The 144,179-nt window shown below is 39.4% G+C and overlaps 1 protein-coding gene across 3 annotated transcripts; it reads left to right on the top strand.

The window, feature by feature from the left end:
• Positions 1-75,243: 75,243 nt before the first annotated feature.
• GPRIN3 (GPRIN family member 3) lies at positions 75,244-139,381 on the top strand. Of its 3 annotated transcripts, none has more exons than XM_053606723.1 (2): positions 75,244-75,821; positions 128,453-139,381. In XM_053606723.1, exon 2 carries the CDS (start codon positions 128,555-128,557, stop codon positions 130,865-130,867), a length of 2,313 nt encoding a protein of 770 aa, XP_053462698.1. In that variant the 5' UTR covers positions 75,244-75,821; positions 128,453-128,554; the 3' UTR covers positions 130,868-139,381. The 3 variants fall into 3 exon arrangements, with proteins under 3 accessions (XP_053462698.1, XP_053462771.1, XP_053462623.1); XM_053606796.1 differs by lacking the exon at positions 75,244-75,821 and adding an exon at positions 76,431-76,449; XM_053606648.1 differs by lacking the exon at positions 75,244-75,821 and adding an exon at positions 106,641-106,676.
• The last annotated feature ends 4,798 nt before the right edge of the window (positions 139,382-144,179 follow it).

Genomic DNA, 144,179 nt, shown 5'->3' with positions numbered 1-144,179 from the left:
TTCTCTTGCTACTTCCACTCCAGCTCCCGTGACTTTCTTCACTGAAGTCTTGAACCCTTCAAAGTCATTCATGATCAACTTCTTCTACACTCCTGTTAATACTGAGGTTTTGACTTCCTCCCAGGAATCATGAATTACGAATATTTTAATGGTGTCTACAATGGTAACTCCCTTTCAGAAGGTTTTCAATTTATGTTGCTCAGATCCATCAGAATCACTATCTTAGCCTTATGAAATGTATTTCTTAAATATCAAGACTTGATCCACAGGCTACAGAATAGATGCTGTGATAACAAGTCATGAAACAATATTTGTCTCCTGGTACATCTCTGTCAGAGGGCTGGATGATGAGGTCCATTGTCAATGAGCAGTAATATTTTGAAAGCAATCTTTCTTTCTAAGCAGTCAGTCTCAACAGTGGGCTTAAAATATTGAATAATGTAAACAGATGTGCTGTCAATCAGGCTTTGTTCTTCCATTTTCAGATCACAGGCAAAGTAGATTTGGCATAATTCTTCAGAATTATGCTAGGTAATTAGCCCTAGGTTTTTGAACAGTAAGCATTGGCTTCGATTTAAAGTCATCAGCTCGATTAGCCCCTAACAAGAGTCATCTGGGTCCTTTGAAACTTTGAAGCCAGGCTTTGACTTCTCCTCCCTACCTACGAATTCCTAGATGGCGTCTGCCTCCATCAAGAGACTGTTTCGTCCACATAGAAAATCTGTCGTTTGGTGTGGCTGCCTTCACCAATAATCTTTTTTTTTTTTTTTTTAAGATAAGTCAAACATAGTAGTAGTGATAAGGGGAGGAGGAAGAGTAGAACAAGAAATAACTGAATATTTTAATATTGATTAATTGAGGCAACTCACTGCGCTTGAACCAGCTTTAACTCCATCTGAATAATTTTCTACAGCTTCTCCATCAGCACTTGCTGCTTCCCCTTGCACTGTTATGCTGTGCAGATGGCTTCCTTCCTCAAACCTCTGCTAGCATCCAAATTTTCTTCTGCAGCTTTGTCAGATCTCTGGGCATTCAGAGAATTGAAGAGAGTTAGGGGGTTATTTTATTCTAGATGAGGCTTTGGCTTAAGGAAATGTTGTATCTAATTGGATCTATCCAGACCACTGCAACTTCCTCCACGACAACAAGAAGGCTGTTTTGTTCTTTTATCGTTTGTTTATCATTTTCAATTTCCTTCAAGAATATTCCCTTTGCAATCACTATGTGGCTATCTATTTGGTGCAAAAGGCCTGTCTTGGCTTTTGACGTGCCTTTCTCACTAAGTTAAGTCATTTCTAGCTTTTGATTTAATATGAGAAATACTCAACCCTCCCTCCCTTTCACTTGAACCCGTAGAGGCCATTGTAGTTTATTTATTGGCCTAACTTCAATTTTTTTCTCAGGAAATTGGGAGGCCTGAGGAGAGGGGGAAAAATGTGGTAATGACCATCAATGAAGCAGTCAGAACACACATTTATCAATTACATTCTCTGTAATTTATTGATTACGTTTGGGGGCACTGTTTGTGGTGCTACAAAACTATTACAGTAGTAACATCAAAGATATGAAAATAATTTAAAAGTTTGAAATATTGCAAAAATTATCAAAACATGACACAGATATTGGAAAAATGGATCTGATAGACTCGCTCCACACAAGGCTGCCACAGATCTTTATTCTGTAAAACACACAGTTATGTATGAAATGCAATAAAGCAAATCACAATAAAATGAGGTGAGTCTGCATATGGAAGCACATCGGTGTGCATGCATCTAGGTGTTCATTTTATTAGTGATCTTTGACCCTATTCGTAGAAAAACTACACCACACTGTTACCTGGTATAGGACCATAAACAGACTTTCTTGTTTCCAATTTTTTTATGCTTTTCTGTATTTCTAAATTCTTTTAAAGTAAGGATGTGTTCATTCCATAATTAAAAATTGTAAATTTCTCCTTGAATATTTCAAAAAGGATAACACTAAAAAAGAACTTTAAAAATTATAGAGACTGCAAACTGATGGCCTGTGGTTTAGATTTGAATTACAGATTATGTTTTCATTCGGTTCATTTTGTAAGTTGATTTTGTCACCAATACTAAATGCAGGGAAATTTTATATTGAAATCTAGATTATATGGCCTATCTAGAGAAATCTGAAGATCTATCTCCTCATGTAGGATCCAAACTCCTCACCCAGCCAGCTTTGCTCATTCACATTACTTGCCCTGATTCTTGCCAGCATTTGACTTTGCCAGGGAAACTTTAGAAATGTACAGTTTTATTAACACCACCGTCCTCCATATAGAGAACGTGGCCTCCCAGCCCCAGACTACCCTATGGGCTGTTGGTAGCCAGGCATGAGCAAGTACATCACTGCGAGTTCTTTGGAGTGCGGCAGGTGTGTCCCCCATCTCAGGAATTCCAAGCTGCTCTCCTGTATGTCCCCCTCCTCCCTCATCACCCACATAGCCATTTCTGATCTGTGCCTAAGTCACCACCAGCAGAGCTGGATTCTATCATTCTTCACCACTTCAAATTCTTTACATTGTCCTTATGCTTCCAATTTCTTCTCAAATACTTTGTTGAATTTAATAGATCTCCCCAGCCCATTAAAGTACTTTTTCCTTCTTCACATTAAACTGCCAAATTACAGTTTCTATATTCATTCAGTTTAACAAATTGTGGTAAATCGGCTGGGTGTGGCAGCTCACACCTATAATCCTAGCACTCTGGGAGGCCAAGGCAGGTGAATCACTTGAGGTCATGTTGTTTGAGACCAGCCTGAGCAAGAGTCAGACCCCTGTTTCTACTAAAAATAGAAAAACTGAGGCCAGAGGATTGCTTGAGCTCAAGAGTTTGAGTTTGCTGTGAACTGTAATAACACAGGACTCTATTCAGGGTGACAAAGTGAGACTTTATCTCAAAAAAAAAAAAAAAAAAAGAAAGAAAGAAAGAAAAAGAAAAAAGAAAACAAAATAGTGACAAGCCCTACTTCCCTGTCTCTGGTGTGGTTACATTTTTATGAGAGAAAGACAGACAACTTTTTTTTTTTTTTAATTGAGTCTTCTGAAAAAAAAAAGACATTTTAGGGACATTTGGGACATTTGAATATGGATTGGCATATGATGATGTGGAGTAATGTCACGTGTGCAACTTTCAAATTGGTGGGGACAAGAGAATTTATACTTGTCTGTATCTATAGATATGTATCACTCAGAAAGAGAGAATATGTGACAAAATATTAACCAACATTGTTGAATCTAGGCACAGAAAAATAAAAAAAGACAGACAACTGAAGAAGTGAACTTGTAAGATAATTTCAGAGAGTGATGTATGCTACAAAAATAAAATAAAGCAACATGGTATAACAACTAAAGGACTGACCTATCCTAACTGGGTAAGGAAGGTCTCTCTGAGGCAGGAATCTCTGAGCTGAATGACAAGAACTAAGTAGTAAATCACTGGAGGAGCTGGAAGGAGAGCGCTGCAGCAGGAGAGATGTGCCAGCGTGAAGGTGGTTAGCCGGAAAGGCACTTGGCAAAAAACCAAGGACCAGAAAGAGGTCACTGAGGCTGAATCGCCAGGGAAGAGGAACGGAAGAGGAGATGAGGTCAGTGTGTGGGCAAGGCCAGTTCAAGAGGGTTGGTGCTTTGCAAGCACCATTAAGAAATTTAGATTTTCTTCCTAATGCAATGGGAAGCTATTAGAGAGCTTGGAGAGAAGTCATTTAAAAGCTACTTCAACAGCTCCAACCAGAAATGGTAGTGATTTGGACCAGGGTGTTGTTAATGTGACACTTAGGGTTGTCTTTACATTTTTCTCAGTGTAGTCATTTTTTTCTAGGTGCTCTGATACTGTTGATTTGCTATCAGACAGATATTTATTCCTAGCTGTATAGACACATGTGTGTAATTAGTCTAGATGTCAGGAAGCTATGGAAGGCTGCATTTTGAAGAGCTCATGTTTCACTGTGCTTGAGGGAATAAATCACTGCATTTCCTTGACATTAATATACCATTTATTGAGGGTGCATTTTATTTTATGTACTTCTAAGAAAAAATGTTCCCAATTAAACTATAATACAATCATATGAAAAATTTCTTTCACACATTGAAGGGTCCTTTTAACATTATAGACATATTTTTTTACAGTTCTGTTTTCACATATTCCTACACGCAGCAAATTTTACCTGTAAAGCTAAAGCACAGTGTAACCTTTTGAAACATTTTAAATGGCAATTAAAGCATTACCTGTGATAACAAAAATGCAATACCACAACTGAAATGGTTATGAAAATACATAACACTATCTCCGCATTCATGCATTTAAAGACACCGAGAACCATCCTGATGATTCCCTGACCAACAATGATTGGAAGATACCATCATTTGCAAGACACATTCTGATTTTAAAGATAAAAATATGTAACTAAAATGTGGATATAATGTATGATGCAATATTAGTAGGATGATTTCTTAGTAAAGAAATATACGTGACATGGAGGTGGAACATGATGGCAGAAGGGATGGACATGTAGCCCACCTCTCCCAAGTCATCAGGTGAGAGGAAAGTGGGTTGGGACCTTTTCCCCGTGTGGATTATTGGTGTGGACAGACAGCTGGAGATGCCCAGCAAATTGGTGGATTGCTGTATAAGAGGTGTAATTTAAACCACGGACTCTGTTGTAGAGATTTTTCCCTGCTCAGCCATGCTGGCCAGCAGGCTCCTCCCTCATGGAGGACAGCAGCTTGCAATTCCTGGCAAAACCCAATTGACGAAAATTTATTCCTGAGCCGAGTTTAGCGACCAGAAAGAGGTCCCGCTGAGAGCCACAAGAAGCTAAGCAACCCAGTGGAAAATTGAAGAGAAGGTATCCCACCCAGGAAACAGACATTTTGAATTGTCCTAAATGGTGGACACCTTACCCCAGAACAACAGGAGTGATTAAATAGACTGGACCATTCCTGGTAGGGACTATTGGTGTGGGCTGGCAGTTCAGGCTGTGCAGTGAACTGGTGGGTGGCTGGACTCAAAAGTCCAGATTCAAAAGTGAGATTCTGAGCCACAAAAACTGAGGATAAGGTCTTCGTGTGCTGCAGCTGTGAAAGCCGGCAGCAGCTAAAACCGGTGGCAGCCAGCACCCTCCCCCACAGCTAATTGCAGTTGCCAGTTTACAGGAGAACATGGGAGCAGAGAGGAAAGATTTGTGAAGTGTGGACTCCTGCACCAAGTTGGGAGGTCGGATGGGAGTGCTGTCTGGAACAGAGCATCTGAGGTTGGACAATAATTAGATAATAAATTTTACAGAAACTCCACAAGGGCGATCGGCTAGGTAGGGTGGTTACTGTGGTAACAGTGTAAACTGTGAACCAAGGCTGGGAACCACTCACAGCGCCACTTGGTGTCCAGAAAGTGTATTGCATTATAAATATATTATCACAAAAGTTCATCCCTACGTCATACATATAGATGTATATTTCTACATCTATACAAAAATAATATTTTTGTGGTTGATGCCTTTTTTTTTCTTTTCCTCATCATTTTTTGGAGGAGCTATTGTAAATTTTTTATTATTATTGTTTATATATATATTTTTATTTTTTTCTTTCTTTTTTTCTTAACTTTCTTATGCATGCAACTTTTTATTATCCTTTTTCCCTTCTCTTTTCCTCTTCTTCCCTTCTTATGGTTTCTGAGAGTGCTTACATCAGATTTATAGAGTTTTTTGTTGGTTTGTTATTTAACTTTTTTCAATTATTTTACGATTATCATTATTTTTATTGTAGTTTTGTTGTTGTTGTTGTCTGTATGTCTATGTGTTTCTGATTGTTTGTGAATCTGTGGGCTTGTGTGTCTGGTAGCATTTTTATCTGTTTATTTGCTCATTTGGTCTCAATGAGTTTGGTGTTTTGCTAAATCCTCAGGTTGGCTATTTTCCCTAACTCCAATTTTCACATTCAATAAGAACAAGGGGGAACAGCGGCCAACGGCTGATTGGAGCCAGCTCTTAATAGAAGCCCCAGTCCAGAGGGAGAGATAACGACCAGAAAGAACCCACCAAAGCTGTAGGAAGGGAGCCAAGCTGAGAAATGAGATAGATAATTGCTCGTCTTCCCTGCTGAGGCAAGCTTCAACTCCAAAGAAACTATTTTCAGAGGCGGAAACAAGATGGCTGACTGAAGCCAGCTTTCCACAGAGGTTCCCGTACAGAAGGAGAGTTAAAGGACAGAAATTTAGCAAGTAACCTGGTGGATTAGAGCTGCACCAAGAGAGAAGGTTGAAGAATGCACATCAACCCCTCTGAGATGAGCTAGGACCCCAAGGATACAAACAAAGGGTACAAAATCCATCACTAAGTGGATGGGAGTTCCCTCCCCCATGAGAATGGCTCGGAGTGCCCCACAAACAAACGAGCAGAGTTCAAAATATTTGAGTTGTCATCAGACCCCTGCAATACAGTTGCCAGAGACCTTTTAAGCTCTCCCACCTGAGACAGGTGCTGACTGAGACAATTGATATGGACTTTTTGAACTGAGCCAATCGCCTGAGGACTATTCAATTGGAGCCCTAGGTGTGTGGTTGTAGGAAGGTTTGATTTTCCTTTTCCAATTGTTGACTGTGGGGTGCAGGGTGAATAATTGCTGTTATTTCTCCACAGCTGAGACTTCAAACCAGAGTAACGGTTTCACTAGGGTCAGACAGAGACCACCTGAAAACAAGACAGAACCACTTAGCCCCAAACACCAAACAGGTCCCCAGTTTCTCAGGCCATAGCACTGTACGGGTCTTCGACAAAGCTCCAGGGGAAAAGTCAAATGGTGTAAAATAATCATGGGGCAAAATCAGTGGAAAAACTCTGGTAACATGAATAACCAGAATAGATCAACCCCTCCCCCACCAAGGAAAGATGTGGCAGATGTAACTGAAGATTCCATTCATAAACAGCTGGCCGAGATATCAGAAATCAAATTCAGAATTTGGATTGCAAACAAGATTAATAGAATGGAGGACAATTTGGAATTAGAAATTCGAAGAGCAATTCAACAGTCAGAATTAAAAATTCGAGGTGAAATTCAAAAGTTGTCTCAAGAATTTAACGAATCTAAAGACAAAAACCACCAAAGATTTTGGTATACTGAAGCAAGAATTTGCAACCCTCAAAGATCTGAAAAATGCAGTAGAATCCCTCAGTAACAGAGTGGACCAGGCAGAAGAAAGGATTTCTGACATTGAAGATGAAGCTTTTGAACGCTCCAAACTCTCAAAGAGGAAGAGAAATGGAGAATAAAAACAGATGGTTCTCTCAGAGAGCTCTGAGATAATTCGAAGAAGGCTAATATCCGCCTCATTAGAATCCCTGAAAGTGATGAAGTGACCTCACAAGGCACAGAGGCCCTTCTCCATGAAATTATGAAATAGAATTTTCCAGACATGCCAAGAGATTCTGAAATTCAGATAGCAGACACTTTCAGAACCCCAGCATGACTCAATCCGAATAAGACATCCCCCAGGCATATCATAATTAACTTCACTAAAGTTAATATGAAGGAGAAAATTCTGAAAGCAGCCAAACGTAAGAAATTCATTACCTACAAAGGGAAGAATATTAGAATGACTGTAGATCTCTCTGCTGAAACTTTTCAAGCCAAAAGAGAGTAGTCATCAACTTTTAATCTCCTAAAACAAAATAACTTTCAACCCCAGATCCTGTATTAGCTAAACTGAGTTTCATTTATGATGGAGAAATTAAATACTTTAATGACATTCATATGTTGAAGAAATTTACCATAACCAAACCAACTCTTCAGGATATTCTCAGACCTATCTGCCATAATGACCCACCCAATCCTCTACCACAAAAGTAAACTCACTCAGAAACTTTTGATCAAACTCCAACTCCCACAGTGGTGAAAGGATTAAAAATGTCCACTGGACTTTTGAAAAACTTGATACCCAAAATTTTACCAGACTTATCAATATTCTTCATTAATATGAACAGCTTTAACTGTCCTCTAAAGAAGCACAGGTTAGCTGGATATAAAAACTCAGGCCAGATATTTGCTGCATAAAAGAGTCACATCTTACCTCAAAAGATAAATATAGACTCGGGGTGAAAGGATGGTCACCATATTTCAGGCAAATGGTAATCAGAAAAAAGCAGGTGTTTCAATTCTATTTGCAGACACAATACGCTTTAAACCAACAAAAGTAAGGAAGGATAAGAATGGTCACTTCATATTTGTTAAGGGTAATACTCAATATGATGAGATTTGAATTATGAATATTTATGCACCCAACCAGAATGCGCCTCAATTTATAAGAGAAACTCTAACAGACATGAGCAACTTGATTTCCTCCAGCTCCATAATAGTCTGAGATTTCAACACTAGTTTGGCAGTGTTGGATAGATCTTCTAGTAAGAAGCTGAGCAAAGAAATTTTAGATTTAAACCTAACCATCCAACATTTGGATTTAGCAGACATCTACAGAATGTTTCATCCCAACAAAACTGAATACACATACTTCTCACCAGCTCACAGAACATCCTCCAAAACCAATCACATCTTAGGTCACAAGTCTAACCTCAGTAAATTTAAAGGAATAGAAATTATTCCTTGCATCTTCTCAGACCACCATGGAATAAAAGTTGAGCTCAGTAACAACAGGAATCTGCATACTCATACAAAAACATGGAAGTTAAATAACCTTATGCTGAATGATAGCTGGGTCAGAGATGAGATTAAGAAGGAAATTGCCAAATTTCTGGAACAAAACAACAATTAAGACAAGAATTATCAGAACCTCTGGGATACCACAAAAGCAGTCCTAAGAGGGAAATTTATAGTATTGCAAGCCTTCCTCAAGAGAACGGTAAGAGAGGAAGTTAACATCTCAAGCAACTGTAAAAGGAAGAACATTCCAACCCAAAACCCAGTAGAAGAAAAGAAATAACCAAAATTAGAGCAGAATGAAATGAAATTGAAAACAAAAGAATTATACAATGGACACTAAATCAAAAAGTTGGTTTTTTGAAAAGGTCAATAAAATGGATAAATCTCTGGCTAACCTAACCAGGAAAAAAAGAGTAAAATCTCTAATTTCATCAATTAGAAACGACAAAGACAAAATAACCACAGACTCCTCAGAAATTCAAAAAATCCTTAATGAATATTACAAGAAACTTTATTCTCAGAAATTGGAAAATCTGAAAGAAATTGATCTATACTTGGAAGCACATCACCTTCCAAGACTTAGCCAGAATCAAGTGAAAATGTTGAACAGGCCAATATCAATTGCTGAAATAGCATCAACCATACGAGCTCCCTAAAAAGAAAAGCCCGGGACCAGATAGCTTCATGTCAGAATTCTATCAAACCTTTAAAGAGGAACTAGTACCTATGTTACTCAACCTGTTCCAAAATGTAGAACAAGAAAAAAGACTACCCAACATGTTCTATGAAGCAAACATCACCCTGATCCCCAAACCAGGAAAAGACCCAACAAGAAAAGAAAATTATAGACCAATATCACTAATGAATATAGATGCAAAAATATTCAACAAGATCCTAACAAACAGAGTCCAGCAACACATCAAACAAATTATACATCATGACCAAGTCGGTTTTATCCCGGGGTCTCAAGGCTGGTTCAATATACATAAATCTATAAGTATAATTCAGCACATAAACAAATTAAGAAACAAAGACCATATGATTCTCTCAATTGATGCAGAAAAAGCTTTTGATAATATCCAGCATCCCTTCATGATCAGAACACTTAAGAAAATTGGTATAAAAGGGACATTTCTTAAACTGATAGAGGCCATCTACAGCAAACCCACAGCCAATGTCTCATTGAATGGAATTAAATTGAAATCATTTTCACTCAGATCAGGAACCAGACAAGGCTGCCCATTGTCTCCACTGCTCTTTAACATTGTAATGGAAGTTTTAGCCATTGTAGTTAGGGAAGAAAAGGCGATCAAGGGTATCCATATAGGGTCAGAAAAGATCAAACTTTTGCTCTTCACAGATGATATGATTGTATATCTTGAAAACACCAGGGATTCTACTACAAAACTCTTAGAAGTGATCAAAGAATACAGCAGCATCTCAGGTTACAAAATCAACATTCATAAATCAGTTGCCTTTATATACATCAATAATAGTCAAGCTGAAAAAAACAGTTAAGGGCTCTATTTCGTTCACAGAAGTGCCAAAGAAGATGAAATATTTGGGAGTCTATCTAAGGACGTGAAAGATCTCTATAAAGAGAACTATGAAACTCTAAGAAAAGAAATAGCTGAAAATGTTAACAGATGGAAAAACATACCATGCTCATGGCTGGGAAGAATCAACATTGTTAAAATGTCCATACTACCCAAAGCAATTTACAATTTTAATGCAATCCCTATTAAAGCTCCACTGTCATACTTTAAAGATCTTGAAAAAATAATACTTCATTTTATATGGAATCAGAAAAAACCTTGAATAGCCAAGACATTACTCAGAAACAAAAACAAAGCAGGAGGAATCACGCTACCAGACCTCAGATTATACTATAAATCGATAGTGATCAAAACAGCATGGTACTGGCACAAAAACAGAGAAGTAGATGTCTGGAACAGAATAGAGAACCAAGAGATGAATCCAGCTACTTAACGTTATTTGATCTTTGACAAACCAATTAAAAGCATTTAGTGGGGAAAAGATTCCCTATTTAACATATGGTGCTGGGTGAACTGGCTGGCAACCTGTAGAAGACTGAAACTGGACTCACACCTTTCACCATTAACTAAGATAGACTCTCACTGGATTAAAGATTTAAACTTAAGACATCAAACTATATAAATATTAGAAGAGAGTGCAGGGAAAACCCTTGACGAAATCGGCCTGGGGGAGTATTTTATGAGGAGGACCCCCCAGGCAATTGAAGCAGCTTCAAAAATACACTGCTGGGACTTGATCAAACTAAAAAGCTTCTGCACAGCCAAGAACACAGTAAGTAAAGCAAGCAAACAGCCCTCAGAATGGGAGAAGATATTTGCAGGTTATATCTCCGACAAAGGTTTAATAACCAGAATCCCCAGAGAACTCAAACGTATAAGCAAGAAAAGAATAAGTGATCCCATCGCAGGCTGGGCAAGGGACTTGAAGAGAAACTTCTCTGAAGAAGACAGGCACACAGCCTGTCTGTGAAAAAATGCTCATCATCTTTAATCATCAGAGAAATGCAAATCAAAACTACTTTGAGATATCATGTAACTCCAGTAAGATTAGCCCATATCACAAAATCCCAAGACCAGAGATGTTGGCATGGATGTGGAGAAAAGGGAACGCTTCTACACTGCTGGTGGGAATGCAAATTAAGACATTCCTTTTGGAAAGATGTTTGGAGAACACTTAGAGATCTTAAAATAGACCTGCCATTCAATCCTAGAATTCCTCTACTAGGTATATACCCAGAAGACCAAAAATCACATTATAAGAAAGATATTTGTACCAGAATGTTTATTGCAGCCCAATTCATAATTTCTAGATCATGGAAAAAGCCCAAGTGCCCATCGATCCATGAATGGATTAATAAATTGTGGTATATGTACACCGTGGAATATTATGCAGCCTTAAAGAAAGATGGAGACTTTACCTCTTTCATGTTTACATGGATGGAGCTGGAACATACTCTTCTTAGTAAAGTATCTCAAGAATGGAAGAAAAAGTATCCAATGTACTCAGCCCTACTATGAAACTAATTTATGGCTTTCACATGAAAGCTATAACCCAGTTATAACCTAAGAATAGGGGGAAGGGGGAAAGAGAGGGGAGGAAGGTGGGAAGTGGGAGGTGGGTGGAGGGACGGCAATTGGTGGGATTACACCTGCGGTGCATCTTACAAGGGTATATGTAAAACTTAGTAAATGTAGAATGTAAATGTCTTAACGCAATAACTAAGAAAATGCCAGGAAGCTATGTCAACCAGTGTGATGAAAATGTGTCAAACTGTTTATAAAACCAGTGTATGGTGGCCCATGATCACATTAATGTGCACAGCTATGATTTAATAATAAAAAAATAAAATAAAAATGTATAGGAAACATTGTCCAAAAAAAATAAATATATCAACACAAGAGAGAATATATTTAAAAAAAAAAAAAGAAAAGAAATATATGTAGGCCTGGGGTTGAGTCTCTTTATTGCTGCTCCCTCTGCAATTCATCTTTCTAATAATCAGAAACTTGCTTCAAGCACAAGTCCACACACACATTATATGCACATGTTTGTACACATGAATTCATGTAATAATTTAAAACATTCGAAACATGTAAGGATAGATTGAAAAATCAATTTTTCTTCTTCTAGCTGAACCCCCAGTTCTATGTTCCACTCCAATTATTTCTCTACGCTATGTCCCAAGATAGTTTGTTGTCTGGGAATAAGAGATTAAGGTTAAAAAATTTTTTCTTAAGAAACAATTCTACCACTAGTAGTCCAAGCAAGCTGTTTATTAGTTTTAAGAATGTTTCCTCCAAAAAAGCTAGACATGTAATAATAAAGGGAAAGTTTTGTTGGGGAAAGAGAAGTTAGCTGAAAATAGAAAACCCAAATGTTGTCATCACAAAGCTCTTCCAGAGCAGACTCAGGATGCCTGGGAGCACTGATGTGAATTACAGATTATACTGTATTGCCCAAAAAACATTTTTTTTTTTTTTGAGACAGAGTCCATGGCACTCTGTTGCCCAGGCTAAAGTGCCATGGTGTTAGCCCAGTTAACAATAACCTCACACTCCTGAGTTCGAGCAATTCTCCTGCCTCAGCCCCCTGAGTAGCACAACACGGGGCTAATTTTTCTATTTTTGGTAAAGATGGGGTCTCACTCTTGCTCAGGCTGGTCTCAAACTCCTGAGCTCAAGTGACCCTCCTGTCTTGGCCTCCTGGAGTGCTAGGATTATAGGTGTGGCCCGTAGTTCCTATCCCCAAAAGACATGTTTAAATCTGAACCTTCTATACCTGTGCTTGTGATCTTTGCTGGAAAGCATGTCTATGCCCATGTAATCAAGTTAAGATGAGGTCATATTCCATTAGGGTCAGTCTTGATCCAATGACTGGTGTCCAAAGAGGAAAATTTGGACACAGACTCAGGAAGAATGCCGTGTGACTTCAGAAGCAGTGATAGGAGTGATGCTTCTATAAATCAAGGAACACCAAGGACTGGGGGCAACCTTCAGAAGCTGGAAGAGTCAAGGAGGGATTTTCCCCTTTTTTCATCAGAAAAATGGCCCTGCTATACCTTGATTTTGTATTTCTGGCCTTAATAACTATGAGACAACAACCTTCTGTTGTAAGCCATGGAAGTTTGTGGTACTTAGTTATGGCAGTCCTAGCAAATTAATACAGACCACAAAGAAGGCTTTTCATGCCTGGGTGGGAAGCTTGGGCTTGGTAGCATGGGCAGGTGGGCACTGAAGACCACCTGACCACAGGCAGCAGCCCCATGGGGGGGCCCCAGAGGAGTTAGCAGCCAGTAAGGACAGGCACCCACAAAAAGCAGATGACAACACTGGAGCAGAGGAGTTTCAGAGCGATAGTTTTGATTACAGAGGCAATAGCCTGGTTCTTCTTTTCTTTCAAGACTGCCTGAGCTTAAATGGAACCTCCCTAAAGAGGACTCTGCAGAGCGCCACTGCTTACTATCTCTGTTAGCACCTGATTTTTAAACTTAGCAAGTCTCAGGGTATAACTATTTTTCCTTTACCCTCTTCTAGACTGTAAACTCCATGAGAGCGGGTGTCAATTCCATCTCGTCCACTATTGATCTCTAACACAGAAAAATGTTTGAAAATTAGCATGTGCTCAAAAGATAGTTCTTGAATAAATGAATGAAGTGATCCTTCTAGGGAATCACTCTTCAGTCCTGTGTCTTGGCAGGTGGAAACTGGAGAGCACTGGCTAATTCTGCTCAAGTCTAGACTGCTCGGACCATTCCTGAAAGTCCTGGACTCCACATTAATCTGACATTGGACTTCTTCAAAGCACACACAAAGTGGATTATGTTTAGCAGTGAGTGCTCAGGGAGGACAGAGTAACACTATGGGATGCCACAAGAAAAGGAAATCACTTATGAAATAAGACATTTTTTTCTGTAATAATTATCTTCAAATGTTAGAAAGCCCATCACATAGAAGATACTGTTTGGGGGTTTGTTTTATTTATTTTTCCCTGTTTTCTCAAAGGTCAAAACAGATACTGGTGAGTTGAATTCATAAAGAAGGAGATTTGGGGAGAATTTTCAAGCAACTACATGAAGTTTCTGATGTTCGGATCATTAGTATTTCTGTTGCTACTAAATAATCTTTCATCCAGGGTCATATAAAAAAGATTCAAGTAACCCTGAGAGTGAGAGGGAGACAGTAGTGAGCAGTCCCTTTCAATCTGACAAATTGATGCTTCTATGAAAGTGGACACATAGATAAAGTTTCTTAGGTTTACTTGGATTGTTTGGTTTAAAAGTACAAATGGAACCTGAGGATTTTCTTTTTACCTTCTGTCACATTAGAGTTCAGTATTAGTCAAGACCATTTTCTGAGTATGTTTTCACTCCTACTCTTATAAAATTTGATTATTTGCCTCTACGAACACAATTTTAACAGACTTCTTTTGCACTGTGCTGCTTTTCTGCCAAACATATTGTAAGATACTTAGAAAGTGCAAAGTCCTTCAGGTTTATTTTAGAGAGGACACATTGAGGTCAGGAAGTAATCCGTTTAATAAATAAAGCTACGCTGTAGTTTAATGACTTACAAACATGGCTTAGCAGGTATTAGCTGGAACTGGGAAGCAAGGAAAGAACCCACAGATTTTCTCAATGCTGGGTGCACACAAATGATGTCCTACCCAGCACGGGCATTCTTCTTTGCTTGGAGAGGAGGGAATATGGTTTACTAACTTGCCAATTTCAATGGTTTGCCAAAATGACAAGTCTCAGGAAAGCATGGCAAGAAATTTTAATTCACCAATTTTAAGAGATCACATCTGGAGAATCCTGAAATTAAATGTGTCGCTTGGCAAAATAATAAAATTGGGATGTTCTAAGAAATGATGACATTCTGTCTAATACAAACTAGAATAATAATAAAAATGATGAATATCTTAATTACCCTGAAATAGAGAAAATAGTGAATTGTAGGAATATAATAGATTTAGGGCACATTCTTGTCTACATCCACATTTTATTACTTGGATGCAGTACCACTTATATAACCATACAATGCTTGCTGGAGAGAAAATTAAAAAAAAAAATTGGCATCATGTTGTTACTTGAGATTTTGACATTTAAGTCCAGCTACAAACACAAATCATCAGGCCTTCTTCATATTTCAGTTCCTCTTTAATTGGAAAAGAGCTCATATCCTCTTCACCAAGCCGTGCCTGCAATAAAAAATATAAATAATTGTGTGGTGTGTGAGGTGCATAGTGCCTTATTAGTGCGGAGAGGAAGAGAGATGGCAGGCAAAGGACAGTCACAGAAATAAAATAATATGTCACAAGGCATCCACAAAGTTATACTTATCAAAATTTGATCCATGAATCATATCCTGGAGATATGTCTAGTTCAAACAAAAGTCCCTCTATTTACTGATTCTGTAAGTGCTGTCAATAAAGAATGACATCTCTGCTAGAGACACCTCCTGAATGCTGCCTTAACAGCATTATGATGTCACTCCACCCACATCAGCTAAGCCACAGGATCCATTATCTGATTAGTACATTTCAAACAAAATCAAGTCTTTGTAATTCCATCAACATGATTTGTCACATAGAAACATCGTGAACCTACGTGAAGCACTCATTGTCCAGCGGCAGTGTGGGCCTGCAGGAGCTGCTCTAGCTTTTTAGCAACAGCCATGGCAAAGCCCATGTCACTGAGACACATGAGGCTCTATTGTTGTCGTCATTTCCTAAGTGAGTTCCTTAGCTACTTATGACTCTCATAGGGCCACGCAGTAAATCTCTGGGGTTGGAACGATAACTGATAAGACTGCTGAGTCATATTTGTGTTTATTTCAAAAGCAATTATGGTGATTTATGCTTAGGAAGAAAAATATAATGAAAGAAGACTCTCTGAGTTTTCCATCTCCTCACAACCATAAATTTTAATTGCTTGTTATTTTTTTATTCAAAATGCAATGAAAAGTCCTATACACTTTCTCAAAGCTGAGTGTACTTTTAAGAAGCTAAAGTAATGTGTTAAAACATGCTCTGAGGCTGGTCTTTGTAACAACAAACAATTCAAAAACGTGATTAGGTCAAGTTAATTAGCTAACCACCAACTCAGAAGCAAAACCTTTAGTTGTCAATCATAGGAACGCACTTTATGTGAATTCTAAGTTATTAGAGCTATTTATATATTTGTTTAGAGATTCCAAATGATTTTTTTTAAAAACGATTTCCTCTTTGCTTAAGCTATTTATATTTAGTATAGCAGAAGAAAAAAACATTTTTTAAAAATACGATAGGTTCATTCAGAGTTATAGATGGACATTCTTCATAGAAATTATTCTCCTTATAATATTAAGGATGAAAATATAATACCCTTGAAGTACTCATAATCTAAATACAATAGGTATGAGAAAATTTAGAATAGAGCTATGTCCATTGTCTCATAGGAGCATAAAACTATAAATGAAATAAAAGAGAAAGAGCTGAATATTAGTGAAAATGGAACTAATCACTCCCATGTTACATTTGCAGTGTCTCACATTTGAGCTGCCTCTATGTACATTCTATTCTAAGGACTCATTGTGCTTATTGGTCTAACGCTTGGATGTTAGAAGTTAGAAAGAAGAGAAAAAATACCTTAAAATTGAAAAGCTAAGAATACTGCTCAGCATAGTTTGGGGAATAGATGATACTTTGAGAATTTCAGGCAAAATAAATCGCAATATGTAAGTAGATTGTAAAAGAATAAATGGGAACTTGGGGAACACTTACCTCGATACTTTAGAGAAATTAATCTGTTTTTGAGAAAAAGTAGTTTTAATTATTCAGCAGTAAAAATGCTTACTGTTCTAAGTCCTGTGGAAAAATTAAATCAAATATATGACATGGTTTTTCAATGCAGAGACCTTATTATCTCATCGAATTCTAATCGAAACACAGAACACAATAGAAGTGATGTATCGCTCGGTTCTAAACCGTTGACCAAACACTTCTGATTCAAGATGTCTGACTTTATCTCTTTTTCCTCAAAAAATAATATTAAAATGACATAAAAACAAAACCTCAGCAATGTCCTCAGAACACCAAACCATAAAATCATTTCTGATGAGAATTAATTGATGGAGAAATGCAATAGAACTGAATCATTAATACTAACTTCAAAGACAACAGGGCCTGGAGAGAGTGTGCCATGGTTTTCTTGTTTGCTAGACAAATCTCCTATTTCCAGAAGCTGACTCTCAGTAACTCTCTTTCAGATACAGCAACAATAATAATTAGGGCCCTTTATAATGGGAGCCTGGGAATAGAGAAGCAAGACCATGCCCAAGGTGACATACCACAGCCATAGGACATAAAGCCCCTACATTTGGAAAATACATAACAAGCATTCCCTAAAAGAAAGCTAACCTAGCCTTGTTTTTGCTACATGAACACACACAAGTCAGATGTCATGTTGCTCAATCTATATTCACCTCCAGAACAACATAAACTTTCATTTGAACACTGAAATAGCCTCTTGCTCCCAACAGGAGTCAAAAATATCAACCAGATATATAATAAGCAAATAAATATTAAGCAGCTATTTGAAGAAAATCAACAACATGGAAGAGATCTAATAAAAGCGGCTGTATGTGAATCTATGAGGGGCAGCCCTCAAGCCAGCACAGGCTGTTACTCACCACTACCATAAGGCATCGTGGAACTACACACAAGCCATATGGGGCAAGAAATCTCTCCATCCATGGATCCAAGCAGAGCAGTTCAAGCCAACTCAAGTTGACAATTAATACTACTTATGGAACTAGTTGGTGCCTTCACTCACTCTGCAATGTGGGGACCATCAGTGACAACCACAGGAGAATGAAGAGGCAGGAGATGCAGGAGAGGAGCAGTGTTAAGCATTTACAGTGCATCTGCCAGTCTTTTTCCAGCTCAGTCCTCCAGAGGAGAACACACATGAGTCATCCAGGGACCTCTCCTTCTTTGCACTAAGCAGGAGAGTTTGAAGTAGAGAATAGGTGCACTGCAAGCTTATCTGTCTTGACTTGAGATAAGAAATTTCAGAAAAGAAGGAACCAGAATAAGAATTTGGGCAACACGAAGAAACACCCCAAAAGGATCACTATAAATCTCCAGCAATGGACTCCAACCCAAAGAAAATTGTCCAAATGTCAGATATAGAAGTAAGAATATAGATGGCAAATAAGATGAATGGATTGAAAGGAAAGTTGAAAAACAACGTAAATAAGCCAAAAAGTATTTCAGAACTTAGATGAAAAAAGCTTCTAAAGAGATAGACAACATACAAAAAGATAGAACAACTGAAAGAAATGAAAGGATGATTTATAGAATTTCAAAATAGATCAGAAAGCTGCAACAACGGGCTATATCAAGGAGAAGAAAAAAATTTCAGAGCTTAAATACAAGGCTTTTGAATTAACACAGTAAGTCAGAGATGCACAAAGAGAATAAAGAAAAATAATCACTTTGAGAAGTGTGGAAATAGGCAGAGTAGGCCAATATGCAAATTATAGCTATCCCTGAGGTAGAAGAAAAAAATTAAAAAAGCATGGAAAATCTATTCCAGGCAAAAATAGAGGAAAACTTCCCAAGTGGCATAAAAGATTCAAGTATCAAGATACAAGAACATCATCAAACACTGAGATGATTCACAGCAAAGAGGACATCTCCAAGACACATAATCAAACACAACCAGATATGACCTGGCCAAAGTCAAAGCCACAATAAAGGAGAAAAGTCTAAAACCTGCAAGATGAAACCAACAACTAACCTACAAAGGGAATTAAAACAAGCCAACATCAGATTTCTTAGCAGAGATCCTATAATCCAAAAAGGATTAGAACTCCATTTTTAGTCTTCATAAACAGAACTACCATCCAAGAATCTTGTATCTTGCAAAACTAAGTTTCATAAATAATGGAGAAATAAAGACTCTTCCAAATAAGCAAACACGAAGGAAATTGTCACTATCACCTGGCCTACAAGAAATGTTCAGAACTGCATTATACATGGAACAACATAATAGATATCCACCAGTGCAAAAACACCCAAACATCAAAGTTCACATGTTCAATAAAACAGGCCTCAAAGCAAAAATAAAACAAAAATGTATCATCCAACATGATAAACCAACAGTAACCAAAATATCAATATTAACACTGAATGTTAACGGTTTGAATGGCTCACTAAAAAGACATAAACTATCTGAATGGATCAAAAACACACCTCAACTATATGCTGTCTCAAAGAAACACATCTATTCCACACAGACTCCACATAAAGGGATGGAAAAAATATTCCATGCAAATCAAAAGCAGCCAGGTGTAGCCATTCTTACATTAGGTAATACAGAATTTAAATCAACAATGGTTAAAAAAAAAAAAAAAAGACAAAGATGGTTGTTATATAATGGCACAGGGAGCAATTCCACAAGAAGACATAACAATCCTAAATATATGTATATGCGGCGCCTGTGGCTCACTTGGTAAGGCGCCGGTCCCATATACCAAGGGTGATGGGTTCAAACCCGGGTAGCCAAACTGCAACCAAAAAATAGCCAGGCATTGTGGCGGGCACCTGTAGGCCCAGCTACTCCAGAGGCTGAGGCAAGAGAATCACTTAAGCCTAGGAGTTGGAGGTTGCTGTGAGCTGTGTGAGGCCACGGCACTCTACCGAGGGCCATAAAGTGAGACTCTGTCTCTACCAAAAAAAAAAAAAATATATATATATATATATATATATGTATAAGCACCTAACACAGGAGTTCCTGGTTTAATAAAGCAAATTCTACTAGATCTAAGCAAAGTAATGAATAGTAGCATAATAATTGCCAGGGACTTAACCACTTCACTGACAGAACTGGACAGAATATTGAAGCAGAAAATCAATAAAGATACACTGAACTTAAAGGGACTCTAGAACAAATGTACCTAAAGGATTATCATAGAATATTCCAAATTTCTATTTCTATTTCCAATTTTATAACAAAACTACTTAATATACATTGTTCTTATCAGCACATGGGAAATTCTCTAAGACTGATCATAATTAGGCCATAAAATAACTCTCAGCAATTTTTTTAAAAAATTAAAATATACCATGTACCCTTTCAGACCAGAGTGAAGAAACACTCATAACGACACAAAGTCGTGGATTAAACAACCTAATGTGGAATGATCCTTCAGTCAATGATGAAATTAAGAAGGAAACCAAATGATTCCTCAATCTGAATAAGCAAGAGGACATACATTTTAAAAAATCTATTTCACAAAGCAAAAGCAGTCTGAATAGGGAAGTTCATAGCCTTAAATGATGACATAAAAAGACAGAGAAATCACAAATTAACAACCTAATGTCATATCATAAGGAACTCAACATCAGCAGAATAAAAGAAAAAGGTCACAGGAGAACTAAATGAAATGAAAACCAATAAAACATTACAAAGAATCAACACAACAAAAAGTTGGTTCTTTGAACATAGAAGCAAAATCAATAGACCACTCACCAAATTAACCAGAAACAGAAGAGTAAGGACTCAAAATCAGTCAGAAATAAAAAAGGAGACATTTCAAGTGATACCACATAAATATAAAATATCATCTGTGAATACTATGAAACCTCTACCAGGGGTCCTCAAACTACGGCCTGCGGGCCACATGAGGTGGTGTGATTGTATTTGTTCCCATTTTGTTTTTTTATTTCAAAATAAGATATGTGCAGTGTGCATAAGAATTTGTTCATAGTTTTGTTTTGTTTTTTTTTAACTATAGTCCGGCCCTCCAACGGTCTGAGGAATAGTGAACTGGCCTCCTGTTGAAAAGGTTTGAGGGCCCCTGTTACACACATACTAAAGAATATTGAAGTAATGGATGATTTCCTGGAAACACTAATCTCCAAAGTCTGATTCAGGAAGAAATAGAAATCCTGACCAGAACAAAAATAAGCAGCAAGTTTGAGACTATAATAAAAAAATCTCCCAAAAATAAGTCCCTGACCAGATGGATTCACAGTAAGATTCTACCAGATGTATAAAGAAGAACTGGTAGCCTTCATTCAGGAATTATTTCATAACATTGAGGAGGAGCAAATCCTCTCTAAATAATTCTAAGAAGACAGTATCACCTTGACACTGAAGCCAGGAAAGTTAAAAAAAAAATAGAAAAGAAAGCTACAGACCAATATCCCTTATGAACCTAGAAGTAAAAATCCTCAACAAAATTCTAGCAAACCAAAATCAATGATACATCGAAGGGATAATTTGCCATGATCAAGTGAGCTTCATCCCAGGGATATAAGGATGGTTTAACACAGCATTTCCCAACCTGTGGGTCATGACCCCTTTGTTCCACTTGTAACAACATGGCAATTAGGAAGGTTGAGAACCACTCGTCTAGCATATGAAAATTAATGTGGTTCACCAAACAAACAGAAGCAAAAACAAAGACCATATAATCATCTCAACATATGCAGAAAAAGCAGTTGAGAAAATCCAGCATGCTTTCACAATAAAAGCCCTCAACAAACTAGACATAAGGAAAACATATCTCAACATATAGATAAACCTATAGCCAACATCATTCTGAATGGGAAAAAGTTGAAAGCATTCCCACTAAAAACTAGAACAACTTCTAAGAGTGTCATCATATCAGTATTTTTCAAGAAATTGAGACTGGAGAGGGCTGGGCATATAGTGTGGAATTTGATTGTTGAGTGAAGTGCCTCCCAGCATGGAATGTATAGAGGAAACATCACCCCACCTGGTCTTCAGTGAGTCAATGCTGATAAAGCCCAAACAGTGAGATGTCGACTTTGCCCTCAAAGCATTGTGCAGATGGCCTTCCCGGGTAAAATAGGACCCTTCCCTTACATTATGTCCAGGTAACATGTATCCTGTCAAAACAGATCCTGTTAAACATCAATAAAAAATAAAAGCTAGAACAAGACAAGGGTGCCTACTGTGACAACTTCTATTCAACGTAATGCTGAAAGTTCAAGCCAGGGAAACAAGGCAAGAGAAATAAATTATGAATATTCAAATTGAGAAAGAGGAGGCTAGACTATTGCTTCTTGCTAATAATATGATCTCATATGACCTTGTATCTAGAAAATCCCAAAGACTCCACTAAGAGACTCCAAGAAATGATAAATAAATTCAACAAAGTCTTAACTTACAAAATCAATGTACAAAAATCAGTAGCATTCATATATACAAATAACAGTCAAGCTGAGAATCAAATCAAAGTCTCAATACTATTCACGATAGCTACAAAGAAAATAAAGTAGCTAGGATTATACTTAACCAAGGAAGTGAAAAATTTCTACAAAGTGAACTATTAAACACTAGGGAAAGAAATTGCAGATGACATAAACAAATGAAAAAAAACATATGCTCAAGGATTGGTACAATCAACATAGTTAAAAAGTCCATACTACCCAAAGTGATTTACAGATTCAGCGCAATCCCCATCAAATTGCCAATGTCATATTTCACAGATGTAGAAAAATTATCCTATGTTTCATTTGGAACCAGGTAAGAGACCAAATACCCAAAGAAACCTTAAGCAAAAAGAACAAATCTGGAGGCATCCTATTAACAGAATTCAAACTATAGAGACACAGAGCAGTGAAACAGAACAGAAAAACTAGGTATAAGACCATCCACGTAAAGCCAAATGATCTCTGACAGATCGGGCAACTATAAACACTGGGGAAAAGAATCCATATTCAATAAATGGTGCTGGGAAAATTGGATAGCCATATGCAGAAGAAGAGACAGGAACCACATATCTGGGGGGGGAGGGGGCAGGATGGGTGGAGGGAGGGTAATTAGTGGGACCACACCTATGGTGCATCTTACAAGGGTACATGTGAAACTTACTAAACATAGAATATAAATGTTTTAACACAATAACTAAGAAAAAGCCAGAAAGTCTATGTTAACCAATGTGATGAAAGTATTTCCAATTATATATAAAACCAGCACATGGTACCCCATGATTGCATTAACGTACACAGCTATGATTTAATAAAAAAAAAAAAAATTCAAAATGAATGAAAGACTTAAATGTAAAGGCATGAAACAATACGAACTCTAGAAGAAAACATTGGAAAAACTCTTCTAGATATTGGCCTAGGCAAAGAATTTATGAAAAAGAACTCAATGGCAATCACAGCAACAACAAAAATAAATAAATGGGGTTTGGTTAATTACAGAGTATCCACACAACTAAGGAAATAATCAACAAAGCAAATAGACAATCTACAGAATGAGAGAAAATATTCACAAGCTATAAATCCAATAAAGGGCTAATGCCCAGAATCTATAAAGAAGTCAAACAAGTTGGTAAGAGAAAACAAAATAACCCCATTAAAATGTGGGCAAAGGAAATGAAAAGAAGCTTTTGAAAGAAGATAGACAAATGGCCAACAAACCCATGAAAAATGCCCAACGTCATGAGTCTTCAGGGAAATACAATTTAAAACCACAATGAGATACTACCTTGCCCTTATCAGGAAGGTTATTTTTAAAAAACTGTAGATGATGGTATGGATGCAGGGAGACAGAAATGCTTTTTCACTGTTGTTGGACCAGCAAATTAATACAACCTCTATGGAAACACTATAGAGATTCCTCAAAGAATTAACCTTTTCTATCTCATGGCACATTTGAACCAATAGTTAAACTTGCATGGCACACTTAAATTATGTTAATCAAAAAAAAAAAAAGAGTAAAGAAAAGAATATTCTTACTGTGCTTTGAAATTCTTTTGAAAATAATTTCATGCTACAAAAGCTATGTTAACTAATGTGATGATAATGTGTCAAACGATCTATGAACCAAGTGTATGGTGCCCCACAATCATACTAATGTACACAGCTATGGTTTAATAAAAATAAATAAATTTAAAAAAAAATAATCTTTAAAATTTTTTTGCAGCACACCCTAAATCCTCTCACAACACACCAGTGTGCTGCGGCACACCACTTGAAAAACCACTGTTCAAGGAAATAAATACAGACTTATGATTCAGGCAGGGAATCCCACTATTTTGTCTGTGCCTAAAGGAAGAAAAAGACATTTTATCAAAAAGACACATGCACTTTAATGTTTCTTGCAGCACAATTCATGATTGCAAAGATGGGGGATCAAACTAAGCACCCATCAATTCATGGGGGATAGAGAATATATTATACACACACACATACCATTCCTTTTCAACTATGAAAAAGAATGAAATGTCTTTAGCAGCAAGGGATTGCACCTATCAGGTACAATGAACATGGTGGTGGACATGCTAAAAGCCCTGACCTAAGCATTACATAAGACATCCATGTAACAAAAACACATGTACCCCTTTACTACAGATAAATAGAGACATAAAGTAGCGCTATCATTCTATCCAGTAATCCCACTATTGGGCATTTACTCAGATTAAAGAAGTAACTTTATCAAAAAAGACACCTGCACTCTAATGTTTATTGCACCATAATTCACAATTACAAAGATGTGGAATCTGCCCATCTACCCAAATGTGAATCAAATGAGTGGATTAACACAATATGATATATGTATACTATAGAATACTACTCAGCCATGAAGAAGAAGGAATTAAGGCCTCTTTCAACAATTTGGAAGGAACTGGAGGCCATCAACCTGAGTGAAGTATCTAAAGAACAGAAAAAAAAAAAAAACACCACGTGTCCTCCCTATTAAACTGGAACTGACTGATGAGCACACAGGTGCACAGAAGGAAGTAAAACTCAGTAAAAATCATGCTGGACAGAATGCGTGGAGAGGTTGGGCGAAGACCACCTGATATGATGAACACTATCTGGGTGATGGGCACACTCATAATTCTAACTCAATAACTCCAAATCAATGGATGTCACCAAAAGCATTTGTACCCCTGTAATATTTTGAAATTTGGAAAAGTTCAAAAATTTTAAAGTTATAAAAAGTAAAACTGTTACAATAAACTATGGTTAATTTATTATCAAAGAAAGACAAATATTTTTTCATAAATTCAGGGTAGCCTAAGTGTACACTGTTTATAAAGTCTACAGTAGTGTTCATTAATATCCTAAGCTAATGGTTCTCAACCTTCCTAATGCTGCGACCCTTTAATACAGTTCCACATGTGGTGACCCTCAACCATAAAATTATTTTCATAGCTACTTCATAACTATAATTTTGCTACTGTGAGGAATTGTAATGTAAATTATCTGATATGCAGGATGGTCTTAGGCCACCCCTGTGAAAGGGTTGCTCGACCCCCAAAGGGGTCACGACCCATAGTTGAGAACCACTGTTCTAGGCTTTCAAATTCACTTACCACTTACTGGACTCACCCAGAACAACTTTCAGACCTGTGAGTATTATTTACAGGAGTACCATTTTTTACCTTTTACACTGTATCTTTATACAACCTCTTCTATGTTTAGCTATGTTTAAATACACAAATATGTACCATAGTATTACCATTGCTTACACTCAGGACAGTTAACATGCTGTACATATTTGTAACCAAGGAGCAATAGACTACATCAAACATCTTAGATGTGCAGTAGGCCCTGACATCTAGGTTTGTGTAAGTACACTTTATGATGTTTGAACACCAATGAAATTGCTTCATTAAGAGACATTATACTAAATGTTTAAGTTATATAATTTATAGAAAAATAATGAGCTGTGTATTAACATGGAAAGTCACCAAGAAAAAAGAAAGCATGTCAAAAAAAACTATTTAAGATAAATCTATTAACTTTATAAAACATAAAATCATATTATATGTAATATCATTATAACGTATAATTACGACACAATAACATATACTATTTTACAACATATTCTAAAACCACACACCTCTAAAAGTTCTCTACGGATGTAGCACCAGCTCCAGAGTGATTAAGAGGGTGAAAGTACAAGCAGTGAGAGAGATTTTGACATTGACTGCATGAGCTTCTGGATTACATGAATTTTTTATAGTGTGTGACTTTGAATTGCTTTGTAAACAGAAATTATGATGTGTTCAAAAAAGAAAATTCATACTTTGATTATTTATAATAGACAAAAGTATGCCTAGTATTTCATTTGGTTTTGCCTCTACAGACATTATCTTAGACGTATGTGAGATAATTTTAATAAAGCAGTGAGTTTTAGTTGGGTGTGACCTGGCAACCTATCATAGAATTCTGTTTTTATTTTTCTTGCCTTGAATTTATCTGGGCAAACAAATGCTTTCTGTGGCAATACGGATGATATCTAAACATCACCAAACACTTGTACTATACCCTTTAAATACATTCCACAAATTCCTTATTTGTTCCTCACAACATTATCTCTTGTAATAGGTGCTAACCTTATACCCATTTTATAGATAAAAACACTAAGCTTGATGAGATTAGGTGAAGTTGGGATTTGAATCCAGGTAGCCTGGTTCTAGGACTTGTTTTTGTGACTTACTCAAAATCATACCTATGAATTTGTGTGTTCTGTACCCTATGTACCAGCTCTTGGAATATACTCAAGATTAAATCAGTGTGTTAAACAAATCTCTTAATCCCTGAAATTGAATAGATTGTAACAAAATTCAAAATCAGCCATGCGTGATATTCCTAATTTATTTGCTGTACCAATAATAATAATCCTTGGAGTAGACTACACCTTGCTGAGGTAAGGCGAGCTGTCAATTGTTATTTTGGCATTCTTTTATTGACTGCTCTGGCAGCCATACTTCATTCAGAGTGACAGTAATTACTGCCTGACTTTCCTCTTTTGTTACAGAGCATCAATATTGATCCTTTTACTAGCTCAACATTCTTAATGTGACTGAATATTTACTGCTAGTCTTGACGGAAAGCATGATAAATGATAACATATATCAAATTCCAAAAAGTCTTAAGTTCTGAAAAAGATGAAAATGTAATCAGTTGAAAAGGCAATATTCTGCGGGTTCTTTCTTTCCCTCCACTGGGCTGTGATCTGTGGATCAGTCTCCTCTTCTTTCACGGTCCCCTTCTTGTAGTTTAAATAAGGAAGAAGAGGTTTGTCAGCTATTGATCCTGAAACACGTTCCTGCCTATCACTGCATGTCCACGGCTCAGGCTTCTGACCACGAGTTTTAGCTCATCAGGACCACAGTGGCACCTACTTTGAACTGCTCGGCTATCACAGGATCTTCTGTGAGGATAACAGTGAAGAGGCAAATCCGAGGTGTGATTCGTTTTTAGTCCTGATGGTCCCTGTACCTCATCACTACCAAAACCGAATTTTCTGAAGGGTTAAGATAAATATATTAAATTTGAATGCTGAAAAGGAAAATATTTTATACTGTCACAGGATTAGGAAACAAAAGAAAATACTTTCAAGTATACATGGTGTTTGAATTTGTTTAGTAGTCGAAGAGAAAAACATACAAAATAAATTTGTCCTTTCACATTTTGTCTTTGGGGTTGTTTTCCTTGATGACCTGTTCTCAAGTCATCGGTTTGGGGAAGAATCACAGATAATATGCCAGTCTCCACACCGTTAGGAGGAAATTAACCCTTTACCCCAAAGTTGGTTTTGATGTATGTTTTTAAATTTTATTTTATTTATTTTTATTTATTTATTTATTTATTTTTTGAGACAGAATCTTGCTCTGTCACCCAGGCTGGAGTGCACTTTGCTATACCTTACACCAATTCAGATCTGAATGCTACTCTCTGTAACAGAATGAAGAGTGAATGTTTCCAAGTGTCCTGTATAATACTCAGGATGGCAAGAAGGAGAGTGGGCCTTTCTTCTACATAGAGAAATAAAGATGGCTTAATCATGCCTTCCTAGTGCAAAAAGAATGTTTTCTTTTATTACTTTTAAATGATTGGCTTTTATCTATTCTTTCATATATTGAATAAATTCTTTGAGGAATTTTAATCTTGAATGATCTGAAATGTTGTATTCATTCTTCAAATTTATAAATCATGTAGAACTAAGATAAATTTTTCAAAAATCATTTTGCATACCTAAATACCTCCCTATGGAGTTCAAGTTACATTTTGAGTTTTGTTTAAGCAATTCTTACCTGGATGTTGAACTGATAAATATTGTCAAAGACTATAAAATAATGAACTGTGACTATCTCTATCTCCTGAGTAATCTGTGTAATCTACTCATCTTCTGAGCTAATCTGCTTTCTTAACTTCCACAGCTATTGCTGTGAAGAGAATTTTCTGTTGGAAATGGCATAGATATATGTATTCAATTTATAATGTGTCATATTTTGTCAATAATTAGAAATGTTTTCAGAAAAACTTATTTGCATATTTAAGAAGAGTTGCGGTTGTTAAGCAAACATCTCTATTATTACAAATAAATATTTGAGGAACATAATTCAGGATGGAAGACAAGTCTCTGTAGCTTAAAGATTTTCATGATCAAACCAAATGGTCTAGTTAACAGGTGTGAATATGAGTAAGCTGTGTGAAAGCAGGAATCATTGGCACATTTACTCATGTATTCCAGTACCTAGAATAAGCCCAACATGGAGTTGGTTAGTAATAAATATTTATTGAATGATTTAATTCATTAAAGCCCCGTATTTTATTTGATATACAAGAAATTAAACAGAAATGACTTGCCATCTGACTTCCTTATTAGAGAGTAAGGTCTCATTTACAGAATTCCAAAGTGTATCATCCAGGGCTTTGTCCTTCCCCTGCCCTCATACACAATTAGGGACAGATATTACAAGGCTGGAGTTACGATCCTTGGGTAGAAGAGGGAGCAATTATAAAATTGGGAAGATTGGGGATGTTGTGGGTTTGAGCGGTCATTTGAGGGCTAAAAAGCCCTTTATCTCTTGAACTTTTGATGTTTTTAATTCAACATTCACTAAATAATTATTGAATAGTCACTATGTGCTAAGCACAGTTTTTAAGACACTGAAAGTATAGCAATAGTTAACACACATGGAAATTCTTTTACTATTCAATTAGGGTTTGGGGTAAGGAGACAGATCAGTTTTAAACAGGAATGATTAGAAAGAACAATTGATTGATTGGTTGGTTGATTGGCTGATTTCAGACAGTGACAAGGGCCAGAAAGTAAAATTTAAGAATAGCTTGTTGTGCTAGAGACTGACAAGTATAGAACTTACACATACACACACTCCAGACGGGACGTCCAGGGTCCTTGAGAAGGGAAAGCAGTAGTGAGATCTGAATGATGAGATGATATCAGCAGTGAGAAGACGGAGGCAATGTTTTCCATGTGGAGAGTGAAAAACCACAGAGACTCCCAGACAGAAGCAATTTTGGAAAGGGCAAGGATCTGAGCTTATGCCAGCATAATCAGAGGACAGCAAGCCAGGAGGGATGAAAAAGTAGTAGAGGGTGAGATCAGAAAGGAAGGGGGTATAGCCATGGAAGCACTGCATTCCAAGTTCAATGGGAAGCCATTGGATGTTTAAAGCAGGAAAGTAACACAGCTTGATGTTTTTAAGAAGATCGTATTAGATGTTTTGTTTTTCCTTTTGGCTGTGTATCTTTTGCCTAAAAAATATCTTTCACTCTAGAGATATAAAGAGAAGAAGTGAAGGCCCAAGAAAAGAAAAGAGCTGAGAAGAGACACTTAGGAGGGAGAGTTACTTGCTAGTTGAGAATTCTTAAGAATCACCAAGGGGGGCTTGTTTAAAATATGGATTCTAGAACCTACTCCTAAGAGATTCTGATTCAAAGATGCTTAAGCAGAAACAAGAACTTGCATTTTAACAATTACCCCAGCTGATTCAGATGTAAGTGGCTGACAGATCACTTTGGTTCAGGAATTATTTCCAACTGAAAAAAAAAAAAAAGATTTGAGAGAGTCTTTTAGGTTAACCAATTCAGTTCACTATTAGGGGAAAATAGGAGGGATTTTGGAAGGTATTTTGTCCAGGAAACAACTATGTCCTTAAATAGAATTGGATCTCTGATGGAAGCAAGTCTTCAGATGAGAGAGAGAGAAGTGGGCACAAAGATAGAAATTGGGTCCAGCGTCTTTTAGCAGGGCATCAATCCTACTTTAATTCCTGCCCCAGCTCTTTGCCATTGTTCAGTTCATTCTCAGTTCTTGAATCGCAGCAAATCTCATCTCTCCGGGTAACAAATCTTCGATACTGGCTTCTGCATCTCTTTTAGCAACATACACAGAAAACTACCATGGCTAACAAGCCTCTGAACTCTCCCCAGGTCTCCTTCACAGGAAATACTCAAGCTGACTCTTCCAATTTCCTTCTTAATTGAGGGGAAATAAAATAATCATAACCTATGTTTCACACGCAGTCCCTCCTCCCAACAGAGCCCTGGTAATCACCATTCTACTCCCTGATTGTATGAGGCAAACTTTTGTAGATTCCACAAATAAGTGGGACCATGCAATAGTTGTCTCTTTTAAATTTTTTATTTAGTTCATATATTTATTTATTTTTATTGATATATATTAGATATATGGATGTATACATATGTTCAGAGTACAGGTATTAATTTGATGCATTCATATAATCAAATCAGTGAAGTTAGGTTATCTATTACCTGCACCCATTTCATTCTGCATCTGCAGTGGCAGAAATTCAAACTTGACTTTCAGCCCTCCAAGAAAATAGAGGAGGCTAGGCATAGGGCTCACAGTAGACTTCCATATATCCTCACAAGGTGTGGTTGGTCTTAAAGGATGCTGCCCTGAGCATATGGCCTTAAGACTTAAGAAATATTATTCTATCTAAGGTAATAAAGATGTCATTGCTTTAATTTGTACATTTAAATCTATAATTCATCCAAAATTGATTTGGGGGTATGGTGTAAGATAGAAATCAATTAGATAGCCAATTAGCCCATCACCATTTATTGAATTAAGAAAAGTACCTTCCTAAAGTACTTCAATCCTTATCACATCATCGGCACAATTATTTTCGTCATCATCACTTCTTTATAAACCCATCTTCTCCACTAAACCATGAGCACCTTTGAATAAGACTTTTTTAAACCAATTTTCCTCTGTCCCTACCACAGATGCCAGTTAAAAGTCCATTTCCAATAAATGTTTATTTAATATCTATGTCACGTCCATCTAAAATATGGGTAGAGTTTGTGTAAGAAAGCATGGTTAGTTTCAGAGTCTGAGCATCTTGGCTTAGTGCATTACTTGAAAAGGTATTTTTGTTTGTTTGTTTGTTTTTTTGTAGAGACAGAGTCTCACTGTACCGCCCTCGGGTAGAGTGCTGTGGCGTCACATGGCTCACAGCAACCTCTAACTCTTGGGCTTACGCGATTCTCTTGCCTCAGCCTCCCAAGCAGCTGGGACTACAGGCACCCACCACAACACCCGGCTATTTTTTTGTTGCAGTTTGGCCGGGGCTGGGTTTGAACCCACCACCCTCGGCACATGGGGCCGGCGCCCTACTCACTGAGCCATAGGAAAAGGTATTTTTAATAACAGAATGTGGAGGGCAGTGAAAGTGCTGCAGATATTTAAACAAGAGAATGGCTTAAAGACTGGTGATAGAATTACATTTTGATTTTTTACTACATTCTGGTAAGTTTGATGTGGATTCCCAGAAAACTATCAAATGGACTTTAAGAACATAAAAAATTAAATAAAGAATTCTAGGAGCTAACATCAGTTAACTGAGAACAAGCCAGGATAGACTAAATGTAAAAGCTTTTTCATCGTAAATTTGGTTTGGTAAAGCAGGAAAATGTAGGGCGGCACCTGTGGCTCAGTGAGTAGGGCGCCGGCCCCATATGCCGAGGGTGGCGGGTTCAAACCCAGCCCTGGCCAAACTGCAACAAAAAAATAGCCGGGTGCTGTGGCGGGCACCTGTAGTCCCAGCTACTCGGGAGGCTGAGGCAAGAGAATCGCTTAAGCCCAGGAGCTGGAGGTTGCTGTGAGCTGTGTGATGCCACGGCACTCTACCAAGGGGCATGGAGTGAGACTCTGTCTCTACAAAAAAAAAAAAAAAAAACAGGAAAATGTAGTTTGTGTGTTTTAGAAATGCACTCGGTATGCCTTTTCACGATGTCCTAGTGAGTAAGAGCTGGGACTTCCAGACAATGAGTTTCTGCCTAATAGAGAAACCATAACTTTTTAACTCTGTACTAAGCTTGACCTCTACTGTGCTGCCATAAGTCACTGTCAATGAATGGGTGGTTCTTATACAGCAGAGTGTCTCTGCTGAGCATAAAACCAGACTCAGAACCTGGCTGTTTGATGAACTGGTGAGGGTCTAGCCCACTTCAGTGAGCACAGGGTTTTTATCTGGAGCTAAAATAGAGTGGCAAAGTTGGAGGACAGATGGAGAAAAAAGATGCAGGGGACAGGGCTGGGTAAGACAGGATAGCTTGAATCTATCTCTGCTGTCCTGAGGACAATAGAGATTAGGGTCAGGGGGGTTAAAGGATGTTTTCATAAAGGACTCTTGAGGACACTTGAAGAGGTGGTACAAGAACGTTACTGCTCTGGGTCTCAGTGAATATTCCTCCCAACTTTGTCATTCGCCACCGAGGGCTTTGTGGCAGCCTGTGAGCTCAGAGGAGCCACCTCAGGGAATTCCTATGAAGAACACTGGCAGGAGAGCTCATGAGGATGTGACTCAGTGAAGAACATGGAGCCACCAAGTGATACAATCTGACATCCCAGAAATAACTAGTGGTGACTTTGCCAGGGAACTGAAGAAGTCCTTCAATATCAAAGACAGAGGCTAAGTCACTGTAATTGGAAATTGATGTTAATGTGACTTCGTTTTTCAGGCTGGGAAGACCTGGGGAAATTCTACAGCACATAGTGTTAAATAACCATTCATAAAAGCAGTGATTTATTAAAATCCTAGTTAATCTCAAATTCTTCTATACAATATTTTATTTAAACTTTTTTTATAATCCTACTGTTTTATTTAGCAATAAATTTAGTTCTTTTTGCATCTATTTTTCTAGATAAACATTAGTAGCATTTGTAAACTTGTTGATTTTTAATACCATCTAAATTTGTATTAAACTTATATTGCATATGTATTTATTTGGAAGAAAAAATCATTGCTCTATTCAGACTGCTAATACACATGGTATGTTGTATGTTTCTAATTCTCTTCAAGTTATATTGTCAATCTATAAAAAGCCCTGGAATTCTTGATAAGGCTCTTTCTAACTTATTTCTTGTATTTTGCTAATGCTATGAATAAGCTCTCCTTTCATTACATTTTCTAAGTGAGAATTGCTGAAATAACTAACACGTATTTGTTGTTAAATGCGTTTCATACATGCCATTGTACAGAACATTTTTATCACAATTTTTTTTACTTTAGCCACATACATTTTCTAGGTGTGTCTTCCTATCTGCAAATAATAATAATAATGATAGCTTCACTTTTCCAAAGCTTATTTACAACTTGCCTCTACTTAATATTACTACAGTAACAAGAACTTTCAGAACATTGATAAATGATAATGTGATTATGACCAGAATTATCTATTTTTAAACTCTTCCATGTGGCAAAATGGCAAGAATTTAGGTTTAACTCCTTTCTAATTAAATTGAAGAAGAAAGAAGAAATAATTCCAAGGGAAGGATGGAAGATGGCAGGGAGACAGGAATATTTATGAATCTACACATGGGAAACTGAGAAGAAAGACCCAGGGAGGGGAAAAGCTGGGGTCTGATGAGATTAGCATGAATGAGAATACCAGACCCTTCCCTGAAGCCAGTTCCTGGAAGAGAGATGTAAATAATGAATGAGACTATTAGATACAGTGCCATGGGCGGGATATAAAATATTCCTACTTTGAAGGAAAAGGAAAATTTCATTGCCATCATTTTAATCATGATCAATATGATTCATTATGGGAATGGTAGACAGTTTTTCTGTGGAATTTGTAATAAGAATAAAGATAAGACCTTAGAGTCATAGTAACAAATAATTGGAGAGAAATGGAGTGAGGTTTTTCTATAAAGACAGCTTGAATTAAAAGAAGAAAAAGTGGAATCGATGCATCGGCAGAATTTACTGAAAAGGAGAGTTAATTAGAACTGACCGTCAACACAATCACACAGGACGTCACACTTACAGACGGCTCCAGACTCAGGTTGAGGCTGCTCTTCTGACAGAGGGAAGGCTCCTGATATTCAGAGCAGTGCTCTCCACAATAGGTAAGCCCCCAGCTGATGATGGAAACTCTCTACAGAAAAATGGTCTTTTCCAGTCAGATGCTCTTCTTTGAGAAGATTAAAGTTTAGAGAGCAGGGCAGGTGGAGCGCCAGGAGCAATGGATGGGAACAGCACATCTTTCGTAAGCAAAATGTCAGCTGGGATCATGGCCTAATCCTTTTCTCACTTTATTGTTTGGGCAACAACTTGAAACTCTACAAATCATAGTTTACTCACTAGTAAAATAAAAGTATCCATAAAATAGGATCTTACAAAGATTAAACCAAGCAACATACATATAAATCTGAATCTGTACCTGGCACCTTTAATGGAAATTTTAAAAGTTGGTTCTTCTTTATTGCTATTTATGTAGCATTTGAAATGACATTATGACTTCCATTATTGTATTTTGTTAATCTTGTTCACAATCTTCCACTTTTTAGCCTGAAGTGTCCGTTGCCTTAGAGAAGTTTAGGATCTTTATAGCTGGAAGGCAAGCACAAGATGAAAGTTTATGCTTCTTTCTAGGCTTCCAAAATAGACATTTGAAGTTGATCTGGGGAACAATAGTCTTGAAATCCAGGTTTTAATTATATGGCTGGGGCCTTTAAGATAGAAAAGCATGTTATAAACTCCAAAAGGTTCTTCTTAAATATCAGAGAGCAAAGCTTGGAGGCCAGAACACTGTGTTTTCATTGTATGCCACAAAGACAGACGCAGGATATGTGGGGGACTAGTGCATATCCTACAAATTATCATAGTTAAAGCATGTACCTGTTGTACTGCAAGCACTTTACACATGAGAGCTTGCTCCTCCTCGTAGCATCCTATAGTATAGATAAGGAAACTGAAACTCAGAAAAGGTAAGTAGCTTCTCCAAGATTACACAGCCTGTAATTGGTGTGCTGGTATTAGATACTCCGTGACTTGCATCCATTCTTGCTTTTTACCATCATACCACATGCTTTGAAAGCCAGTTCTGAACTTGGGAGGAGGTGCTTGGAACGAATTGGTAGGAATAGGACTGACCCTCCATCTGAGATTCATGTCCAGGCACGTTTATATATTCCAAAGCTGAGGAGACTTTACAAACATGGCCTCACACGGGCAAAATAGTTTGATAACATGGCAGTCTCTTTCTTGGTCATGGTGATATGATGACTTTGTCTTATTAAGGAAATGTTTCTGATTCTTACCAAGTCTGAACTTAGAGACTAAGTACACAAGCAAACTTCTGAACCAGGAGACACTTCCTTCACTATTCTGGCTGCCCTCTCTGCTCTGGACTCCTGCTTTACACACTTCTCAAAGCTCTTCCTCCTCTGTTCTCTATACCTTATTCTTGGCTAATAGAAATGGTCTTATACCAAGTCCACTATGCTCTCAAAACCTGGCTGCTCTATCTCATTATGTCTTGCTTTATCACTAAATAAAGTATGGTATGGATTGGCCAAAAAAGGAAGATGGCTTTGCAAAGGGTACCCAGGTACCATTCTCACACCCACACATGCACATATGCATGAACACACACACACACACAGCCCCACAGGGGGGCAGTAGGCATGTTGGCACAGAGTGTTTGTTACAAAGGTGGTCTTGGAATAGGGTGCCCCCTGCTTCCTATGTTTTGCATACTCCTGCAGCCAGTGGGGCATCTTGAATGTCATTGGGATATCAGGCACTCGTGGAATTCAAAAATGGGGGAGGAGATGTGCTCTTTTAACATTCATGCGCAGAGAACACTGGTCTGGAAGATTCCTGGGGACTGGCCAAAGAGAACGCTGCTCCAGGGCTGGAGTCCAGGCCTTACCGTGCCCACATAGAGTGTTCACTGCTCAAGGAGTACAACAAGGGCCCTCAAAGGGCCTCAATCTTGTAGCATTTGAGGAGCTCACATTAACAAAAAATATATATATATAATATGATCAATGTAATTCTAAAAGTGAAAGTGAATTTTTTAATTGAGAAAAGCAGTTATAAATGTTCAACAAGTATAAAAGCTCACAATACCACAAGTATCACAAAATCTAGGTAATAACATTTTCACTAATTAATCATTTATTTGTACTTTAATAAGACACTTTTTCTACATTTTGGATTGCATACTCTTTGATTACCTCCTCACACGATAATTTATCATATTTTCTGTAGAGAGAATAAAAAGGTAAATAATCCAGGCTTTCCTCAAAGGTGGCAGAATGACATTTGTTTTTTGATAGACTGATAGTTAGAAAGATAAAACTCGTGATTTCACACTCAGATGTGCTTGCTGTTTGTGCCTGTGCTTTACAAAGAAACTCTTTCTTTTTTTTCTTTTTTTTTGCAGTTTTTGGCTGGGGCCAGGTTTGAACCCACCACCTCCAGTGTATGTATGGGGCTGGCACCCTACTCCTTTGAGCCACAGGCGCCGCCCTTTACAAAGAAATTCTCAGTTCTATTTTGCAATTTTCATCACAAAAAAATATATGTATGCATAATATTTAAATTTGTATATACTACATTATTGAGTATATTCCTGACCTGAAAAAACTTCTATATGTTGAGTTATCAATGAGAACTGAATCCTCTTCTTTTTTTTTTTATTGTTAAATCATAACTGTGTACATTAGTGCAATCAAGGGGTACAATGTGCTGGTTTCATATACAATCTGAAATACTCTCATCAAACTGTTCACTGTAGCCTTCATGGCATTTTCTTAGTTATTGTATGTAGACATTTGTATTCTGCATTTAAAAGGTTTCACCTTTACCCATTCTAAGAAGGACCGTAGGTGTGGCTCCACCCATTACCCTCCCTCCACCCTAACCTCCCCCCTCCCTTCCCCTCCCTTGGCCCTTTCCCCATATTCTTGTGCTATAATTGGGTTTTAGCCTTCATATGAAAGATATAAATTAGCTTCATACTAGGGCTGAGTATATTGGATACTTTTTCTCCCATTCTTGAAATACTTTGCTAAGAAGAATATGTTCCAGCTCCGTCCATGTAAACATGAAAGAGGTAAAGTCTCCATCTTTCTTTAAAGCTGCATAATATTCCATGGTATATATGTACCACAATTTGTTATGTTAGTCCATTCATGGGTCAATGGGCACTTGAGCTTCTTCCATGACTTAGCAATTATGAATTGGGCTGTAATAAACATTCTGGTACAGATGTCTTTGTTATATTGTGATTTTTGGTCTTCTGGGTATATACCTAGTAAAGGAATTACAGGATTGAATGGGAGATCTATTTTTAGATCTCTAAGTATTCTCCAAACATCCTTCCAAAAGGAACGTATTAGTGTGCATTCCCACCAGCAGTGAAGAAGTGTGCCCTTTTCTCCACATCCATGCCAACATCTCTGGTTTTGGAATTTTGTTACGTGGGCTACTCTTACTAGGGTTAGGTGATATCTCAAAGTAGTTTTGATTTGCATTTCTATAATGATTAAGGATGATGAGCTTTTTTTCATGTGTTTGTAGATCATGCATCTGTCTTCTTTCGAGAAATTTCTCTTCTCTTCAAGTCCTTTGCCCACCCTGAGATGGGATCACTTATTCTTTTCTTCCTAATACGTTTGAGTTCTCTGTGGATTCTGGTTATTAAACCTTTATCAGAAGTATAACCTGCAAATATTTTCTGTCTGCTTGCTTTACTTACTATGTTCTTGGCTGTGCAGAAGCTTTTTAGTTTGATCAGGTCCCAGTAGTGTATTTTTGATACTGCTTCAATTGACTGGGGAGTCTTCCTCATAAAAAGTTCACCCAGGCTGATTAAAGAGTTTTCCCTGCACTTTCTTCAATCATTTTTATAGTTTCATGTCTAAGTTTAAATCTTTTATCCAGTGAGAGTCTATCTTAGTTAATGGTGAAAGGTGTGGGTCCACTTTCAGTCTTTTACAGATGGCCAGCCAGTTCACCCAGCACCATTTGTTAAATGGGGAATCTTTTCCCCACTGAATGTTTTTAATTGGCTTGTCAAAGATAAAATAGAGGTAACTATCTGGATTCATCTCTTGGTTCTCTACTCTGTTCCAGACATCCATTTCTCTGTTTTTGTGCCAGTACCATGCTGTTTTGATCACTATGGATTTATAGTACAGTCTCAGGTAGTGTGATTCCTCCTGTTTTGTTTTTATTTCTGAGTAATATTTTGGCTATTCACGGTTTTTTCTGATTCCATATAAAATGAAGTATTATTTTTTCAAGATCTTTAAAATATGACAATGTAGCTTTAATAGGAATTGCATTAAAATCATATATTGCTTTGGGTAGTATAGACATTTTAACAATGTCGATTCTTCCCAGCCATGAGCATGGTATGTTTTTCCATTTGTTAACATCTTCAACTATTTCTTTTCTTAAAGTTTCATAGTTCTCTTTATAGAAATATTTCTCTTCCTTTGTTAGATAGACTCCCAAATATTTCATTTTCTTTGGCACTACTGTGAAAGGAATAGAGTCCTTGACTGTTTTTTCAGCTTGGCTATTATTGGTATATATAAAGGCTACAGATTTATGGGTGTTGATTTTGTAGCCTGAGACATTGCTGTATGCCCTGATCACTTCTAAAAGTTTTATAGTAGAATCCCTATAGTTTTCCAGATATACCATCATGTCATCTGCGAAGAGTGAAAGTTTGATCTCTTCTGACCCTATGTGGATGCCCTTGATCGCCTTTTCTTCTCGAATTGCAATGGCTAAAACTTCCATTACAATGTTAAAGAGCAATGGAGACAATGGGCAACCTTGCCTGGTTCCTGATCTAAGTGGAAATGATTTCAATTTAACTCCATTCAATATGATATTGGCTGTGTGTTTGCTGTAGATGGCCTCTATTAGTTTAAGAAATGCCCATTCTATACTGGTTTTCTTAAGTGTTCTGATCATGAAGGGATGCTGGATATTGGCAAAAGCTTTTTCTGCATCAATTGAAAGAATCATATGGTCTTTATTTTTTAGTCTGTTTATGTGCTGAATTACATTTATAGATTTATGTATATTGAACCAGCCTTGAGACCCTGGGATAAATCCCACTTGGTCATGGTGTATAATTTTTTTGATGTATTGTTGGATTCTGTTTGTTAGGATCTTATTATTTTTGCATCAATGTTCATTAGTGATATTGGTCTATAATTTTCTTTTCTTGTTGGGTCTTTCCCTGGTTTACAGATCAAGGTGATATTTGCTTCATAGAATGTGTTGGGTAGTATTCCTTCTTTTTCTATATTTTGGAAGAGGTTTAGTAATATAGGTACTAGGTCTTCTTTAAAGGTTCGGTAGAATTCTGATGTAAAGCCATCTAGTCCTGGGCTTTTCTTTTTAGGGAGATTTTGTATAGTTGATGCTATTTCAGAACTTGATACAGTCCTGTTCAACATTTCCACTTTGTTTTGGCTAAGTGTTGGTAGGTGGCATATTTTCAACTATTGGTTGATTTCTTTCAGATTTTCATATTTCTGAGAGTAAAGTTTCTTGTAATATTCATTTAGAATTTTTTGAATTTCTGAGGAGTCTGTTGTTAGTTATTTCATCATTAAAATTTCCGATTGATGAAATTAGAGATTTTACTCTTTTTTTTTTCCTGGTTAGGTTGGCCAAAAGTTTATCTATTTTATTGATCTTTTCAAAAAACTAACTTTTGGATTTATTGATCTGTTGTATAATTCTTTTGTTTTCAATTTCATTTAATTCTGCTCTGATTTTGGTTATTTCTTTTCTCCTGCTGGGTTTGGGGTTGGAATGTTCTTCCTTCTCCAGTTGCTTGTGATGTCCCATTAAGTTACTAACTTCCTCTCTTTCCGTTTTCTTGAGGAAGGCTTGCAGTGCTATAAATTTCCCTCTTAGGACTGCCTTTATAGTATCCTAGAGGTTCTGTTAATTCATGTCTTCATTGTTGTTTTGTGCCAAAAATTTGGTGATTTCCTTCTTAATCTCATCTATAACCCATCTATCCTTTAGCATGAGGTTTTTGAGCTTCCATATTTTTGTATGGGTATACAGATTCCTGTTGTTATTGAGTTCAATGTTTATTCCATGATGGTCTGAGAAGATGCAAGTGATAATTTCTATTTTATTCACATTAATTGAGAATATTGATAAGCCTTTCGAGAGTCCGGTGGACATTTTTAATCCTTTTGTGACTGTGGAAGTTGGAATTTGATCAAAATTTTCTGGGTGGATTTACTTTTGTGGTGGAGGATAGGTCTGAGAATACCCTGGAGAGCTGGTTTAGTTGTGGCAAATTTCTTCAACATGTGAAAGTCGTTAAAGTATTCAATTTCTCTGTCCTAATTTAAACTCTGCTTAGCTTGGTACAGGATCCTGGGTTGAAAGTTATTTTGTTTTGGGAGATTAAAAGTCGATGACCATCCTCTTCTAGCTTGAAAGGTTTCAGCCAAGAAATCTGCAGTTATTCCAATATTCTTCCCCTTGTAGGTAATGGTTTTCTTTCATCTGGCTGCTTTCAGAATTTTCTCCTTCATATTAACTTCGGTGAAATTGATTATGATGTGTCTGGGGGATGTCTTATTCAGGTTGAGTCATGCTGGAGTTCTGAAACTGTCTGCTATCTGAATTTCAGAATCCCTTGGCATGTCTGGAAAGGTCTCTTTCATAATCTCATGGAGAAGAGACTCTGTGCCTTGTGAAGCTACTTCATTGCTTTTGGGGATCCCTATAAGATGAATATTAGTTTTCTTCGAATTATCCCAGAGCTCTCTGAGAGAGTGATCTGTTTTTGCCCTCCATTTCTCTTCCTCTTTGAGAGTTTGGGAGCATTTGAAAGCTTTGTCTTCAATGTCAGAAATCCTTTCTTCTGCCTGCTCCATTCCGTTACTGAGGGATTCTACTGTGTTTCTCAGATCTTTGAGGGCTGTAACTTCTTGTCTCAATGTGTCAAAATATTTGGTCATTTGGTCTTTGAATTCATTGAATTCTTGAGTCATCTTTTGGGTTACCACTTAGAATTCTAATTCAATCTTATTTGCTATCCAGATTCTGAGTTCAATTTCTGACATCTCAGCTATTTGTTTGTGCATGGGATCTTGTGCTGTGTCTGCCCCATTGATCCTTGGGGGAGTTGATCTACTCTGATTATTCATAGCGCCAGAGTATTTCCATTGGTTTTGCCCTGTGATTGTTTTTCACCATTGCCTCTGGCCATCTTCAGGGTTGGGGAGGTGCCTCTCCAAGATTGGACCCCAGCGGGATCACTCTATTGTTGCTGGATCTTTGTAGGGGGTGACCCTGTGTAGCTCCTCTGGCTCTGCCCTAGCCAGGGAGTTCTGGTTGTGGGAGTAGCTCCGGAGTGTGACACACCCGGATCCAGCAACAGGGCAGGGGGTGGTGCACATGGTTCTGGGAGTGCCTGGTGCCCAGTGACTTTGGCACAGAGAGCCCAAGGCTCTAGCAGTCTCTGTCCTGGAGAAGGGCTCCACGCAGAGGCAGGGAGGGCTCCTGAGGGCACTCAGCTACCAGTGTCCCTGGCCAGATTAGCAGGCTAGTATGGAGGCAGGGAGGGTACAGGAGGGAGGACGCGGGGTTGCATGGCTCCTGGAGTTCTTGGTCAGGGCGTGCAGAGGCCTGGTGGGCAAAGGTTGTGGGTCACCGCACAGCTCTTCCAGAGGTCCAGCGGGTACCGATCACGGGTTGCAGCATAGTTTTCTGGAGGTTCAGCGGGCCCAATCACCTAGAGCAGTGATTTTCAAGTGGTATGCCTTGAGAGGATCTGTGTGCTCCAAGGAGTTGGGACCGCAGCGGGAGCTCAGTGCAGACATGGGGAGAGGAGACAACCGGGCCCAAGGGAGGCAGAAACACACAGAAACAGATCTGCGGGGGAAATACGAACAAAGCAAGATGCCCCGAGGTCCGGGCAGCAGCTGCCTCTGCATCACAGCCCCCCCTTGAATCCTCTTCTTACAATTTCACCCTTCTGATGATTTGGAGAAACTTATGTATGCCATTTTACCCCTTCTACTCCACATATACTTCTAGGGCCGGGCATCGTAGACTCAACTTCCTGGTACCATTCTAGCCCTGCATGTTGTGAGATAATATAAAAAGTGACAGGAATATTTCTAGAAGCCATTCCTACCCCAGGTTTCCTAGCATATACTATAACCACTCATAGAAGTGCCTGAAAAGCACATAAATATATGAGAATGAATATAAACTGAGGGTATCCTCACATCACCTTCCCTTTAGGTCACAAAAATTCCTACAACCACTTCAAAGCCACTTTATAAGACAGAGGGAAAATTGGGAGGCAAGCCACAATGGTCTCAATCAATTGCTGTTGAAATGTTTCATTTTCACAAATGTTACGTATGAACATCCATTACGATTGCCCTTCCCATAGCTACGAAAAGTTCCTGCAAATGAGACAACCTGAAGATCCCTTCCTTAACTACACGGTAAATTCAATTCTGGGCATGGGCACCTCAGAGAAGGTAAAGGACAGAAGACAGAATGCAAACCAGAAGCCTGTCCCCCTCATCCCACCATTCCAGAGATCTAGAGCTCATCCTGGACGAAGGAAGGAAGCAGAAACACTGATGCTGCAGAAGAGGAAGATATAACTGGAAGTGACCAAGAAAACGTGGACAGGCAATTTGAAGTTCTTCTCCATTCCTGACCAGCATTTGGAGTCTTATGGGCAAGTTGACTTCAGTTACAGAAAATAAAACTACATCTTGCATTCCTGAGCAATAACTTTAAGTATCAACCAAACTACATATGAAAATAAATGACTGGAACAGAAAAAAGCCAAGGAATTTAACCCTCTGTCCTAAAAGGATTGTGAGTTAATATGAATGCTAAAAAAGGGAACAGATAACAGCTTAGAAAGCTTTAAATAGCTTTCCAAGTAACCTCTAAATCCCCAGGGTTTTGTGTAACTTTAATAGACGTGGACCTGGAATCGCTTTATCTTGTCTTGGTCTGGGTGTGGCATTGGCTGGTGATTGTGCCAAATTTGGAAATGCCATCTAGATTCTAGTTAGTAACAAGGAATTACCCCCTGGTTGACTCTTTTCTCTGTGTTCATCAGGAAGAGAGATGGATGCTGCTGGACCAAATGACTCCATCCAAAGATAATGTAAAGGAATAAATTTGGTTGATCCCTGCTATGGGAAGCATTGCACCTCACCCTCCAAAGTCCTATGTTGAAGCCCTAAGCCCCAGTACCTCAGAACGTGGTGGTATTAGAAGATGGGGCTTTCAAAGAGGTAACAAAGGTAAAATAAGGTCATGGGTGAAACTTAAGCCACTATGACTAGTGTCCTTCTATACAGACGTGCACAGAAAGAGACCTTGTGACCCAGGGGGAAGACAAGCCAAGGAGAGAGGTCTCAAAAGAAACCAAACTTACTGACCTCTTTTTATTGTTTCAGGTTAATTTTGGGGTACAAGGAATTAGGTTACAATGTTTGCAGTTGTTAGGTAGAGTCCTGCTTATATTTATGTCTCGGCCCCAAGAGGTGTGCTGGATACCCTAACAGTGTGCCCATGAAGTGGGAGCACATCCTTCCCCTCCCTCCTCCCCCTCTTCCTCCCTCATTCCCCACCACCCCACCTTGAAATTGATTTGAGTTTTTCTCTTATGTGGGCATGTATTAGATTGTCTACTGGATTCATAATAGTATTGAACACATTGAATCGCTTCTCCATTCTTATGATACTTTACTAAGAATAATGTGTTTCAACTTTATACAGGGTAAAAGGTCTATAAAAAAGATGTAAAGTCTACTTTTTTTAATGGCTGACTAGTATTCCATAGTGTACATGTACCACAGTCTGTTAATCCATTCCCATTTCTTAGTCTCAGACTTTAGCCTCCAGAATTGAGAGAAAACAAATTTCTCTTGTTTAAGCCACTGGGGCTGTGGTCTCTTGTTTTCGCAGCCATAGAAAACCAGTGCAATTCCCAACTGTGGTCTGGGTAACATGGAAGGTTCCCTTTATACCCATAAATGACATGATTTTATAAAAGTTTAAACAGTAAAAATAGTTTTACACTCATATCTACCATACCTACCAATTTTTCTCCCTTATCTACCAGTCCACTCTGGACATTGATAATACATCTTTTAAGGATATATGTCCTAAAAGGTCAGGTTGCAGTCGGACAACATGTCTGCTTTCAGGTGTCATAAGCACATGCTATAGATCCTGGGGATTAGTGACAAAATTTATTCTTTCTCTCTGATTTCTCTCACTTTATCTGGCAAGAAGAAATTAATATTTTTGCCTTTGAAGAACATTGCAGAGCACATATTTGGGATGGAGTATGGTAGGCTGAATAACGACATCCTCCAAAGATACCCACATTGTAATCCCCAGGACTTCTGAATATTTTACTTAAAATGGGAAAAGATATTTCACAGGTATGATTAAATCAAGGATCTTGCAATGGGGAGATTATCCTGGATTATCATTATTATATAATCACAAGGGTTCTCATAAGTGAAAGAGAGAGGCAGTAGAGCTTGAGTAGGAGATGTGATGATGGACGTGAAGGAGCGAGAGAGAAAGAGAGAGGGAGAGGATTGAAGACATAGCCCTGCTGACTTTGAAGACAGAAGAAGGGGCCACAGCTACAGAATACAGCTGGGAAAGGCCAGGAAACAAATTTTTCTCCTTAGAGACTGAAGAAGGGACATAACCCTGATGACTTAGTTTAGACTTCTGACCTCCTGTACTTTAAGATAATAACTCTGTTCTATTTGTAGCCACTAAATTTATGGCAGTTTAATACAGCAGTAACAGGAAACTTAGCAGTGGATACTGCAGAGTACCCGCGCACACAGGAGCCCCTTCCTGGTCCTCAAAACATCATAGGAAGGACAGGAAGCCTCTGAAGACCCTCAATTCCCCTCTCTGCTGGCATGTGAATGAAGTTGTGCCCTCATCTGCCTCCCTAACTGTGGGCAAGCTTGCATCTCTGGAATCCATAGCACTTCCCAGCCACTCCTACCTGCAACCTACACAGGCTATCTGCACACTGAGCTCCTCCGCCCTAGGCGGCCTCCTATTCAGTCCAATGCCCCAGGCCTTAGCGATGCTACTTTTCAGTGGGAGAAGCCCCTCTATGAGAAGACGTAAGATTGAGAGGAGAGAATTACGGGTGCAGAATTACATGGATCTTGGCTGATAAAGTAAAACTTGATTTTGAGGATGAGCAGGGATGAAAGAACATCTTAGACACAAGGTTCATGTCAGCGACACCGCCTGTCTGAACTCACTTGGCCTTTGGTTTATGTTGCAATAAAATTAACCTCCATCAGCACTGCCATATTGACTATGGGGCTTTCCTCAGCACTGAATCAATCAAGCAAGACTTAATGGCTTCACAGCAAATGGATCAAAATTTCATTTCAATTCTGACATTTAGAAGCAGAGCATTACAAGTAGCTTATTCGTCCTCAAGGAGAACTTAGATATAGAAGGACTGTGAGTTCAACTGTTCTTCCAACAACAATAAAGGTTGAGATTTTTCAAAATAATAACAACAAGGATAACAATAGCTTCCATTCATTGAGCATCAACTATATGCCAGACACAGAGGTGAGTTCCTCACATGTGTTATTACTAAAAGCCCTTATAACAACTCTGAAAGGCAAATGCTGTTATCTTTATTTTGCATAAGAGAAACTTGGGATTAAGTAATTAGCTGAAAGTTGCACAGATATGGAAGGGTGTACATAAATGTGTGATATTTACATGACAGATAAAAATTGCTTAGCTTTATTTACATGAATATTTTATAATAGGCTTTATCTAAAGACCAACTACTTCTGTTTTCTCTTCTGCAACTTATATTTTTATCTTTTTTTTTTTATTGTTGGAGATTCATCGAGGGTACAAAGAACCAGTTTACATTGATTCCATCGTTAGGTAAAGTCCCTCTTATAATTGAATAAGCTTTATCTAAAGACCACCTACTTCTGTCTTCTCTTACTTCTGCAAGTTATATTTATATCTTTAGATGTTAAATCTCTATGAGATGTTTCCCTGAAATTCTGAGATGCAATGGTGGAAATCTGTGGGTTTTACCTCCTCAGTAAAAGTAGGTGACTCTGTTTACTCTCTGTTCAGGTGAGTAAAATGAGCCTGACCTCATCTCCTGGCTCCAAAGGTGGCCATGTTGATTGGGATTTTGAGTCTGGATTTTCATCAGGCATAACTAATCAAAGTACTAGATTACTCTAGGACAAAGAGACTGTTTCCAAGATAGTCAATGACCTGACAGGGTGCATAGAGTTCCAATGAAAGTGTGGGGGACAATTCTCATCTCTTGTTCTTCTAGAATCATCTGAATTGTAAGGCAGAAGCCTGGAGACAAAGAAATAACTTGCCTGAATTTGTAATTTAGCACAGAGGAAAGTCATGCCAAATCATGAAAAGAGGCAAAATCCTGAAGATGGTGTTTGAATCTCCATGTCCACCTGTGCCTGAAGCCATCTGAACTCCATCGAGTGATCTAATACATATCTTTTTTTCTTCATGTCAATTTCTTTATCAGAAGGATTCTGATACAGAGCATTATCTCCCTCTGTAGACGGGGGAGGCTGGCTGTGAGTCAAAGCACGTGTGTCCTCTGGACGCTGGGAATCGCTTTGGCCAGCAGCAAAGAAACAAGAACCTCAACCACAAGGAACTGAGTTCCACCAACAACCCGAATAAGATGGAACTTTCTTCCCCCCAACCCCAGAGCCTCCAAAAAGGAGCTGTGTGATGGCATCTTGATTTTAGTCTGACGAGATCTACACCAGACTTCTGACCAATAAGAAAATGAAAGTGTGTTGTTTTAAATCACTATATTTGTGGTAATTCATCATAGCAGCAAGAGAAAACTAATACAGTTCCTAATCACTGTATTTGTCTTTGGAGAGGCTGGAAGATCAGACTATACCACCCAAAGTGCTTTTGGAAAAATTCCCTGGGCTTTGGGGGAGGAAACTTTAGACCTGAACTTCAGGTTAGTTATGTTAGCACCCCCGTGAAAGAAGGCAGGGCAGGAGGAGCCGCCAGGAAAGTGGAAGAGAAGGCAGGGATGGAAGGCTGGCGAAACCTGTGTGCCTCGCTCATGTCACTCAACAGTCAAGGTGAGGAATATACTTGTTGTGCTACTCTTGGGCTTTGGCAACCACATTCAAAATTCCTAATATAAGGCTGGCAAAGAAAAAGCAGAAAATGTGATACTTGAGGGTCTAGAAAACATTAATCCATAAAGGAAATTATTTCCTTTCAACAATGTTGGTACCAAAGGTTGAAGTTTTGACAGCAAGGGAAAGTGATGATGGCGAGAGATCAATGAGAGTGTTGACTGGGAGGAACAGCAGCAAAGTTGCAGCAGCCACGTAGAAAGAGTGTGAGGCCCCCAAAATCCTCTCAGTGAGAGAGGAAAGAAAGGCGGGTGCTGGGATCCCAGTGAGAATGCCAGGAAGCAGACAGGAAAATCCAGGGAATACTATTATATTTGTTATATCAGTCCTAAGTGTCCTCCAGTCTGGCAATCTAAGGGTTACTATCCACGCTAGTTGATGTTGACCAGATCCTCTCAGAATGTTCTAAATGAACTCATGCTCATTATTTTTCAAGGATTTCGCTACCCTTGGGATGATGCCCTAGATGCCCTCTCAAGGTTCATCATTCAAGGCTCACGGGGCTATAGATAATGATTTTACACTGCAGTGGCCGGACATCAAGATTTCATAACTCAACTCCCTTGTGCTGATTTGACACAAGAAAGAGAAGGCCCAACCAGCACGTTTTTAGCACCAGGCTCCTTCTACTTCTCAGTTTACATGGCTTCCAATGTCTGGTGCAGGGAACTAACCAGGGAGGTGTTTTGTCAGAAATCTCTGCTAAAGTACCTGAGATAAAAATGAAGCTTATAATGTGGAAATCTTAGGAAAGATTCTGTTTTCTTCATTTAAGGGAAGTAATATTTTTTGCTAAAGCATCCAAATGAGCTTTCTCTCTTAGGTAAATTACTATTTTCTTTTCTTTCTCTTTTGTAATGAACTAGGGTTATACTTTTAATATGAAAGGCTATATCATAAAAAAGGTTATCCTATGGTTGGAAATCCTAATAGTATTTGAATTATGCATTTAACCTTTTTAAAAATACCAGAACCCTATTGAGAGGCACTTCTACTTCTTCGACATTGCTTAGGTCCAGACGGAAACCACGCAGTACCAGCAGCGACTGATACTTGCTGTGTGTTCAGAAACCATAAGGAATAAACACCATATTTTTAAAAGTCAAACTCTAGAGTGGCGCCCGTAGCTCAGTAGGTAGGGTGCTGGCCACATACACCCAGGCTGGTAGATTTGAACTTGGCCCATGCCTGCCAAACAATAATTACAACTACATCCAAAAAATAGCCGGGCATTACGGTGGGCACCTGGAATCCCACCTACTTGGGAGGCTGAGGCAAGAGAATCACTTAAGCCCAAGAGTTTGAGGTTGCTGTGAGCTGTGACACCACGGCACTGTACCAAGGGCGACATAGTGAGACTCTGTCTAAAAAACAAAAAGTCAAACTCTAGCAGTGTGATCCCTGTATTCTTTTTCTTATTCATACATAGCTACAATTGCTCTACCCATTAATGACTCAATTGAGATGATTGCAGATAATGTGCAAAATAGGGGCTGATGGACTCTCGATAGATACAACTTGGAAGAAAGGATTCTAGTTCTCATTTCTTAAAGCCATCTGAGCTTGGAAAATTTTAAAGAAGACAACTGGAGAGAGGTTGTTTTTTTCTGTAAAGCTATATTTAGTTGTATTTGTTTGTCTTCCTTGCTGCTTAATTGAAATGTGGACGTAAGATAATCTGATTTCTTGTTTAGCAATCTACGTCTACGAAACAGAAAACAAGGCCATGTCCTTCCTAATCGGCAGGGTTCCCTGGGCTGAGAAGGGCAGCTAATTGTACCAATACAAATTACCCAATGGTAAATAGCAATACTCTGCCTCTCTTTGATCATTAAGATTAATTGTTTTGTGTAATTCTGAGAACTAATCAGTAAGACTAATAATATACGGTAACACAATGGGTTTGGGTTTTTTCTTTCTTTCTTTCTTTTTTTTTTTACCAAATAAGGGCAAGAATTTAAAGTAACGTTGAGCAATATTATTCATCAAATGTTGCTCATTCAATGTTACTCCTCAGACTCATGAAATGGACAAATTTAGACAAAACAAAACACAATTTTATAGCAAAATCCTCAAAATCCTCTTCTTCTGTGAGTTGTTTTGATTCATGGGTTTATAATAGTGATTTTCAACTGGTGTGCCGCAGCACCCTGGTGTGCCAGGAGGGGATTTTATGTGTGCTATGAAAATGTTTAAAGATTATTAATTCAATTATTTTCAAAACAAGTTCAAAGCATGATAAATATATATTTTTTTACTCTTTGCCTTGGTCACCATAATTTAAGTGTGCCATGGAAGCTTAACTACAGGTTCAAGTGTGCTGTGAGATAAAACGGTTGAAAAACACTGGTTTGTAAGAGGTCCTGGAGACTATTGCTTGACTCATAATCCTAGCACTCTGGGATGCTGGCGTGGGAGTATAACTCAATCTCAGGATTTTAAGACCAACCTGAGCAGGAGTGAGACCCCGTCTCTACCAAATAGAAAAACTAGCCAGGTGTGGTGGCAGGCACTTGCAGTCCCAGCGACTAGGGAGGATGAGGTGGAGGATTGCTTGCGCCCAGGAGTTTGAGGTTGCTGTGAGCTTTGCTGATGCCAGGGCACTCTAGCCTGGGCAGCAGAGTGAGATATATCTCAAAATAAGAAATTTGTCTTGGTCTATAGTCTCAGGAGGTTAGATTTTTAAAATATTTTTAGGAGTTGTCATTTTCTCCTTACTAGCCCATCTTTCTATTTGTCAAGAGCTGCTACCAAAAAAATTAATAAAACTAACACAGTACATAAAACAGGAATTTAAATTTCATGAAATACTTTCATTTCAGCTTTGATTGAGCAATGGTGAACAAAGTGTCTAAGATGACTCAGAGAATCAAGAGACGGAAAGGACCTTGACATCTGCGCTCTCTCCCACACCACACAGCCCTACTTTCTGGGCAGGCAGCATGCCAGGTTAGCTCTTTTCTGAACCCCGTTACAGAAGAGGAAGTCCAGAGAGAATGTGGTGACAATTATCACTCCCCTCACTAATAAGAGCACAGGACTCCTAACTTCCTGTCCAATCTTCATTTCCTGCATCCAGGGTTCCTGGAAGATATGAAGGGCCAGAACAATAATCCAAATAATGATGATACAATGATAGGCTGGAAGGAATGCAGTCATCTAGTTCAATCTCAACATTTTTGGACCAAAAATATGAGAATCAGATAAATTATAATTTTTCTCAGATCACACACATTGCAGAGAAACAGCAGACTGTGGTGGTGTTGTTCCTTCCCCCACTGCCGTCAGTAGTCAACACACTCTTTGTGGAGCCACCTGGATAAGTGAGCCCAGTCCCTGGGATCTCACTGGCTCTTTGTTCTCCTCATCTCTCAAAGACAAATGCTATGTAAGTGACTGTCTCTGAGTAGAGAGAGTGAAATAATTTCAAAGGTCTAAATAATGACAATCTCTAAGACATTCCTAAATTCCTTGGTTTAGGATGCCATATAATTGGTCTTTGGAAGGAAACACAATAACCTGCCTCTTATTTCTCCCTGCCTCTGTTACTTCAAACAGTCGAAACATCTTCTGCCCTGACTTGCAGGTTAGCCCTCATAATTACATTCTGGGTCCTCCAAGAGAAAATAGAAGCTATGATGTTTACCACTGCAGCCTGGCTTCAATATGTCACTTTTCAGGTAAAAGATGAAAGTGTCCTGGGGGATTAAGAAATAGAGGCTGTCACTTTTACTTGTGATTTCTACTTAACTTACTTACAATGTACATTTTCTTTTTTGTTGTTCTTGTACAATTTATTTTTTTTTTCACTTAACAATATGCTAAGATTGGCTTGGCGCCCGTAGCCCGTAGCACAGTGGTTTTGCTGCCAGCCACATACACCAAGACTGGCAGGTTTGAACCTGGCCCAAGGCCAGCTAAACAACAATGACAACTGCAATAAAAAAAAGCCAGGCGTTGTGCTGAGCACCTGTAGTCCCAGCTACTGGGGAGGCTGAGGCAAGAGAATCACTTAAGCCCAAGAGTTTGAGGTTACTGGGAGCGGTGATGCCATGGCACTCTACCCAGGGTGACAGCTTGAGACGCTGTCTCAAAAAAAAAAAGAAATATATATATATATAAAATAAAAAATTGCAACCCCCCCAACAATATGCTAAGATTATTATTAATAATTCATAAACTCAAATATTTTTATCTCAATAGATTTATGGGGTGTGAATGGAATGCTGTTACACATGTATGTATATTGTATAGTTGTGAAGTCTGGAATTACTGGAATTGTGTGCATTGTATCCACCAGGTTCTCAAATATAGCAGGGCATTTAGGAACCTGGTGATAAAAATACTGAGTAGATTTAAAGGAGCATGGCGTTCTCATTGGATACTAAAGATGACTCTTGTCACAGCCAACCTTTAGACTTCCTCCCACATTCACTTGATATTCAGGTTAAGTATATATTTGCCACACTGCCTATGGAAACTTTAACTCTTTCCCAATTCATTTACAAACCCTGATAGCTCTGCAGTGAAGAATAATATCCATAACTTCTATTTAATGAGTTCCTCCTGTGTGCCGGGCACTGGGCTGGGCACTGTCAATACATTATTTCCAGTCCTACCAGAAATGTGCACCATAGTTCTTATCTTGCTCACCTTGCAGATAACAAGTTTGAGAAGCTTGGAATTTGCCCAAAATCACACAAGTAAGTTATAGACAGAAGTTCTTCCTCTTGTGTTTCAATGAATCAGGCGATCATTACAGATTACCCTTCTCCCTTATTCTAATTCTGGTTTACAACTGCCGACTTCTGACTCTAAGACACCTAACTGGAAGGTTTAGAGATGATGCCCACCCTCAGAGAGACCGACCTTGCTCTGCAATGGAGATGGCTTGCTTGCTTTCCATTGTGAGGGTTGCAATAACAAGGGACTAGAGAAGGCCGGAATGGATGTTTCTGTTGTGCTTCTCACTTGGCCTATGCTCTGAAACACTGAAATTTACATTCTTAGACTCTCAAACTGTGTAGGGCATATGGGGACCCTGATAAGCATTTGAGTGGGTTGGAGAAGATGTTTGAGCAAAGGAAAACTTAGAGATTGAAGCTTGACACTTCTTAATCAGAATAATATTCATATCCAAAAAGTAGAGCAAAAATAAGCACTAACTTTGGGATAGAGTGGGAGAAGGAAACAATAAGATTAAAAAGGTTTTAGAAATACTAAGTAAGATAGAAGGAATGTAGGAGGTGATGAGGGTAATAGTGTGGTTGGCAGGGTGGAGTTTGGGTATAATTTTAAGTGTATACCTAATAAGATTTAAACATGAGCTGTCAGAGGAGTAGTTTCTAGGTTAGAATAAGGTATATACAGAGCCTCAAAGGATCAGAGATTTATTACTGTCTCTTAACTCCTTGTAAAATATTACATAATTGTGTTGACTCCCTTTACGTTAGAAATTGACCTACCCTTCACAATAACATGGAAGTTAATCTCGTCCAGGGTTATTCACCAATCTTGTAACATTGAGATACTGCCCAAGAGAAATTAGCCTTTGTGTTCTTGGTGAGATTAATGATTGAGTCAGTGCCTGTATTAAATTTGTTCAAAACTAGTATTTTTTAATCCAGTGTCTTTCTCAAATTTTAGTGATGAATTAAATTCTTATCTTGACGCTATTAGGAGTGGCCTTATTTACTCTCAAAGGCAATTTCAAGCTGAAATGGGCTAAAAGCTGAAGCATACCTGCATTGCACCTTAAGAAAGAAAAAAAAGTATATGTTGCCTAGGACTCAACTAATAAGTAACATATAAAATAAATATTATTACTGTTCACTCTAAGCTTTCCAAGTCTCATCACATTTGTAATCATAGTTTTAAAACTATGCATTCTTGGCCAACAATGTTCTGAAAATTGCCATTTGCTATAGAGCAATAGCTAGATGACTGACTGATGGACAGATAGATAAGAGATAGGTAGGCAAAGGTGTACCTATGTCTTTGTCACCTTGTGTGTGACATGTGCTTACTTAACAAATTTTGATTAATTGAAATGTGCCTGAACTTTAGAATTTTTATTTTTATTTTACTTTTTTTATTTTTTATTTTTTTGAGACAGTGTCTCACTTCGTTGCCCTTGGTAGAGTTCTGTGGCATCATAGCTCACAGCAACCTCAAACTCTTGGGCTCACGTGATCCTCTTGCTTCAGCCTCTCAAGTAGCTGGAACTACAGGTGCCCTCCATCATGCCCAGCTATTTTTTTTTTTTAGAGATGAGGTCTCACTCTTGCTCAAGCTGGTCTGGAACTCCTGAGCTCAAGCAATCCACCGGCGTAGGCCTCCCAGGGTACTAGGATTACAGGCATGAGCCACTGCGCCCAACCAACTTTAGAATTTTCAAATACTCATCACCAGACTTATCTGGCTATTTGTGACCATTTTTGCATTAAACTCTCTTGTAAATTATAAAATCACCCTTTTTTGCAACAATTGGGGAAAATGTGAGAAAGAGCAAAAAGCAAATCTTCTTCTCCTGTACCCCTCCATTTCTACAAACCATCCCTACTCAATGGTGATCTTCACTGTCTTTTCACATCATTTCATAGTAATCAGGACTTAGATGAGTCCGTTTGTTTCAATGTATCTGATAGATTTTGAGGCTATTTTGTAGCCACTGGGTAACAGAAATGTGTCCCACAAATCTCAAAAGTTCCCATGTATGTGCATGAAGTCCTGAAATTTAACATCAAAGGTCCCTTTACACATTAGGAAGCCTGTGAAAGCTTAGATTGCTGTTGTGAAATTAGCAGATAGATGAGGAAATGGGTTCACCAGTTTTAAGTCGTCTTCTATTGATGATACAGAGGATGAGGAGGCCAGTCTTTCACAGAGTTAGAATCTGAAGTGAGTCCTAAAAGAGAAACATTTCATTAAGTCCTTTGCTTTCACCTATCTTAATTTCTGTGGGTTAATAATGTCATTCAATTAGTTTGAAATAAAACATGTCTTTCTTAACATTGCTAAGTACAGTTGTTTTGTGTTCATTTTTATATTGGCAATTTACATTTTTTTAGGTAAAATTTGAAACAGAAAGCACCACTCCATGCTGAGTTTTCCTTTTCTTCTTGGTATTGATTATTTTGTTGCTAGACAATGCACTCTCAGATCATTGACGGTGCTATAAAAATCAGGCGGATATTTTATTCTTATCCCTTCATGCAATGTTCTGTGTTTTTCTACAGTGAGATTTCTGGGCTTTTCCCACTGCAAAGACTCTTCTTTAATAAGCCCTGAAGCATCCACTTCTGCAGAGGCTACACAAAGACACAGGTAAACATTTTGTTAAAAAAAAAAAAGTTATGCTCTACATGAAATATCTAAAGGAAAGCTTAAGGTATTTGGTCAAATATTTGGAGAACACACTTCACACAAGCAACAGTCATTGAGTTAAGTTGAAAATACAAAGCAATATGTCTGGATTCTTTCCCTCAGGGATATATATACGTGTGTGTGTGTACACATATACATACATATATTATCATACATATTATTCTTCACTTATGAAGAGTTCAATAATGTAGTGGCATTTGGTATGAGGGATTAAGGGTCAGTTGGAAAGAATCAAGAAGAAAAGTCACATTTAAGAAACCAGTATGAACAGAAATCTTTTCCAACCCAGGAGATAACTTTGCCGAGCGTTATCACTTAAGTACTTGGCAAACATTTTCTGTAGACGGTAAGACAGTTATTAGTTCAGCCTTTGTAGTCTCCATTATAACTACTCAGCTATGTTGTGTTCTAATTAAACTTCATTTACAAAAACAAGTGGCAAATGAAGTTGGACTGAGAGCCATGGCTTGAATTTTCCGCTGAAGAGACACAGATTGGATAACTGGATTAAAAAACACAAGCCATCCATTTGCTGTCTGCAAGAAACACACCTGACTTCAAAAGACAAATTAAAACTCTGAGTCAAGGGTTGGAAGACAATTTTTCAGGCAAATGGAATTCAGAAGAAAAGAGGAGTTGCAATCTTATTTTCAGATACATGTGGATTTAAAGCAACTAAAGTCAAAAAAGACAAAGATGGTCACTTTATATTGGTCAAGGGAAAAATACAACAAGAAGGTGTTTCAATTCTAAATATTTATGTACCCAATTTAAATGCTCCCAGATTCTTGAAACAGACCTTACTCAGTCTGAGCAATATGATATCCAATAATACCATAATAATAGGGGACTTTAACACTCCTCTTACAGAGCTGGACAGATTCTCTAAACAGAAATTAAACAAAGATATAAGAGATTTAAATGAGACCCTAGAACAAATGTTCTTGATAGACGCATATAGAACACTCCATCCCAAAGATAAAGAATATACATTCTTCTCATCACCCCATGGAACATTCTCCAAAATTGATCATACCCTGGGAAACAAAACAAATATCAACAGAATCAAAAGAATTGAAATTTTACCTTGTATCTTCTTAGACCATAAGGCAGTAAAGGTGGAACTCAACTCTAACAAAAACATTTGACCTCACACAAAGGCATAGAAATTAAACAACCTTCTGTTGAATAACAGATGGGTGCAGGAAGAAATAAAACGGGAAATCATTAACTTCCTTGAGCATAACAACAATGAAGACATAAGCTACCAAAATCTGTGGGATACTGCAAAAGCAGTTTTGAGAGGAAAATTCATCGCTTTAGATGCCTACATTCGAAAAACAGAAAGAGAGCACATCAACAATCTCACAAGCCATCTTACGGAATTGGAAAAAGAAGAACAATTTAAGCCTAAATCCAGTAGAAGAAAAGAAATATCCAAAATCAAATCAGAGATCAATGAAATTGAAAACACAAGAATCATTCAGAAAATTAATGAAACAAGGAGTTGGTTTTTCGAAAAAGTAAATAAAATAGATAAACTATTGGCCAGACTAACTAGAAATAGAAAAGTAAAATCTCTAGTAACCTCAATCAGAAATTATAAAGGGGAAATAACAACTGATCCCACAGAGATACAAGAGATCATCTCTGAATACTACCAGAAACTCTATGCCCAGAAATTTGACAATGTGAAGGAAATGGATCAATATTTGGAATCACACCCTCTCCCTAGACTCAGCCAGGAAGAAATAGAGCTCCTGAACAGACCAATTTCAAGCACTGAGATTAAAGAAACAATAAAAAAAGCTTCCAACCAAAAAATGCCCTGGTCCAGATGGTTTCACACCAGAATTCTATCAAACCTTCAAGGAAGAGCTTGTTCCTGTACTACAGAAATTATTCCAAAAAATTGAGGAAGAAGGAATCTTCCCCAACACATTCTATGAAGCAAACATCACCCTGATACCAAAAACCAGGAAAAGACCCAACCAAAAAGGAGAATTTCAGACCAATTTCACTCATGAATATAGATGCAAAAATTCTCAACAAATCCTAGCCAATAGATTACAGATTATCATCAAAAAAGTCATACATCATGATCAAGTAGGTTTCATCCCAGAGAAGCAAGGCTGGTTTAACATACTCAAGTCCATAAACATTATCCACTGTATTAACAGAGGCAAAAATAAATATCATATAATCCCCTCAATAGATGCAGAAAAAGCATTTGATAAAATCCAGCATCCTTTTCTAATTAGAACACTGAAGAGTACAGGCATAGGTTGCACATTTCTAAAACTGATTGAAGGTATCTATGACAAACCCACAGCTAATATTTTACTGAATGGAGTCAAACTGAAAGCTTTTCCTCTTAAAACTGGAACCAGACAAGGTTGTCCTCTGTCACCTTTACTATTCAACATAGTTCTGGAAGTTCTAGCCAATACAATTAGGCAAGACAAGGAAATAAAGGGAATCCAAATGGGAGCAGGGGAGGTCAAACTCTCTCTCTTTGCTGATGACATGATCTTATGCTTAGAGAACCCCAAAGACTCAACCACAAGACTCCTTGAAGTCATCAAAAAATACAGTAATGTTTCAGGGTATAAAATCAATGTCCACAAGTCAGTAGCCTTTGTATATGCCAAAAACAGTGAAGATGAGAAGCTAATTAAGGACACAACTCCCTTCACCATAGTTTCAAAGAAAATGAAATACCTAGAAATATACCTAACCAAGGAGGTGAAGGACCTCTATAAAGAAAATTATGAAATCCTCAGAAAGGAAATAGCAGAGGATTTTAACAAATGGAAGAACACACCATGCTCATGGATGGGCAGAATCAACATTGTTAAAATGTCTATACTTCCCAAAGCAATCTACCTATTCAATGCCATTCCTATCAAAATACCAACATCGTACTTTCAAGATTTGGAAAAAATGATTCTGCATTTTGTATGGAACCAGAAAAAACCCGTATAGCTAAGGCAGTTCCTAGCAATAAAAATAAAGCTGGGGGCAGCAGCATACCAGATTTTAGTCTGTACTACAAAGCCATAGTGGTCAAGACAGCATGGTACTGGCACAAAAATAGAGACATAGACTCTTGGAATCGAATAGAAAACCAAGAAATGAAACTAACATCTTACAATCAGCTAGTCTTTGATAAACCAAACAAGAACATATCTTGGGGGAAAGACTCCCTATTCAACAAATGATGTTGGGAGAACTGGATATCCACATGTAAAAGACTGAAACTGGACCCACACCTTTCCCACTCACAAAAATTGATTCAAGATGGATAAAGGACTTAAATTTAAGGCATGAAACAATAAAAATCCTCCAAGAAAGCATAGGAAAAACACTGGAAGATATTGGCCTGGGGAAAGACTTCATGAAGAAGACTGCCATGGCAATTGCAACAACAACAAAAATAAACAAATGGGATTTCATTAAACTGAAAAGCTTCTGTACAGCCAAGGCGACAACAACCAAAGCAAAGAGACAACCTACACAGTAGGAAAGGATATTTGCATATTTTCAATCAGACAAAAGCTTGATAACTAGGCTCTATAGAGAACTCAAGTTAATCCACATGAAAAAAGCCAACAATCCCATATATCAATGGGCAAGACACATGAATAAAACCTTCTCTAAAGAAGACAGACAAATGGCTAACAAACATATGAAAAAATGTTCATCATCCCTATATATTAGAGAAATGCAAATCAAAACAACCCTGAGATATCATCTAACCCCAGTGAGAATGGCCCACATCACAAAATCTCAAAACTGCAGATGCTGGCGTGGATGTGGAGAGAAGGGAACACTTTTACACTGCTGGTGGGACTGCAAACTAGTACAACCTTTCTAGAAGGAAGTATGGAGAAATATATCAAAGCACTCAAGCTAGACCTCCCATTTGATCCTGCAATCCCATTACTGGGCATCTACCCAGAAGGAAAAAAATCCTTTTATCATAAGGACACTTGTACTAGACTGTTTACTGCAGCTCAATTTACAATCGCCAAAATGTGGAAACAGCCTAAATGCCCACCAACCCAGGAATGGATTAACAAGCTGTGGTATATGTATACCATGGAATACTATTCAGCTATTAAAAAAAATGGAGACTTTACATCCTTCGTATTAACCTGGATGGAAGTAGAAGACATTATTCTTAAGCATCACAAGAATGGAGAAGCATGAATCCTATGTACTCAATTTTGATATGAGGACAATTAATGACAATTAAGGTCACCGTGGGGGTGGGGGAAGGGGAGAGCAGAGAGAGAAAGAAGGAGGGAGGGGTGGGGAAAGGAAGAGCAGAGAGAGGGAAGGAGGGAGGGGGATAGGGCCTTGGTGTGTGCCACACCTTTTGGGGGCAAGACACAATTGCAAGAGGGACTTTACCTAACAAATGCAATCAGTGTAACCTGGTTTATTGTGCTCTCAATAAATCCCCAACAATAAAAATAATAATAATAATTTTTAAAAAAGGAATAAAAATTTTTAAAAATCTGAAAGTAAATAAAAGTTTCACCAAACCAGGAAAAAAAAAAAAACACCACATTCATGATTCAGTGAGTTGGTCTGAGAAGGGAAAGCAAAAAAAATTGCCAGTGAGTATTGACAATGTGGCTTCTCCTCTGTCTTGACCTTCCTGTGTCCTTCATGAGTTTCGAATCACATGGCTGGAAACATGATAAAAAATCCAGATGGATGAAAGCTGAACTGTTACCAGCAGCTAATGCTGATATATATGAGTATTCCTTTTAGAGAGGTAGTAGATTGAAAGTGCAGAAATACCATAGGGATATTGATGTTTTAGGTAAGCGTATCATCTAGTTAAACAGGATGTCTTCCGTGATTCAGAGATTACCATCGGAGAAAGAGAAACGGATGTCTCACTGTTGTTGCCATGTACTACTATTCATTCAGAACAGTTTACTTACATGTCCATGCTGTGATTATGATGGGGAAAGGGAGTGTACCTCTCCCAAATATCATTATGATCATCAAGTACAATGACCTTTTAGTATTCAACAAATTTATAGACCCTTGGAAAATGTAATGAAAAAATAAAGATAATATTACCCTCCCCCCCAAAAATGTATGTTTATACATACAAACAAAATTGTATATAAATACAGAGTCAAATATTTATTGTGTCATTGTCACCCTTGTAGAAAGATAAAGAAACAAAGGCTCACAGAAACTAGGGAAGTTGCTTGAGATCACAGACTACACAGCAGTAAAGCTGAGTGAGTCTCCGAATACCCTGGCCCCTGCATAATGGCAATCACACGTGCCTTCATGTCGAAATGCCCTACCTTCAATCTATGAGGAAGAAAATGCAATCATCCTTTCATAAAACAAGTTCTAGGACACCGAAACCTTCCCCCAAAGAAAATAAGTTCCTTTGTCTTAAATGTTGAGAAAGCAAGGTAGACCAGAAAGTGTGCTATGCTTCTCTTTTCCAAAGATACCATGTTCTAATCCCCAGAACCTGTGAATATGTTACCCTCCTGATCCTCCATGGCCAAAGTGATTTTGCGGATATGATTAAGCTAATAATTTGAGGTGGGAAGATTATCTTGGATTATCCTGGTGGGCATGATAAAATCACAAGGCTTCTTGTAAGAAGGACACAGGAAGATCAAGACAGAGGAGGAAGGGTGGCGCCTGTGGCTCAAAGGAGTAGGACGCTGGCCCCATATGCCGGAGGCAGCGGGTTCAAGCCCAGCCCTGGCCAAAAACTGCCAAAAAAAAAGACAGAGTAGAAGCTAATCGGAGATAACAGCAGAGATTGCAGTGATGTAGCCACAAGCTGGAGAATACCTATAGCCTCCGGAAGCTGGAAGAGGCAAGGAGCAGATTCTTCCCTGGGGCCTCCAGGGCATCCAGCCCTGCCAACACCTTGATTTCAGGGCCAGCAGTGTCATTTCAGACTGTAATGTCCAGAACAGTAAGAAAGTAAATTTGTGTGATTTGAGCCATTTGATCTGTGGTGACTTCTGACCATGGCAATCAGAAGTTAATACTAAAAGTGAAACCAAATTAAGTCGTATTATAATAAAAAAAGGTTTTCTCCCCAGCTCTGTGAGAGCCAGGAGGCTTGTATTTCCAATACCTGGCACAGTGCCTGAAACAGAGGATGTGGTCAAGAAAAAAAGAAGAGAGAAGGAAAGTACTCACAGCAGTGCCGTGGCACTTTAGAGACGGAGGAGAAAATTTAAGAGTAAGTATATTGAAAACAAAAAGAAAAGAAAATGAAGCTAGGGGAACATCCCACAGGGAGGAGGAAAAAGAGACATTTAAAAATATTTTTGGTGGGCGGCACCTGTGGCTCAGTCGGTAAGGCACCGGCCCCATATACTGAGGGTGGCGGGTTCAAACCCGGCCCCGGCTGAACTGCAACCAAAAAATAGCTGGGCGTTGTGGCGGGCGCCTGTAGTCCCAGCTACTCGGGAGGCTGAGGCAAGAGAATCGCTTAAGCCCAGGAGTTGGAGGTTGCTGTGAGCTGTGTGACGCCACGGCACTCTACCGAGGGCCATAAAGTGAGACTCTGTCTCTACAAAAAAAAAAAAAAAAAAAAATATATATATATATATATATATATATATATGGGTAACTATGAAAATACCCGTATCTTATTGGCATGTTTGACCCCCAAAGGTGAAAATTCAGGGAAAGGGCCAGGCAAATGTTAAGGTGAATTTGTTAATGAGCCAAATTCTTTCACGTATAAGTCCTTCTGTTGTACAATCTTTTTGGAAGACATAGGGGATGGGTGGTGGCTGTGGTCAGGGGGCTGAAGCTGAATATCCGTGCATGCTACACCCTTAGCATGACTAAAACTGTTTCTCCTCTTTTAACACAAAAGTGTTCAGAATGATTTTATATATATATATATATTTTTTTGTTTGTTTGTTTGGGATTCACTGAAGGTGCAAAGAATTGGGTTACTGAATGCATGTGTTAGATAAAATCCCTGTCATAATTTTGTCCTGCCCTCAAGAGGTGTTCCATAGACCATGACCTCCATCCCTCTCCATCCTCCCCTCTCCCTCATTCCCCTACCCCACCCCTTGTATTAGCTCATCTACTGCCTTCATATTTGAATTGAGTACATTGGATTCTTGCTTCTCCATTCTTCTCTTTTCTAAGAAGAATGTGTTCCAACTCCATCCAGGTTAATACAAAAGATGTAAAGTCTCCATCTCTTTTACCGGCTGAATAGTATTCTATGGTATACATATACCACAGCTTGTTAATCTGTTCCTGGGTTGGTGGACATTTAGGTTGTTTCCCATATATCACTGGACAAGAGAGATAAATAGAACCTTCTCTAAAGAAGACAGACGAATGGCTAACAAACACAGGACAAAATGCTCATCATCCCTAATCATCAGAGAAATGCAAATCAAAACTACCCTAAAATATCACCTAACCCCAGTGAGAACATCACAGTCTCAAAGGTACTGATGCCGGTGTGGATGTGGAGAGAAGGGAACACGTTTGTTTACACTGCTGGTGGGACTGCAAACTAATACAACCTTTTTGGAAGGAAGTATGGAGAATCCCCAAAGAAGTCAAATTAGACCTCCCATTTGATCCTGCAATCCCATTACTAGGCATCTACCCAGAAGAAAAAAAAAATCCTCTCATCATAAGAACATTTGCACTAGAATGTTTATCACAGCTCAATTTACAATCACCAAAATGTGGAAACAACCTAAATGCCCACCAACCCAGAATGATACTTATGGTCATTGCTTCCTTGAGGTTTTCCTAAGGAGGGAAAGCGGTACAGGATAAAGAATGAAGAAAAGAGATTCAAATGTCAAGCTCATTAGACACTGCTTTTTAAACTGTAACTGTAACTTTTTAAACTGTACAAAGCTTTATTAGTTAGGGTCCCTGGTTCCTGCCTGTAACAAACCCCCAAATCTTGGTGGCATAGTATAATTAACTGTATATTTTATGCAGATATAAAGTACACTGTAAATGCTAGTTAGTGATTAATCTTCCACTCAGTTAATCAGAGACCCAAGACTGAGTCCTCTGTGGGATCCTACACATCTGCCTAGCAGAGAGAGGAGTGAGTCGTCCAGAAAGGTTACGCACGAGTGAGTAAGTCTGGAAGTGACGTCCACCACTTTGTCTGCATTATGTCGGCCAGAACTCTTCCATGTGGCTACACACCTGACTGCAAGGAATGCTGGGAAACACAGCATAGCTACGTGAATAGAAAGTGAACAAAACAGCTTCGGTCAGTGTAAAGGCCCGGTATGCCCTGACCAGTTCCACCAACGCATGTCCTGCTGTTCTTCTGACCATTTTGGCCTCCTTGCTGATCTTTGGAGCCTGCCTTGGAGCCTTTACACAGGCTGTTCCTCATTTCTGCAATGCTGTTCCTCATTATTTATTCACCTGGCTTCCCCCAGCTGCTCAAACTGCCTATTAGGAGATTTCTTCCTCCACTTCCACCAAGCTAAAATAACATCATCTCTCCAAAATATCTCCTGTTCATTCCCACTTTCTCGTCCCATTCTTCTTATATTTAAGACTTGTCTCAAGGGTCCTCTCTTTCCCCAAAATTCTGGCCACCCTGTGCCTCCTGCATAGCTCATGCCTGTTTGGGACCAACTGTTCACATGGCTGTCTCTCCAGGGAACTGGGCGGGGTCACATGCACGGTAAGACTCTGTGCTCTAACTGCCTAGTATAGCGTCTGCGATGTTGTAGAATAGTAACAAATATCTGCTAATCAGAACTTTTCAATGATTTTGAAGACTAGAAAAATGAACTTGAAAAATTCATTTACAAAATCTTTTCTAAGCTGGTTCAGTAAAAATTTGGCAAAACAGTGTTCTTCTGGATTGTAAGAATGCAAATATGATTATTCCTTGAATTTGTTTTAAATAAGTCACATAATACAGTACGGTTATAATTGTTAAATGTTATATACTTATGCTGTAAGTATAAGCATTGGGATTTCTTAAATAATTGCTATAGTAAGTTATTTACATCATTTCATAGAATTTAGAACATAACATATCAAATGATTGCAGAGATTTGGATATTTGTTTCTATGCAACTGTGTTAATGCTTAAACTCCGAATCATTTAGTCATTATAATCATGATCAGAGAAGCCAGGCCTAATTATAACTCTACTGCTATAAAGAAAATGGATCCACTTTTTACTGATATACTTTATGATACAACTTCTATAAATATAGAGGAACATGGAGATTCGCTCTAGTAAATGGATAATTAGGGAGACAAGTTACTTCTAGAAATAACAAATTGAAAAATTACTTATTAGGTGATTAGAAAAATCAAATATTGACTCAGCGCCTGTAGCTCAAGTGGCTAAGGTGCCAGCCACATACACCAGAGTTGGCGGGTTCGAATCCAGCCTGGGTCTGCTAAACAACAATGACAACTACAACCAAAAAATAGCCAGGGGTTGTGGCGGGCGCCTGTAGTCCCAGCTACTTGGGAGGCTGAGGCAAGAGAATCACTTAAGCCCAGGATTTGGAGGTTGCTGTGAGCTGTGACACCACGACACTCTACCCAGGGCAACAGCTTGAGGTTCTGTTTCAAAAAAAGAAGAAAAGAAAAAAAAATCAAATATTAACTAGACAATTTTTGAATTCATCTTTTCTGTGTATAAAGGTTTCTATAAAATCTGGCAACATTTAGCCAATTGTAATCTTATCCGAGGTGTCTTCAATCTATAAAAAGTACAACATATTACTTTTGTATCTAGACTTATAGATCCCTATATTTACATATGTATTTTCTGTGTAATAGGAAACAGACATGATAGGATGTGAAAAAGCATATTTCTTTCAGGTTCCTGGCTCCTTTATCATTCTAGATGTAGTAGATTGATTTATCTACGTTCCATTTTATATTATCTACTTGGCACCATTTTCACAGAGTACAATTCAAGTTGGACCCTTGAGTTGTGCAATTTTGTTGTAATTAGGTAAACTTAACCCATCTGGGGCAAATTGAATACATTCATTATCTTCTATTCATGATGATTATGCTTAAAGCCTCAGTTCATTCATTAATTCAGTCATTGTCAATAACTGATACAGTGGGTGTACCAAAAGCCAAATTACTGTTTATTCTTACAATAGTCTCACATCCATTACAGAAACAAAATCTAGAACTTTATATTACTGTTCACTTATTTCTACTTTATTTTGGTTTTGTGACATGATATTACGTGTTTCCACCAAAAATGCTTATATTTCCACATATTAAAAACACAATAGTCCATTCAACATATTGTAGGTTAGATCTGCCAAGAAGAAAGAACAAGAATCCAGCTAGTGACTGGCTACCTAGCTATTTAGTTAAACTCCCTTAGGAATGTAATACCTGCGTGAGCTTCACACAGCCCAGGCATTTAGCTCCGTGCTTTCCTAATATCAATTCTATCAGCTCACCTCAAGTATGATCAAACACTGGGGAAATTATCTAGACTGGAAAAATTTACAAGAAAAGGACAGAAAAACCAGAGGATCGATTTATTGCCATAGGATTACATACTTACGTAAGAGTGTCATTGGTCAGATAATGCACCAAGGAAACTGAATTAGAGATTAAAGGGTTGCTCAGTGAGCTCAACCTTGGTAGACTGAAAATTAAGACTTCTTAAAAAGTAAATGATCAGGCTCAACTAGTCATTTGGTAATATTTTCAAGAGCTTTTTTGAGCTATAATTCACATACCCTATAATTCATCCATTTAAAGTATACAATTCAATGTTTTTCCTTTATCCACAGTGTTGTGCAATCATCATTGTAATCTAATTTTAGAACACTTGCATCACCCAAAAAAGAAATCCCATACTCTTAAGCAATCCCCCCACAGTCCCTCCTCCCCCCAGCCTTCCTTCCCTAGGAAACCACTCACCTACCCTCTGCTTCTAATAGCCCTGCATATCCTGGGCATTTATATCAATAGAATCCTACAATATGTGGTCTCTTGTGATTGGCTTCTTCTACTTAGCATAAAGATTCCAGGTTCATTCCCCACTTAGCATGTATCAATACTTTGCTCCTCTTTATTTCTGAACAAATTCCATTTGTGGCTATCCATTCATTTATCAGTTGAACATTTTAGTTATTTGTACCATGTGGCTAGTATGAAAAATGCTTCTATGAACATTTATGTGCACGTTTTAGTATGGAAATGTGGTTAAATTTCTCTTGGATATATTACTGAAGATGGAATTTCTGGTTTACATGGTAAGTCGATGTTTAACCTGGACCTGCCAGAGCTTTTCAAAGTAGCTGCACCATTTTTCATGCCCATCAGTAACATATGAGTGTTGCAATTTTTCCACATCCTCAGCAGCACTTGCTATTTTCTGGGTTTTGACAATAAAAATCCTGTGCGTATGAGGTGGTACTTCATCACAGTTTTGATTTGCATTTCCCTGATGGCTTATGATGCCAAACATGTTTCACCTGCCTCTTGGATGTATGTAGATCTTCCACAGAGAAATGTCTGTTCAGTTCTTTCGTTCGTTTTTTAAATTGGAGCATGTGTAAGTATTTCATTTCATTCTTTTTCTGCTAAATAATATTTTATTGTGTGAGTAGATCACATTTTAATGTGTCCACTCATCAGTTGATGTCCTGAACACAACAAAAAGATGGTGTAAAGGCAAATTTGCTCTTGGGGTGGTAGGACATCCATTTCTCCTTCCTGTGGGTGTCCATACTCCTGGTTCTTGTATCTTTGGGGTTAGGTTAGAACTACGTCAACCTTCCTGGGCCTCCCGCTTGCAGATGGCAGATCATGGAACTTATCAGCCTCCATAACAGCATAAGCCAGTTTCTCATAATAAATATGTATATATGTATGCATCTATCTGTCTATCTATCTATCCTATTGGTTCTGCTTCTCTGACTAACACAAGTGACTACAGGGAAAGGGCACTTCAGGAGGGGTTGAGGTGGGGAAAAATAAAAGCAGACTATGGTGTTGTGGAACAATACACTAGTGTGTTATAACACTTACTACTGCAGGGATGGAAATGTGAATTTTGAAGTTGCAAGAGATAAGGGGATAGGACAAGTAATTGTTTGAGTGTCTATTATCCAATCAGTTGAATAAGTCTACCTCACTTAGGAGTATTCCAGACAGAGATGCCCCAGACATGCAACAATAGGGCATTGATTGAGCATACAGTGTAACACTAAGTGTGACCCAAAAATGATACTGGAGAGGGCCATTTATATCAAAGAGAGGAAGTAGGGGAGGGAGAAGGAAGGAAGAAAGAACAAGGAAAGAATGAAAAATGGAGGGAGGGAGGAAATAATTGGAAGCAGGGCATACCTGCTTGCTATGGTCTGCCAGCAATTCAAACACATTCAGGTAACATCAGAATGGACTTTCGTGTGAGTTGTCCGTGTTCTTCTACTGACTCTCTGTGAAACACACTGCTATGGGATGGTCCTACAGCTGACTTTCTTTCTCCCTTACCAACACAAGGTCAGCTTTCATGGAGGCAGAAGATGCCTTGCCTCGAAAAGCAAAGTGAGCCCATTCCTCCATGCTAGCTGTGGACTTTCACAGGCTCCCTGAGCGAGCTGGTAACCAGACAATGGAATCTGGAAAATACATTTTCTTCCATGGAAAAATTAAACAGAAGCTCTCTTTTCTACTGGGATTTTTTTCCTCTTGCCTTACATGTGGTTTGTAAAGAAATGATTTCCAGAGAGATGGCAGCCATCTTGTAAGCATGCAGAGACAAGTCTGGACTTGGACAGGACTGGGCAGAATGTAGGGACACAAAAGAAATACACGTTATGGTCCCTGAGCCCAAAGAGCCTCTAATACAGAGTATTAAGACATGCACACACAAATTAACTTGAGAACAATTACAAAACAACTTAGAGTATAACTCAGTGCCAAATAACACAGAACCAATGGCAGTCCTCCAGAACCCACTGTTGGTAACTTCTCCTGCCAATTCTTCTTGCCAATCCATTTAAACTCATGAAGTTTTTAGGAAAGATACTGCATTTAGAGTAGATCTTACTCTCAAACTCTTATATTTTTAAAATATATTGCCGACCTGCGTTTAAACACCAGTAATGACTTTGACTTGGAAAGGAAATGCAATGTGAAAAAACATTGGACTGAACATTGGCCGTGGGTCTTGGTAAAGCCACTTAATAGCTGTGTAGATCACTTAAATATCTGGAATTTTGGTTCCCTAAGTTCTTAATATAAATTGGGGATAATGATTCATTCAACAAATATTTAATGAGAACTGGATAAGTGTTGGACACTGTTCTAGACAATGAAAAGACACAGCAATGAAAAAAAGAGACACTGTTAGACAATGAAAAGACACAGCAATGAAAAAAAGAGACTTCATAGTAGGTAGATAAACAGAAAATAAATGTATACTATAGCAAGATGTAGTAATAAGTCCAACAGAAAAGCAGGAAGCAGTGTAAGGAGGATAAAAGGTATGGCAGGGAACTGGGGAGGGGAGCTGCTCATTTGTATGGAGCAGTCAAGAAAGTGTCCTTGATAAGAGTTTTGCCTTCCCTTGGTCTGTGTATTTGTCTGTGTGTGTGAACATGGCAAATACTGGCCTGCTTATCACGGAGGAGAAGGGAGGAAGTCAAATAGCACTTGATAAGTTGCTCAGCCTATCGGAACATAAGGTATTATTGTCGTTGTTCTTATTGTGGATTAAATCTAAAATCCTTAGCTTGACATTTAAAACCTTTGCAATACAGCCTTACAACCTACCTTTCCAGTTTTATTCCCTCTCCCCTGTACAAACCAAGTTCTAAATAAAATTTTCACTGCATTTAATCCACTTGGCAATTAATGGAGTGCCAGCTGGTGTTGTTTCTCTTGTTTCTTCTAAATCCTTTATGATTTCACTTTTTTATAAATTCTGTGTCGCCAATGAAATGATAAACTTCTATAAATTCCTTGAACATAAAAGGTATTGAACAATATGTAGAAGATATTAACAATATTTATTGATTGTATTTAATATGCCGGTTTAATGTCTATCATCACTTTGAAAACTATCGCTCTGTTTGGAATTTGGTGCTAGGCTCAGTTTTGCATGAGTTTTTAATTACCTTAACCTTGTTTGTCATGGAACTGTGTTCTGTTTAAGTAGCAGAATTTTTAAAACTTCTGTATTGCTAAAAGGACCTTAAATTGTGGTTAGGACTTCCCTAAACTAGCACCCTAAGTGCTAATCAAGCTCAAACCAGCTCTGAATCTTGTTCTTCTTCATGACCTTTTCCTGACTTTGGGGCTATTTCTTGCCAGTACTCATGTTATTATTGTCTCTTGAGTAATTGTCCTGTGAAGTTTTGAGTTGAAATATGTTCCCAGCAGTCTGAGAAATCAAGCAGAAATAATGGATGAATAAGGTATAGTAGAAATTGTAGACTAAGTATTAAATGTGGTTTTGATAGACAGAATAATGACCCTCTTATGCTATACCTACATCCTAATCCCTAGGACCTATGAATATGTTACTTATATAGCAAAAGGGACTTTGCATATGTGAATAAGGTGAGACTACTGAGACCAGGAGATTATTCTGGATTAGACCAACTAGAATCAGAAGTGTCCTTCTAAGAAGGATGCTGGGGAAAGAGAGGCAGTCAATAACTTAATGAGACATCTCAAGCAACTAGAAAGAAAGAACTTTCCAACCCTAAACCCAGCAGAAGAAAAGAAATAACTAAAATTAGAGTAGAACTAAATGAAATTGAAAACATAAAAATCATACAACAGATCAACCAATCAAAGAGTTGGTTTTTTGATAAGGTCAATAAAATAGATAAACCATTGGCTAACCTAACCAGAAGTAGAAGAGTAAAATCCCTAATTTCATCAATCAGAAATGACAAAGAATAACAATAGACTCCTCAGAAATTCAACAAATCCTTAATGAATACTACATAAAACTCTACTCTCAGAAGTATGAAAATCTGAAGGAAATAGATCAATACTTGGAAACATGCCACCCTCCTAGACTTAGCCAGAAAGAAGTGGAAATATTGAACAAGCCTATAACAAGCTCTGAAATAGCATCAACTATAAGAAATCTCCCCAAAAAGAAAAACCCGGGACCAGATGGCATCACATCAGAAATGGTGTGGTTCAACTTCTACACTGCTGGTGGGAATACAAATTAATACATTCCTTTTGGAAAGATGTATGGAGAACACTTAGAGATTTAAAAATAGATTTGCCATTCAATCCTATAATTCCTCTACCAGGCATATACTCAGAAGACCAAAAATCACAACACAACGAAGATATTTGTACCAGAATGTTTATTGCAGCCCTATTCATAATTGCTAAGTCATGGAAAAAGCCCAAGTGCCCATCAATCCACGAATGGATTAATAAATTATGGTATATGTACACCATGGAATATTATGCAGCCTTAAAGAAAGATGGAGACTTTACCTCTTGCATGTTTACATGGATGGAGCTGGAACATATTCTTCTTAGTAAAGTATCCCAAGAATGGAATAAAAAGTATCCAATGTACTCAGCCCTACTATAAAACTAATTTATGGCTTTCACATGAAAGCTATAACCCAGTTATAACCTAAAAATAGGAAGAAGGGGGAAAGGGGAGGGAGGGGAGGTGGTGTGCAGAGGGAGAGGGATTGGTGGGATTACACCTGCAGTGCATCTTACAAGGGTATATGTGAAACTTAGTAAATGTGGAATGTAAATGTATTAGCACAATAACTAAGAAAATCCCAGGAAGGCTATGTTAACCAGTGTGATGAAAATATGTCAAACGGTCTATGAAACTAGTGTATGGTGCCCCATGATCACATTAAAATCAATACACAGCTATGATTTAATTTAAAAAAAAAAAAGAAAGAAATGGTGTGGTTCACATCAGATGGTTCCACCCTTAAAGAGGAACTAGTAGATACTAGTTCCTCTAAATACTATATTACTTAATCTTTTCCAAAACATAGAAAAAGAAGGAATACTTCCCAACTCATTCTATGAAGCAAATATCACCCAAACCAGGAAAAGACCCAACAAGAAAAGAAAATTATAGATCAATATCTCTAATGAATATTGATGCAAAAATATTCAATAAGATCCTAGCAGACAGAATCCAACAACACATCAAACAAATTATACACCACGACCAGGTGGGTTTCATCCGAGGGTCCCAAGGATGGTTCAATATATGTAAATCCATAAATATAATACATCACATAAACAAATTAAAAAACAAAGACCATGTGATTCTCTCAATTGATGCAGAAAAATCTTTTGACAATATCCAGCATCCTTTCTTGATCAGAATGCTTAAGAAAATAGGTACATTTCTTAAACTGATAGAGGCCATCTACAGCAAACCCACAGCCAATATCATAGTGAATGGAGTAAAATTGAAATCATTTCCACTCAGATCAGGAACCAGGCAAGGATGCCCATTGTCTCCACTGCTTTTTAACATTGTAATGGAAGTCTTAGCCACTACAATCAGGCAAGAGAAGGCAATCAAGGGGATCCAAATAGGACCAGAGGAGATCAAACTGTCACTCTTCGCAGACGATCTGATTATATATCTGGAAAACCCCATGGAATCAACTACAGAACTCCTGGAAGTGATCAAGAAATAAAGTAATGTCTCAGGATACAAAATTAACACTCATAAATCTGTAGCCTTTATATACACCAACAATAGTCAAGGGGAAAAAACAATCAAGGATTCTATTCCCTTTACAATAGTGCCAAAGAAGATGAAATATCTAGGAGTGTATCTAACTAAGGACATGAAAGATTTCTATAAGGAGAATTATGAAACTCTGAGAAAATAAATAGCTGAAGATGTTAACAAATGGAAAAATATACCATACTCATGGCTGGGAAGAATCAACATTGTTAAAATGTCTATACTACCTAAAACAATTTACAGATTTAACATGATCCCTATTAAAGCACCTCTCTCATATTTTAAAGACCTGGAAAAATTAGTACTTCGTTTTATACGGAAACAGAAAAAACCTCAAATAGCTAAGACATTACGCAGAAATAAAAACACATGGGGAGGAATCACGCTTCCAGATTTCAGACTATATTATAAATCGATAGTGATCAAAACAGCATGGTACTGGCACAAAAATAGAGAGGTAGATGTATGGAACAGAATTAAAGACCAAGAGGTGACACTTATCATCATTTGATTTTCGATAAGGCTATTAAAAATATAAACTGGGAGAAAGATTCCCTATTCAATAAGTGGTGCTGGATGAATTGGCTGGCAACTTGTAGAAGACTGAAAATGGACCCACACCTTTCTCCTCTAACAAAAATTGACTCCCACTGGTTAAAGGACTTAAACTTAAGACATGAAACTATAACTATTCCTAGAGAGAGTGCAGGGGAAATGCTTGAGAAAATTGGCCTGGGAGAATACTTCATGAGGAAGACACCCTGGGCAATTGAAGCAACATCAAAAATACATTACTGGGATCTGATCAAATTAAACAGCTTCTGCACTGCCAAGACACACTAAGTAAAGCAAATAGCCCTCAGAATGGGAGAGGATTTTTGCAAGTTATGCTACCGACAAAGGTCTAATAACCAGAATCCACAAAGAACTCAAACTTATTACTAAGCAGAAAACAAGTGATCCCATTTCATTGTGGGGAAGAGACATGAACAGAAGCTTCTCTGAAGAAGACAGGTGCACAGTCTACAGACACATGAAAAAATGCTCATCATCTTTAATCATCAGAGAAATGCAAACCAAAACCACTCTGAGATACCATCCAACTCCAGTAAGAGTAGCCCACATCACAAAATCCCCAAACTACAGATGTTGGCATGGATGTGGAGAAAAGGGAACACTTCTGCACTGCTGGTGGGAATGCAAGCTAGTACATTCCTTTTGGAAGGAAGTTTGGAGAACATTCAGGGATCTAAACGTTGACCTGCCATTTGATCCTGCAATTCCTCTTCTATATCCAAAAGGCCAAAATCATTTTGCAATAAAGATATTTGCACCAGATTGTTCATTGCAGCTCAATTCATAATTGCCAAGTCATGGAAGAAGCCCAAGTGCCCATCGACCCATGAATGGATTAATAAATTGTGGTATATGTATACCATGAATACTATGCAGCAGTAAAAAAAATGGAGACTCTACCTCCTTTATGTTTACATGGATGGAGCTGGAAAATATTCTTCTTAGCAAAGTATCTCAGGAATGGGAAAAAAAAGTATCCAATGTACTCAGTACTATGGTGAAACCAATTTATAATAACTCACACTTGCATACAAAAATGAAACACAACTTTAGCCTAGGATGAAGGAGGGAAGGGGAGGGAGAGGGATGAGGAGGGGGTGGGAGGGTTAGTAGGAGATAATAGGGGGACCACAACTATGGAGTACATTGCAAGTACAAGTTGGTTCTATCATGTGTAGAACACAAATGTACTAATGCTATAATTGGGTAAATGAGGTGAAAGCTATGCTGATTAGTATGATGTAAGCACTCCAATTTGTACAAATAATCAACACATTGAAATTGGCATAAATGTATTTATGATCTATGTACAAAACACTTAATTAAAAAAAAAGAAAAGAAAAGGATTCACAAAAACACCAAAAAAAAAAAAAAGAAGAAGAAGAAGGATGCTGGAAGGTCGGAGTCAGAGAAGATGAGACAAATGAAGTAGAGGTTGTAGTGATGTGGCTACAAACCAAGGAATGCAGGCAGCCTCTAACAGCTGGAAAAGACAAGGAACAACAAATGGTACCCTCAAAGTCTCCAGAAGAAATACACAGCCCCTACTAGCCTTTTGATTTTAGCCTAAAAAGACCCATTTTCAGACCCAGAAGTCTGTAGAACTGTAAGATAGTAAATTTCTGTTGTATTAAGTTGATGACAGTTTGTTGTAACAGTAACAGAAAAATAATATAGTAATATAGTAAAAACATCCCTGAACTAGAGCTCTGTCACAACCTAGCCCCTGCCACATGTATATTAATTGTGTAGTTTTAGGAAGATCACCTCATTTTCCTTTTCTGTAAAGTGTAATTATATCTGCCTTACTGTGTTGTTACGAGGGCAGATGAAATTATTCATGTGGGTACTTTTAAAGGTATTTTATGTTATACAAATGTTAGGTATATAATGTTGGCTTAACGTTTTCTTAATGAGAAGGAGAACTGGAATAAAGGCATCTCTCTTTAGCACTCTGATCACATACAATCACTGCTGCAATTAAAATACTGTTTTAAAAACGGCCTAGCGCAGGGGAGCCTCCCATTTCCCTTGTCATAAGCTTCTCTCCACCAACCAAAATGAACATGGCTAGGCAACTGTACCATGATTTACCTTACCCAAGAGCCAAGACATGGCCTAAGAATCTTTTCTGACCCACCTTCAGGAAGTACCTATCAATCAACTAGAGCTGGCATAAAAGAAGAAACTTCTTTTTTTTTTTTTTTATTGTTGGGGATTCATTGAGGGTACAATAAGCCAGTTACACTGATTGCAATTGTTAGGTAAAGTCCCTCTTGCAATCATGTCTTGCCCCCAAACTTCTTTAAAAATCCCTGTCTTTTTTGCTCAGAAAGTGTCTTCTCTCACTTGAGAGCTGGTGGCAAATGCAGCGTTTCAGTCCTCACCCCAGACCTACTGAATTACAGTCAGCCCTGTAACACAGGTGAGTCCTGTGTACCAGTTAGAAGGATACCTTTTAAAGGGGTTCAAATCCCAGCTGATCAGGTTACTACTGTATGAGCTTACGCAATATGTCTGATCATCTAACCCTGTTTTCTCATCTACCAAGTGAGGAACAATGTCCACCTCAACGGGGCTGTGGTAAGAATCAGAAAGGCTGCATATAACGCGTTTGTACAGAGCCTGCCAACCGATACTCAATAATATTTATTGTTATTGTATAGTTTTGCACCGTGGTTGCTAACCATATTACATATCCATTCAGTATTGCTGGAGCGGCTCAGCAGGGACAATTTCCAAAGCCATCCACGCCCCTGAGGTGGAAGGGGGTGGGGCCAGGAACGCGGTCAGCAGGGCTATCTCCAAATACGCAGGACACCGCACACTTTGCCACACGTTCTAACGTCAAGTTATCTACTTGCTGTCGGGTCTTCCCCGCACGTGGCTTTACTGGAGCTGTTAGCTGGAGTCTAGACTCAGCGGTGGGGTCTGGTGACCTGTGGGAGGCAGCAAGGGCCAGAATTCCCAACGCATCGCTCTGGGTCCCCAGCCCTGTTCCTTAATCCCTTCTTAACTTTCCATCTGCCGCTGGTCTCCTTGCCCAGTCCCCGGGCCCGGCGCTCAGCAGCCGAGGCTGCAGCACTCTCCCCGGGGAGCGGGAAGGCGGGGAAGGGGGATCGGAGGGGGCGGAGCTCGGCTTCCTGCCGCCGCCGCCGCCGCCACTGCTTTGCTGCTGCTGCTGCCACCGCCGTCGCCTGCAAAGCCGCCGCCTCTCTGTCCGACGCTCCAGCCGGGCAGATGCGCGCACCGACCAGACCCACTGTCGGTCCGGCAAGTGAACGCCCACCCACCTCCACATTGGCTCCGCGCCGGGCGCCGGCGGCGGCCCCGCTTGCGGGGCGGTCCCCTAGGTCTCCGCCCGGCAGCTGTGCGCCGCCCCAGCTCTTTGCATAGTAATTTCAGTTCCTGAACACTCGGAGCTGGCTCCGGGACTGCGCTGACGAGGACTGCAGCTCGCCGGCCGCGGGTGCCACCGGTGTGGAACCGAGAGCCGGCGCCTGGGATGTGCGACGGGCAGCCCCAGCCTCAGCGCAGGCAGCAGCCCCGCCGCGACGCGGAGAGCCGGGCGAGAGCAGGTAGGCGACCGCGGCTGCAGCGCGAGGAGACGCCCCTGGCCACCTCCCCCGGAGGCCTGGCAGGCATCCGAGCGCTGAGAGCGCTCTCCGGGGACGCGGGAGGATCGGCCCCGCGTCCAGCCCGACGATTCTTTGCCTGTTGCTCCTGTCCCCGTCCCGTCCTGCGCCCCAGGTGGTGCTGTCTTTCTAGCAGGTGATCAGTTCTCTGCAAGGTCATTGCTCTCCTTAGGCTCTGGCTTTGAAGGTAAACGAGGGAAGACGCCTGCTGTTCTCGAGCGGGTGTGGGAGGGGTGCGGGGATTTACCACCAATGTTCTCCACGGGGTCTGCGCTCTGCTAATATTCACATAGGTGTGTGTGCGCGCGCGCGTCTATATGCATTTGACATTTTTCATTTTTTTAATGCTTATTCCCTTTAAGGTCAAAACTCTGCAGTCCTATATAATACGCATGCATTTATGTGTGTGCCTGTGTGTCACACCCTCGTATACACATTTACATGTATATAGTTTTTCTCAAGGTAAGCGGAGAGAGGAGAGAAAGGGCGGCGGGCAGAGGCTGATAAAAGGAAGGCATTGTGGAGACCTGTTCAGTCACAGAGGTGAACTTTGGAACCTCATCAAATCAGGGTAGGGACTAGAGGTGATAAACGGCTCTTTAGAGATGGATTTTAGGAAAGGTCTGAAGAGGACTGTCAACCAGTAGACAGCTGATCTTCGTGCTATCCAGGCAGATAGAAAAGAGGCAGACAGAATTTCAGAGGCAACAATGGTCAGTGAAAGGGGGGAGGGTACTTAATAGACGCTGGGAAGTGAATATCGGTTGGTGGGAAGGTAGCAAATCCAGATTAGATTGAAAGGGCCTCTGGAGGGGCATTGGGAGAAATCGCTGCTTGGGGTGTAGTCAGTTCAAGGTTAAGGTGATGCGAAGGTCCAGAAAGCCGGGAGAAGGTGGGCACAAGGTGAGGGCTTGGAGGAGCAGGGGAAGGACGGAGCTCTGAGTAATCACTAGAGAAGCAGCCACCTTTTATTAAGGGATCTTCCTCCTGCTGTGAGAACTGTACTCGGCTCTGCTCCATCCAAATATTTCTCACAACACATTTGTGGAAGATCCATTGGACCATATTTTCCTTTTGGTTTTACAGGGAATCTAGGTCATGGTAGGACTAGAAGAAACTGAAGTGTTTACAACACCAGCAAGATTTGGAAGAGGGTTGCTTAAGGCTTCCCTTCATGAAATATTTACACATCTCTTGCGTGGGCTTTTGTTTGCTCTTGTTGGCTCCGCTGCATATTTTACTTTGATGATGCTTTGAGCACACTTCTCTCCAATGTGCTTATTTTCCAGTTATCAACTATTCTTTCTTTCCTGTTGTGTTCACCATTGGCCTGCCCTGATTAACAATTGTGGAAATAAAGACACATGAGTCTCAGCACAAAGAAGAAAATCTTCTCTCTTGCTATCTGCAAAAGACAGGAGTTTGCATTAGAGAATGTTCTTTTGAAATAGAAGCATGAAGAACATTTCTTTCAAGTGTTTTACGCGTTTGGTTTTTCAAGTTTGTGTGTGAAGGGAATAGGTTGTTGACTCATAAACAGACATAAAAAGCTAGTCATTGCTTTTGCAAGTTGTGTGTGATATCATAGAAATTTATTTTGGAAACAGAGCAGAAAACCTCGTGGAGAGCCATGTACTGTGTTCTGGAGTGGTGAGACTTCACCTAATCACTAACTTGACTTTTATGAAAATGATGAGGGCAAAATTGCAAGTGCCTCAGCTTCATGGGGGAAGTGAGAGAGAGGAGCGTTACATGAATCAGATCAGTGTCAATTAGAGGGCAGGGTGGGTTCCAGCAAGCAGTTTTTAAAATGTGAGTGTTTTGTTTGCCTCAAAAGATTTGCCTGATATGCTTCATTATTTATTCCTGCAACATTCTTTTAACTATGCCTCAAATTTATTTAAGGGACTATATTAAGATCCAGCTATCCTTTCCCTGTTTGAATTTCCAGTCACAAAATCTGCAGCCTACAGGGAAGCACTAAGATATTTGTCATGGAATCACAAAATCATGAACTGTTGGCCTCAGAGAATGAGGACACATGGTCTAGTCCCAGCTCGCACTTGAGCTCTTTCCGTGGCAGCTGGTTCTGCCCTTCATACATTCATTCATCCATCCGTTCACTTGTCCACTCATGTAGTCAACATAAATTTATCCCGAATTGGACGTGACCCTAGATTGTGGACTAGAAGAATGAACAAGACCCAATCTCATCCTGCAAAACTCAGAGAGGAGGCTGGTAGTAACAGACGGTAGAGCGCTATGGCTGGGTGCTGTGGAGGCCACGTGTGGAAGTGAGAGGCACAGGGCAAGTTCCCATGGACCTGACGGATGAGAGGAGCTTTCCTGGGGAAGTGGAAAGGGACGGGTATTCCTGGCATAAGGACCAAAGTCTGCAGAGCTGGAGGAAAGCAAATAGCTCTCAGTGGTTGGAAACAGTGTCGGTGCATAGAGGTAGAAAGAGGAGAATGGAGAGGGCAGCAGGATCCTCCCCCACACTGAAGTCCAGGAGAGCTGGCTGCTAACTCATCCGGCCAGTAAACCATTTGGTCAGGATAAGTTATGCGGTATCCAGAATGCATCTGGTAAATTCCTACTGAGGCTCTACATTGTTTACATTACCCAAGTTCATATCCTTCAAAATCTTTGAAGAAACCATATTTGCCTTAATTGACAGCAGTCTGCTGAAAGGAGAGGGGTCCTTGAGCAGGTTGTACTCCCCTGTGCCTCAGGTACTTCATCCACGAAATGCCCACCCCCTCCTGTGCATGCTATGAAACTGGGCATGAGGAAGTAAGGATCTGAGTTTTATACAAGTGAGTTATAAAAGTGCAGGGAAACTTCTTTTTATAACAACAGGACTCAGGGGAAAGGATGGAAAATACCATGTATTCTAATCACTCAATTGCCCCAGATGACTCCAAAAGGCAAATGTTGGATGCCGGAAAAAACTGAATGAGGAAACAACTAACTCAGGGACACAGGAGTCCAAAGTTCACACAATATTTTTAATTATTTTTTTAAATGACAGAAATATTTACAATAACCTGTAAATAATCAATGAGTGCCTTCTAGAACTGTACTACCCTAATCCACTGTGAAATAATTTCAGTGGGTGTCATCCACATTTTTATTTCTGAAAAATTAAGTAGAGGAAAATAGAATGGTGAGGTAACTATTGTTGATGAAACTTCTTACTTAAATAGAGATGTATATGTATGTCCATACCAGACTGTGATGTAAAATGTGCTCACTATGCATGAAATTCAAAAAGTCCCAAAGCCACTGCTTTGAGTAGTACAAAGGAAAGATGCTTCCAGTGTATGAGGTGCCAAGAGTAGAAACCCTAAGAGATGTGACACCCAGGCCTCAGTGAGAAAGGCAAGACTTAGGACTTGCTAATGCAGGCCAATGAAGTCAGAGAGTGAGATCCTCGGGAAGAGAACTCGTCTGCAATGTTTTCTCGGAGGAGATCAAAGTTGAGCTAGTTTATAAAGGATGGATGGATCTGGATGGGTAGTGAGGAAGGTGTGGTGATATCGAAGAAAAAGCAAAGAACGAAGTGGGTAGTACCAAGTATATTTAAGAATCATTTCAAAAAGAAACAATGATTGTCAATTTGGAGAATGAGAATTGTAGTGAAATTTCTGTTTAGACTGAAATATTACTCAAGAGTTGCCTTTTTTTTTTAAGAGACAGGGATCTTACTAAGTTGCCCAGGCTGGACTCAGTTGGTCCTACCTCCACCCCTCTCATCATCCCAAGTAGCTTGAACTACAGGCTTGTGCCACCATATCCAGCCAAGAGTTGCTATTTTTCTTTCTTTTTTTTCTTTCTTGCTTGAGACCAAGTCTTACTTTGTCACCCTGAGTAGAGTGCCCTGGCATCATCATAGCTCACAGCAACCTCAAACTCTTAGGCCCGTGCCTCAGTTTTTCCATTTTTAATAGAGACAGGGTCTTGCTCTTCCTCAGGCTGGTCTCAAGCTCCTGAGCTCAAGCAATTCACTCACCCGGAAGAGTTACTGTTTTTCAAAATATATATTTTTTATTTTGTATATTTAAAGTATACAATATGATGTTATCAGATACGTATGTGTGTATAGAGTATAGGAGTTACTATAGCTTAACAAAATAACACGTCCATCGTATCACATAGTTACCCATATTTCCCCTTGTGGCAAGAGTAGCTATGATCTATTGACTTTGGCTTGGCACCTGCAGCATGTAGCATAATGGTATGGCACCAGCCACATACACCAGGTCTGGTGGGTTCAAACCCGGCTAGGGCCAGCTAAACTACGACAAGAAAAAAATAGCTGGGCGTGTGGCGGGCACCTGTAGTCCCAGCTACTTGGGAGGCAGAGACAAGAGAATCGCTTAAGCCGGAGAGTTTGATGTTTGATGTTGCTGTGAGCACAAAAATCCTGAATACAACACACTCCTATTAAGTACAGTCCCTGTGTTACAAATTAAAACTTTAGACTCATTCATCTTACATTTCTGTTACTTTGTATCCTTTGACCTACCTCTCCCATTTCCTCCTCCCCAAACCCTACACTGGTAACCACTCTTATTCTTCTATATTACTGGTACCTTTTTCTTTGAGTTGCTAATTTTTTCTAAGTTTTTTTCCTAATATTAATTTAAGAAAATCTAGCCAGAATGACCATAACATTACATACATCATCACCCACCATCTGTTTCTTTTGCAATAATTTTACTGGCTGAGCCTTGATTCAGTCAAATTTGATAGCTAACTATTGCTATACCACACTGTGGAATGTACCATGTTGTGGAACGATTATTTCATTTCTCAGAGCACAACTATAGTCATTGGCACCGAGGCAAATGGTCAAGTGATTATCACAAACTCAGCAAACCCTTCTATTCTTTTCAATGAGTCCCCTTTCATAAGCACCTCATAGATGCAAAATCCCCTGGCATTGACAGCCCTGGGAAGATGAACCAGACCACTTGGTACCTATGAACCCCAGAAAGGAGGGCAGCAGCTGCCATATTTTCTTTTTCGTTGTTGTTGTTGCCTTATGACTTGTCCATCTACTTAGTTAAATATTTAAATATTCACATGCAGTCTAGAAATCACATCATTGTGTTTAGCTGTAGCCTGATAGTTATTTTAGCAGACAAAGTCAGAGAAAAAGTCTTTACTTGTGTTTCTAAAAAACCTTGGTGGGCTTCTTTCAGCTCTTGTTCAGTTTCCTGTGAACTAAAACGATCTTGTGATGTTGGTACTCTTGAATAAAACTACACCGCTAACCAGAAGAACAGTGCCAGTTAAAACAGAAATTCAGCTGCTTGAATCGGTTGATTTGGAGAGAGGCCAAATATGGAATTTTTTTTTTTTTTTTTTTTAATAAAAGATGACCTGGACGCCTCTCATCTCTCTTTCCCACACCACCAGAGATTAGTGATAATCAAACTTTTCTATAGAAGATTCAAATCTGGAACAATAAAAACATTTAGAAGCAGCATTTGGACTGAAAAGACATTTATTGAATTTCATGGGGGAAATGTACATACTGTTGCAACTTAAATTACTTACTGTCTTGAATGCCAGAGAGAAAAATTTTCACAGCTTTTTAACCAGGCATATTAGAGTTGGCAACACAGTAATGGTTTTCTAATTTTTCGTGTCTGTAATTACATTATTGGCTTTATTTATGCTAGTAGCATAATTTGGGGCTCAAATTATTATTACTGAGTAATAATAACTGACCCTAATCCAAATCCATGCCTGAGGGGGAGGGGCTTCAAAATCTGTCTTTTTGAATGGTAATGGTAATAAAAGGATTCCATAGCCGGATTTGGAAACCATTGCTGGGTCCATGCCTCTGTTTACAAGGAAATAAAGTGGTTAATAAGTCCCAAGGAAGTGAACAACTTGTCCATAGTTTTTGTTAGAGCTGAGGCTAAGATGCAGACCTCCTCTTTCTACTTCTGCACTGATTCTTGGCTAAGGGGAGGAGCAGGATCAGAAGACAATGTCTAAGTACCGGATTACTTCGGCATCCCTGCTGCAAAACTGAGAGTCAGTGCTGAAAGCCTTTCTAAATGACAATGCCGGTGAGCTTATCTCTGTCCCAAGGGTATGATGTGGCAGAGAGATTGTGGGGATCAGCTGGATGATCTGAGGCAAAGCAGTTTCTTGGGCTTACACGCTAGATTCAATTTAAAAATTTTAATTCTCAGATCCTCAACAGAGAGGCTACCAAAGTCTCTGCTAGAAGATTAGTTACGCAGGATTTGTGGCCTTGTGACACTTGCAGAACAAGAAAACCCTGGGAAAAAAACCCTAGAGGCTAGAAGAGTAAAACCCGCGAAATCACAGGCGTCTCTGGGGACCGCAGCACTGTGGTTAATTCAAGACAGCTGGACAGGGCTGTATCTCCCAAGCCCCTGAAAACAATCATGTTTGCATTTATTAATTTTCTAGAGGAAAAAAGGAGTTTCTTTTTTAAGCTTGAATGGCAAATATTTCATCAAAGTGAGAGATCTGGCTTAGGAGTAGTTATCTCATGCTTTGTACTGATAGATTCTTGGTTGGTTTTTAAGGATATTGATTTCTAAATAGCATAAAATGAAGATAACCATATTATATCTAAGGGAGACTCTTCTCTTTCTTTATGATGTACCACTTAGGTTAAATGAAATGCTTAAGGGAGTAAAGTGTGTTAATTGTATTTCCTGAGTAATCCGAGCATTTTTTTTTTTGCTTCAATTTTTGTTGACAATTTTTTCTAAAATGTGATAGTCTGAAAATATTATCAGGATTTAGAATTGCACATTGCCTCTGGGTTTGTATTCTGAATTATGGCTGTAAAGACAGAAATTTTGAATATAATGTAGACTTTTTCCCTTTGTTTTCTTTCTACTTTTTAATCTGTGATACAAACGCACTTTCTCTTTATACCTTTTTAAAAGAATTGTTACTAAAAAATGCAAAAGATTTGGTTTATTGTGGGTTTCACTTCATTGGAGTTTGGTCTTTGTTATCTTATCATTTAGAAATGCTTGTCCCTCACTCTAAATTACTCTCTCAGTCCACTCAAAACATGGCTTAAAGCTTCCTTATTGAAGCAAATCCTCCATGATTCTTAAGATCCGTTTCTAATTTCAGACCTCTACATAACATTAATTTTTTATTTATACTGAGTTGTATTGTTCTTTAAGCATGCCTTTCTTTGAATTGTTTTATAAGTTATTTCTCCTTGAAAGGCAAAGGTAAAAATGAAGCAACTAGAATTTTAATTGCTAAATTAAAATTAAGAACTCTCAATTATTATTATTATTATTATTATTATTATTTTTGTAGAGACAGTGTCTCACTTTACAGCTGTTGGTAGAGTGCCATGATGTCACAGGCCTCACAACCTCCAGCTCCTGGGCTTAGGCGATTCTCTTGCCTCAGTCTCCCGAGCAGCTGGGACTATAGGCGCCCACCACAATGCCTAGCTATTTTGTTGCAGTTTGGCCGGGGCTGTGTTTGAATCCACTACCCTTGGTATATGGGGCTGGTGCCCCACTCACTGAGCCACAGTCGCCGCCCAAGAACTCTCAATTCTAATAAGAATTTCAGTCCATGCTAGGGTTAGCACATGAGTGTATATTTTCGTCTGAATCCTTAGATGAGTAAAAATTGCTTCTGACAATGGGGCGTGGATGACTGTTCTTGTTTTCACGTCAAACGTGTTCTGAAAGCAGTCAGCAGAAATCTGCCACTGTCAGGGTCAGGGGCTGAGCTCTGATGCGGTGAGTGAAAATGCCTTTGCAGTCTCCTCTTACCCGGGGGATGGTCTATACAAATTGCTGCTCAGAGCAGAAGGAAGCTCTGCCACGAGCATCTGGGAAACCTGGTGCACTTTTCTCAACCTGTCTAGACCTCAGGTTTGGGGATGTGTGTGCCAGATCAGAATTGAGAACGGGCAGGCTTTGGGCCCAGCAGGAAAGCCATGGCCTGCAGGTATTTATTTTTACTTCAGCTGATGTTTAAAAACCAGAAGACCCATTGTAAAAATTGAAACACTAACCCACATTCCCTAGACTGGAGGTTAACAGCAGGACACGCTACCTCTTTTCTTCCCTGAGGTCCCCACTTCTCCCTAACCTGTGTCTACCACTGAGGCTTCGCGTAAGTCACTCACAGTCAACAGCTTCACTTAATTATGTTACATACCCAAAACCTGTAGGTATCAAGTTCGTGAAGTCCATATTAGGTGTTCTAAGTACCGTCACCCTCTCAAGCGCTGTGACTGTATTCGTGAAATTGATGTGTCCCTGCAATGCAGAGAGATAATTGTACTGAATATAATTAACTCCCATGAACCACAGCCAGTGTTTAAAAGTTTCCATAATCAAAATAGGTAGATACTGTGCAAGTTTCATGAATGCAAACTGCCTTGTTCTGGTCTGTTAGTAAGAGAATAGTGGAGTTTTCATTTATTTGTCCACACAAGCACTGCTTGCCTGCTTGCACTGTACATATGGCAAATTAAAAATTTTAACAGTTTTAAGAATAATTTATTTTCTCTTTACTTTAAAAACCCATGACTAAGATTTTACAGGGGATCGCTTTACAAGTTTTCAAGGCCCCATATCTGGATCTTACGCGGAACTCTTTGCCTAGCCTCCAGAGAACAGCTCGTTGCCTGGCCACCAAACTTGCCTCGCCGCCTGAAAGCCCAGAGCATGTCCGATCTTCCAAGGAACAGCACATTCTACTTAGTAGGCCCGGCAGGTGAGACAAACTGTCAGAAGTAGTATCGACTTGTATCTCCTTCTCTGGCTGTGTCCGTACAGCTGAGAAATGCTCCTCTAATAATGACGGTGGCCGTGTTTACATCACCTCTCTGAAGCTAGGCGGGTCCCTGGCCGGTCTGGCTACTTGACTGTGTGGAGCTGTTCAGTTAATATGGCCACAGAATGAGGTGACTGAGTCGGGGATGATTTACTTATGTTGCAAATAAAGACAAATGCCCTTGAGGGGCAACAAGATGGAAAACTCAGGCAGAGCTCTTCAGTAGCAAAGGCTGTCTGCAGAGCTCCCCGAAGTCTCTCCTTCCTGCTCAACTTCTGCTGCCACTTTCTGTCCTTGCCACTTCATGCCACCCCCACATGGCGCCTCCTACTTTACTTCTAAAAACATTCCCTCATCTAATTATTAAGCCTCAAGTGTCGGCACTTCAGAAGCTTCACTCCAAGAAGACAGTGCTGAGAATAGTATCAGTCGAAGCTAAGGGAGGACACGGTGCCCCACCAACTCCATGCTTTTTTTGGAGAGAGTGGCGTTTCCCTGTCGAATGACATCCAAGTATTTAAGTATCAGGTGTCATGTCAACTGGAATGTATTGAAGATATGTCTTATAAAAGAACATCAGGGTTAAAATCCTTTAGCCACAAAGTTAATTTTCCCCTGGTGATTTTTAAATAACACGAATTTGGTTATATTGAAACATCTGTGCTGAAGACACCATTCTGCAGTTGCTCTGGTGGTCATTTTGACGTTTGAAACCGTAACCATGGGTTTGTAAAAGAGCGTGGCCTCTCTGGGGTTTGTGGCTTTTGAGTGGTGAGTCTACATCTCAGAGAGGGATGGTAAACGTTAACCATCTGAGCTGGACTAGACTGAAGGTACGTCGATTTCTCCTGCTTTGTAAATTCAATAACAGCTTTCCTCTAACTGGGAATAGCAATGCAGTTAGGAGGAGAGTTACAGAATGTGAAATGGGATGGGTGGAAGGCCCTGAATTAAAGAACGTGGATTCCTTGGATCATTTACTGACTCTGTATTGAGCACTATGTGCAGATTTATGCTGAATCCTGTACTATATACTGGGAGATTCAAAGTAGAACGAAACACAGTCTAAACTCTCAAATATTTCCCAGACTACTGGAATAAACTTATTAATAAACATGGGTCGGCAAAGTTAGATTGGGCTCTTTTTCCGGTCATGAGCTCAGAGAATTCCCCTAATAGCCTAACAACCAAGGTCCCTCCTCTGTCCAGCCAAACAGCCCCTGTACCTTTTTCTTCCTTCCTATATGCCCGAACAGTTCCGCTTAATTTCCATTCCTCTTCCCAGTTCATCACCTGCTTGCCACGCCTGGTTCTTTTCTGCCAACTTGAAACTAGAGGAAGCTTTTCCCATTCCACACTTCCTTAATGTCGCAGAAAATAAAAACACAGACACACGTATTTTCAACTTCATTCTACCAAAAAACAGCTGTGAAACAGGGTAGCAAGAGTGACTAAGAGGGGCGGCTATAAAGTTAAGAAACCTAACAAGTTTCTCTGGTGGCTAGTCCAGACGCTACAGGAACTTTCATCCTCATGAGTGTACAAGAACTTTAATGTAACTTATTTCCCCCCCTTTTTTTTCCTACTCAAGAAAACATCCACAAGTGCAAGTGAGATGGATGAAAGTGACACTGTTATAGAAATAACTATTATCAAGACTAGAATCACTGGCATTAGAGAAAACTGAGTCATTCTTTTAATAAATCATTTGCTGTTATTGGCACTTTATCATGGTTCATAAATTGTGATCTACTAGTGTGGAGTAAGACTGTTTAAGATAATTGCCTTAGACTCTGAGGAATCACCTCCACCCTTGGGGGGATGGTCTTGAATCAGATCACGATTGGCTAGTGCTCCCATTCCAGGGCACTGAACGTCCACTGCTGTTTGCGACGCTGCTCTGCTGAGTACCCAGGCCTTCTTGCTCTCTTTTTTCTAAGGAGGTGCTCATCACTCTCCCTGCACCAGTGACCCTATAAGTTCGAGTGGTAACTCAAATCTCTGGCATGCTTGGCAGGAGTGATTCCATGTCTGTATTTGTCCTGACTGGGAGGAGAACCTCTGTTGCCTTTCAGGTCACAGCTGTGGTGTAGGAGAAATAAGAAAGAAGGAAAGGACTCTCCAGGGTGGGACTACTGATAAGTGGAAAAGAATGAAAAACCAACCAAGCACATGAGAAAGAGCTTGCAGAATTCTGTAAAAAGAAAGCAAGAGACTAAAAGGAACCAGTCAGGGCACTTTGCTATCATAATTCTAAGGCATAATAAAACCGTAATAAATTTACCATTGTCCATCTACTTTCCAAAGGAAATGGATGAAGGGTGGACTACAGATCGATATCACTGTTTCACAAAATCATTCTTCAGGCTTCTCTGCCAGTGGCAACCTCCGAAAAATTTTTATTTAAACAAATCTATGAGGTTTTTACTATTCTTTTCCCTGTTTTCAGAATGAGGAAACATTAAATAACTTGCCCAGGATCCCATGGATGGTAATTGATTGAACTATTTGTGAATTCAGAGCTGTCCACCTTCAAAGGCCACTTGCTTCAGCACGATGGTGCACGGCAGCATTCTGTTGAGTGTTGGTAACGTCAAAGGAATTATTAACACAGGAGCAGAATACAAGGAATCAGCAGGATTTCACGGGCTGCTTTCTTCCCTCTTAGATTTCATTCTGTGCTGCTTAAACAACAAATGTAAAATCTTCTAAATCAGCGATAACACATTTTTTAAACAAACTAGGTGAGTTCAAGGACAGATATTTTAGATTAAAATTTTATAAATCAGTGCAAAGGTGATAAAATAGGCAAATATACATTTTTATCAAAATACCCAGGTGACACATATGTTCAGCAAACAACATTTCTTTGTTTCTCAATAGAAAAACCAAACACATTTCATATAGTCACGGGCGCGCGCGTGCACACACACACACATACACACACACACACACACACGCACAGCAAGAAAAACCAGGCATGTGTCTTTGTTTAACTCTGCCTGTGGACTTTGGACTTAGGAGTTATTTATAGAACTAGTGTTTCCGTGATTGATGTTTTAATCATAGACATTCATTTACTTGTGAAAGTTAAGTAATTCTTTATTATGGCTCACAGCTAACTATTCTAGTTTAAAATGGAAGACCAAAAAAGAAGGTAATATATGTATAGGAAGCCCGTTTCAGACAAATTTCTTTTTAAAAATATAGTTCTAATGTACAAATGGTACTGGATAGAGGCATGAATATACCTATCTCGATCGATTTTGAAGATGAAAATCCACTAATTGTAAAAAAGAAAAAAAGCCATAATTTCTACCTTTTTTTGTCTTTTTAGTTTTTTAATATGCAATTTTTTTCTGGTTAAAAAAAATTGACAGAAATCACCTCCATGCATTAGTCTTATTACTGGACCCTTATCTGCAATGCTTACCACCTTGTCAGATTTGAAAATCCAAACTCTTTGTACCAGGAGGTACCATAATAGAGGGCGCTGCTTTGCAAAGTCCAGATTTCCAGGAGTGACGGATGAAAGGCTCTTAGGAGAAGTGAAGATTTACTTTATAATAGTTATGAATTTATTTGAATATAGAAGTATGTTCAGAATACATTTTAAAGTATATTTTTAAAACTATATGCTACAAAAATAAATAATTGATACATCAACCCTGTGATTTCACAGATACTATTTCCTAGGACTAGGCACTTGGGTTTCCACATCTTTGTTATTGTCAACTAAGCTGCTGTAAACATTCAAATCCAAATGTCCTTAAGATAAAATTTTTTTTTCCTTCTGGATTGATACCTAGTAATGGGATCAATGTAAAGTGAACTTAATGAAAAACATTAAGTTAAAAAAAATAGTTTCGGGCGGCGCCTGTGGCTCAGTCGGTAAGACGCCGGCCCCATATACCGAGGGTGGTGAGTTCAAACCCGGCCCCGGCTGAACTGCAAACCAAAAAATAGCCAGGCGTTGTGGCGGGCGCCTGTAGTCCCAGCTACTCGGGAGGCTGAGGCAAGAGAATCGCTTGAGCCCAGGAGTTGGAGGTTGCTGTGAGCTGTGTGAGGCCACGGCACTCTACCGAGGGCCATAAAGTGAGACTCTGTCTCTACAAAAAAAAAAAAAAAAAAATAGTTTCAAGAAGCACATGAGACAGAAATCATGAAATCAGTGCACAATGTCACAATTTGTGAAAGTAGCACACAAAGTCTGTCATTACCCTAAGGCACCTCAAATTCTCTCTAGAAATGAGAAGAATGTTCTAGAAATCCCTAACATCACATCTAGCTTTGATGTGCTCCATTTCTTTTTTCTTTTTTTCTTTTCTTTTCTTTTTTTTTTTTAGCCATCTTACTTTTTATTCCTTCATCTTGGACTTGTTTCCTTGTTTTAGATCTCTTCAGACTTTGTTGGAAAAGAGAGAGACCCTTTTATCTCCCCTTCTCCATCACTACCAAGCACATATGCCTTCATTCAGTTACAAATATTTTGGAAAAAAGTATGGAGAATCCTGAAAGAGCTAAATGTAGGCCTTCCATTTGATCCCACAATCCCATTACTAGGTATAAACCCAGAAGGAAAAAAATCATTTTATCATAAGGACATTTGCACTTGAGTGTTTATAGCAGTTCAGTTCACAATCACGAAGATGTGAGAACAACCAAGTGCCCATCAACACATGAATGGATATATCATAGTTTTTAAATATATATCATAGTTTATTTATATATATTCTATTATATATATGCCAAGATTACTATTTAGTCATAAAAAAATGGAGACTTGCATCTTTTGTATTTACTTGGATGGATTTGGAGAATATTCTCTAAAGTAAAGTATCTGAAAAATGGAAAAACTAGTATCCTATGTATTCAATACTGTGTTGAAACTAGTAGATCAACAATTACAATCCCACACAAGAGGAAAACACAATTAAATTCAAGAAGGAGGGGGTTTGGTAAGTTCCCACCTAACAGGTACAGTGCAGGGACGTACAGTGCAGGGACATACGTCGCACCACCTCCTGGGTGAAGGATTCAACTGCAACTCAGATTGTACCTTAAAAACACAAACAATGTAATCTAATTGTATATACCCTCAAGTTAACCTGAAATAAAAAAATACAAATATACTCATTAAACAAATACCCTGTGGAGAAGGTATATGCTCGGTAATGGGGTGTGCAGGAGAGCTGCAGAGCTCTGTACCTCTGCCTTTGTGTTCAGTGAGTGTACGTGTCTGTGACTCACACTGACGGTAAAGCCCTTGAAAGCCCTGGACTTGTGCCACGGAGTCATTTCTGTCTACTTCCTGAGCAACTGAAAGGCCTTCGATGGAAAGTCCCGTCATTGATAAAAAGCACGTTATTGAGGCTCATATTGCAAACTGAAAAAGGGTGTTGCTGTACATCCTGAATGAGATTAAACGTGAGAATGGACAAAAGACGTTTCTACGCATTTCACAGCTAGAAATGGCTACGTCTTGAGCCACTCTGAATACAAAGAGGGGGAAAGCAGCACTTTTATGAGTTTGGGGTCGAGGTTAACACCTCTCTGGTCAGTTGGAAATTTTTACAAGTGAGTCAAATGAGGAATTTTAATATGTGAGTTTTTCAGGTTTTTAAAAAATCAGCTATTTTGAGGCAGAGGAATCAAGTTTCAATAGCACTTACTGTTTTTTTATATATTAATGATTTATCTCCCCCCGAACGCATAACATGTGACTATTATTATGACTGTATTTCCTTGAGAATCTGTCATTGAGATACATTACTAAAATGTCTTAAAGACTTGATGGGGTGGGTATAATTGTCACAAGCATTTCTATAAGGTCAATATAGCTGCTTTACGCTTGCCAGCAATTCATACGGTTTTGCTTCAGTGTTGAAAAGGATATTGCTGTGGTTTCCTGCCGGAGTTTCTATATAATAGTAAGAGAAGCAGGAGAGATATAGTTGGTCATGGTTGTTTGCTCAGACTCTGCTGCTCTTTTCTTTTTTGTAAAAAACAGGAAGCTAAAATTTGTTCTTGACTTAGTGCAATTGATGGTTAATAAGGGGTTTTTTTTGTGCCAATATGGGAAAACATAAAAATGAAAAGGTGCATTCCTGCCGTAAACTCTTAAGAAATTGAGATTAAGACATTAAGTAAAGAGGTTGAAGCACTCAGGGGAGTATTTATTTATTCTGGATGTACATTCATTGCGATAAAATTGCTTAGTTGAGATTGTTTTCACATTTTTTAATGTTTATATTTTGTCATGAACAACTTTCCAAGTGTCACATTAAAACATATTTTGAAGAAACACTAGTTAGCTCAGAGAGTTTTTAATTCTAGTTGTTGCACCAAAGTTCAAATTCGTTTTTCAGTTTTTCTCTGTTCTCCTGATTCCTCAGCTGATGAGTTTGGAGGGAAATCAGGCACAAAACTATAATCCAAGTTCCATCTCAGAAACAAGGTAAAATGAAATGGCATGCTTCAGCCTAATGAATCAGTACTATTTCATTTGATGCTATCATAACTTTTAAAAAGAAAGCATGCATGAAAGAATATTTGTAACTAAGTCTGAATAGGAAAGATTTAACAGAAGCCCTATTTTGGGGGGAAGCACAGCCGCTCTGGTGGTGTGGAAAAGGGAGTAATGATAAGTTTTAGACCTCACACAACTGTGAGAGCTTTGCCTTGGCTTTTGCATCTGGCCTGGCGTTGATGTCATCATAGGTTAGCGGAGCTGGCAGTTGGGAAGAAAAGCTGGATTTGAAATGGAGTCAAGCAAGGACAAACTGAAATCCCAGAGGCAAACTAGAACCTGCATTTGATTCATATCTCCTCTAACCTCAACCACCCGACCTGCAGGACCAGTAGCCGGTACCAGAACTCTTCACTGCAAAGCTTTTCATGCACCTGGCCCAGAAGCAGAAGGAGAAGAGCTGGTAGGAGGCAGAGGGCCGGAACCCGACGCCAAGGGGAGCTGGGAGGTGGCGAGCTGCACGCAGGGCCCGAGGCTGACCTTCAGAGCGCAACGGTGCTGTTTCACTTCTACTTCCAAATCTCACATAAATTACCTCGGTAGCTAACTGCAAAGAAGAACAATTTAGGAAAGAGAATCGTGGGAACCAGTTTCCCTCCTATCTAAGTTGATGCCTGATACAAAACCACTAATAAAGCTAGCTCATCAAAAGAGAAATGTTTACAGTCAGCAAGACCTTGTATTTGACTTCTACAGAAAACCTTTCAGCTGGAAGGATTCTTAATCCATCCTGCTCACCGACTTTCTGTGTACTTCAACAGGCTCCTCCAAGGGCTCCTCCATATGCAACTATAAATCATTGTTTTACTTCCATATCAAAACTGAAATTTCAGAAAAGGTAAGGTATAAAGAAGTACCAAGATTCATGTTATTTAAGCCATGAACTCAACTCTACAAAGTATATATCATCTGCTGTATGAAAATTGATGAGATTAACTCTGCACATGGCTGGATGATGTAGTGTTTTCTGCCACAATAGATCCAAATTCCATTTTTAGATTTCCGTAGGTGCTGCAGAAAGTTCATATAATATGATGTTACAGAAAAGCAAAAGCTCAGTTAGAAAGAAGCTGCCACTCCGGCTTCTTTTATTGTTTTGTTTTGTTTTGTTTTGAGATTCTTGCTTGGAAGGATGTATGTATTGGTGCTGTGTGAAAAGGGGAATTCACCAGAGAGCACATGTTCATTCAGACACGACAGCCAGGATTCCTACAAGGAATGGGAGCTTGGCCTCTGGATCTTCTGAGAATCTGTCCTTTTTCAAGAGTCTTTTCGTCCTTGTCAGTGACACCCAACTTCTCTTTTTCTTGTCCCAACTTACTTGATAAATGGTATTTTCAGGACAGTTCCTTCTATATTTTTTTCTTTCTCATCTAAAAAAGCACGTTGAAATATAAGTAACCTAATTTGTAAAATAAATAAATAATCTACAATCATTTAAGCATTGGTAAGAAAAATCTTGTCTTTTGTATAGGCACAAGCAATCCATTGTTCAAATATTTCACTGTCCCGACCTTGTTTCTCAGTTTACCCCTTGGCAAAGCAACAAAAAGCCTGTTTTTTGTTTTTTTGTTTTTCATGAAAATACCCACAAAAGCAAATAAAAATGGAAAAGTTCACTGAAATGGAGGAAAACACATAGTGTTATTAAAATTCCTTTGGTATCACACAACTGATAAAATTAGGCAATGCTGGGGCAGGCTTGGAATGAATGAATTGTGTCGTTGTAAACATTGATCTAATGCGATCATCTAGGAGCATTTATTTAAGCAGTACGTGTTATTTACTATTGTTGCAAATCCCTGCCCTTGAAATGGGGTGACAGAGCTTGGTATATACAAAGACCACTGAGACTTGCTCCTTAGTCAGGAAGGAATCTGTGGGAGAGAGAAAATGCAGGAAAAAAAAACAAATGAAGACAGAGAGGAGGAAGTATTGAGTGTGGGCTTACGATGAAAGTAGAAATATTATGATTCTAAAAAGACGAAGTTTTAAAATTCCATCCCACACTACACATAAAATGCCAAAGACCAAAAAAAAAAAAAAAAAAAAAAAAACATCATAATAATACTGAATGCTAGCAAGGATGTAAAGCGACCAGAATGCTCCTGTGTTGCTAGTGGGGATACAAAGACGTACAGCCATTATGAGAAATATTTTGACTGTTTCTCGTAAAGTCAAACATTCACTTACCATATTACCTGGCAAACCCACTCCTATTTAAGTGAAATGGAAATGTATAGTAATACCAAAACCTGCATATAGTGGCTTTATTCATACTCAGCAAAAATAGGAAATAACTCAAATTCTCTCAACTAGGAAATGAACAAACAGTGGCACATTCATGCAATGAAACCCTACCCAGCAATAAAAAAGAATGAACTATCAATGCGCGTAACAGCAGGGATGACGCTCAAATGTATTATGGTAATTAAAGAAGCCAGACTCAAACAGCTCTGCACGTTCATATTTATATGACATTCTGGAGAGAACAGAACTCCACAGGTGGAGAGCAGACCAGTGATAAATGTGAGGGAGAGACTGACCATAAAGGAATCATCAAGGAGAATTTCTTGAGGGGAGTATAGGACCGTCCTGTACCTTGACCATGTTTATCCACAAGCATAACTCTTATGCTTATGAGCATGTCAAAACTTGTCGACCAAACAAGAGTCAATACAATGGTACGTAAATTATTTTAATTTTCAAAAAGAAAATTCACCCTAGAATCGTGGTCTAACAAGGTATCAAACCGGAGCCTGTAAGCCACATGCAGATTACTTGAGGCTTGTTTTGCTTGTCTGTGGTGTAAAATATTGTAAATATTAGACATGGACCTGTTTTTGCTCATCCGCTTTCATTAGTGTTTGAGGCGTTTTTTCGTTTGTTTTTTGGAGGGGTTTTTTGAGGCAGAGTGTCAAGCTATCACCCTGGGTAGAGTGCTGTAGTATCATACCTCACAGCAACCTCCAACTCTTGGGCTCAAGTGATCCTTTTGCCTCAGTTTTTCTATTTATAGTGGAGATGGGGTCTCTCTGTTGCTCAGGCTGGGCTCAAACCTGTGAACTCAAGCAATCCACCTGCCTCGGCCTCCCAGAGTGCTGGGGTTACAGGCATGAGCCACTGCTCCCAGCTTGGTGTTTGTGTTTTTAATTGCGGACCAACACGACTCTTCTTCCAAGATGCGGCAGGAAAAAAAAGGTTGGACATCCTTGGTAGAGTATATATCCTCCTGGTTCTGAGTTCAGAAAAGCAAGCCATATGGAGATGATGCTAATCCCACTCCCTGTTTATTGACACAGAAAAATATGCAGGCTGAACAGATTTTCCCTCTGATGTCCAATAATGTTGGGTTCATTTCTATCTCAAAACTGTCTTTAAATGGATGGAGGCAAGTATCCTGGGACCCAGCGTGTCAGCTGACAATTCTGTTGCCTAAAAATAATGCTACACGCACCATCTGGTGAGCGTGTGTGGGAGCGATGTGCGCTGGCTGTGTCCTCTGCTCTCTGTGTGTGAATGGGGTGTGCTGCACCCCCAGCTCAGATTCACAAACGCTGAAAGAAACTATTCCAGTACAATTTACTGAGGTCTTACTATGTAAGGAGGGCTGCATAAGGTGCTATCCGGGCTAAATATTGAGCTTCTTAGACTCCCTATCAAAAATGGAGTTCATAATGGAGCGTGAGAGATAAGACGTGTGCCTGAATTATAATGATTCCATCAGACTATGGTAAACCCTGTAATAGAGCTTCCATCACTGTACCCTGGCTGTTGAGAGGAAGAAGTCATCGCTTCCTGCAGGGTATCTGGAAAGGATGATTTTGCAGGGAGTGTGGCATTTGTCCTAAAACTTGGAGACTCCAGTAGTGTCTAAGCTCTCAGAGAAATGGGTCCTATCCACCTCATCCTCCCGCAATGCCTGGCCCAGTCCCTGGCACACTACTGATACTAACACTGATGCTTCGGATTAGTAAAAGAAAGAAAGAAAAAACAGCATTTTCAAAAACAGAGGCTCAACACACACAGGGGGCATGGCCTGAGCAGGAAAATGCTTCACGTATGTTTGAAAAACTGAGAATAGTTCAATTTGGCTGAAGCATTAGGAGGGGTTGAAGGAAGTAATGTTCCAATGTTCCAGAACTGCGTTGGAAACCAACAGGAGAGGTCCAGGTTAAGTCATTTGAACGTTTTCAGTATAAGGAGCCACTGAAGGATCTTTGAGCTGAGAGTGATGTGATCAGATCTGTGTTTTTAAAAGATGTCATTTGACAGTGATTATTAGACAGGGACTATTACTGTGATATACATTGCCTTGGAGCAAAGTGGAGACTGCCTGTGGCAGGCTGTGTCTCGGGCGTGACTTAGTGAAGGTTGTTGTTGGCATATTGCAGCTGGAAAACAAGCCAGAAGACCCGGGGTCACATCCTAACTTTGCTTCCACATGCTGGGCGAATCTCATAAGTTTCCAAAACCGTACTTTTTCATATAGGATGTTAGTACAAACATTGTAGTAGATAGTATCTGGGGGAGTTTTATATATTTTAAAGAGCTGTATAAATGTAACATATTGTTATTGGAGTCTCAGTGGCTGGAAAGAAAGTTGCAAATATTCCTGACAGAGATTCACTGGGAGCGGGGCAGTGGTTTTCAGCCTGTGTGCCATGCACACTGGTGTGCGGTGACAGGATCTTAGGTGTGCCACGGAAATAAAGATCATTAATTAAATTATTTTCTAAAAAAGTTCAAAGTACAGTAAAAATATCCCTTTTTTTAATATTATTTAAAAAAATAAACTTACGTGGGCCGTGGAAGTTTAACTCTAGGTTCAAATGTGCCCTGAGATTAAAAAAAAAAAAAAAAGTTGAAAAAACACTGGTGTAAGGCAAAGGAGCAAAGGCTGTCAAAATGACTCCAGGGTTTGACTGGTAGAACCTTGGTGCCATCACCTGAAGGATATACGTCAAGGGGAACAGTCCATTTTGGAAGAATGACATTGAGTCTAATGTTAGACATTGAGTGTGTGATGCTGGCCCAAGACGTAGGTCAGCTATCAGCCCCATGTGTGTAGAAAGTGAGGAAAAGAGAGATGCCTGGCTCGACAGCTCTTACAGTCAGCACCACTGGACATTCTGGGAGTAAAAGAGATTACCAAGGAGAAGAAAGAGAATGGCCGGAGGAGAAGAGAGTTCTCGGCAAAACCCGTATTTAGTGGTCAGAGAAGGAATTGGTTTGTTCTAAAACTACAAAGGGATCATCTGAAAGTAGAAAGAAAAGTTGGCAAAAGAGAATATCAGGGAGAGGTGACCAGTGATGAAAACAATACCAGGAGTTCAGGATGGATAAGGAATAAAATTCCAGCTCCGTGTCTTAAAACTGAAAAACAAATACCGTCCTTGGGGGTTTATTGTGAAGAGCAGATAAGAGATAACAGTGCTAAATTTGATCACTAATACACAGTAGTTTAAAAATGGGAGCTATTATGAGTTTAGTTATTGAAAATTTATCCTCATTTGCAACATTCTTTAGGGATTTTTAAAAATGTGACCCAGACCTTGAAAGAGTCATATGTGATGTTGCCCTTTTTTTTTTTTAGATAAATCATAGGCTAAATTTGCTGCATAATAACATCTCCTGACCTTTAAAGGGTAAAACGTAGTTCATCCTCAGTTTTAGAAGCACTGCATACTGTTCTGACAAGAGCATATTGTTTTTCAATAACTCTCAGGAGAGTGTCCTGCATGGAAAAACAAATTCCTCTCTTCCAGGCTGAAGTTGAACCCTCTCAAGGTACACAGGATAAGAACTACTAGCTCATAAGCTTCCCTGTACCCTAAGGTAAAATATACTAAAGCTGGATTTCACCCCCAAAAGAGGCAAGGGGATGCATTTGTGAAAACTTAACTGATCCAGAAAATCACTGTTGAAAAGGAAACAATGAAAAGAATATTAATTTCATGTACATCTCTTCAGGATTTCTTATGAAGAAGCGACCAAGACAGCGTAGGGCACATTGACTTCTGTCATATTGATAACTCTTCAATTTTCATCTAAGAAGCCAAGCATCTTGGCTTTGATTCACACAAGAGCCAGTTTCTTCTGCCAAGACAAAAAACAAATCCCTCTGTTCAGGATCATGTGTTTCTTCTCAAATCCGCCACCTTAAAAATGTCTGCAATTCGGGTGTCGCGGTGAGAGAACAGATAAAGCTCAGAGACACCTGCTGTCACTCTGAGAAAAAAACTGTCCAGGGCACAGAGCAGGACCCGTGTTCTTCGGGGTCCCTGCTGGTGCTGAAAGGTGATGGTGCTTTATTCCATATGTTCAAAGGATTAATCAGAATTTGTGGGCGCTCCCAGGAAAATGTTGTCATCATGTGATGTAAGTGTGCCGGCCTGATACTGAAACAAGCACATTTTCTTCTGTATTTACAGAAGTCAGTAAGAATCAAGATTTCCCTGGCCTCGGCCTGTCTGTCTTCCTCCACTGTGGGGTTCACTGTGACTTTCCTCATATCCAAGAATACTTCTACACACACCGAACCTTTCCTTCCTTTCTTTCAGTCTATATTTTATGGAATAGAGTCTTTCACTTTTTTACTCATTTCAAGGTATGGAACTTTGAGATAATTTCTGGAATTAAATCTAGTTTCTTAATCTGGCATTGAAGTCTATCTATAATAGACGGGGGCCTAGAGCCGAATTTCCCAGTCAGTATCCCAGCCCGTTTCCCACGCACACCCCTTCCCAGCTCTCTTCCTGCGTAGACTCTGAAGTTCCAGGTAACGATGCACCACAGGGACCACAGTGGTCTGAATCTTTGTTTAGATTCTTCCCTCTGCCCAAAGGCTCAGCTTTCATGACTCAGCTCAAATCTTCTTTACCCTGTGCTAGAAAGTAGCACACGGTTCACTGGTCAGTTTAGATGTATTAACTACAGGAAACTAATTTTTGTAACATACAACCCCCAATTTCAAAATTGTAAGCAAATAAAATTATATGCATCTGTTCCTTTAAATCTTTGCCAACACCTCCAAAAGGCCTAAATTACCCCACTGTTAACCGTTTGCTCTCTCATACTCCCAACACACTTTCCTCTACAAGTCCTACAAGTCCAGTGCAAGAGTTATTTGGGTGTCTATCTTCTCTGAAGTGCTCTTTTATCCACAGGACTTAGCACAATGCCCTGGATGTAGAAAGCCTCAACATGTATTTATTGAATTCAGCCCAATTCCCCATTGAGTTCAGGACGAAATTCCTCAAGGTTCTGAGGCTGGAATGGTCGATTTTTATATCATTTGCTTTGTAACTATTTTTGTGGTACCACGTTCTAAATCCTTGCAAGATTTAGACAGTTATTTCTGTGTGTGTGTTTTAATGTACCTTGTCTCTTTCTCATAACAAGAGAAAGCATGTATTTCCCCTGTCAGTACTTGAAGACTTTTCCTTTCCATTCATTTCTAAAGATTTTGTTTTCTACTCATTCTGAAAGCCAAGAAGTTCCTGGCACCTGGAACCAGTAAAAAGGAATGAAAGAAAAATAAGAGATGAATGTATAAAAGGACATGCACACAGGAAATGGAAACACGTTGAAATTGGAGTCACGGCCTAAAAAATAGGAAGAAAAAAGACAAAAGAACTATAGAACTTTTTTTTAAGTAAGCTTCCAAAACACAGTGAGATGGAACCTTAGGTGAAAATCAACTAGACTCTCGGAGAAGCACCGGTGGAAAGTGAACTTGGCCGGAAGGCAGATAGCCGAGCTGCTCTTGAGTGGGCCCCAGACAGAGCAGTGAGGGATCAGAAAGCTGAGCCGCAGATTTGGGGGATCACCATGATAATGAACAAGGCCCGCCTAAAAATACCATCTGCACAACTTTAATAAGACCATGAAAGGAAACTATAGTTTTAGTGAAACATTTTCATATTTTGTAAATTGGCACTCTGCCTAATTTCTACTTCCTTTTCTCTGCTGTTATTAAAACATTCAGAGACTAGCTAGCTTTGTGAATATTAACAACAAGAAGTCTGCTTAGGCCCAAACATATGTGGACAACGTTCCTATCAACTCAAAAAAAAATGTCTTCCGTCACCATTTGAGTGTAACATAATTGCATGTGTGGCAAATAATTAACAAAGTCTTAAAAGTAAACAAGTGCAGCTTATTATATTTTTGTTAGGCAAATTTTTTTACAGATTTATGAGAACTTTAATATAAACTCTGAGACCGTGATTCATAATTTCCATGACAGCAAAGTGGAGATTGCTCACTCAGCCACCTCAAGACATGAAGAGGTAATTTTTAGTGAGTGAAGTGCCTATATGTTTTTGAAAAATGATTTCTCACTTCACACCCAGGAGAGCTTTCTTCATGTGAAAACAAGAGACAGGCCACACCTTCTCACTGGTCATGCTAACACGGCATATTGCAAACATCCCTGACTTCCAGTTATCTGACTAATGACAAAGGGTATTTCTGTTATGTAGATAGTCATATGATATTGATTTTTACCATAAACTACTCTTCCAAGCAGTAAAACAAACTCAGAGCAAAGAATTCATGACTTGTGATAGCATGGGCATCATTCTTATCATTGCCAGGGAATAAAATTAACCTCAGTAATAGAAACAGCTATTCTTGTATGTTAAAGTAATTTTGTTGGCAATGTGTCACACATGATCAGCCTTACGTGAGATCTTATTTTTCTCATTAACTTATATCCTCTCTACTTAATGATACTAATACCCTATTCCAATAATATGAAATCATGCTTCTTTTGGATGCATGCGGGGCATTAAAAGACAGCAGTGCGTGATAATAGAGATATACAGAGATGTAAAATCAGAGACCAGGGGAAAAGCATGTAAATCAGGGGTTAGGAGTGACTTGGGGATGGGGATGTTGAAGGAAGGCTTTTCAGAGAAGTAAATGCTGGCTGGGTTGAGATTATTAGCAAGGGAATAGAGCACAGGGAGGATGTATTCATTTCCTCGAGCTGCTGTAAGAAATTAGCACAGAGTGGATGGCTTAAAACAAGCGTATTCTAGATCAAAGTGGCCACAAGGCTGGTTCTTTCCAGCATCTCTGAGGGAGAATCCATTCCGTTCCCTTCTCCTAACTTCTGGTGGTCACCTGCAGTTCTTGGTGTTTGTGGATGCATCACCCCAATCTCTGTCTTGGTCTTCATAAGACTTTCTTCCCTGCATGTCCATGTTTATGTTCATATTTTTCTTTTCTTATATGGCCCACCTGACCCAGTGTGACCTAATTCTAACTTGGTTATATCTAGAAAGACCTTATTTTCAAGTAAGATTATGTTCAGTTTTTGGTGGACTGAACTATTGGAGGACCATATTCGGTCCAGTACAGAGAGCATTCAAGATACAAGAAGCAGCACGGTTGGAGGCAGAGAGGCGGTGACATATCTTAGCAACCATCATTCCCTCTCAATGGCTGGAATCAAAGGCTCTGGGAGCCCTAACAGGAGGCATGAGGTGTAAGAGGTAACAGTAGCCTCATCTCAAAGAGACTTGCCAAGTTCAAAAATTTGAACTTCATCATGAAATGTGTGGGTGCCATTGAAGTAGCTTAATTCTGAGAGTTACATGGTCATGTTTGCATTTTAGAAAAATCTCTCTGGCAGGAATGGAGAGACTTGAAGAAGGCACAGATTAGAAGCAGCAAAATTATTTAAGACGTCTTTGAAATTATTCTGGCAAGAAATGATAAGAGCTACATTAAATCAGCAGTCAGGAAACCAGAGAGGAGGTGGCTTGATACAGGAGAGATTCCAAAGAAAGGATCTATAAGTTAGTCAGATGTGAGTATTGAGGCAAGAGAGGTAAATGGCTTTGAAGATTATATCTGGGGTAGAGAGATGAAGGTGACATTCACTGAGAAAATTAAGAAGGAACATACTCGGACATATTTAATTTCAGATATCAATGAGACTTCTAAATGGAAAGCTGCTCTTTTGGATTTTAATAGGGAGTTCAGCTAAAGATGTTTTGAGATTAATGTACATATAAGTAATTGGGTCCCCAGATTTAATGTGTAGAGTAAGAAAAGAAGTTCTGGGAAATGCCAACATTTAGAACGTGAAGTGAGCGGGAAAGAACCAAAGAACAGCATTAAAGAGGAGACCTGTGGAGAGAAAAGGGGAAAGCCCAGGAAGGGCTCAATCTCGGAGAATATTGAGCTTCTGGAAGGACACAGTGGTCAAAATACCAAGTGCCGCAGAGAAATCAACAGAGATAAGGAGAGAAACTGTTCATTTGTTTCGGCAAAGTCTGGTCATTGGTGAGTGTAGCAAGGGCAGTTTCAGTGGGGTAACAGGAATGGCAAAGAAAGCAGCAGCAGAGTAATAGACTTGGGAGTTACTGTGCAGGGAGAAGGGGTGTGGGGATCGCACGCTGCCTTTCCAGGAATTTGAAGTGTTAGCGAGTGGGAGCTCTATAAATGAGTAGCCGCGTGGTCAGGAAGGCGTTTTCCCTGATGGTGGGTACAGAGCGTGGTGAGGTCCAACTGAGTGGGGTAGCCTTGTGTGGGGGCAGGGCTGGGAAGGAGTAGGGGCATCTCTTCCAGATAGAAGCGTATCCTGAGGACGTGTTTTTAAGGCAGCTGAGGGATTTCCCACACAACTGCGATTGTGAACATTTTATTAATATGGAATAAAAAAATCTTCTTTTCTTCATGGTTTGTGTAATGGGCATTTTTTTCTGCTCACTCTTCCCAGATTTGTTCCTTTTATTTTACCAATGCTGCTGTTTCCTCTTGGGGAATCAATTTTTCTCTTTGTGTTCAACCTTGGCCGAACTGTCGGTCAAGGTGCTCTCGTTTCTCTGTGTCAGGGTCACCGAGGCTTCTCTCCCAGGACTTTGACCTGGAGCCAGAAGGCAGAGGGTGAAAATGAAGCCTGGAATTACTAAGATGTCTGTGTCAGGTGGCCCAGGAGTCAGCAGACAGGGCAGAACCCTTGTTTCAGACAAGTAGTCTGAAGGTCAGCCTAGTCCTCTGACCACACAAGGCCTTGTGACAAAGGGGGAAAGACAAACTGTAGGTATGAGGGGGAGAAGGGGACAGGCAGCCACCAAGAGTGACCTCTGGACCAGCACAGGACGCTCCAGGGGCTCGGGAGCAGGAAGCACTCAGACCTGCTTTCCTGAGGGTCCTGCTGTGTCCCTCCCTGGCACACCCAGCCTGCGGACTGCAGACCATCCCTCGGGATGCACTTTCTGCTCTGGCAGGTCACACAGGCCTCCTCCAGGGAACACTTTCTCTCCTTAACACTGCCTTCCACCTAGATGTGATTTTGTCATTTCTTCCATGAGTTCAGCCCACAGAGGGACTGCTAGCCACCCTAGGTACAACGCGGGTCTCAATCTAAAATTCTTAAACTTTTTCGAGATCGAGCCATGGCCCTAATGCTGCTCTGATGGAGAATAGACTCGTCCGAGGCAACAACATCCCCCACATTTAATGGTTCTAGAAGAAAAATTATTTGTTTGGGCTGAAGACCCCTCCCAAGAAACACGTGTCAGAATGATTTGTTGAAAAGAAGAAAAAGGCATTAAAATTATAATAAAAGAAAATTATTATATCTAGGTTCACCCAAAGCAGCCTCGTTAATCCATATCCTTAAAGGCTTTCATTTCCCAGAGCACGCCCTCCCCCTCTCACATGGGAATATTAATTACGACTTCCAGCTAAAGCTGCAGGAGACTGCTGGACAGTCGGCGGTCAGAGCACCACCCTGCCAGGACGTCCCCACACTAATGAAAGGAGAAATGATGCCGTCAACTCTGAACTGCCACCCTGGATGACAATACAGAGGGTGGACATCACACGACTATGCCTGCCAATAATAACAATCTCCTTTGCTCATGTATTTATGGTTTGCAATGCACTCACCTCACCTTGTCTTCTGATACATTTATATTTTCTTCCAAGGCTTTCCAATGAGGGAAAGGAGACTGTGCTTCTCACCAGTAACAAATTACCTATATTTACTGTCAAGGGACACCAAAGAGATGCCTAGTTTTCCCAAAGAAGTTCACTTTTGATTAATCTTGCTGCATATACCAGTTGTGAGCAAAGGCAAAATCCCAATTCCAGGTAATAATAGAAGTGAGTAGTAGGGTGTTAATGAAGAGGATCTATAATTAAGATAGACTGCATTAAAATAAATTAGAATATCATCCGCAAAAAAAATAAATATTCCAAAAGGGACCTAAAAATCTGTGCATAAACAATTTGTATGTTAAATAAGAAGAAAAGTAAAAATTGTATAAAATAAAATCGTACATGATTTTGCCTGATGCATCGTAGGTGCTTGATGAATATTTGTTGAAGAAGTGTTGGTGGATTCAAAATTTATTGTTAGTATCAAAAGCACCCTGTGCGATTTGCTGTGCGGCTGAGGGTCAGGGTAGCTCTGAGTTCAGAGAAAAGTCTTATTGTTTACCCCTGTTCTACTAATTACAGGAAGAATTTTCTGGAATTCAGTTCTCCTGAGGCAGGGAAAGTTCACAGAACTTTTCCTTGAAATCAAGTTTGCCTGGCCTAGGTTAACTAGGGAACTGATGGCTCCACACAAGACTGACCCCCTGTTCAGATCGGTTAGGCAGACTGGAGTTTCGTTTTTCTTTTTTCTTTATGAAATGTGTTGGCAACTATGAACTCATCTGATCAGTATCCCAGATTGCATTACAGTGATTGCATTGCAGTTTGTCATTTCTAGTGACACAGATGAGGAGGCAAATAGAGGTCATATCATTACGGGGAGGGAAAAATAACAACCGAGGAAGGGGCTGCACAATCATTTCCTCTGCAGCTCTTTGCAGGGATGGTAAGAAATGGGTAACCAGGGAGGAGAGCTGCACTCTGCTCCCCCTGAGAGAGAAGATACAATTATTAAGTGGTTAGCCAGGGCGCAGAGCTGCCAGAGCAAATCTCATCCAACTGTCATGGAATCTGTTCTAAAGGAGGAAGACGAAAGCTTTCCTTTTGTCTTTTATCTCTGTTTTGATTCCTTTTTCTGCTGATTCCAAGATACCCCCACACAACCTAAGGTCAAAGAAAGTGCTACTCTATCATTGTGCACTTTCCCCAGTATAGTCAAACTGTACTAGTATTTCAATACTGATTAGAATATCTTGACTAGCAAAATTTTGAAATTATCAGTGAAGATATAAAACTAGATACCCAGATTTTGTTCTGTTATTCAAATCATAGGGCCAAACCTGTTTTGGAATCAAGTCCTTTTCTCAAACAAAGGCAACAAAGACGTTGCTTTACTCTTAGGGTGATTGCTTCCCACCCATCTCCCATGTGTGGGTACACACACACACACACACACACACACACACACGAGTTTGCCTGATCCCTTGGGAGGCATGGAAGCCAACAGGATTTGGTGCTTGCCAAAGATAGTAAAGCTCCTCTGGGCACCTCAGTAGCTCCTGTACCCAACCAGGGATATATCTACCGCCAAACAACAGCCAGCCACACATACTCATATTTATCTGTCAGCAACTGACTATCCCCAGAGAACAGTGTCCAGACTCTGGTCTCCAGAGTCCCCCATCCTCATGATGATCTAATTAGCTATGGAAGTTGTCAGGAAGGCAGGCAGTACTGAAAACACAAGGGGCCAGGAGAGCAGTAACTGCTGGCGTCCATACTCCCTGCTCCCCTTCCCCACCCAGCGCTTCATCCCACGAGGTCTCCATCTCTGCTTGTTCCTGACCCTGATTCCTCAGGAGCTGCACCCATCCCCATTCCTTATGCCCACATGCCCGACTCCCTTGCCCACTGCCAACACCCCGATTCCCATCCAGGCAGCAGGCGCCGCTGGGGTGTTTGGGGGTTAAGGGAGTGCTAGGGTCCAACTTGGCAGGTGAGAGAGAGTGGGCCCGGGAAGTATGTTCCTGAGAAGAAGCCAGCTCACTAAGTTACCTGGGGCTGCATTCCCTAGATGGTTACGGTGCTTCAGGTCGGATGTCCCATGGTTTTACTGGGACAGTGTCTGCAGTGGGTGTTTCGTAATACATATTTAAAATCTTTTCCCAAGATTAAACTATTACAGCAATGAATTATATCCTAGAACATCTGGAGCAGAGCCAGAATAGCCTTCTTTTAAAAAAGTGTTTTTTGACCTTGTTAATGACAAGTCCCTTTGACAGGAAGGATAGCCTGTCAGCCAGGCCAAAGGCTCACCTAGCTCACCTGAAATTCCAGACAGGGGCGTAAGCTCGACCTCCGTCTTAGCTGCTTCTACTACGTATATGGAGTTGATCCTACCTAATTAACAAATATATGTTCCCCCTCTGTAGAGTTGGGGGAACATATAATCTGTAAATTTTTTAAAGTTTTCCAGATCATTCAGATGCGCAACTAAATTTGGGATTCATTCGTTTTGCTCAACCACTCCAAAGATCGATCTGTGTTTTCTAAATACCCATATTTTTCCTGCTGCCCCAGCCTTCCTTCCTCTAGATTTTCTCTTGGAAGTGCTTTTCAGGACGGTGTGAAATCACCATGATTACCATCAAATCATGACCTTTTGCACTATCAGTGCAAATAGCACATAGTAAAAAAGGCAAGTAACTTTTTAGTACTATTATGAAAGGAATTCTGACCTCACAGGCCCCTGTGAAAGAGATTCTGGGTCCCCCCCAAAAGCCCATGGACTATATACTTTGAGAACTTTGAAATAAACAATCAGCTTTCTTGCTGTTGTAAGAATGGCAACAACAGAAATAAAACAAAAACGTTTCATTTGATAGGCGAAAATCACTAAATTTCATTTGAACAAGCAACATTAAATGCAAGCTTATTTCACTTTGACAACAAAAGATTCAAAAGTATTTTGGGGGCACTTCCTCTCCAGTCACTAATCCTTCATTCAGTGTGTTGCTGGAGGGAAATGACCACCACCCATCTGGGCAGGCTCTTTGTCTTGGTCAGGCCCCGTCAACCCCCTTGGTCTCATCATCTCATTGCCTGGCTTCTCCACCCTATAATTACCATTTGTTTAGACATCTGTCCCTCTTACTTCATAGCACCCTTGTTGAGGACAGAGTCCATGTTTATTCATTTTGTCCTCCGTGCCTACTTCAGTCCTTAGGACACTATTAGTCTTTAATTAGTTGAACTGAATTGAGATGAAATAGGATGCAGCAATGAAGAGGATCTGCCATTTGGCAAAAAGAACATGCAACATACTGAGGCATGGATGGTGTACACTCAGGTCATTGGCAGCATGGAATCACATAGACTTTCCTGCTGGAAGAGAGAGTCTGTGAAAAAGTGTTTCTGTGATGATCATGCATGTTTTTTTTTTTTTTTGCAGTTTTTGGCCAGGGCTGGGTTTGAACCCGCCACCTCCGGCATATGGGGCAGCCCTACCCCTTTGAGCCACAGGCACCACCCCATCATGCATGATTTTTAAAGTGAGTACCTGCTCCAGCAATTGTAGAAACAGGAATGGCGAGTGAGATTCTAGTGCTATAAATCTATCATACTCCAGATGAAGTTTCTCACAGCCGGTTAAAATTCTCCAAATCAGTGTAATGTTCTGCTTTGGTGTGAATATCACCTTCAGAAGACTTAAAGCTCAGTTTGCAGATTTAAATCCCACTCTGTAGAGTTGATTGGATTAACAGTGTAACAGAGATTATCTTCAATTAACTTGAATTTGGGACTTGTTAACAGATTTACTAAATTTGCAAGTGGCACAAACTGAGCCTGCTATGTACCGAGTTTACCAAATGTTTCTCAAATTAAGAAAAGTAAGTGGTTACCAAAAAGATATGATTCATTAATTTTGATGAAATACGTAAGTAGTTGGATATAAATATGTGTCGTGGTTTGTTATTACACTTCTTTTTTTTTTGTTGTTATACTGGATTGTGTCAAAAAAGCTCGAAATCGATTGGCATAGCTGATTGACAGAGAAAGTTTGTGAGATCCCAAATAGGCCATTGAGGCAAAAGTCCCATTAATCATGATCATTTTCAAACAATTAGAAACATACCATACTATCAGAAAAGTACCAAACAAACTCAGAGGAAACGTAAGTCTGCGTCGAAGCTCAAAAAGTGACTGTGGATGTAAAAAGAGAAGTGCATTTTTAAATAAGTCCTAAACTAGTAAGTGCAGTGATAATCATGACCACATGTTGACCTGATTGATTATGAAACTTCACAAGGAAGCTCCTTGCAGAGCCAGCAGAGAGATGTGTGGTGTGGCGGCACGTGACTCCACTCACACCCAACACCAGTGATGACCATGTTGTGACTCTACTGGCTCTCTCTTTCCACCTCTTTCCTGCAGTCCTTTATTAGAAACGTAATTTTTATACTCAGATACGGGCCCAGTCTTCAGGTTCTTGTTTTTCTTCGTCATCATCTTTAACCTGTTAAGAGTCTGTTTTTGGCCTTCAGCATGGCTATAACAGAGCACCACAGACAGCATGGTTTCTAGACAACAGACGTTTATTCCTCCCAGGTCTGGAGGCTGGGAGCCCAAGAGGAAGGCGCTAGCAGATTCCGAGGCTGGTGAAGGCTGCTCCCTGGTTCGCCAGCAGCATCTTCTCACTGCATCCTCGTGTGGTGGAAGGAGATTTGGGAACACCCTGGGATCCCTTTTAGAAGAGCAATAGTCTCATTCATTAGGATTCTACCCTCATGCACTAATCACCTCCCAAAGACCCCAGCTCCAAATATTATTGCATGGGGGGTTACTTTTCAAAATATGAGTTACTTTTCAAAACATACACAAACATATGTTGTATAACAGAGCCCAAGTCCTGGTAATTCTTCCTGAGAAAGAGGCATGGCAGCCACGCCCGCCTCTCCCCACGGCCCTTCTCACTGCCTGCCCACACTCTTGTTTTAACTATTTGTTCATCCTCTTGGCCCTCCTGTCCCCAATATGATCAGCCCTCCATACTGTGAATTTAACCAAGCACGATTCAATAATATTCAGGGGGAAAAAGTAAAAATAAAAAATAATTTAGATTTTTAAAGATACAGTATAAAAACTCATAATATGGTAGGTATAATAAGGAATCTAGAGATGATTTAAAGTGTACAGGAGGGGCTGGGCATGGGGTCTCACACCTACAATCCTAGCACTCTGAGAGGTTGAGGCATGAGGATCACTTTATGTCAGGAAATCAAGACCAACTTGAGCAAGAGCAAGACCTCATCTCTACAAAAAATAGAATTAGCTGGGCATTGTGGCAGGTGCCTGTAGTCCCAGCTACTTGGGAGGCTGAGGCAGAAGGATTGCCAGAGCCCAGGACTTCGAAGTTGTAGTGAGTTATAATGACACCATTGCCCTCTAGACAAGGTGACAGCGCAAGACTCTATCTCAAAAAAATAATAAATAAATAAATATATAGGATGATATACCAAAATTATATGTAAATATTATACCATTTTAGATAAGAGACTTGAGCATCCATGAATTTTGGTATTTATGGCAGGTCCTGGAACCAATCCCTGGCAGGTGTGGAGGGACAACTGTTCATATATCGCCATCTGGTCTTGATTCTGCCATTTCTAGCTTAGAAGTACGTTAGGGAGCTGACAAAGAATGTAGACTGAAAGTCAGCAGTTGCTTATTAGCTACTTGACTTTGGGCAGATTAAACTTTCTGAGCTTCTGTTTTATCAACTATGAAATAAGAGTGAAATGAGTGCTACCTCTCAGGATTTTGGGGGGGCTCAAATGAGATAATGGTTACAACGTCTTTAGAAAAGAGTACCTGTAGCATAGTAACTGCTCAATAAAATATGTTTCCATATTATAACTCATTGCTACCCTACAGGATGGGGTACGTACTCTTCAAGCCACTCGTCAGCTTCCCACAGTCGACATTTCATATTTATAACATGAGTCGGGGCCTCCTGCTTCACAGCCTGACCACAGTAGACTTTGTACTGGGCCCTGGGCACTGTAGACTTTGAAGCTTCTCCCTCAGTCAACCCTTCTGCAATGCATATCTTTCCTTCTAGGCTGTTCCAAGTTCTACTCATACTTCTTGTTTTCTTTCATTCCCTTGGCCCTTTGCAATGTCTAGCTAGTTCTTGTTTCTCCTATGTGTATCTCATACATGAAATGTATAGAAAGGGTGTCATAATAAAAAAAGTTAAAATGTCAAATATGGTACCATACATATACGAAAAAGAATAAGAAATAGATAGGTCATCTCTATTCCCAGACTCAAAGAGGTACTACATTTATTCAGCAACTTTGATAAGTTATTTGATTTTGGGCAACTCACCTTAGGTTTCTTGGCATAAACGAGGACTAGAGGGAGACTTAGTCACCAGACTTATATAGCCCACAGAAGTCATCGATATTAACACACCTTTATCATTCCTGAGAAGCTATGTCACTATCAGATAAAGAGAAGCCCTTTTATCTTTATTTCTCCTATTCCCTTTATGATTTTTATGGTGAATAAATTTACCATGTCTCTTTCCTCACTTCCTTTATACATTTTAATGTCACCATGTCTTCTGTTTTGGTAACTTTCAAATGTTAATGGATTGACAGGTCTTGCTAAATATTTTCTCCTCAAACGAGAATTAAAGATACTCGGTCTAACTAAGAGAATTACTAAATGTTCAAAATTTACATGCTATTGATTGAGTAAATTAACCTGACAGTTCTAAGGCAGTATTTTAAGTGAAAAAGACCTTTATTCTCTTAGTTCCTCAAATGTCTGATTTGAGCTTATTGCAGTGGAACTCCACAGCTCTAGGAAGATATTGTATTCTTCCCAGAAACATTTCTGAGCATCATGTCTGTTTCAAACCACATAGTAGGAGATTGAATTCTTTTCTAATGCCTAACCATTTTCTTGAGAATAAAATGGGAATTCCTGTTGCCCTATCTACGAGTTACTCAACGTTTGAGTAGGCTTGAGGAACCACTTTTTGTCCTGTATAAGAGAGTATGGTTCTAAATGATGGATATCTTAACCTTAATCCAACCAAAATGTCATTTAGACATAATCATCTCTTGGATCCTACCTGCTCCGGTGAACAATTTCTGTAATAAATTTCACAGTTGAGGGATTAAGCCTTAGAAACAATTCATTATGAAAACATTGAATACAAATACAGTAGGCTTTTGGAAGAGATAGGAAAAAGTCTGGACAGATGGGGTTTGTGAAGGGCAAGGGGTGGATGTTGTGGCACAGATCTAGCTCCAAAAAGGTTCCCTGAAAGAGGAGTTTAGTGCTATCCTGTGGTGGTGACTTGCTGTCTCTTTCATAACTGCTTCACACGTTCAGCAGGCCAGCCTTCTGCAGAAATCAGGTATTACTCAATTGACGTAGTGATCTAATTTGTACAGGAAATCCAGCAAGGGCCATTCCAACAGGAAGAATGAGAAACAGGGACCATGGCCATTTTTGAAAAACATAATTTATACCAGGTATTAAATACTGTTTACAAAAATCAAAATAAAATTTTCCCTCAAGCAACCGAGAGGGTTCACCATCCTAGGAACGTTTAGAATCCCTTCTGGCCGGGAACAAATCCGGCTATTTCACTGTCCGGCTATTTCACTGCACCTGATAGCCATGTGTCTCCGTCACACCTCAAAATCATACGTGCTGCTCCTTTTTCTCCTCTCAACCGATACTCTTAAAATTTACCCTAACAATCATTCAAGTTTTATGTAAAACTTCATTTTATTCTTTCTTTTATTTTTTATGTTTATTTATTTATTTTTGCTTTCATAGTCAGTTACTCAAGACAGGTATGAAATATCACAACTGGCTTTCCATGGGGAAACAAAAGCCTGGAGTTTGCCAATGTCTGTGGTGTAAATACTTCCACAGAGGGCAGTGTCAAGGTACCAGCATGATGTCACTGATCCTGGAGCTGGAATGAGATGAACACCATCAGCCGTGTGAGCCAGCTCTGCCACACAATTGGTGCAGACCCACTGTTCCCATCGTTCACCACTTATATACTTTAGTGGTGGTTCCTGAATTTTTACATAAAAGTAAATTGCAGGACCAACTGAATCAGAAGGAGAGGGTGCATAGTGAGTTAGTAAGTACTATTTTTACTGGACTGTGTATTCTTTTGAAGTGAGCCTGGGGGGAATGGGAAAGGATAGCAGAGATAAGAGTAGCTAAAGCTCCCCAGCACATGCCATAGATCCACTGTGGTTGGCCACCCATAAAAGTCTTCTAGTCTTACCTTGTTCCCATGCTTGAATCATCTTTGCAGTTTCTCCAACATGCTCCTAATCGCTCTGGTTTGAAATCTTGGAATCATTTTTGATTCTGTCACTAGCCTTGTTTCCTATATACCACCAGTCAGTAAATGCTACCAAAGTTTACATTGTTATTAACAGCATATAGCCTTGTCATTGACCCTCTCGACCTTTAGATTCTTCCCTGATAATCAGTGCAACTTTAAATCTGCTTCTTTTGGAAACTCCCTAGTTGTTTCAATGCCCCACTGGAAAACCTCTACTAGCTTCCTACCACCTACCCCAAAGCCCAAATTTGTTAAAAAATCTGTTAAGGCTTTCCTGTTTCACTCATTCTAACATGTCCAGTTTCATATCCCAATAGTAGCCACTTTTGTGTAACTACCAGCCTCAGTGGTTTTACAAATAGATATGTCAGGCACATCTAGGTGTGTACCAGGTGGTAAATATTTTTAATAATACCTCTGCTTATGAGTATACTACAGTTAAATGTTCAGAACAACCCACTCTTCCCTGAATAAATGGGGTTTCTCTGAAGTCTTCCCTCCTGTATAGGGAAGGTCCTATTTAAATGCACATAGCACTTACAGACATTAAGAACAATAAGAAGAAATAATTCTTCCTAAAATCTGACATTAAAGAGAAATGACTATGGCATCTATATGGGTTACACCAGAAGCCAGAGACTAAGTGGGGCCCTGATAGGAAAGAATATTAAGGACCAATGAGGAGTGGTAAGAAGTAACTCCTTAAAAAAGCACTTTAATGCTGCTGAACCAGAGCCCCCACGTGCATTCAGGTCAGGGTGGTAGTAAACCTTTGAAAGCTGGCTAGGAATTATGAAGTAGCGATGTGTAGAACTGCCTCAGGTGGACGGTTGTGACCCATATTTCTTCCCAGATATCTACCAGGTATATACTAGTATAGTATATACTTGGAACTTGTGTGAAGAACTACTTTATACAAATTTAAGAACTGGTATAATATCAGAATACACAGAGAGCATATTAAAATGGAACAAGATCTAAGAGCATATTAAAATTGAACAAGATCTAAAAGTGCCCCTGCAGAGAGGAACAACCTTCCCAATTTCACACCATAAATACTCTTACAATGGGAAACTCGAAGACTATACGTGGATTACAAAACGAGAAACTTCTGGGCTATGGGTTCCATTTTTTAATCTTCTTTCTCCAGTGTAACTCTTCTTTACGTTTTGGGTACATTTGACACAGTTGAATTCTCAGTGTATCCAGGATTTTTCAAATACAAAAGAATGTAGTTGGCTCGGTGTCCATGCTCAGTGGTTAGGGCACCAGCCACATACACCTGACTGGCGGGTTTGAACCTAGCCCAGGCCTGCTAAAAAACAATGACAACTACAACCAAAAAATAGTCAGGCCTTGTGGCGGACACCTGAAGTCCCAGCCACTTGGGAGGAGTTGGGGGTTGCTGTGAGCCATGATGCCACTTCACTCTTCTGAAGATGACATGGTAAAACTCTGTCTCAAAAAAAAAAATGAAATTTTAAAAACAATCCATAATGCCACATATAAGGCCTGTCCAAACAGTATCCAGCCATATAATATGAAAAATAGTATTAACAATGGATGAATACTTCCTAAACAGCCCTTAGATATTAACCCAGTAATATTTTAGTATATTTTCTTCTAATATTTTTCTACATATGTATTTCCCACATTTGATGTTATATATATATTTCCCACATTTGATGTTAGATATATATATAGCATCATTACAACTTATTGATATAATTTATCAAACCTTAGTAAAGATGAAGAATTACAAAAAATAAAAAAAATGACATGTATATTCATACAATTTGTTTTTACTTAAAATACTTGAATTTGCTTCACCAACCATTTGATACAGAGCTAGATGTCTTCTTGGAGAATGGATTCAGTGATTGGAGTTTCCTATTATTTTTCTTACATAAACTCATAATGGACTCTTGAGTATTATTACTCTGAATATTTTTCTACTTCAATTTTGTTAAGGGGAAGCAAAGCAATTCTAATTAAGAAGAAGAATGTTAAGGGCTTACCGCAATTTTTCTACCTTTTACAGCTGTCTCATTCACCCTAAATTCAATAGCAACTCTTTAGCAACCCACCTTTGTCAAGTTTTCAGCTTAGTTTCAAAGAAACAAAAATTCTTCTTGCACTCATTTTTCATCCTTTTTATATAATATAAATGTAGTCAAATGTGGTGACAAGAATAATAGCAACTGGCACGAATATGTTTAGAAAGAGCCACCGGCTCTTGGTCTTCGTACACGAGTGATAGGGACAGAACTGGGCAGGCCTGCAGAGGTGGGAGTGTCTCGTTGCCAGAGTTCCACATGTCATGGTCTCCTTGCTGAGTCCCACATTGGGAAGGGAACTCTAGTCCAGTGGGTGCAGGTTATTTAGAGAACATCTATTGTACAACCCTACAATGAACTTCATTTTTCATAAACCCTCCCAGCTATTTCATTTACCCCCTTTGACTCAGTTCCCAGAGGTAGAATTACTGGTTCCAGGACCATAGACATTTGCAATATTCTTAATCTATTGACCAATTTTTGCTCCCATCAGCAGGACTGAGAATGCCAGTTTCACCTCGCCCTTAACAACTATTGAACAATATTTTTAATCTTTGCTAATTAAATAAGCAAAAATATGGTGTTTTGTGTTAATTTGCCTTTATATAGCATTATATAAAGTAGTGGACCTCAACTCTGTGTACATATCAACTTCGCCTAGGAAATTAAGAATTGTTATACCTGATAATTTTAGCTACAAACTATATTATATTTTACACAATAAATAATGAAAATAGCATATTGATCTATTTTCTTACTTTCTATAGACCGATGCCAATGACAAAAGGAGGGGTTGTGAAGAGGGAAGGAAGGAAGCGAGGAAAGTCAGTCTACAGTAAACAGCATTAGCTGAAATGTTATTGGAAATGAAGCAACATTTTGATGCTTGATAATCTGTAGTGTTTACATATGTTCCCAGCCACTATTACCTTAGTGGATTCATCACAAAATTGCTAATGTTCCAGAAAATATCCAAGAAACAAATATGATTATAAATATTCCCTAGATTAAAAAGACAAATATGAAAGAATAGTATTTCTTTTTTTACGTTTTTCTATACATGTATTTATATGTTACATTTTCCCCAAAGTAGTTTAAACGAAAAGATGTATTATAATCAGTTACTTACAAATTCCCAAATAAGATTTACCCCATCTACGTATGGAATTCCAAATTCCCTGTCTCCATAGCAGATACCCTTAGCAGTGGTTCTCAACCTTCCTAATGCTGTTGCAATGATAATAATTTTGTGATTGGGAGTCACCACAACATGAGGAACTGTATTAAAGGGTCTCGGCATTAGGAAGGTTGAGAACCACTGCTTTAGAGGAATAGAATTTATTACCTAAATTTGTTAGCCTAAAAGAAAAGAACAATGATATATATCCTCTTTATATTAAAACCATATCTTCTTAAATGAAAATTGATGATAGTATAAACATACTTGTCACGCCCATGTAACACAGTACTTCTGAACTATAATTATCTCCCTAAATATCCAGGATGTATGTTTACCTCACCTGTATATGGCCTCATGCAGAAAAAAAAAAAAAGAAATCTGTCCTCAAATGTAATTAGTTAAAGCTAAGTAAAAATTGTGGAAGCTGTGGCTTAGTGTGAAGGCAGGCTAAAATGAAAAAGGCAGTATTCATTAATTTGATACACGTTTGCTGGAGGAAATTATGGGCTGTTCAGTGATCAGACACTAAGGGTATCGATCACCTCTTAGCAAGAAGAGACAAATGTTGCCCCCTCAGAGCCTGCATTCTAGCAGGAGAAGATGGTCAGTATACAACACTCACAGTAAGTGGGTAAATGTTTTGTATTTTAGAAGGTGATTACTGTTATGGAAAAAGATAACTAAAAAGTACAACCAGGCTTCACGAGTGACAGAATGTGGAAGTCAGGGACTTCTGGCTTACCAAGAGCTTGGTCTGGAGGGAGTTCATTGAGAATGCGACACGTGAACAAAGTCATAAAGCAACCCTGTGTGACCCATCCACCTGTGCCTCCACACCTCGCCCTCTCCTCTCCTCGCTCACTCAGATCTAGCTGCCATATTGAGCAGGAGCTCTTGCCTGGGTCCTTTGAGCTAACTGTGCCCTCTGCCTAGAATTCTTATCCCCAAGCATGCAGGGAAGAGAGGGCGGGCAAAATGTGAACCAAGTACGACGCTATCTTCATCTGTTTGGGTTACTTTAAAAGAATAGCCCGAGGCTGGATGTTTATTAGATATAAAGAAAAGGGCTTCGTTTGGCTCAAGGCTCCATGAATACAAGCTGTACAAGAAGCCTGGCCCCAGCACCCGCTCTATCTGGTGAGGGCTTCAGGCTGCCCCCACTCCTGGCAGAAGGGAGAGGGGAGCCTGCATGTGCAGGGATCCCACGGTGAGAAAGGAAGCAAGTGAAGAGGTAGCAGACTCTTTCCAACAACCAGCTCCCATGGGAACTAACAGAGTATGAATGCCCTCACCACCTCGGGAGGGATTAATCTATTCAGGACAGATCCACCCCCATGACCAACACCTGCCAGGAGACCTAACCTCCAACATTGCGGATTAAATTCCACAGGAGCTTTGAGGGGTCAAACATCCAAACTATAGCAAAGGCAAAGTGCGAAAAGTGCCCCAAAGTCTATAAAATGATAGACTGCTACAAAAAAGAGAAGGGACAATTGCGTTATTTTAATATTATCAGAAAAGGGATGGGGAAAGAATTACCTTTTAAAAAGTGCTTTTGAAATTTACCCACCTTGCCTATATTTTCTTTTCTCCCCATACATCATGAAAATGTGTTCACCTCCAATTGTTGATGCTTGCAGACAATCATGGTTAAGAACATGAGCCTGGGAATCAGACTCAGTTGATTTTGAATTTCAGCTATGCCACTTTCTGAATGTGCACCTTTGGTGAGTTGAATTTCTCTGAGTTTGTTTTTCCTTGGTATAAAATGAAGAGAATAAACCTTCTTTGAAGACTATTGCCAGATCAGTAAATAACATACAGAGCTTGACACACAATAAAAGAAAAGATACTAGTCTTGAAACAGAAGTAGACTAGACAGTGAAAAACATTTTTTAAACTGTGCTGAGACATTTGCATCTTATTTTGTAGGTGGACGGTAAACCATTACAATTATTTTGCACAGAGAACTATCCTATTTGTATCTTTTAACATTAATAGTAAATGGAGGGTAAGTTTTTGGAATTGACTAAATCAAGCAAATTAGTATATAATATGGCACTGCTATAAGATAAATTCAGTTAAGCCCCATGGTGACCCAAGAAGTGAATTTGACAACTAACTATTAAAACATGTTTTCTAAATTTCGTATCTTGACATTGAGTCAATTCCTAAAATATATAGAGAGAAATAACACTAAATGAATTTTTTCTTAATCACTTTCATTTATGCTTTGACCCAGTTTCACAGAGTTTGTCTTTAGGTCATCTTTGGATTTATTGTTTGAGGGATGTGGAGGACCAACTTCTAGAGGTCCCAGGAATAGGAAATTGGGGAGAAAAAAGAAATCAACTGATAAACAGGAGTCAGAGAGTCTGGGAAAAAGTAACTTAAGTAAACTTTTATTTTTGTAGCCTAACAGACATTACTTTAAAAAGCATTTCTCAGCTGCTGACTTTGAAAAAATACTCTCATTGCCCAGCTTGGAGCTTTTAGATAACCAAGATGGATAAGGAAACTATGGTTTCCTTTAACTAGTTGCACAGCCAGTCTGACTGCTTTGCACAGCAAAGAGCAGATGGAAAGGGTGTTGAAGACCAGACAAACCCAGATTCAGCATCGCTGATAGGAAAGCTTCAGGGTGCCTCCATGTTCAGTTTTGTTGCACCAGGTTATAAATTTTTTATCATTTATTAATAGGAAATAAATAGGTATAGGTTAAAATGTGTAAAGTACAAAAGGATATAGAGTGAAGAGTTTTCCTCCATTCTATCCCCCAGGCTCCAAGTTTTGATGCAGTTTCTTTTTTATCCTTACGGGAATAGTTTATGTATATACAAAGATAGTCATTTTTCTCTTTTGAAAACGCATGTTAGCATATGAAATATGTTGCTCTGTATCTTGATTTTCTTAAATTATTGTGTTTGTGCTTTGGTTTAGTGGTTGTTTTACTTACAAATGTATTTTGGAGATTGTTTTATATCAATTTCTTAAAGAGCTTTCTCATGATTAGTGATGACTGCTTAGTATTCCATTGTATGGGAGCACCATCATTTTTATAACCAGCTCCCACTTGATGGACATTTTGACTGCTCCTAATCTTTTGTTATTTTGTGCGATGAATAGCCTTGTGCATACATCAATTAGCACATCTGCTTATTTTACTCGTAACATTAATACCTAAATTGAAATTGCTGAGTCAAAGTCACCTTGTATTTTTGATAATATGGCCAAATATTTCTTCATGGATGTTGCATGGATTTGCATTCTCACTGGCAAAGCATGAAAAACACTCTCTGACATGAGAGCAGAGGGCTGTAGCATTAAGTCAGACCCAGCTGGAACACGTTCTATTATATCAATTCACAGGTATTTGTTCTAAAGATAACTTCTTTCTATTAAAGATGAACACTCACTTCCTAGATCAGTGGTTCTCGACCAGGATTGAGCTGATTGAACAATTTTGACCGCCTCCCTCAGGAGACATTTGGCCATGTCTGGAGACATTTTTAATTGTCTTAGCTAGAAATGGGGTTGCTGTTGGCATTAGTGAGTAAAGGCCAGGGATGCTTCTAAACATCTTATAAAACACAGGACACTCCGCCCTTCTCTTCCCCAACCAGAATTACCCGATCCAAAATATCAGTATTGCTACAGTGAAAAACTGCTACCTTAGATCAGTATTTTCCACCTTTTTTATCTCATGACACATTTGAACCTCTTGTTAAACTTCCACAGCACACTCCAAAAAAAAGAATTAAAAAAAAAAGAATATACTTACCGGATTTTTTTTATTATTATTAAATCATAGCTGTGTACATTAATGCTTACTGGATTTTGAATGACTCTTGAAAATAATTTAATTCATGATCTTTAAAATTTTCCTGGCACACCAGTTGAAAATCACTGTCCTAGATAAACTACTTCATTTTGGTCATATTAAATACATCTTACAAAGCTCAGGATTCTCCACTGTACCCTAAGATCTAGGCTGAATAAAATAACACAGCCTCTGCACTTCTGTAGTGCGTTTGGGGTTTTTATTTCTTTTGCAGCACCTTAATTTTATTTACATTAGTGATTTGCAGGAACTGTGAGCTCCTCAAAAACATGGATGTACCTTATTTATATTCACATCCTGAATATCTGGCACAGACGAGGCGCCCAGCTTAGTCAATGAATGAATGGATGTCAACAGTACTTCCTAATTGTCCCCGTGTGATTTAAGGAATTACTTTATCTTTAATTGAAGACCATCCTTTGTGACCCTTACTTGATTTATCTTTCCCTTAATTTCAAATGTGCATCTTTTTTACTTATACTAGCAACTTTTTCTAGCCTAAATAATAGTTGTATATCAAGAAATGCCAGTTGAATTAGAAATATTGGCCTTTTACCTGACTTGAATGTCTATAAAGTAGTTTGTTACCACAGGATTAAGTGACTTAATTATATATACCCTTGCTCACTTACAGCTTCTGATCAAATTTGTGTTATCTTCCCAAGTGGACTGAAATCTCCTTAAGGGCAAAAAACTACACTTTTATGTACTTATGATGCCTAACTTAGTGTTTTTTAGGCTAGAAGGCAGGAGAGTGACAGGTCCTTTCATTCTCTCTCTTTTATTTTATCACAACTTGTAGCCCTAACCTAAAGATCCTGGCCTCAGCAAAGAAACTGTTCATTCTCAGAAGCAGAGCACCCCACGTTCTCTCAAATCCTGGGGTTCCTCTTGCAGACAACCAAGGGCACACAGCAGCGATTATAGACCGCCAGGTTCCAAGGGATCGGCTTCACAACTTTACCTTTTCCTGGGTTTCTCTGGGCTATTCTGGGAGCAGAAGGGTCCCTAGTGAACGGGTTCTGTGAACAGCTACCGCCCTTTTCACATCTATTCCTTATGGCAAATATTGCCACCAGGCACTTTTCCATCATTCAGTCTGATTAAAGATCCAAACACGGGAACCTGTGGAGAGATTCCTCACTGGTGCCCTACATGAGCTAAAAGCAGAAATCACTAACAAGCTTTCAGCCTGCTTTGGGGAAGCAGGGGTCTCCCATTTAGGTGCTCACTGCTGCACTTGGAACATGCCTGTGCCAGAAGGCAAGGAGCTGGGGTGGAGGCTTGGTTTTAATGGGAACCAAAATGGTTGGGGGTGGGAAGACAGGGGAGTGTGGCCTCCAGGCAGCAAGGTCAGCAAGGCCCGGGGAGGAGTAAGAATGCTGGTTTGTGAGGCCCAGTGGCACCTTATTGGTGCTAAATAAATCTGCAGAAAATGGAGCCACTGAGCAACTTTGATCATATCTAACACAAGATTTTAAAATGCAAATGGAAAACCATGCAAATGCAGGCTGCCTAGTTTACTTCTATTAACATGTTGTTTAACCACCACTTAGCCCTGAGATCTGTTGCTTTCTCTTTGCAATTAAAATAAGCTTGCATTGTCATTAATTGTCCTCATATCAAAATTGAGTACATTAAGGTTGTTGGGGAGGAGAAGGAAAAGCAGAGAGAGGGAAGGAGGGAGGGGGGCGGGGACTTGATGTGTGCCACACCTTCTGGGGGCAAGACATGATTGCAAGAGGGACTTTACCTAACAATTGCAATCAGTGTAACCTGGCTTATTGTACCCTCAATGAATCCCCAACAATAAAAAAAAAAAAAGTGAATTAGGAGAGAAAAAAATAAAATAAAATAAAATAAGCTTGCAGTTGAAGTCCTTCAAAGCTGAGTTAAAAAAAAAAAAAAAAAGAGGGCGGTGCCTGTGGCTCAGCGAGTAGAGCACTGGCCCCACATGCCGAGGGTGGCGGGTTCAAACCCAGCCCCGGTCAAACTGCAACAACAAAAAAAAATAGCCGGGTGTTGTGGCGGGCGCCTGTAGTCCCAGCTACTAGGGAGGCTGAGGCAAGAGAATCGCGGAAGCCCAAGAGTTAGAGGTTGCTGTGAGCCGTGTGACGCCACAGCACTGTACCCGAGGGCGGTACAGTGAGACTCTGTCTCTACAAAAAAAAAAAAAAAAAAAGAAAGAAAGAAAACACTCAGATTTGAACATATATCAGGCAAACCAAGTAGATGATAAGAGCCAGGGTGGTTGGAGAAGGTAAAAATAACAAAGCCTAAATGTGTTAATCATCTTTTCTGGAGAAGAGTTCAAAGTTTTTAAAAAATAATTTTTGCTGAAAATGGATACCAAAGTCTATTCCTCCCACCTGAACTAAAAAGAATAGAGCTCACTGTTGTGTTAATTTTCAAGTTAGTTAAATATTACTTCCTCAAATGATAATACTTAGACTGGGACTTGGGAGAGTATAGAGTAAACTCATTTAAATATTGAACTATTTCAAATAGACCAATAAAATACATTGCATAATTCCTGCCCTCATAAAAAATAACTGTGCCAAAACAATAATTGTTAAAAATATTGATAATTTGTGTTTGCTTATCTTATTATATTCTAAGCGCCATGCTAAGTGTTTAACTTATATTATTGCATTTGAGCTCTATAAGGACTCTTCAAGGCAAGCAAATTCCATTTTGTGACTTTTTTAGTGCCTTAGAAAAAAGGCAATCTTGGAAAGGTTTCTGATGACAGTGCATCCAGAATCTCTCTCTCTCTGTGCTGGGTCTTTGGTCTCTGAAATTTGAAGAATGAACCTATGGACCACAGGAGTAAGCAAAAGGACAGATTTTTATTGATCAAGCCAAAAGGGGGTGGGGTTTCCTGATTGGGTGGCCCCTTTGGGCCTTCTGTCTAGGAGTTTATATAGTGCTTTTCCTATCCTGCAGGCAGGGGGCTTTGGAATGTCACCACCATTTTGCTCCAGGAGCTTGGGGGCAGAAGTTAATTTTAAAACTGCCCTTGTTTAGGAATGCTGTCTATTTAGGGTGTGTTCTCTGCTGCAGGAGGGGCAGTCCAGATGCAATATTGGTCAGGCTGGTTTTTATAAACCTGTTTGTGCCTAGAGCTGGAATCCTAATGAGAGTGATTTCTGAGCCTACCTAAGCCCAGAAAATGAGGGTCCCTATACAGCCCTGAGTAGGGGAACCGTGTATCAGCAAAACCCAGAATATGCTACCCCATGTAATGGTTTGGCATATTGACTATTGAAATTGCAGGTATGGGAAGGACTCTCTGACCTCTCCCTTTTCCCCAAAGCAGGTCATCAGACTCTGATATGAGAGGCACCTTCCCTCTATATCTGGAAAGACTCCGAGAAGAATCTGAAAACGGGCCTTGCTAAGTGTCTTCTTGTTTAGCTCACACCCTTTTCCTCTATCACATTTTTCCATGACCTTCCACACTTCATCAAGCCTATTATAAAAGTGCTCAGGCTTAATCATTTTTTCAGGTCTGCATCTCCTTATGAAGGCTTCTGCGTCACATAAAACTTATATACATTTGTCCGCTTTTCTTTTGATAATCTCTCTTTTATCAATCTACTTTATAGGACCCAGCTAGAGAACCTAGGAAGTTAATAGGAGAAAGGACTTTTCCTACCAAACACCAACCATGAACCCCCTAAAATGATCTGCAAACGGGTGTGCACATACGTGTGTGTGTTTCTAAAGGGTTCATAGTTTTCTTCAAATTCTCAGAAGAGTCTATGGCCTTTAAAATGTCCAAATTGTCCCATGTGCCGGAGGTGGCGGGTTCAATCCCAGCCCCAGCCAATACCACCAAAAAAAAAAAAAAAATGTCCAAATTGTATTAATCATTCTGCTGAACAGGAATAAATTAGATAGTGCATAATTTATTTTTACTAGCCTAAATGAGTAGTAGGGTTTAAAGGCTACGTGTTCCTGTACCATCACACTTTTCAAATTTTCTGTTGCTTCTCTTGTCTGATGATGCTTCTTGTCCAAGTCATTGAGCTTGTCTCCACAAAAAATGTCTGTCTCTCCCCACTGTATAAAAGTGACTAACAACATGGACCCAGGAGCCAGCAGGTCTGGATTTAAATCTTGTCCACACTAAATGGCGATGCAACCTTGTCTCAGATTCTAGATCTGCAAAGCAGAGCTCACGGTAGGACATCTTCATAAAGCAGTTCTGAGGACTACATGAGTTCACATATAGAACAGTGTCTGCAACAGAGAAAGCAGTATTGTGAATTTAGAAGCCATCTGTTTAAATTGACAGAAGGTAGAGATATTTGGTAACTTCATGCTCCTTCAAGCCTTTTTTTCATTTTAACATCGCAAGTTGTATCCAGTCCTGCTTACAGTGGAATTCAATAAGATCACAGGTTGTACACTCATTTTTCTAGAATAGTGTGTTGGACAAAAGAAGAACTGGCTAGGGAGAAGGGCTGCAGCTCATGTCTCCTAAGACATTTATTAAAGCAACTACTGTGACTGACGGTCCACAAGGCACCCTCAGTGGCACTGAGTAAATCAGCCTTCTCTCTTCAGTGGCTCCGATTTGCTGGAGCTGCAGTTTGAAGGGAAGAACAAATTTGTTCAGCTAGCATCTTTGAAAAGTACATTTCAGGCAGCTATTAGTGCCAGGGTATGATTTTTGTAAAGAAAGAAGGAACTGCTCTTCTCAGCCTGTGGGTGTTTCCTGGGATTCAATCCTTAACACCATGCGCTGGCAAGATCTGCCAGGTTCAGAATGCTAATGATCTAGACAAAAGTTCCCGATTAAAGGGAGCAAGGAAGACTGGATGGACTAGGTGCCAGGTGACATCTTTACCCTTTCTTTACCCTTCTTTTTTAGGATTAGTCATCTCTTGCTTCTGTATGGCTGTTCTCTAAGGGTCTGAGCACTAAAAACTGCTCTCAGATAGCTGGAGATAAACAGTGCTCAGGGAGGTTCCCACTGTCGCTGAAGGGAGGTGATGACATCCTGGGGCCTTGATGTAGTGGTGCCCGGTGCTGAAGCAGGCGGAGATCATTGCTGCCCACAGGATTGTGGCCGTGACCCACAGTACAGCAGTGTCCTGCCACTCTGGGGCTGCCAGCCCTCTCTCTGTTCTTTCTGTCTACTGTTCTCCCACCAGCACAGCTTAGGAAGAGGTCACAAAGGGCTGACTCTCCCTGCTGCCTTTCTTATTAAGTGTGGGTGTCTGTTATGAAAATAGGCAGCATGGGGTGGTAGTAGAACCCATTATTTTCAGAGTAAGCAGTGGCAATGTCAGCTTTCAACAGCAGGACTTTTCCTAAGGTGTCCAGCCATGATGTGTCACTGTAATGAGTGTCGATGCCATTTGGGATGCCCCTGAGTTGCAAACCACTTGCACAAAGAAGCTTCCTTCTCTCTGGAGATATATACAAGGGCTCTCTGGAAAATATCCAGCCATGGACCATGAAAACTATGAAAAATGGTGGCTGGATACTTCTAGACTGCCCTCATTTTTGGTTTGTTTGTTTTTAATTGTTCCTTTCCATTTTCTTTTGGAGTTACAGTTAATAAGGAAGCATTGTCAAAAGGCCCCAGGCATTAGCATCCCTTAGAGTTCAATTCAACAGGAATTACAGGTATTCCACCTGAGTTTCCTTCCTCGTAAAAGGTGGATGATGTTTATCCTGCAGTCTTGCTGATACAAGGCTTTAAGCCTTTGCTCACATATTAAGGATGAAAGTGCCAAAGGAATCTGCTCTTAAGGGTGTAGTTCCCACTAAACTGAAAGACAAAGTCACTTAGAGATGCCATTAACTTCCAGGTGATTTATGCTCCATCTGGAAAGAATTCATAATGCTCCAAAAGGCTTCTCAGAAAATCCACATTTGCTGGTGCAGATTCTGATAAAGGCTCTCCCTTTGATGAGACTTCAGCCAGAGTTCCTCTGAGCCCTCTTTTTCAACTGGGCCTCCTCCTTGGGCTTCTATAGTCATCCTTTGCAGAGCCTAGTTTTAGCAAGAATCTTGCCAAGCCAATTTAGAGAGAATTCTCCATCCTTGATATCTGATCACCCTGGTCGACCACGTCCTCAGCAAAATCTCTTTATGTGATTTAGCAAGAATCCCCCTACCCTTACTGTCTCCTCTTAGTAATTTTCATCCATTGACCCCTCCCCCCAGCTGGCTCCTTCACTATAAATCCCTTCTTATTCTTGTTGTATTTGGATTTGAGCCCGGTCTCTTTACCTGATTGTGATAGTCTTTGCATCTATCATAAAAGTCCTGAATAAAGTCTTCTTAACATTTTAACGGGTGTCAGAACAATTTTTTCTGTAACATAGATCAAAGCTTAAATGTTGAGGTTTTCAAAAGAAGCTGACAAGTGTTGAGCACCATAGAAGTTCTGAACATCGAGTCTATTCCTCACGATAACCCAATGAGGCAGTGCTGTTATTATCTTCACTTTATAGATTAAACCAGAGCCCTAGAAGTTTAACTTACTTGTCCAAGTACACAGAGCTAGAGCTAGGTAATGGAACTGATATTCATATCCAAGAAGTCTGCCCCAGAGTCATGTTCTTAAACACATCAGACTGCCCGCCAAGGACTGAAAATGAATCTGGGACCCTACTTTGTCCACACTCTTAGAACAAGGTCCTCGGGGTCAGCTGTGCATAGAGGCTGAAGTTAAGCAACATTATAGAGTGAAGCAGGGCAGGGCAGGGGGGAAGTGGGCACCGGAGGGTCCATGCCTGTCAAGGGGGAAGCCCTTTACAGCGCCACCTACTGTTGCCATCTGGAAATAAAAAAATCTTCAGCCAGAGTCCTCTGAGCCCTCTTTTGCTCATGCAGTGGGAGATATTTTGGGAGAAATAAGACATTTATACAATGACAATGATACAAAACAGTGCATGAAAAGCACAATACAAAGGGAACAGATGACCAACCTGTAGGCGTTTTTAATAAACAGAGAGAATTTTATGACTTAAGAGCTTCAGAGGGCTTCAGAAAGGAAATGGGATTTAAGTGGGCCCTTGAAGAATGGGTAGGTTTGAGCATGAGGAAGGCAGACGGGAAAAGTAAGGGTAGAATAAACACAGATAACAAAAATGGGAAAGAAAAGACTGGCTTGGGTAGGGCGAGTGATTTTGCAACAGAAAAGTCAAATAATGAGAAAATGGAGTGTAAGTCTGGAGATAAGTGGTTCGAATGAGCAGAAAGCAGCCAAAACCATGGATGGGAAAATATTTAACCCATTCGTATGAATAATGAAGTTAGAAGGAAGAGATGGCTCAGAGAAGAAAATAAGTTCCATTTGCTGATTCATTTCATGTGATAAGAGGTCAGTGATGTAGGAAAGGTGAAATTGTGTATTCACAAAATCTGAGTCCAACCAGATTTGATTTTGCCTCATTTTGACAGTTTGTAGCCAGGGCTACTATTGTGTTCTTTGATCTGTTATTCACCACATGCAAAGAAGTAGGACCCTTGATATTGCAGCTGGAAGCATCTTTAGAAATCTTAAAAGTCATTTTGCCAATGAGTTACTATGGGGTCCAGAGAGATTAAGTGATTAGCCTGAGCTAACACAGAGTATTATCGATAATTTTTTTTTTTTTTTTTTTTTTTTTTTTGGAGACAGAGTCTCACCACTTTGTCACTCTTGGTAAAGTGCTATGGCATCATAGCTCACAGCAACCTCAAACTCTTGGGCTCAAGCGATTCTCTTGCCTCAGCCTCCAGAGGAGTAGCTGGGATGATAGGTGCCCGCCACAATGCCCCCCTATTTTTAGAGTCAGGGTCTTGCTCTTGCTCAGGATGGTATTACTGATAAATATTTAAACACAGTCTCCCAGTAATGTCCGATCCATTGCTTTATTCACATGACCTAGTGTCTAGCTATCCTTTCTAAAGTGTTTATACATAAACGCACATATAATTTTATGTAAGTACATACCCCCCATTAAGATATAATTTCTTAAAATTCTACATTTCCCTACCTTTGAGTAGCTCCATCTGCCCTCCTCGTTTTCAGCTCATTACTCTGCTTCTGTTTAACATCTAATATGTCCAATTCTCAATATTTTTAGAATGGATGGAATCATGCACAAACATATCTCCCTGTGTGTAGACACCTGGGGTGTTTTAGGTCATTGTTTTACAAAAATGAAAATGTCCCTGCTTTTTTCTGTATCTCGCTTTTCTCATTCTACCATCCCTTGGGGAAATCCTTGCAGTGGGGAAAATTATAGGCGAATGAGTTATTTACTTTAATGGCTTCATAATACTCTACAGTAAAGCTATGTCGCCGTCTGTCCTACCATTGCCCCTACTCATGAGGACCACCCTGTTTTCAGTTTTTGACTCTATAAATAGTGCTTCAATAAACATAACTGTATCTGTATTCACATATGCTGGTGTTTTTATTCTACTGGAAGAGTTGGTATCGCTGAGTCAAAGGCATGTATATTTTTAGTTTTAAAAACAAAACTGCTTTCCTAAGAAAGCGGTAACAACATAACATTTGCACCTACAATTAATAAAAATTCTTTTCCTAGGTCTCCCAAGCTGTAGTGTTAAAAGTCTTCTTTTTTTAAGTTTTTGCAAGTGCAGTTGGTATGAAGTAAAATCTCACTGTTACTTTATTTTTATGTATTTGACTGCAAATGAATTTAAGCATCTTTTCATAAGCTTGTTGGTTATTTGGATTTCCTGTCTTGTAAACTATATTTTCATATTCTTTATCTTTTTTCCAAGGGATTACTTGGTCTCCTGATAAATTTGATTTTTAGAGCATAAAATTATAAGTGTATTTTATATTAGAGGAAAGGAAGAGAGTGGGGGGAGAGGAGAAAGTGAGAGAGAAGATAGCAGACAGTGGAGAGAGAGAGGGGAAGATGGGGGAAAGAAGCAGAGAATTCCTTGTAAATTTTTAAGAGCTCCTACTGTATTATAATATGACATTTTGGCCTGCCCTTTAGATTTGCAAACTTTTTTATTCAAATATATTGTATTTTTAGAGTACCTTTGATCCTGCAAAAGTTTTGAATTTCATTTAATCCTCTAGGTTTATATTTTCTCGTGTAGTATCTACCTTATCAAAAGAAGCCTCACTGGGCGGCACCTGTGGCTCAAAGGAGTAGGGTGCCGGCCCCATATACCAGAGGTGGTGGGTTCAAACCCAGCCTCGGCCAAAAACTGCAAAAAAAAAAAAAAAGAAGAAGCAGCCGCCTAGCTCACCTGGATTACATTTTTGATTCCTGGATGTTCTGACAGATTTTTTATTTAATTATTTTATATTCTAACCTATAATTCATCTAAATCCACCGAAAATTTATTTTTGGAATTGGTATAAGAAAGATCTAGTTTAGTTTTCTTTTCTTCCAAATGAATAGTTAACCAGTTCTTTATTTGTATTAAACACCCCACCTTTTTGCTACCGAATTGAAATGCTTCTTTTGTCATATATGAAATCCCATTTATATTTGGATCTATTTCTAGATATCTAATTCCATATATCCAGTTAAGGGCATTTCAATACTTATTGATTTTCCAATGCCTGGTATATCAAATTACACAGTAACTTTTGAGGCAGTTATCCAACTTAGGTAGATATCGCAAAGACCTATTTGCCAGGCAGCAGTGGGATATAGGCAGAAACTCATACATTGAAATAATAATTTATACAATGAGAATTTTTTTTCAAAATGTTTCTTCTCAAGCTCTACTTTTATATTAACAGATAAAGAAGAAAAGTTTCAATGCGCTCATAAAATCTTATGAAAATGACAATTGACTATATTTTTCAGTCCTTAAACGATGTACTGTATTAAAGGCACTGTTTTCTTGATTTGTAGGCTGGCTCTGCAGATGAATCAGCTCTGACGGTGTCTCACTCTGGGCAGCCCCTGCCGCCCCACTCAAGGGACAGCTCTGCAGTGTTCCTGAAGAGAAATTCCATGGGGACGGTACCCAACCCTCTGAGAGCAGCTAAAACCTCCCTGATTGCAGCTTCTGGAAAAGAAGAGGCTCTGGGAGAGCTGCGGGCGTCCTCACCCCGGCTCCGACCGGCTCTCTTGTGTAAGAATGCCAATGGCTTTTCAGGGGCCCCTGCAGAAGCAGACCTCAGCCCCGGGGAAGCTGCTGAGGCCCTGATGCAGGCTTGCGAGCATGAGACCACCCAGCCAGACATGTCTTCCCCTGGGGTCTTCAATGAAGTGGAGAAAGCTACTCCTCCACTCAACTCTCCCGGCAGCCCCCAGCTGCCAGGGAGCAGCCAGCCTCCCGCAGCAGCCCCAGGTTCCGCAGCAGGAAAAGCACCATTTACAACGCCAGCCGATCGGCACACCCCCCAGGCTGGCGCGGGCCACTGGTCCAGTACCAGCCCCTCTTCGGTACCTGGAGATTTCCTGGTGAAATCACGGAGAACCTCAAATGAAGAACAACCTGAGAAGCCAAGTTGTCCTGCAGGAGACACCTGGCGTGGCAGCAAAGATCACATGTCCTGTGAGTTTCCTTCTCAAAATGCAGTCCAGGGAACACTGCAGGCTTCGAATACAGCAGCGGGGGTGTCCACTCATTCACCCTCTACGGTAAGTGGCCCTGAAGGCGAGAGGCAGCCAGCCGCCTGTGACTCCGACGCTAGGCCCTGCGAACCTCCTGCAGGAGATGGATGCTCTGAGAACAAGCAGCCCTCTCTCATCACCTCTGACCCCCAAGATACAACTTCTGTGACACCTGAAACACTCCCTCTCACTAGTGAAGGCTCAGCATGTCCTCCAGATCCAGAGAAGAAGGCGCTGCCAGCCCAACAGCAGATGTCAAGGTTCAGAGAAGCCAGCACGATGACAGGCCACGCTGACCGTGAGACCAAGGAGGCTCCCAGCAGGGCCCGGCAAGACGCCGAGGTGCAGGCAGTAGCCAGCGTGGAGAGCAGGTCCGTCTCCACCAGCCCCAGCATCCTCACTGCATTCTTAAAGGCAAGCCCTGCTCCTCAGCACTCGGAACAGGAGCAGCTGAGTGTGACCTGCCACGGCAATGGCAGCAGGGGCCACATGTTGGAGCTCTCCGAGGGCACACAAGTCCCTTGGGAGTCTGGTCAGTGCTCTGGCATCATGCCCCAGGTGCACATTCAGACAGCTGCAGCTGTCTCCACAGCTTTCCAGGGGGGCAGAGAACCAGAGACCCCACCAGGTGAGGCCCTCGAAACCTTGTCAATCAATGTGGCCTCCAGGAATGCCCAGGATATGTGTAAAGAAGATGGGAAGTCAGCAGGAATGACCCCAGCGAGGGAAGAACCAACCGCTAAACAGCTGCCAGATACTAACTCTAGCCCCCTGAAAGCCAGCGCCACTGACCACATGTCTACCAGGGCAGGCAGTCAAGCTGGAACAGGGCACGGACTGGGAAAATCTGACACCAAGCCCTCTGAGTTTGCAGTGCAAACCACAAATGGCCACAGAACAGACCCTGATTGCCAACTGTCAGCCTCTTGCAGCCCTGCCAGCAAAGCTGACCAGTCCAGGAGCTTGGATCCCACTAACACAAGGGAGAAGAAGCCTGCGTCTCCACAGATAGTAAAAGAACAAGAGTCTACTGGCACTGACACCCTCGAGGCCAAAATCCCGCTGCTCAATCCCAAATCTCAAGAAAGTGGAGGCATAGCGTCAGCTGCTAGTCCTACGCCCTCCCCGATTAGAAAGAACCAGGAGAGCTCCTCAGAAGAAAATAGACAGGCCAAGACAGCCACGAGCCTGAGCCTGCCCTCTGATTCCCTGGGTGACTCCAGCCCAGGTTCTGGCAAGAGGACCCCTTCTCGCTCTGTCAAAGCCAGCCCGCGCAGGGCCAGCCGGGTCAGCGAGTTCCTCAAGGAGCAGAAGTTAAACGTGACAGCAGCTGCTGCTCAAGTGGGACTCACTCCAGGTGATAAGAAAAAGCAGCTCAGCTTGGAATCCAAGCTGCAGCTGAAACAGTCCAAGCGTGTCAAGGATGTCGTGTGGGATGAGCAGGGAATGACCTGGGAAGTGTATGGTGCATCCTTGGACCCGGAGTCCCTGGGAATCGCGATCCAGAACCATTTACAAAGACAAATCAGAGAACACGAGAAATTAATCAAAACTCAAAGCAACCAGACCCGGAGATCCATTTCCTCAGATACTTCTTCGAATAAGAAGCTCAAAGGAAGACAGCATCGCGTTTTCCAGTCCCTGCTGCAGAACTTCCGGCGTCCCAACTGCTGCGTGCGTCCGGCCCCGTCCTCTGTGTTAGACTGAAAAGGAGCGAGTTTGGAGGTCTGTGTGTGCACTTACGGCATCCGTCCGTGTGCACCTCTGCCAAGCCTTTGCTTAGTGTTTTTCTGTGAGACCAGCAAGGAAAAGCAAGCATGAACTATAGGAAATTGCTATTAAAAATCATTAGGTCCTTTGGCTGGAGCTCTAAAAATAAAAATGTCATTTCAATGTGAAAGAAAAAACAAGAGAAGAGAAGCAAGCTCCGTGGAAGGTTTGCAACTTTAATTAAGTGGAAATAATACTCACTGGGTGTTTTTTTCTATAAATATTGGTGTTGCTTATAGAAATAGCATTAACATTACACGTGATGTCATTTTGTATTACTGCCTCAATTTCCATTAAAACCTTTGCTTTCTATTAAAAGTAGCAAAAACACTATTAGCAAAAATACTGTTGTGATTTCTATTTCTATTGCAATAAGAACGCTGTTATCACACAAAATTTAAGTAGGTAATAAGAACCATAAAGTAAAGCATTGAAACAAAATTGACTCATTCCTAGGCCAGATAATATATTAAACAAAAGCACTTAAAGGTGTAAAATACCTAATGTGAATTAATATTTGTAAACATCTGCAGATAACCTCTTTTATAAACCTTATTATTGTTGTTCATAAATCCAAGAAAGTTATATTAGGAAAACAAGCTCAGCTTTTGAATATAAATACCACCTACATCAAACCTGGATTTATACATACATATTTTCTTGCATTGAAGGCAAGGTGTATCTCTGTGATTCTGACCAGACATAATTCATTTTTTTTTACCCTAAAGGAAATACACGAGACTGCATTGTTGAAAAGAATCATTAAGTTAGGAATAATGCTAGATTTTATGCTCTACAAGTGTTCTCCAGTAATATTCTACTAAGAATAATAAGGTTCTGGTGAGGAATTATAAACAGGAGGTTATCAAATATAGTTTTTTTCTGTACTGATGAAAGGAAAGCCTCATGAGTAACAAAAACAATGCTTCATTTAGACCCCTGTAAACAGAATGCAATTTGCGTTTTTCTTTCAGTTTGGTTCAGTAGTTTCTAATAGCAGACACGGTCCCACCCAACAGAACACGAGCTTTCTTGCAGGCTTTTGCATGTAAACTAATATCATCTAATTATTTAAGTTTGTAATCTGGATTGAATGGTAACTTCTGCAAACTTTTTGATTTTTGAGAGAAATACCATCATGTCTCATTTCATTTCACTCTTTACACCAGATAAAAGAAGAGGCCTTTACAAAAACACAGCTTGGGCTTTGGGTGGGATGTGTCCCTTGAGAGTATAGGTGCCTGAGTTCAGCCCTCGCCTGCATGTCCCCAGGACGCATGAGTGTCCTCCAATACCCTGGCCTGGGTTGAGCAGTGGTGGCTTGAGTGCCTTGGTAATGTGGAAAGGGGAAGTGAGCTGGCTCTTGAGAAGTCTTTGTGGTTTCACCGTAGGGAGGGCGCTGGTCTCTATCTTTTGTTTAGAAAACTAAACTGTTGGATATTGGAGGGGCCCTGGTTGCCTTCCTATGATGAGCAGAAGAAAGTGTCTGCCCAGGGATTTTTCTCTCCAGAGACTTATACATCCCATTTGTACAATCAAGACACAGTATCTGTTTTGGCTTTTTTTCATTTTAATTCTATCTTACAGATTCTGAGCACACAGCGGCAGGGGGCGGGGGAGCAGGGGAATCATACCTGAACTTGAACATCTCTAAACTGTACTGGACACAACCTAAATTACTAAAAAGGCTTTAATTTCTTTCCCAGCATTTGGACCATAGAGGAAGTTGCTTAAGCAGCCCACAGTCACAGCATTCTCAGAGCCCGAGGATGGTAATCGCGGTTGTTATACTTGGAACTTAGGAACTTTTCAAGAAGACACACTTTTCAGTTTCTTATCAATTGGCTTCTATTAAGAATATAAAGTCAAAATTACTGGCAAATTACCAAATTACTAGTGATGATTAGAAATTCAGCATCAAACTCTCTTTTGACCTTACATACACCTATACCCTCAGGCACCTACACTCTCTCTCGTTTGTAGTTGTGCCTGTCACTCCTGTCTCAGGTACCTTTGCCAGGACATAATCTCTGTCCTAGCTCTTGCTACCTGGCCATCCCCCTTGCACACTGAGGTACATGCAGTGTATGCTCGGAGTACAGCCTGTGTACACAGCAGCAGCTGTCAACTCTGCTGACTCCAAATGGGTGGACCCTAGGTAATCCTCTGCTCTGAAGTGGCTAGAACAGGCTGTTCTTCCATCAAAATAGGAGAGAAGAAAGAATTTAGCATTCGGTCATAGTTTTTATTTTCATGAGTTTGGAGTAAGCACATGATTTATAAATAGTTAAATGAAGCAGATGCTTAAGGGAGTTGTAGGCATTTGTTCCACATTAAATAAATTAAAGTTGTTAAATTTAGTATTGTAGGGCCTCTTAAAATAAAAACTTCAGGAGAGAATGTTCAGTGTAGCAAGTTTAACTGGTTTTCTTAGGTGCTAGAACTGTTATTTCTAAAACACTCTAAAAATTGTCACTAACTATTATAAAATCTTGCTTGTTTGGTTGTTTATTCAGTAGTATAGAACTAATAGCTTTCAGAAACAATAACAGAAATGTACTATCAAATGGGTAAATGAGATAGGAACCTACTCAAGACAGCGGTGTCTTATGATACCAACCCTAAGTTACATAATAAAACTTTATTTGAAAGTTTTCCTTAACTTCTGTGGCCCAGCTTCAGGCATTTATTACTACATTATTTGTGACACCTTAGGTTCATTCAACAAATGAAGATGCAAAATAATTTTCCTGGCACACTCTTAGGATTTACTTGGTAATTCCCTCCTTCGTCTGTATGGATATACGTTGGGTTGAAAGTTGTTTGGATTTGTCCTTCATTTCTTTTAGACATGATTAGGTCCTTTTCATGCCATAGATTTTGGGATACGGAAAGAATATATTTAATTACCTCAAGAAATAGAAAATACCTCTGAAACCAGTAGTAAAAGAGATGAGTTAGAATTCTACATCTGGAAAATAATTTCAATATTTATAGAGTTAAGATGCTAGACTCTTAACCAAGTGAATGCAAAAATTTTTAATTTTAATATTGATTGTTCTATTTTTATGACCACAGGAAAAAATGTCACATCTTCAACTGTCATGTGCTTACCTTGAGTGCTTTTCTAATTGTGTCTTTCTGGATTTTTCATGCCACAGACCAGCTACTTTACATCAGTAACATCTTGATTAACCTTTGTGTTTTGGGTGAATGGAGTAAGTGGAACATTTCATTAAGCCAATGTTAACCAGAAAGCTTTTTCTTTGCATCTGAAATGAAATATTTGGAACATGTATTAGTATGATTTCTTACCTTGACAAGTTTAGCTATATTAAATGTAATTTGATCCTTGATGATTCTTTAATCTTGAGAATTGTCTGATATTATTTTGCATACCAGTCTTCTCCATGTTGTAGATTAAATATCCAAATTGGAATAAATTGGACTGAATATGCATGGGTGACATATACCCTGGAGGCTGGATTTTGGCACCAAATCCTTAAAAGGAGCTCACTATCTCAAAGCAGAAAGCAGAAGAGAAAAAAATGGCCTTTGGAAGTATCCCTGAGTACTGACGTTTCACTGTTCCTCTTTATACAAATGTTATTCCTCTAATTCCTGGGGATCTCTGCCATTCTGGGAATACCTGTACATAGTACAATGTGACTTTAAAATTTGTTTGCAGAGAATGTGTACACGTGTGCTGTTAATGTCAATCGTTTGACCTTTGATGTATTCACTTCATTACTGTTTTGTTGCCAAAAATGAGAAATTATTGTCTTCTCTTCCTATTACATATTGTGCCAAGGGTTAGAAAATGTGTCTACTTCTAGTACCACAGAATTCACCACATCCCTTGTCTACTTTTTAAGAATCAGTATAAAAAACATGATCTATTAGGATAAGGCTCGCATCTATGTATTTTTTTGAAAATTGGGCACTTACAAGCCTTCTGTAGACATCTACCTGCCTGCTTCACTACTTGTCTGGAATGCTGCCATGGGGAGATGCTGTTTACTCCCTCTTTGTCCTGAGTGGTGTTTGAGAAATGAGGCCTGTGAATTTCCCTTTGTGGTAGTATCGTGAACTCAACAGTATCTCGGAGAAGCGTGCTGACCCCCTGGTCTCCACCCCCGTGTTGTCTACCCCTTCAGTGTTTGTTATCTTACACTGGGATCTGAGCATTTTGTTTTCTGTTCGTAATGCTCCTTGATGTCATATGTGGCCCTTTTGGTTGGTTCTCTCCCACTGAGGGTCGCTTGGTAAATAGCAGGCAGTATGTGGAATCTCCTGCCCACCCTTGTGTAATAACTATATAACTATACCTTCTTCGTGAAATTCTGCAACTGGATGGATAATTTCAAGTGTCCTCTGTCCAGACACATGTGCTTAAAGATGTCTGCAAAATTTTAGACATTTTTGCAAAAGGGAAAAAATAGTCTTGTAAATGCTGAAACAGATTTCCATGAACTTTATCCTACTCTTGGAAAAAAAAATTCTCCTTGGCTGTAGAATCAGAAAGGATTGGTTTGCAATACCAAGGCCATAAATGAAGATGGATTATGGAAAAATTCTGTCTCACAAGTAATCACTGACGTCTGCCAGAGGTCATTACAGCTACTTTTAACTGTGAACATTCACCAGCTGAGCTACTCACCTGCCACAACCAAGTAACCTCTCTCAAAGTAAATCCAATACATCTAAACAACAAAAACTCCTGAAACATTACTTTTAGCTGTTAGGTAGGTCAAGGTGATGATAATTATGAAAGACATTCAAATAATCACAGATGTTGGTGAAATGACTGTGGGGGCCAGAATGGTGCAACAAGGTCTGAATTATGAGGAACTTTTTTAAGACTTGGATATCTCAGATGTAATCATGATAAAAAATACTGTTGAATATGAAACTGGAGACAAGCAATAATGTTTCAGAAAGAGGCCATTATACCAGCAAATGCATCTGTAATGGGCACGCCGTTATATAACTATGGTTTGCTCTATAAAGACTGACTGTAACATACAGGGTAAAATAAAAGTAAAATATAAAATAAAAAGTAAACTTTCTGTTTCCTTCCTGGAGAAACTTGTTTAGGAGCTCCTTAAAGAGGTACAGCACTAGTGAGCATTAGTAGAGATACAATTAACGCTCCTGTTTTCATGCTAGTCAAGACAAAAGAGGAGCCACAAAAAAGTCTTGCTGGCTTAAAACTCAAGACAGGTCCAACCAGAAATTTCATTGAAATGGAGGGGCAAAACTTAAGGTAATTACTCTTCTTGGACACAAGCATGTAGGAAAGTAATTTAATTAACTCTGCCCAGAGGATTGCCAGCCTTAGCTATGAAAAATGGGCTCCCATATGTAAAATAACTAAAATGTGAGTATTTGTATCAAAAAGAGGCTTGAGTAACACCTTACAGAAAATGATGTTCCAGATGGATACTTCTAAATACTAATTCTTCATCAAGTATCTTCTGGGTACAAGTTCAAAATTAATTGGCTGAAAAACAGTAGGAATAAAAATCACCTATCTTACAGTGTAGAACTAAAGACAGTGATCAACCAACATAGCAATAATTCCCGAACCGCAGTGATTTAAGTGTATTAGAGAGAATTAAATGGGAGAGAAATGCTAACTTCTTTCTTAATCTCTTAAATATGGAGATACCACCCGTTTATTTCTGGTGTGAAAATTATAGCTTGCTTTTTGACATTGCTGCTAGTATTATTCTGTTACCTTAAAAGTTAAATTATCTGTTCTTTAGAGAAACTTCTAAGCAGTTAAACAATTTTTTTCCAATTCGTATCATTGCTTTTAATAACATGTAGAGGCTGCATGTTATTAGTAGTAATAGTAGAGCAAACTATTTTGAATGAGTTAGAAGGGGGTTACCCATATTAATCAGTATCCTTAATAATTTCAATTTACGTTCTTAACATTTATTGTAGACTTACATCTTTGAGTAAAGTATTTTATGTAATGTTTTCCATCATGTCTGTAAGAGATCCTAGTAAATCAGGACATTGCAGTATTAGAGTCATACTCCCCAAACCCCAGAGGATAGGAGAGACTTATTTCATTGTTGTTCTAAGGGCGTCTGGAGATATTTTTAATTGAGGTGAGAAAAGGCCAACATAGCCTGAAAACTCAAGAAAAATATATACTAGCAATTACTACAATCTAAATGTATTTATCTCTGCTGTAACTGATGTGTGAATAGTATATTGTGCATAATACTGTAGCTGGTTGTGGTATATCAATTCATCCTGTAAGTGTGTACAGTCTGTAAATGATTGGTTTTCCCTATTTTTACGTGTAGAAAAAATAGCTTGCTGTATGCCATTTAAAGACCAATTTCTGTCATCAAGTAGGCACGTATTCAAAAGTGAATAAAGCCAACGTATGTGTTCACATGTATGCACTAACAGAATTTGTCCTTTCATTTTTGAAGATCGGAAAGGGCTGTTTTTGTTTTGTTTTGCTCTGCCTTTTTTATCATCTCCTTGAGTAGATGGCATAATTATCACAAAGGCTGAATATAGTCATCAGTACCTTGGCATGTTACTAAATATGCCAGGGCTCACACCGTTAGTCACGGGTAAGGTCAGTTCTTTGACCGCTGGGATAATTGACATTCCTCACACATCCTCTCTGTGTTAAGTGTGTGACTAGGATGTACATACTATGGGTGTGATTGTGTACATACCTTGTATGAATTATCTAAATTCTCAAAGCCGTTGCAGGAAAGCAGGAAAAATAAATAATTGTTCAAAAGCCTCAAAAGGGCTAATCAAAATGTATTTTTCTTTTCTACACACAAAAATGTATACATAGCATAACTGTAAATAGCTTGTCCACATATATATGCACATAAAAATGCATCATATTTATAGTGGTTATGCAAATAAATCACAAATCAAAACGACCAATTGAAAGCTACGTCTTTCCATGACTGTTGTGTTTTACAAATGTTAATATTGGATCAGATGCTCGTTATTAAATGGTGTTACTTCTTAGTAGCAGATCTCATGCTTGGGAAAGCCCAGCCACTCTAGGCTACAAAAATCTAGGTAGCATTTATAATGAAGCACAGACTGGTACCCACACAGCTTCAAAGTATTAATACTATTGTTTAAGCACCTAACTTTATATCTGGAAATGGCAAATAGTGACGAAAACCAAGTGTGTGCTAGAGATTCCATTTGGACATTTATTAGCACACTGACTTGCACAAACAAATAAAAACCCTACTTTTTTATTTTTGGAGGTGTATCTCTAGATTTCAAAAGGGTGCATAATCACTCAAAGTAGAAAATTATTACAGGCATTCTTCTCTTGAAATCAGCAAAACAGTGCTTACCAACACCAAAAAGAAGTCAAAGATTAAAATGGAAAAAAAAATTACTGATGACGTTGGTAGGATATTAGGGTAACAACAATTGGGAGTTTATTAAGATGAATTCAAACAAGAAATTAATATTACTGGTAACGTGTTATGTGGACTTGATCACACACTTTGCCAGTTTATCACAATTCTAATCAGAGAATTGATGTTCAAATCTCTCTCATTTCTTGTCAAAAGAAATGCTCTATTAGGGATCAAAAAGTTTGCTATGGTTCCTAAAATCTCATGTGATTTGACCCTGGTTCTTTGACACTAAAAACCATGTTGGCTGAGTATCGGGTTGAAGATGTGAATGGAAATACCAGAATCACCTCTTCATAAGGAATTCCATTTGGCAAAGTAAAATCACTTCTCAATATAAGGTTAAGAGTAACATTTAAATACATATTCATGTTTTAGAGAATGAATGTGCCATAACTGTCTTAGATTAAAAGGTTAACCAACTATAAGGATACTACAATTACAACTACAGCTCGCAGTGTTTTTTAACAACTAAAATCATACATGTTTAACTACAGCATACCTGGTATCTTGATGTTTGTCAGTATTTACTGTTGCTTAAATCATAAATTTATGTAGTTAAAAATTTTGGATGACGTGTATTAATGTAAATGACACCCCGAAAAATTTTAACTGTCAATATGAGAATCATTTATGTGAGTAAATACTCAGCTGAGGAAGACCAAAAGTATAGTGTATTATTAAATCACTGAAGAAACAGTAATGTTCAAAATGAAAAGCCCATTTATGTGTCTTTTCATAATGTCTATATACAAAGGTCATGAAATGGTTTATTTCAGAAAGTTCCCATCTTCCACTTTTGACCAATAAAATTTCATTTCCTAGAAAATAAAAAAATGAAATGTTATGACTTTTACAAGGATAGGTAAAGATTTTAGGATTTCATATGCTTGCACCTTTATTTTGAATTTGATTTTTGAACGGATGTTAAAAAATCCTGAAATTTAATCTATGACTTAGTTTTACCCTCAGAAAATTTAGAATATGATTTTTTTGCATCTCACTTTCCGTAATAAACATAATATAGAATAAAATTCACTCTTCCTTGTCAGTGTTGTTATTGCTGTGGCTGTTAAAACCCTTCCTTCACCCATGAATGTGCAGAATCATTTGATTTTCAATGTGACATGCTTCAGCTAGGAATCTGCAATGGAATTCAAAGTATTTACAACAAAAGACCTCTTTCTCTCTAACTAAAATGGAATTCCCATGGCATCAACAATGCCTCCTGGCCATCTGAAGCATTGTTTCCCTGTACTTGGTGGCACAGCAGTCTGTTTGTGCTCCCTTGTTTGGTGAGAGTGATGAGAACTTAACATACTCAGCATTTGTGGAAAAGCAGGCAGGGGTAATGAAACCGGGTCAGGGTCAGGGACAGTTCCAGGGCACTTAGATTGCCTCACGTCCAGGCCTCGCTGCCTCTTGCCCACATCCATCCAGGTGTGCACATTATAGTTCCAGACACTCCGCGTACTCCTGAGTGACTCAACTGGAGTCCTGAAGTCTAGATTCCTAGAAGGATATGCAAAGCCCCACCATGTCCTACAATCTGGCTTGACCACTAATAACAATAACAGTATTATTTGATCTCTCTTTGTCTCCTTAAATCTGCCTTCAATTCATGAAGGAACTGGGAAGAAGGAGAAGTACAGGATTTATAAACCCAAAATCTCAAAAATGAGTTCCTGAATTTTCTATAAACTTTAAGTAAAGATTGTTTCAAACGTTCAAGAGCCGTATTTTCCCTCCAGCTACTGTGTGTATATAAATACCTACTATTTCAACCTGAAATGGTGCCCCGGGGCTGCCATTATCCAACTCTTATATGCATAACATTCATCATGGCAAAAGTAAACCTCATTTCCAAGAGATAAATTCCATTTATGGAGAAGTTATGTCATGCAACACTCCTAGGGGGCTAACATAGTGTGTCTTATGCCTGTCGCTGTTTGTTTAACCAGCAGTTGTTTCTCTTATTAGGTGCCATTTCCAGCCAATTGTTCCCACTCATCCACATCTTCAATGTTGGGTAATAAACAGTAGAATATAGTTCTTAGCATAGTCTTACTTCACCAGACTAATTGTGAGCTCAAAGCATGTCTTGTTTTTGTGAAGACTTTGCCTTTTGTAAACCACATAGGACCACCTTCAGTGAACCACACTTAGTCTGTTTGGGCTGCTGTAACAAAACATCATTAACTTCGGCCTTCTAAACATCAAATACTTATTTCTCGGGCGACACCTGTGGCTCAAAGGAGTAGGGCGCCAGCCCTATATGCTGGAGGTGGCGGGTTCAAACCCAGCCCTGGCCAAAAACTGCAAAACAAACAAACAAAACTTATTTCTCACAGTCTGGAAGCAGGAAGTCCAAAATCCAGATAGATTTGGGTCAGGTGAGGGCCCACTCTCTGGCTTATTGACAGGGCATTCTTGCTATGTCCTCAAATGGTGGGAAGGGCAAGGGATCTTTTTTTTTTTTTATTTTGAGACAGGATCTCACTCTGTCACCTGGGCGAGAGTGCAGTGGTATCAACATAGCTCACTGCAACCTCAAACTTCTGGGCTCAAGTGATCCTCCTGCCTCAGCCTTCCAAGTAGCTGTAACTACTGGCATGTACCAACAGGCCCACCTAATTGTGTGTGTGTGTGTGTGTGTGTGTGTGTGTGTGTGTGTATACAGGGTATCTCTCTTACTCAGGCTGGTCTTGAATTCCAAGCCTCAACCAATCCTCTCAAGTTGGCCTCCCGTGCTATATAAGTCTCTTTTATAAGGGCACTAATCCTGTTCATGAGGGCTGCTAAACACCTTCCAAAGCCCCCCTTCCTTTTACATTTTACAGTACCATTACCTTAGGAGTTAACCTTTTTATTTTCTTCCCGCCAGCTACCTCTGAAGAGGGAGTTAAGATTTCAGGGGTAATACCGGCATTCAAACCACAGTGTACACATTCTTAAGGAACTTACAAATGCCAACATTATTTAATTTTCCTCTACACCATTCTAGACAATCAGTGAGCTAATTTATAGAGTTCTAAAAATGTTTAGACCCTTATAACCATCTTAACAAGGTTCTACAGCTGGTTTTTCTAAATATATCACAGAGGACTAACGTAGTTGAAATTCAAATTGTTGGGATGGAAGCTGAAAGTGCCTGTAGAGATTTCTGCTGGGAGCACTGGCATCTCAGGAATTATATTTCCCTACACCTTTTTTTAGTTTCACTTGACACTTCTCAATCAAATTGCACAAGAACCTTGGCCTGCCATTAAATTCTAAGAAGCAGAATGTCATTGCTAAAGATACCACAAGTGTTTAAAAGGAAGATAAGACTTTCTCAAAGGGCCTGACAGTATTTCCTTGTTAACTATGTTCTTTTAGCCCAGAGTCAAAATAAAACATTTTGCTGGATACTTCCAAAATATGTGGGAGGTATTGTGTATAAATGCACACTGGGTTTCAATTATTTTTCCAATAGCAGATACTTCATACATATAAATTTGATGATAAAAGAGATAAAGGATAAATGCCCAGGCTTAAAATCAAAGGACTGTGGATTTAAATCTTAGCTTTGAATCAAACAAGCTAAATTTCTTAGCTGAGTCATTTAATTTTTTTTTAAAGCTCATTGTGTTCATCTGTAAATTGAGGATAATAATATATTCTTTGCAAATTTGTGGGAATTAAATAACAGAGACAAAATAAACCTAATTCTTTCTCTTATTCCTCTGAGTTTTGCTTTCTTCCTTGATTGAACTTGCCCACTCTCTTATAAAAAGGCTGGGATTTTGCCATTATCTTCTATCCAATACGATTTTTGTAAATCCAGATTAGTACTAAGAATGATTTTAAGTATGACTATGAGATACACAAAATGTGACTTTAAAAGTATTTTCTTTTTTTGTTTAAAACATGAGGGCAATGCATTTAAATATTTAGACCTTTAAGAATTACAAAACTATTTTGATGAAGTTTAACTTTGTCGCATCAAATCTGATTCTTCAAATATAAAGTGAAAGACTAATAAAAATATTATCAATTCCAAAAAGGAGAACAAAGGGAAACAAAATTGATAAATTCAACTACATTAAAATTTAGCACTTAGATGTAATAAAAGATCACATATGCAAATTAAAGAAGTCATAGAAATGACAAAACATTAAAATCTAGAAAATAGGAAGAACACCTACAAATCCATGTAAAAAGATGAGATTAGAGAGATGAGTCAAAGTGTATAAGCAAGAACCATAAATGTATGAAAATATGCTAAACTTCACCAAGGAAGCCCTAATCCCTACAGTTTAAGGTTGCCGGGGAGTCACTCCAGATTCATGGGGGCTGAACTAAGAACTTCATGTCCAAGAGTTGGAAGGGAGTACTTCACCTGTGTTAGGAGATCGGCAAGTTGGAGATTCCTGGTGGCATGTGAGTGTGTGAAGCTGTGGGTGGAGAGTCCCCAAGGAATCCACAGGAAGCCCAGCCCAGAAGCCAGATGTAAACACCACCCACAGCCAGAGAGTGCAATACCCAGGACAGTAGAACTTTCCAGATCCTCTTTTTTTCCTCTTCCTCCCTGATAGAATCTCTAGGAATGGAAAGAGAAAAGGATCAAAATTACCACCCCTGTCCCCATGGAAGCCTATAGGGCTGGTGAGAGGGAAAGCGTGACTTGTAAACAAGTACTGCATTATTAGCTCCAGGATTATTACAGAAGATGGGGCTTTTTCAATTTGAATTCAGACTACATTTGGGATTTGAATGACCTGTGGCTGAAACAAGGATGGGAGGGTGCCCCAAACTGAAATTGTCACTCGTGATTAATGACCTTGCCATGACTAAGCCTTGGACCTGCTTAGGACTGGAAGGCATCTGCATTTGCAGGCCCTCCTGGTCTAGAGGCTTCAAAGTTACCCAGGTTTTAGACGTCAGCAAGAGCATCGTCATCCACATGTTGTGGTAGGAAAGAACTCTGAGATTTATTTTTTATTTCAGATTAATAAGAGGGTATAAACAATTAGGTTATAAGGTTATACAAACAAATGTTTGTGTTTGTTAGGTCAGGTCCCTGTTGTAGTTGTGCCCCTTCCTTACTTTGTTCCCATTAAGTAGGAGCACACCAAATCCCCTCCCTCCTCTCCTCTCCTCCCCCAAAGCCCCCTCCCCCCAACTTGAATAAAATTGAATTTTTCTCTTGTGTGGGCATATACTAGTTCATCTGCTGGCTTCGAATTAGTATTAAATAGATTAGATACTTGCTTTTCCATTCTTGTGACACTTTACTAAAGAGAATGTTCTACAACTGTATCCAGGTTAATACGAAAGACATAAAGTCTCCATCTTTTTATGGTTGAATAGAACTCCATGGTATACATATACCACAGTTTATTAATCCATTCATGGGTTGACGGGCACTTGGGTTGATTCTAAGAACTCTGTGATTTATTTGGGCCCCTTGTGTAGGCAAAACTCAAAGATGGGTCCCAAGCATCCCAGCCCCTGATGTACACAAGCCTTTTCCCAGTAATTCTACAGCAGGATGTAATTCAGTTTCCACATCAGATGACTTTTAAAATGGGATATTATCTGGGTGGGCCTGACATAATCACACAAGCCCTTTAAGAGTTTTCTCCAGCTGGCCTGGAAGAAAGCAAGAAGCATCTTTCTTGTGAACTGTCAACAGATGCCACATTTATAGGAATTGCAGACAACCGCTAGGAACTGAGAGTGGTCCCCAGCTGATAGCTAGAAGGGAAACAGGAACCCAGTTATCAACTACAAGGAAATCAATTCTGCCCATCACCAGTCAGCTTGGAAGAGGACCC

This window comes from Nycticebus coucang, chromosome 1 (genome assembly GCF_027406575.1).
Source record: "Nycticebus coucang isolate mNycCou1 chromosome 1, mNycCou1.pri, whole genome shotgun sequence".
Lineage (NCBI taxonomy): Eukaryota > Metazoa > Chordata > Mammalia > Primates > Lorisidae > Nycticebus > Nycticebus coucang.
The sequence above is the reverse complement of the archived record's forward strand: the minus strand, read 5'-3'. Positions and strand labels throughout refer to the sequence as shown.